The sequence below is a fragment of the Lampetra fluviatilis genome, chromosome 50 (assembly GCF_964198595.1).
Source record: "Lampetra fluviatilis chromosome 50, kcLamFluv1.1, whole genome shotgun sequence".
Lineage (NCBI taxonomy): Eukaryota > Metazoa > Chordata > Hyperoartia > Petromyzontiformes > Petromyzontidae > Lampetra > Lampetra fluviatilis.
The window spans coordinates 4,154,172-4,298,350 of NC_136324.1; the positions used below are offsets into that span (position 1 = coordinate 4,154,172).

At 51.7% G+C, this 144,179-nt stretch overlaps 4 protein-coding genes across 4 annotated transcripts in view; 1 reads left to right on the top strand and 3 right to left on the bottom strand.

Moving 5' to 3' along the window:
* The window catches only part of LOC144948638 (patched domain-containing protein 1-like), an 11,182-nt gene extending 7,003 nt beyond the window's left edge, over positions 1-4,179 (bottom strand). The window contains exon 1 of the mRNA XM_078878258.1: positions 2,531-4,179. Coding sequence (XP_078734384.1) covers positions 2,531-3,692 — 1,162 coding nt within the window. The 5' untranslated portion in view covers positions 3,693-4,179. The remainder of the gene's footprint in view (positions 1-2,530) is intronic.
* Positions 4,180-47,286: 43,107 nt separating this feature from the next.
* MBTPS2 (membrane bound transcription factor peptidase, site 2) lies at positions 47,287-64,113 on the bottom strand. Its single transcript, XM_078878266.1, has 11 exons — positions 63,772-64,113; positions 61,319-61,464; positions 59,680-59,821; positions 58,533-58,636; positions 56,325-56,452; positions 55,523-55,641; positions 53,702-53,888; positions 52,586-52,689; positions 51,744-51,978; positions 49,991-50,066; positions 47,287-49,288 (listed from the first exon to the last, which is right to left on the bottom strand). Exons 1-11 carry the CDS (start codon positions 63,844-63,846, stop codon positions 49,081-49,083), a joined length of 1,524 nt encoding a protein of 507 aa, XP_078734392.1. The 5' UTR covers positions 63,847-64,113; the 3' UTR covers positions 47,287-49,080.
* A 4,194-nt stretch (positions 64,114-68,307) lies between these two features.
* Positions 68,308-90,115, bottom strand: C50H11orf65 (chromosome 50 C11orf65 homolog). The gene is made up of 9 exons (XM_078878135.1): positions 90,039-90,115; positions 82,941-83,058; positions 82,382-82,474; positions 77,783-77,836; positions 75,209-75,481; positions 71,545-71,693; positions 70,651-70,770; positions 69,535-69,590; positions 68,308-69,399 (listed from the first exon to the last, which is right to left on the bottom strand). The coding sequence occupies exons 1-9, from the start codon at positions 90,110-90,112 to the stop codon at positions 69,341-69,343; spliced, it is 996 nt and encodes a 331-aa protein (XP_078734261.1). The 5' UTR covers positions 90,113-90,115; the 3' UTR covers positions 68,308-69,340.
* Positions 90,116-95,658: 5,543 nt separating this feature from the next.
* On the top strand, positions 95,659-105,369 carry SNIP1 (Smad nuclear interacting protein 1). Its single transcript, XM_078878259.1, has 3 exons — positions 95,659-95,936; positions 98,370-99,280; positions 100,402-105,369. The coding sequence occupies exons 1-3, from the start codon at positions 95,880-95,882 to the stop codon at positions 100,748-100,750; spliced, it is 1,317 nt and encodes a 438-aa protein (XP_078734385.1). The 5' UTR covers positions 95,659-95,879; the 3' UTR covers positions 100,751-105,369.
* The last annotated feature ends 38,810 nt before the right edge of the window (positions 105,370-144,179 follow it).

The following is a 144,179-nucleotide window of genomic DNA, read 5'->3' on the forward strand; positions in this document are numbered from 1 at the left end:
CGGGGTGGAAATTGCGCGATTCCGTGTTTAATATTCATGAGATTTTACGCAAATTAATGCGGACACAACACCACTCGCCTACTCAATCACCCACACGCACATCAATCCTCTTTACCCATTCACCCACCCTCAGGCAAACACTCACCCATCCACTAACTCACACATCCACCCCACTTGCTCACCCACTCATTTACTCACCAACTCACTCAATGATCCACTCACTCGCCTACTCACCCATCAACTCACCTTTCCACCCACTCGCCCATCCACACAATCTCCCATTCATACACAATTCCACTCACTCATTCACCCATCCACTCACTCACCCATCCACTCACTCACCCACCCACTCACTCATCCACTCACTCACTCACCCATCCACTCACTCACCTCACCTCACCCATCCACACACTCACCCATCCACTCACTCACCCATCCACTCACTCACTCACCCACTCAATCACTCACTCACCCACCCATCCACTCACTCACTCACCTCACCCATCCACTCACTCACCCATCCACTCACTCACCCATCCACTCACTCACCCATCCACTCACTCACCCATCCACTCACTCACTCACTCACCCATCCACTCACTCACCCACTCAATCACTCACTCACTCACCCACCCATCCACTCACTCACTCACCTCATCCATCCACTCACTCACTCACTCACCCATCCACTCACTCAACCACCCATCCACTCACTCACTCACCTCACCCATCCACTCACTCACTCACTCACCCATCCACTCACTCACTCACCCATCCACTCACTCAACCACCCATCCACTCACTCACTCACCTCACCCATCCACTCACTCACTCACTCACCCATCCACTCACTCACTCACCCATCCACTCACTCAACCACCCATCCACTCACTCACTCACTCACCTCACCCATCCACTCACTCACTCACTCACCCATCCACTCACTCACTCACCCATCCACTCACTCAACCACCCATCCACTCACTCACTCACCTCACCCATCCACTCACTCACTCACTCACCCATCCACTCACTCACTCACCCACTCAGCCACACGCCCACCCCAGGCTCCGTGAGCCACGACTCGCGTCTGAATGTTTCATGGTCTAATTACGCGATGTGAGAGCGAGGCTTTTGCGTTATTCCGCTCACATCTCTGCGCTATTAATGTCCACTGTGAGTAATGAACCACCGCGGTGCTTGGTGGATCCCTGCGTGCACACAGCGCGTGTGTGTGAGTGGATTCTAAACTCAATTCATTGGCCGTGCGTAGTGCCATTCGCGAGATCGGTATCTATGTCCGTGTTGGAATAATCATAATAATAATGCCAATTATCCACAAAAGCATCGGTGAGTCTCAATACTCAGTTTCAAGAGGGGCATGCTCCATTGGAAATGTCTGGCCAATTTTTTTTTCACTTTTCCCATACGGCCCAGGGTGGAAATAACACGATCCAGTGTTTTAATATTCAAGCGATTTTACCCAAATGAATGCGAACAACCCCACTCTGCCTCCTAACTCACCCACCCACACACACATCGACCCTCTCACCCACACAACCCTCCCATCACCCACTCAAACGCTCACCCATCTGCTCACTCACACATCCACCCTTTCACCCACACATCCACCCTCTCACCCCGTCACTAATTCACACTGCTTGCTCCCTCCCTACCTCCCTATCGGTGGCGAGTGATGTCTGAACCAAACCTGCCCCCCCCGCCTCTTCACCGACCGAAGTGGTGAAGTATAGTCAAACAATCTCCACGACCGACACATCGTCCATCCAGCAGTGGATTGGCAAGGGGCTGACTGCCCTTGTTAGGAAATCACCGGAGCATATCCGCATCGCTTACAGCGTGCGTGCGTATGTACGTCGAACTTCTTTCGCACCGTACGTAGCCAACCGTGCTGATCATCTGGTGATGCTGCTTCGGCAGTGATGGCCATGCACAATGAGCAACGAACGATCTCAACGCGTGCGTCAACAACACTGTGATCGGGGGCTTCAAAAGAACAAAATACTTTTAAGCGACGTTTCGGGCAATGGCCCTTCGACGTCATAGCGAGCACATTGTAGCGTTCAGTTCGCAGAGAGAGAGCGAGAGAGAGATTTGTTCAACTCGCTTCTGGACGGAACGTCGCCTGCAGTGACGTCGCCAGAGTGCTGCGGGTGTCAATTAAAAGTTAGTTTCGTCACGACGGAGGCTTCTCGAAACGCATGGTCAATCCACTGCTGGATGAAGGCCTCACCGTCGGTAATGGGGGGGGGGTCATGGGGGGGGTCATGGGGGGGGGGTCATAGGGGGGGGGGGCGAGATGACACAAATCTGGCCAGATCATTACGGGGTGGTGGCCTAACCAGAACAAAATAATAATTATGAATCCTCATAACCATCATCACGTTTAGGTGTCCATATAGCAGCGGCAATTTACTAAAACCGCGTCGCACGCAGTGTCGTCGACTGCGATGCCATCAGCAAAAATTAATCACGGATTGTGAGTTCGTCGCCGGTGTTTCTACTTTACCCAGCGCCACGAGGGGGATGATGATGAGCGTGGAGTTGTAGGGAGTCCCGGCGAGAGTCATGACTCCAGCCGTAGCCAGCGTGGTCAGAGCGATGCTCACAAACCCAGCGAACAGCAGCAGCCCGAAACACAGATCTTCCGAGCGCGTCCTGCCTCTGCTGTTCTTCAATGCCGCCCACCACCCTCCACATCCTCCTCCTCCACATCCTCCTCCTCCACATCCTCCTCCTCCACCACCTCCTCCTCCACCTCTTCCCACCATCGTCGCCGTCGCCACCACCAGCAGCGGGCCGACCACCATGGCCAGAGCGAATCCGCCGGCGAGATTCGGTGCGGCCACGACTCCGCTCTGGTAGAAGTCGGTCTGAAGAGACGACGAGGTGAAAGGGAAGAGCGCCAAGTCGTGCGCGTGCCTGTGTCGAGCGCTCTCCACGGCCGTCATGAATTCCCTCTCCCAGAGCTCGGAGGCCGCGTGAGCCGAGTCCAGGTAGTAGGTGATCTGCAGGGCCCGCGCGGAGAGCACGCGGTCGGTCTGGAAGAGGGTCACTCCGCCCAGCTGATGTCCGATGTAGACCTCCTGATTGTCACGCAGTCGCGCTTTGGGGTAGCGGATGATGATGGAGGAGCGGCGGCGTGACGCGTCGCTAGCGCTGCTGCTGCTGCTGCCATTGCCTCCTCCTCGTCTTCTTCCAAGTCCGCCCATGAGTTCCACGATGGCATCCTGGACACATTCGCGGTCCCAGTCGATCGAGCAGACGTCCCAGAAGGTGCAGTTGCGTCCCACGGGCATGGTGACCAGAGCCGAGTGCAGGGAGATGAGTGCGAGACGTCGACCCTCGTCCAGCACGTTGCCTCCTCCGCGCGCCACCGCGATGAGCCGCGTGTATCGACCCGGCGTGTGCAGCTCCGAGTAGAGCCGCTGGCGAGATCGTTCCAGCGGGAACAGCTCGTCCGCCAGGGCCCCCTCCAGCTTGGCGAGGCTGTGAGCGGGCGCGAACAGAGCCTCAGCTTTGCTCTCGACAGAGACGCGGCTCAGGGCGGCGCCGAGCAGAGCGGCGAGCAGAGCGGGCGCCACGAGGAACGGCGCCGGGTGGCCGGCCACGAGGAGTCCGAGGCGGTAGAGGCACCGCTGCAGAACGGCGTGCAGCAGAGCGCCCAGCATCGTGCGGGAAGGACGAGGTGGGGTCGAGGGTGAGTGACGATGCTCGCTATACACGGCACGTGCCCCCCCCCCCCAACAGTCTGTTGAGGCTATTTTTATACGGGGGCGGAGGGGGGATCTTTGTATTTTGGTGGTGACGGTGGCGAGGGTCGTGATGGTGAGGGTGGTATTGGACGTGAGGATGGTGGTGGTGGTGGAGAGGATAGAGGTGGTGAGGATAGTGGTGGTGATGAGGGCAGTGGTGGTTGAGAGTGGTATTGGAGGTGAGGATGGTGTTTGTGACGGTGGTGGTGGAGAGGATAGAGGTGGTGGGGGTAGTGGTGGTTGAGAGTGGTGATAACGGTGGTGAAAGGCAGAAGTGGTGGTGAAGGTGGAGGTAAGGGTAGCAGAGGGTGGAGGTGAAGGAGGAGAAGGATGAGGGTGCAGATAACGATGGTGGAGGAAGAGATGGATGGCGATGATGTTAAGGGTGCTGATGATGGTGGTGCTGGAGGGATGGCGATGATGAATAGGCGAAGACGAATTGGATTCTGCTGATGACGATGGTGAAGTATAAGGGTAATGATGACACTGCTGCTGCTGATGATGATAATTATTGTAGAATAAAAAAATTCCTAAGATTATGGCAAATATGATATTGGGACTTCAGCGCTGAACCGACGACTGCCACTGCTGCTAATGATGATGAAGTGTGATGATGACGCGGCTGCTTCTGCTGAAGATAGTCGTAATAATCACGAAGATAATGTGAACGATACTGCAGCGCTCCGTCCCAACACTGCAGCTGCTACTGCTGATTCTGCTTACTCCGCCGATTTTCTCACTTGTGATGTGAATGATGATGATGATAATACAATACTCCTGCCGCCGATGGTGGTGATGATTATTCTGTTGCTGATGCTGCTGCTGATGCTGCTGCTGCTGATGCTGCTGATGCTGCTGCTGCTGATGCTGCTGCTGCTGCTGATGCTGCTGCTGCTGATGCTGCTGCTGCTGATGCTGCTGCTGCTGATGCTGCTGCTGCTGATGCTGCTTCTGTTGCTGTTGCGAGCGCTCAGCCCTTCCCTCCCCATTGCCCACCGGCTCTGCCAGCTGTGTGCCTCTTGCTCCATGCGGCAGCCTCGAGGCGAGCGGAAAGCGAGCAGCAGGGATGGACGGGGAGGGGGAGGCGGTGGGGGAGACGGGGAAGTCGGTGGGAGGTCGGTGGGGGAGAGGGGTTGAGTAAGGTGGAGGGAGGGAGGTAGGGAGGGAGGAGGATGAGCGAGGGAGGGTGGAGGATGAGGGAGGGAGGGTGGAGGATGAGGGAGGGAGGGAGGGGGGAGGTGGTGAGTATGGGAGACGCTGCTCATGCTGATGCTGCTGATGGTAATGCTTCTGGTTATGCTGCTTCTGCTACCGCTGATGATTATACTGCTGCGACTGCTGCTGCTGCTGCTGATGGCGCACTCCTGCACGACTCGCCTTACGCGCGCGACCTCTATAACGGCATTCGTTCAACCGGCTGTACGAGCTGCTGATGAGACGTGTAGGAGACGAACCCGGTGAGGAGTGGTCCTATACAATCCATAATAAATAAATAAATCAAGGACATCCTTGCTGACTCTCAATACCCGTTGTCAGGAGGGTCGTGCTGCTGCTGCCACTCAGCTGGGATGTTTGCGCCGCCGTGAATTCCGTGGTTTGGCGATGAGAGTTTTGGCTTCGTGTGTGGAGGAGGAGGAGGCAACGGGGAGAAGCCCGGAGACAGCCCAGCAGCGCAGCGCCGCCGTCCACGAGGGGGAGACGCGCGGCTCCGCCACCTGCCGGCCTCACTGCGTCTGCGCCTCCGTTTAAGGAACGAGACAGGTGGACTTCTCCACAAATGTGGCTGTCGCCTGATGGTGCTGGTTGCAATTACTGGCCAAAAGTCGTACTCGGATTGTGGATGTTGTGGCTTGGCTCTCCAACACACCGGGTGTGCCGTACTATACGGAAGCTTGTGTTGCCTCCGAAACGTCGTGATTTTTATTTTATTTTACTTTTATTAATTCTAGATTTTTTTTACCTACGTGACTTAACCTAAAAAACCTAAGAATATGAATACTTGCAGTCACGAAACCTTCAAATCTAGAATTATTGTAATGAGCCTCGTGGAGAAGGCTTCTTCTTATTTATTTCTCACACTGGGCACAACACAGGCCGATGTATATATATGTACGTCTCCTCTCGACGTGGCCAGGCCCCGCCTCTGGTCACGTCCCCTTCCAGAACCTTCGAGCATGTTCCCGGAGCTTCCCGACTCACCCCACCTTTTACATTTAACCCAGATACGCCCCCCTTCTCATTATTGTTACATAACCTTACCCATACCCGTGGTTACCTTTCCAGGCCAGCAGGTCCTGTCATTACACTAGTAACGAATTGGCACGTTCTGTTTACGAGACAAACTTACTAATTGGCCGTGTCGGGTGGTGGCGGGTTTAATGACACATTTATACATTTAAGCAATCTAACCCAAAAAAAACCTGTATTGTGGAAGTTATTTGCCCCGAAAGCCTCCTACGGGTTAAACTCACCGCACTGTCTGTCCCCACGCCTACAACACCTGACAAGCCCTGCTGCTGCTGATGCTGCTGCTGCTGGTGCTGCTGCTGCTGATGATGCTGATGCTGGTGGTGGTGGTGGTCGTGGCGGTGGTCGTCCATGCAAACCGGAGCACACGGAGAACACCCACTGCGCATAGCAAGGAGACAACACTCGCATCTCCGCACAGATGGATTCATTCCACGGACTCGATCCATCCAGTGAGCCGGACCACATCTCTCCGCTGATCGCACCCAATCACGGCGCCGCGATCTACAGCCGCCCAAGTGCTACAACACCTGGCAAGCACTGCTGGTGGTCGTGGTGGTGGTGGTGGTGGTTGTCGCCCATCCTATTACTAACCTGCTTAGCTTAGGAGATTCTGGGCCATTTGGGGCATGTCTCAGTCTCATTGAGCAGCGGAGCTGTAGGACGACCGAGTTCCCCATACTCACCGTCTTGCTCCCTCCCTCCCCTCTCTCCTCCCTCCCTCCCCTCTCTCCTCCATCACCTCCGCTCCATCCATCGCCGCTCTACTTGCTTAGTTCGCATCGCGTCCCCCTCCCCTCCCTCCCTCCCCTCCCTCCATCACATCTCTCGTTCCATCCTCTATCATCTTCCTCCCCGCTGAGATCCCTCCCTCCTTCATCTCTTCCTCCGTCACCTCTCTCCCTTCATCGCCCATTTCCCCCTCCCTTCCATTACCTCCCACCGTCACCTCCATCGTCACCTCTGTCACCTCCCTCCATTTGCCTCCCCCACTCCCCACTCCCCACCCTCATCTCCCTAAATGACCCCCACCCTTCCTCCCACTCTCCCTCTCATCCGTTGTCTCTTGTGACCCTATAGCAAGGTCACGCGCCCCCTGCCCCCCCCAGCCCCCACTCCTCAACTCCTCCCCCGACCCCCCTCCCCTGCACTTCCCCCTCCCCCCCCCCGCGTCGACCTCCACATCTCCACATCACCACGCCGTGACATGAACACCGCTGCCGCATCGATTGTCGCTGCCACAAGGCAATGGCAATGCTGCGCCTCAAGGCTCCTCGTGTTCAGGAGGTTGCTGCTACACGCAGTTGTTTGACCAATTCCATCAGTGATGATGATGCTGCTGCTGATGATGATTATCTTTACTTATTCAAGAACGTATCGGTGAGTCTCAAAGTCTACATTTTAGGAGGGCCCTATGGTATTGGGGTGTTGGGCCAAATCTATTTTCAAAAAATCAACACATTCGTCAAGAACACGACGTGGCTTTCAAATACGCGATGTTTCGGGCAATGCCACTTCTTCATAGCACTACATCAATGTTCACTACTATCAACGCAGCAGTAACAACTATCTCATTTTTTAATTATCGAATGTTCCGCTGTCAAGCGTGGAAGATTAGGCCAAATACCGACTTCTTGGTTCTTTCGGTAAAGTCACGTAGAAGAGAAATAATAAAATAATAAAAATAAAACATTATAAAATACAATTCTCACGACGTTTCGGCCACAACGCAAGCAGCCGTCCTTGCGTTGTGGCCGAAACGTGAGAATTGTATTTTATTATGTTTCATTTATATTATTTTATTATTTCCCTTCTACGTGACTTTACCGAAAGAACCAAGAAGATGAATCCCTGCAGTCACGAAAGCTTTAAATCGAAACAAATACCGACTCTTGTAAAGGCGCTCTTTAGAACTCCCTCTAGCGAAGGCTCTTCCGCCAACAGTGACATGAGCAAAGCAATTGCAGTGCTGCGCCTTAACCCGTGCTTCCCGTGGGGGGGGGGGGGTGGAGGATCGGAGTACCCGGAGAAATCCCACCACGCACCACATACATTACGCGGGGATGCCACTCGCGACTAATTAACACGAGCCGGCTTGCTGCACTGTCGCAGCAAAGGTGTTAGAGAGTACTCGCAAAATATCGTGACGTTATCCCTCCCTCCCACACCCGCCCATGTCTCCGAAGCGCTGAATCAAAGGCACTCACCACCTCGCCACGCCTGGCTAAATATAAACACAACACACACACGCGCGCGCACGCCCAACGGCGCCTGGGCCACATGCAGCCCTAATGGCATCATCTTTACTACCCATGGCAGAGCCCGGGTAAAATTAACCGGCTTTGTGCCGCAAGGCACGTACGCTACCCACTGTGGTGGATTGTAACGTTCAGCAAGCGACACACGGGACTTGCAATCCGAAGTGCGCCGGTTCGAATCGATTTCCCGGCGCGGCAGTTGAAATTATTATTATAATGAGAGACGTGAATTCTGAATTCGGCCAGCCAGCCCGCTTGCAGAAGCATGTGGGCGCCACGGTGGTGAGATGTTAACTACCTCGCCTGGTATACAGGAGGTCGTGGGTTTGATCCCGACCCTGACGTCTGCTGCTGTATATTTGGAGTTTGTGGTCTCTCTCTCTCTTATCATCATCACGGTGGCTAGGAGATGTTAACTACCTCGCATGGTTTACAGGAGGTCTTGGGTTTGATCCCGACCCTGACGTCTGCTGCTGTATATTTGGAGTTTGCGGTGTCTTTCTCTCTTATCATCATCACGGTGGCTAGGAGATGTTAACTACCTCGCATGGTTTACAGGAGGTCTTGGGTTTGATCCAGACCCTGACGTCTGCTGCTGTATATTTGGAGTTTGCGGTGTCTCTCTCTCCCCGTGGTTGCGTGGATTTTTTTCTTCCGGGTCCACCGGTTTTTCCCTCCATATTTAGAACCAACGTGCGTTTCGAGTATGTGGCTGCTGCTATAAACGTCCCAGTAATTGTAAGCCACTTCGTTGAGCTATCATTTGTGCTAGTCAGGTCGCTCCTGAAAAAGAGCTATACAGCTCAGTGGTGGCGTAATTTTTTCCCACTGGGATTTTTGCACACAGCGTTGAAATACGGTGTTTTTTCTGGAATAATTTGCTGTTTTTTCCTGGATTTTTCTGTTGCGTGTAGTCACTTTACGATGTTTCTTATTCATGTTGTTTGTTTGATGCGGTTGCACCCGAGTCAAGAGCCGCCTGGCTCACAGGGTTATGCCTAATACATGAAATGAAATGAAAAAGATCAAACAAATTTTTCATTATTTACGTATAGGTACAGCGCTGTTAATCTGTGATCGGGCAGATCGCGTATGGTGGGGTAAAGTGTGGGTACTCCCACCCCTAAGAAGACGCAATTGGTCCAGCGCTGAGAGTGTCGACTACATAGTCCATGATTGGCACGCCGGCGTTCAGCAGGCGTTCATCCATAATGGGATTAACAATTGGAATTAATGTACATAAAAGTCATATATTATTTGGTTCTTTCGGTAAAGTCACGTAGATATAAAAATAATACAAATAATAAAGTGAATAAAAAATAAAAACCCGTTATACAGACTGTATTATTATTTTTATTCACTTCATTATTTTTTCTATCTACGTGACTTTACCGAAAGAACCAAACAATATGAAAGCCTGCAGTCACTAAAGTTTGAAGTCAAAAGTCATATATATTATTAATAATGGTGCAGGCTGATTAATAACACGTGTATTGTAATCGATATGGAATGGAGTGTTTGATAAGATTGATAATGATGTTATTAACTGTGTCGATGTATTCCTTAGCACTGCGTGCGTTTTGGTCATCAAGCTTAACGATTGACGCTCTGGTGGAGAGATAATGGGTGTCATTGAGCGAAATTGATGAAGGCTATAAGGTGGGTTAGGGCTACCAACGAGACGAGGGTTCTTTATCGGATGAGAGGACGGTTCTGTATGGGATGACACACGAATTGACAAGCCAGGTGCAAAACCATCTCCCCAGGAGGGCCCCCACCCCAGCCCCCACCCACTCCAGCTCCCCCCCCCCCAGGGCAAGCCCCTCCCCCACCCCAGGGCCCCCTCAACCCCAGGCCCCCTACTCCAGCCCCTCCTACCCCAGGGCCACCACCCAGCCCCCCCCCCCCACCCATTCATTTGTTAACTCGGTTATGTTTAAATTTCGATTTAAAGCTTTCGTGACTGCAGGGATTCATCTTATTGGTTCTTTCGATAAAGTCACGTAGAAGGTAAATAATAAAATAATAAAAATAAAACATAATAAAATAATTCTCACGACGTTTCGGCCACAACGCAAGCAGCCGTCCTCAGGTGAAGAACAGGTCTGTCGGAAAGACAGCGTCTGAATGAAACACCACCAGGCTTGGAGCGTATATGTTTAGCAGTTGTATAGTGCTTGCGTTTGTCTTTGCTCATGGACGTATTCACTTGTTTAGTTGCTTAGTGACTTTTTACTCTTCGGAGACACACAAGCAGAGATAGACAACACATACACTGTGTGTCTCCGTGTCTGTGTTTTGTCTCTCTCTCAAATTCAGTTCTACCTGATGACGATTGCTTGTGTTGTAATCGAAACGTCGTATTCTATTATTTAATTAATTTTATTTCTACGCGACTTTACCGAAAGAACCAAAGAGTCATTCCTGCAGTCACGAAAGCTTCAAATCAAGTTTTCGTGACTTTTTGCGTATTTATTATAATATATGTACTTGTTTACGAGTTCCTTTGTTTAGCTGTCAATGTGCGTGTATACGTGAGTGTATGCGTTTACTTTGATTATTTTCTTGTATGTTTATGTGTTTGTTGACATGGGACCTTGACCACGCTTAAGGCCACAGTTTATTGATCAATAATTCCCTGGTAAAAATAGAGAAATGTAGGTAAAAAACCAAGATTTTCAATGCGCGCACATTTGTATTATTGTCAATGCAAACATGCCTCATTGTAAAAAAGGTGTCAGTTTTGTTGCCAGATAAAAGGGTAAAAAAACAATTATCATATTTTGCTACTGGCAAAGTTGGTTCCAATGGTGTAAATGCTTAACCCGAGCTCGCATACTCTGATGGTGCATTGTCTTTGATTTGTGCGCCTTTTGGCGTCATCTGGTCCAACACCATGTGAGACTAGTCTCTAAGAAAAGCTGTCTCGGGTGTGGACTAATTAATTTCAAGGACAGTGCATACATTATCAGAGTTGTGTTTTTTGTTTGCATTCCGACCGCAGGTATTCTGGTCAATGCAAACATGACTCCTTGTAAAAAAAAGGTGTCAGTTTTGTTGCCAGATAAAAGCGTAAAAAAACTATTAGCATATTTTGCTACTGGCAAAGGAGGTTCCAATGGTGGTATTAATTAGACCCCAATACATTAAGCGTCCAAGATTCCAAAGGATATAAACAAGGCAATAAAAGTGTGTAATAATACTAGGAAATGTTCCAAAGTTTATTTGAAGCTGGGTTAAAGCAAACCAATGTTCGGTTGTGTTGTCACGCAAATGCATTTTTTTTTAAATGTGCTTATATGCACTTAGCCTGGCACAAGCACCCTGGTGAGTCACGGCCACTTAGAGGTGTTTGTTGTGGTTGTGTGTGTCTCTCTCTCTCCCATCCTCCCTCCTCTCGAGAGACTCCGTTCGTGTGTGGAGTGAGTGTGTGTGTGTGGAGTGGGTAATGCGTGTGTGTCTGTGCAATGTGCGTGGGTATGCGTGCACGTGGCCGACTCAGCCTCACATGAGTAGCGGCCGCTGGGGAGACAAAGGCGGCCGGGCGTGGTGTTGGCCCAACCAGCCCCTCGTGCGCCGTGCCGGCCTAAGTAGGTGCTCGCTATACGGGGGTCTTTGTGTTGTGCTTTGCAATGAATTGTATCTGATTTATTGTATGTGTGCGTGTGCGATTGAATCTGTGTCTGTGAGTGCGTGTGGAATATGGGGAGCGGTGGCGCAATGGTTAGCGCGCTTCGCCCCCAACTCCAGAGTTTGATTCTCGCTCGCGGCCCACGTCAGTGACAGCGAATATCTGAACCGGCTCCTGGGCCTCCCCCCTAGGTCAACTCAGCCTTAAAATGAGCACCTGCTACGAGTGCGCATGAGACATGATCCGCTGGGGAAGACAAAGACGGCAGTGGGGGTTGACCTGCCCAACCACGCCCGTCGTATGCGCGCCGTGCGCAGAGCTTAATAGGTGCTACTCGCCAACGGCACTTGCCCCAACAGTCTGCTCAAGGCTATACGGGGGATCTTTGTCTTTATTATGCGGGTACGCGTCTCGTGTATACTCTCTGTAATGTACGTAATGTATGCGTGCGTGCGCGCGCGCGCGCGCGGGAGATGATTTGGTCACCGAGTCTCTCCATCTCTCTCGTTACCATGGCCACGAGGTGCCTGTGCGCACGTGCGTATGTGTGTGTGTGCGTGCGTGTCAGGGGAGCGGTAGTGCAGCGGTTAGCACGCTGAGCTCCGAACCTGGTAACCCGAGTTCGATTCTCGCTCATTGGCCAACACCGCTGACGAGTATCCGAACCCCGTTCTGGGCCTCCTCCCCTAGGTAGACTCAGCCTCAATTGAGTACCTAGTGCGGTGTGTAAACCTCGCCACTAGGGAGGCAAAGGCGGCCTGGCGTGGTGCTGGCCACCCACCCCCTCGTGTGCCGTGCCGGCCTTTATAGGTGCTCACTAACAGCACTTGCCCCATTGGTCTGTTAAGGCTATACGGGGGATCTTTGTGTGGAGGAGCATTCCTTTACAAAAGTGCTTCTGTAATGCATGGCGTTACATGTTTGCTATATCAAGGCGACGTTTCTGATGATGGCCCTTCACCAGAGGCGTAGCTAGGATATTTTGCGCCCGGGGACGAACTATAAAATTGGCGCCCCCCCCCCCCCCCCGTTTAATCACATTTTCCTATTACATCGAATAAGGAATAACAATTTAAATTTTAATGAAACATTGTATTTAAAGAAGCAAATTTATAGAAATTATATTACATGGCTCACTCAGTCACTGTCGTAGACTGGTTGACATAGTCTACAAAAGATTATTTTTTCTTGATTTCACTGCCCCAAACTGGTCAATCACGTAATCAAAATCAGTTTTTTTCCAAAGTTTCTCTTTCAACGCTAAGAAGAGCAAGATCGCTGAGACGATCTTGTCCCATTGAAGCCGCAAATACGACAAAATAAGTTTCAATTTGCTGAACGACCGCTCACAACTTGCAATTGAAACTGCTATTGTTATAAAATTTGCAGTGAAATTCGCAAATTCGGAAATATGTCGTCTCTATAAAAACACAATAAAACCAAGAAGATCCAAAGGAGTTTCTGGTAGAACTTCATTCCGGTTACTGAGCAGCATTTTGCAATCTCCAATTTCTGTGAAAAGTTCGTGGCCATTGATGTCGGTGTCATAGAAATTTCCAAAATCTGTGCAATTTCCAGCAGAAATCCAAAATTTGTGTTCAGGTCTTTTAGTCGTAAAAACCGTGTTAACATCTCCTGTTGAAGTCGATAAAAAACGCTCTTCATAACGCGCACAATTTATTCTTCTGCTGAAAGTCCTGCATCTCTTGCCAGTTCTCCTGGCATCTTCCGACGTCGCCTAATTCTTCTGTCCACATCGATCCCCCAGGCTGTGCATCTTGTTTTGGCGTTTTCTACAGCAACTTGGCTCAAATCATCACGAAGCTTGACAAATTCATGCTCCAAAGATTCAAGATCAGTTGCTGCTTCCTTGAAATTCATAGTAGGATCCTGTAAGCGCTTCTGAACACGATCAATTTTTCCAAGAATGACATTCCAGAAATGTAATAAAACTATGAAGTTAAAATTTAATACGCATGCCTGTAACTGTTCTGCATCACTTCTGGTTTCAGGCGTCATAGTTACGTCCTCCGATAATTTGTCTAGCAGCCCTACTAGTTCATCCAGTCCTTCATAGATAGCTTTAACAGCTTCTGATCGTGCACTCCAGCGTGTTTCAGACTCCCGCTTTACTGTGATGGGCACAGCTTTTTTTAACTCTTCCCAACGAATTGTTGAACGAGAGAAAAACAAATATATACTTTCAACTGTTCCAAAAAATGTGACGATAAGTGGATCCTGTTTAGCTGAGTGTACTCCTGCTAAGCTTAAGCTGTGGTTGTCACAGTTGACAAACAATGCTCTGTGATTGTTGTCACATATTCGTTGTTGAAGGCCGGATATATGCCCAGTCATCACAGCAGCATTGTCATAGTATTGTGCCCGACAGTCGGCTAGAGGTATGTTGTCAGATTTCAGTCTCTCGACGATGACTCTTTCTAGGCTTGATGCATCTTTTGCATGTATCTCGATATAACCTAAACATGATTCTTTGATAGTTACTTTTTTAGTTTGAAAATCCACATCCACAAATCTTATGACCTGAGAAAGCTGTTCCCGATGTCCTATATCAGTAGTTGAGTCAAGTAAGATACCGTAGTACTTGTTTTTCCTGATATCACTCAACAATTGGTTCTTTACAGTCGACGCAAGTATGTGTATAAATTCATTCTGGATTTTCGGTGACAAATAAGAAACTGATCCCGGATTTTCTCCTGCGTGCTGTGCGTGTTTTGCTAACAATGGGTCATACTGAGCAACGAGTTTGATCAGCGCGAGAAAGTTTCCAACATTTCTATCCTCACCCGCATTCAAATTTTCCTCATGGCCACGTAGTGCCAAATTTTGTGAAACCAGAAACTTAATACAGGTGAGTATTCACATATAAGGTACGAGCGACGTACACGTATAAGTGAGCCTTGTAGTAAATGCTGCTAAATGAAGGCCACGCTATTTTGACGTGCGTGGGCTGCTCCGGCTGCTGCAGCCGCCTGGAGCGTGGTGTCACTAATAAGAACTCAAAATAGGCCGTCGTAGTTTCCGCCACCAAAAAACAGGCCAGTGACTAAGGCTGAAAGACTGCGCCTGTCTGTTGTTTGGGACGTTCTTCCATGTAAGTTCTTAATAGGCGCGCGTACCAAAATGTAATTACATGACATGTACGCTGTGTGTGGCGGGATATATAAACTTTTAGGTTGAGGTGTAGATTTGTGCAGTAGTTTCAGGCTGCCGTGCCCGCCGCAATAAGTTATAATGTAACGTTGTAAGCCTCATTTTGGCGCCCCTTTACCTTGGCGCCCGGGGACATATGTACCCCCCTGCCCTCCCTAGCTACGCCTCTGCCCTTCACAGCCCATAGAGAGGAGGCCTCTGTGTTTGAAGGACTATTGCCAAAAACGTCGACAGGTGGGTTGGGGGGGGGCTGTGTTGAGCTTATAGTTCATGTCGCTTGCTTCAGTTGTTTCAGAGATCGTTTGAGCCGGCTCTACCCGGAGCCTGAGTTCGAATCCGGGTTCCAGCCACTGCCTGCGATCACACCGCGTTCTCGAGTGTCGCGAGTTGATGGTCTCAGCCCAGTTAACCAACGGTTTACATAGAGACCCATAGACTCACGCTGGATGTCACCAGGCTGTAGGTGCAGTACCGGCTCTAGAGGGGCACGGTGTGTGTGTAGTGACATCGCTGGATGTCATCACGCTGTAGGTGCAGTACCGGCCCTAGAGGGCACGGTGTGTGTGATGACACCGCTGGATGTCACCAGGCTGTAGGTGCAGTACCGGCCCTAGAGGGCACGGTGTGTGTGATGACACCGCTGGATGTCACCAGGCTGTAGGTGCAGTACCGGCCCTAGAGGGCACGGTGTGTGTGGTGACACCGCTGGATGTCACCAGGCTGTAGGTGCAGTACCGGCCCTAGAGGGCACGGTGTGTGTGGTGACACCGCTGGATGTCACCAGGCTGTAGGTGCAGTACCGGCCCTAGAGGGCACGGTGTGTGTCGACCTGAAGGGAAGGTCGGGTAAGGCCATGACAGCCTAGTTAACACGGGAGGACACGTGACCGGTTAGAATAACAGAGGGGCACGCGAAAGAGGGCTGTGAGGGTCACGTGAAGGTTCTGGAAAGGGGGCGTGACCAAGGAGCGGAGTCGGCCACGCCGGAGAAAAATAAAAGCCGAGTCCCAAGAAGGATCTTTGCTGTCCATCCCGGGGAAGAAACCCTTCGTCTACGATCTCCGATCTTCAAGCACGTGGACCCGGGCAGTATGTTGTTGGTCCCAGTCCGAAGATGATAGTTACCTTGAAACCTGTGTAGTTAGCCAGGGTGGTCACCCCGTTGTGTTGAAGTAATAAATGCGCTGCCTTTGAGTCAGAGGTCGCAAACGGGTTTTGATTCCTTACCCGTACCCGGCCGCACCAGGGTCGCAAATGGGTACCCGTACCCGTACCCGGCCGGGTACGGGTAGCCGTGTATCGGGTAGGGTACGGGTATCGGGTACCCGGTTGCGACCTCTGCTCCGAGTCTAAGTGTGCGACTCAGTTGAACCCACTACACAGGGATACATTTGTAAAGGCGACTTCGATGCACTTGTCTTGAGATGGTTTCTTCATTTAAGGAGCCACGTGCTCACACTCCAACAGGCGGAGATCCCATTGCAACAGCCCCGAGTCTCCCACGCATCTCATCCTTATATACGGTCTGAGACCCCGCCAGAGGTCGCAAACGGGTTTTGATTCCTTACCCGTACCCATACCTGGTCGCAACAGGGTCGCAAACGGGTACCCGTACCCTACCCGATAGCTGGCCACGTATGGGTAGCCGGGTATCGGGTAGGGTACGGGTATCGGGTACCCGATTGCGACCTCTGGGCTCTAGGCTGCTCGCTCCACCAGCAGACTCCACCGTCCTCTTCTGTCAGGTGGTCACACTCCTATTCTCGATCATTCCCGTAGCCACCAGTCCATTCGTACTGCAAGCTGACTCACCTGTCGTTATCTCCCGTGGCCACTAGTCTATTCGCATTGTAGACTGACTCCCCTGTCATTACCTCCCGTAGCCACTGTTCCATTCGCACTGTAGGCTGACTCCCTGTCATTACCTCCCATGGCCACTAGTCCATTCGCACTGCAAGCTGACTCCCCTGTCGTTACCTCCCATGGCCACTAGTCCATTCGCACTGCAGGCTGACTCCCCTGTCATTACCTCCCGTGGCCACCAGTCCATTCGCACTGCAGACTGACTCCCCTGGCATTACCTCCCGTAGCCACTAGTCCATTCGCACTGCAGGCTGACTCCCTGTCATTACCTCCCATGGCCACTAGTCCATTCGCACTGCAGGCTGACTCCCCTGTCATTACCTCCCGTGGCCACCAGTCCATTCGCACTGCAGACTGACTCCCCTGGCATTACCTCCCGTAGCCACTAGTCTATTCGCACTGCAGGCTGACTCCCCTGTCATTACCTCCCGTAACCACCAGTCCATTCGCACTGCAAGCTGACTCCCCTGTCATTACCTCCCGTAGCCACTAGTCCACTCGCACTGCAGGCTGACTCCCCTGTCATTACCTCCCGTAACCACCAGTCCACTCGCACTGCAAGCTGACTCCCCTGTCATTACCTCCCGTAGCCACTAGTCCACTCGCACTGCAGGCTGACTCCCCTGTCATTACCTCCCGTGGCCACCAGTCCATTCGCACTGCAGACTGACTCCCCTGGCATTACCTCCCGTAGCCACTAGTCTATTCGCACTGCAGGCTGACTCCCCTGTCATTACCTCCCGTGGCCACCAGTCCATTTGCACTGCAGACTGACTCCCCTGTCATTACCTCCCGTGGCCACCAGTCCATTCGCACTGCAGGCTGACTCCCCTGTCATTACCTCCCGTGCCCACCAGTCCATTCGCACTGCAGACTGACTCCCCTGTCATTACCTCCGGTAGCCACTAGTCCACTCGCACTGCAGGCTGACTCCCCTGTCATTACCTCCCGTAACCACCAGTCCACTCGCACTGCAAGCTGACTCCCCTGTCATTACCTCCCGTGGCCACTAGTCCACTCGCACTGCAGGCTGACTCCCTGTCATTACCTCCCGTAGCCACCAGTCCATTCGCACTGCAGGCTGACTCCCCTGTCATTACCTCCCGTGGCCACTAGTCCACTCGCACTGCAGGCTGACTCCCCTGTCATTACACATAGGCTCGCGAAGATAAACAGGTCCCACAAACGAATATTGAGACCCATGTACTACTGGACATCTGTGAAAAAGAGCTTGACAGATCATCGCATTCCTCCAGTATGAATACATATTCTTCTTCAGACACAATGCTGTGTTCTGTGTGACCCGAGTAGTGCGTTGGTTAGTATTTGTAGCAATCGCTGCTCCATCACAGAACTAATCACGTCCAATCAGCTGAGCTGAGAAGATGCCCCCCTAGACAATTGCGGCTGTCGCCTTGTCCGTTGCAGTTAAAGTGTGGGCGACGTGGTGGGCGACTGGGTGCGTGGGTGGAGTGAGTGTGTGTGTGGAGTGAGTGTGTGTGTGGAGTGAGTGAGTGTGTGTGGAGTGAGTGAGTGTGTGTGGAGTGAGTGTGTGGAGTGAGTGTGTGTGGGCGACTGGGTGCTTGTGTGGAGTGAGTGTGTGGAGTGAGTCTGTGTGTAGTGTGTGTGTGGAGTGAGTGTGTAGTGAGTGTGTGTGGAGTGAATGTGTGGAGTGAGCGTATGTGGGCGACTGGGTGCTTGTGTGGAGTGAGTGTGTGTGTGGAGTGAGTGTGTGTGTGTAGTGAGTGTATGTGTGTGTGAAGTGAGTGAGTGTGTGGAGTGGAGTGAGTGTGTGTGGAGTGAGTGTGTGGGTGTGGACGGAGTGTGTGTGGAGTGAGTGTGTGTGGAGTGAGTGAGTGTGTATTGTGTGTTTGTGCAGTGAGTGTGTGTGTGGAGTGAGTGTGTGTGGAGTGAGTGTGTGGGTGTGGAGTGAGTGTGTGTGGAGTGAGTGTGTGTGGAGTGAGTGTGTGTGGAGTGAGTGTGTGTGGAGTGAGTGTGTGTGGAGTGAGTGTGTGTGTGGAGTGAGTGTGTGTGGAGTGAGTGTGTGTGGAGTGAGTGTGTGTGGAGTGTGTGTGGAGTGAGTAAGTGTGTGTAGTGAGTGTGTGCGGAGTGTGTGTGTGTGGAGTGAGTGAGTGTATGTGGAGTGAGTGAGTAATCCTGAATCCCGATTTTGATTCCGGCTCAACGGCCACCATCAGTGACGATTATCAGAACCGGTCCTGGGACCTTCACTAGCTCAACTCGGCCTCAAATGAGTTACCTGGTGCAGCTTAAGCATCGCCACTGGGGAGACAAAGGCGGTCGGGCGTGCTGCTGGCCACCCACCCCCTCGTGTGCCGTGCCGGCCTTCATAGGTGCTACTCGCGAACAGCACTTGCCCCAACAGTATGTTGAGGCTACACGGGGGATCTTTGTCTTTGAGTCCCTGCAGGTTTTGATGACAATGCCATTGTTTCGTTATCTCGATGTTTATACTCTTTGGTTCTTTCGGTAAAGTCACGTAGGTGAAACATAAAAAATAAGAATAAAAAAACTAGAAATAACTAAATTAAATCAGCAACACAAGCTTCTCCTCCCTAACCCCCCCCCCTCTTACCTTAACACATTCCTGCGGAGGGAGCTGGAAGGAACGTTGGGTTGCTCGGTCAATGGCCAGGGTCAACGGCGGCGTGGTGAATTCCGCAAATATGGCCGACTGTGAGGGCGGGCACAAGCCGGCGTGAGTAGGTTAAACGTTGAGTTTTATAAGGGCACCATGGAGTGACCAGCCCCTCCCCACCCAGCCCCACCCCTCCCACCCCCCACCCAGCCCCACCATCCCCACCCAGCCCCTCCCCACCCAGCCCCTCCCCACCCTCCCCACCCTCCCCACCCAGCCCCTGCCCACCCCACCCTCCCCTCTCCACCCAGCTCTCCCCCTCCCATTTTTGGATGCACGACGGATGGACGGACACAATAATCCCCTGTGGGCTGGTGGAACCAGGTGGTTCCTACCAGTATAACCGCTTGTCACAAACAGCTCTCTTTGCCCACTACAGTAATTTTGTTTCTTGCTGTGGTTGTCCCACATGATGACGGAAGCTTGTGATTTAATTTTGTTATTTCTAGTGGATTTATTTTATTTTCACCTACGTGACTTTACCGAAAGAACCAAAGAGTATGGATCCTTGCAGTCACGAAAACTTCAAATCTAGAATATCTCGATGTTGTCATCTCGTTCGTACCCTTTGCTGAGTGCTTGCCAGCGTCCTTCATAGATCAGTTTAGCACGTATGCTTTTGCGAGCAATGTCCTCATCCATTGGCTTAGATCGCGTACATATATAAATGTGTCGTTAAACCCGCCACCACCCGACACAGCCAATTACTAAAGTTTGTCATGTTAACAGAACAAATGAACCTATCTACGTGACTTTATCGAAAGACCAAAAGAATACACATTTATATATTTACACGATCTAACCCAAAATAACCCTGTATTATGCGTACTTCATAGGTGCTTTGTCCTCACCATTAGCAAGTCGTTATCATATCATTTGAATATATTGCAAACACTTCATGTGCACGGAATGTATATGTATGAGTCTTTTATTCGCATTGAAGACACTGTTCGCGTAGACCACATTGACTGCTGGGGCAAGTGCTGTTAGCGAGCACCTGCGATTGCTGGGTACGACACGGTACCTGGTGCTACGTGGACACTTCAAGTGGTAATGTTTACGCACAGCACCAGGTACGTACTCATTTGAGGCTGAGTCGACCAAGGGGAGGCCCAGGACCGATTCAGATGAGTCGCCACTGGTTGTTTGGCCGTGAACGGGAATCGAACTCGGGGCGCCGAGTTTCGCAGCGCTGTGGGGGGGGGGGGGGGTTGCGCTAACCACTGCACTACCGCTCCCCACCAGCACCCAGCACACACACAAAGACATGAAAGGAACTCTTCAATAAATTGCAGAGAGGGGGAGATTCTGAATTGTCCACAGGTGCAGCAGCTGTCATCCCCGTGTCTCACCATATCAAGCACTCCCTCCCCCCCTCCACATCAAACAAAGCTCGGATTTGAAATGTTTTCATTGCATACGACGGTTGCCTGCGGGACACGACTCAATAAATAATTAGAATAAAACTCGCCTTTTGCCCGTCCAAGGACGGCGGGTGTATTGCAGTAAATCTGAAACTTGCAAGCAAAAAGAGAGAGCGCGACGTGATATTCATCGCATCAATTCGTGTGCACTTTGTAAGGGTGCGGTGACACAGACCTCTTTCATTTTAAGGTTATAACCCCTTTGTTCGTCGTGACGTCCTTTTGACTTCGATGTCTCAACAGCGCTACGGAGACCACGTGACGTGAGGGTTCTGCCTTTGCAGTGAGGGTTGTCAGTTGACGCCGAGGAGGGGGGAGGAGGCGCCTCGGCCCCCCATGTGGAGTGACGTCAGCCGCTAATTATTATGAATTGGGGAGGGGGGGGGGGTGTTCATTTGGAGGACGTCACCTTATCATGATTATTAATCAGAGGGGCTGTTCGATGTGGAGTGACGTCACCTGCTCATGATTATTTTTTCTTCTTGGTTCTTTCGGTAAAGTCACGTAGAAGGGAAGTAATAAAATAATAAAATAAAACATAATAAAATAATTCTCACGACGTTTCGGCCACAACGCTGTCTCCCCGACAGACCTGGTCTTCACCTGAGGACGGCTGCTTGCGTTGTGGCCGAAACGTCGTTAGAATCATTTTACTATGTTTTATTTGTATTATTTCATTACTTTCCTTCTACGTGACTTTACCGAAAGAACCAAGAAGATGAATCCCTGCAGTCACGAAAGCTTTAAATCGAAATCTGCTCATGATTATTAATGAGGTGGGAGGGTTGTCCATGTGGAGTGACGTCATGATCCTTGCACACAGACATTCTTGGCTCATTCGAGTAGGTAATAATAATGGGGTGGGGTGTCCATTTGGAGGACGTCACCTGCTCGTGAATATTAATGCGGGGAGCTGTTCGATGTGGAGTGACGTCACGAGCGTCTAGGACATTCCTGGGTGACTAAAGTGTAAACCTCTTACCCGTGGCACAAGGCACGGGAACGGGGACGGGAGTCTTGGCAGGGCTGCCGTTCTGGAGCAGCAGGGAACGGGATAAGGAAGAGGGGAGGTCGAGATGGGAGTCTCCCAAGACGGACAGAGTGGAGGAGGAGGAGGAGGCCACGGCTCAAGATGAGCAACATGGGAGAGGGGAGAGAGGGAAAATAATGACCGGGTCAAGATGTCGTTGATGACAAGAGGGTGAGTCTCAAGACTCCTCGCCAGGAGGGGTTCCTGCTACGACGACTACACTCAGATACTTTGGGCTATGCATCCCGTAGACGCGTGTAGACACGTGGCTAAACGCTTCAAGCTCCGCACAGATGGGCTCACGAAACCTTCCACGTGTCGTACTGTCGTGTCCAGTGCGACCACCTGGCTGCGTTAGGTTAACGTGGCCCGGCCAATGATGGAGCCAGGTTCGCAGTGCTCTGGGCTGATGGGCCAGGTTGGAGTGAGACGGGGCAATTCGAATTCGTGTGATAATACTGGTAGGAACCGCCAGGTTACACCAGCCCACAGGGGATTATTGTGTCCGTCCGTCCGTCGTGCAGGGAGAGGCTGGGTGGGGAGGGTGGGGCTGAGTGGGGAGGGTGGGGAGGGGCTGGGTGGGGAGGGTGGGGCTGGATGGGGAGGGGAGGGTGGGGAGGGACTGGGTGGGGAGGGTGGGGCTGGGTGGGGGGTGGGAGGGGTGGGGCTGGGTGGGGAGGGGCTAGTCACCCCGTGGTGCCCTTATAAAACTCAACGTTTAACCTACTCACGCCGGCTTGTGCCCGCCTTCACAGTCGGGCATAATTGGGGAATACACCACGCCGCCGTTGACCCTGGCCATTGACCGAACAACCCAACGTTCCTACCAGCTCCCTCCGCCGGAATGTGTTTATAATTGGCGGTATACGCAATGCTTTTGGATGCTGCCCGTGTTGGCAATGGCTCAAGCGCGCTCACTGGACTTGCAATCCAGAGGTTGCCAGGCTCGATTCGATCTGCCGACGCCGTAGCTTAAACAGGAAAACAATAAAATTTTGACTTAAAACTTTCGTGACTGCAGAAATTCATATTATTGGTTCTTTCGGTAAAGTCACGTAGATATAATTTTTTTTTAAATATAAATGAAAAAAATGCAAATAAAAATAATACATTTTTAAAAATCAAAAATACAAACGCTATTGTGACAAGGGAAAAATCAGGAAGCAGTCAATTGACCGGCTCATTAAACGAACGGGGCAAAGGGGGGCGGGGGGGATATATGAAGGAGGATTAAATATAATTTACTGAATGAAACCGTGGGATTTCCCTCACCTGTGTTTACAAGGACAGCCAGGCACGTGTGTGTGTGCTCGTTGACAAGCACTTGCCCGAACAATCTGTCAAGGCTACAAGGGGGATCTTTGTGCTTGCGTGCGGGGAGCGGTGGCGCAGTGGTTAGCGCACTGCGCTACGAACCCGGCGACCCGAGATCATGACCACTAATGGTGACGAAATATTTGAACCGATCCTCTGCCTCACCTAGGTCGACTCAGCCTCAAAACGAGTGGCCTAGTGCGGTGTGTAAAATATCAGCACTTGGGGTGACAAAAGCGGTCGGGCGTGGTGCCGGCCACCCACCCCTTTGTGCTACGTTCCGGCCTTCATAGGTGCTCGCGAACAGCACTGGCCCCTACAGTCTGTTAATGCTACACGGGGGGATATTTGTTTTGTATGAGCGTGTGGGAGCAGATGCGTATTTACGCGTGTGGAGAGTGGGTTGGTGATGATAGGGTGCGGTGTGTGAATAGCGAATGGGGGTGGTGAGTGGCTGCATTGTGAGTGGGTGTATATGTATATATAAGAGTGGGTGGATAATGAGTGCTTCAGACGTTCATCGAAAGTAAATTGACCGCGGCGTGGTTGGAACGAGGGTAGCTAATATCGATGCGTCTTTATCATCATCATCCATCATCATTCATCATCATCATCATCAAATGACGTGGAACCCATCCTGGTAAAGGGGAGGATCACGCCCCGAACGCGCGAGAGAGGGCGAGTGGTTTAACGTACCGCGCTTCCGATAATTAAGAGTTCGACTCCCGGCCAAGGCGAACAACAGTGGCGGGTGAAGTCTGCACCGGTCCCGTTGCCTCACCTAGGTCGACTCGGCCTCAAAACGAGTCACCTGGTGCGGTGTGTCAACAAAAGCCAAAAAAAAATCAAATCAGCACTGGGGAAGACAAAGACGGCCGGGCGTGGTGCTGGCCACATACCACAAGCCCCGCCCCTACCCCCCTTGCGCCGTTCCACCCATCCATAGGTGGCCGCCAGCAGCACTTGCCCCATCAGGGCCGTGCAGGCTACACGGGGGAGCTTTGCCTTTCTGAGCGGCCCTCGTTTTTGTCGCATCGGGGGAGGCCAAGCTGATGACGGCGATTGGCAATTAGGGCTGCGTCACAGCGAAGTTGGGGCTCATTGCCAACGTGCGTGGGGAAGGATGAGATGCCAAATGAGTGTTACCATGGATACCTAATTGCCGTGGCTGGCTATTGAGCAACCCCCCCCCCTGCTGAAGACTCTGTCCCCCCCCCACACACCCCTTTGAATCCGCTAGTCGAGCAAACAATATTGGAAGTGATGGTGGTGATAATGACCGTGATGATGGTGATGATGACCGTGATGGTGGTGATAATGATAGTGGGGAGCGGTGGTGCAGCGGTGAGCGCCGCGCTGCGCTACGAACCAGGCGAACCCAGTTCCATTCCAGCTCGAGGCTGCTAACGCCAGTGACGATTATCTGAACTGGTCCCGGGCCCTCCCCTAAGTCGTCTCAGCCGCAAATTAGTACCTGCTGTTGTGTGTGAACATCGCCACCGGGGAGACAAAGGCGGCCGGGCGTGATGCTGGCCACCCACCCCTCCCCCTCGTGTGTCGTGCCGGCCTTAATAGGTGCTCGCTAACGGCATCTTGCCGCCAAAGTCTGTCAAGGCTGTCACAGGGAGGGGGTCTTTGTCTTTGCTAATGACAGTGATGATGGTGGTGGTGATAATCATGACATTCAATCTGTCTGCAGTAGTTCGAATGGGCGGGTCCCACTCCAACACCCTCGTCTTCCTCCTCCACCGCGCACACCACGCGTCCCACCCATCACTCCCTCCTCCCCCTGCTACTCACAACCTCCAAGTTGCTTACCCAGTCATCATCCTCCGCCCTGCACGCGCCACGCGTCCCACCCATCACTCCACCTCCTGCTACTCACAACCTCAAAGTTGCTTACCCAGTCATCATCCTCCACACTGCACTCACCACGTGTCCCACCCATCACTCCCTCCTCCCTCTGCTACTCCAAGCCTCCGAGTTGCCTACCCAGTCATCATCCTCCACCCTGCACTCACCACGCTTCCCACCCATCACTCCACCTCCTGCTACTCCAATCCTCCGAGTGGCCTACCCAGTCATCATCCTCCACCCTGCACTCACCACGTGTCCCACCCATCACTCCCTCCTCCCTCTGCTACTCCAAGCCTCCGAGTTGCCTACCCAGTCATCATCCTCCACCCTGCACGCACCACGCGTCCCACCCATCACTCCTCCTTCTGCTACTCACAACCTCAAAGTTGCTTACCCAGTCATCATCCTCCACCCTGCACTCACCACGCGTCCCACCCATCACTCCACCTCCTGCTACTCACAACCTCCGAGTTGCTTACCCAGTCATCATCCTCCACCCTGCACGCACCACGCGTCCCACCCATCACTCCTCCTCCTGCTACTCACAACCTCCGAGTTGCCGACCCAGTCATCATCCTCCACCCTGCACTCACCACGTGTCCCACCCATCACTCCCTCCTCCCTCTGCTACTCCAAGCCTCCGAGTTGCCTACCCAGTCATCATCCTCCACCCTGCACTCACCACGTGTCCCACCCATCACTCCCTCCTCCCTCTGCTACTCCAAGCCTCCGAGTTGCCTACCCAGTCATCATCCTCCACCCTGCAGTCACCACGCGTCCCACCCATCACTCCACCTCCTGCTACTCACAACCTCAAAGTTGCTTACCCAGTCATCATCCTCCACCCTGCACTCACCACGCATCCCACCCATCACTCCTCCTCCTGCTACTCACAACCTCCGAGTTGCCGACCCAGTCATCATCCTCCACCCTGCACTCACCACGCGTCCCACCCATCACTCCACCTCCTGCTACTCACAACCTCAAAGTTGCTTACCCAGTCATCATCCTCCACCCTGCACTCACCACGCGTCCCACCCATCACCCCACCTCCTGCTACTCCAAATCTCCAAGTTGCCTACCCAGTCATCATCCTCCACCCTGCACTCACCACGCGTCCCACCCATCACTCCACCTCCTGCTACTCACAACCTCAAAGTTGCTTACCCAGTCATCATCCTCCACCCTGCACGCACCACGCGTCCCACCCATCACTCCACCTCCTGCTACTCCAAATCTCCAAGTTGCCTACCCAGTCATCATCCTCCACCCTGCACTCACTACGCGTCCCACCCATCACCCCACCTCCTGCTACTCACAACCTCCAAGTTGCCTCCTCTATCCTCCTCCACCTCCTCGTGATTGCATCTTGCTCGCCTTCTCTGGCGCGGTCTATTATCATTGTTGTAACTGTCGGTAATTTCACACAGCGTGAGAGTGCTATATCGGGCCCTCTCGCGAGGCTGATTGTGGCTGTTTTTGGCTCTGAGCGCTTCACAACGGCCACATCGGCAGGGCGCTGATAGAGCTTGCTTAGCCCAGGAAAGCCTCGCCGAGTCTCAACACTCTTTCTCAGGAGCGTCCTCCAAAGTTGTGGACCAATCAACTTCAAGGACAGTGCACATTATCAGAGTTATGTTTTTTGTTTGCATTATGACTGCAGGTATTGTGGTCTATGCAAACATGACTCCTTGTAAAAAAGGTGTCAGTTTTGTTGCCAGACAAAAGGGTAAAAAAACAATTATCAATCTATACACCCGTCAATAACAACCCTGTGACCTTAATTTTTTTTAATATATCATAGGCGACGTTTCGGGCAATGGCCCTTCTTCATAGCACACAGAGAGAGATCGGGCAAGTTGGGCCAAGTGTGGCCGCGCCGGCGTATCGGGAGTGGGGGAAAATATTCCAAACGATCCCTTGAGAACAAACAGAAATGAAAATCGATCAATGTCTACGATGCATCGCTGGGAACAAACATCTTCAAAGCTGCCGATTGATTGTGCCAATTATCAATACATGTTGAAGTGGGTCGCAAATATTTCTCAACTCCATCATCATCACTCAGCACTTCTGGATGAAGCTGTCGCTATCTCTTACGATCCTGCTTTGTAATGACCCACCTGAATCTTTACGAGCGGAGCTCATTTGGTCGCTCCGTCTCCCTAAGCTGTGGCGGTCTCTCCTCTCCCGACTCTGCGTGCGGAGCCCTTGGCCCACCGCTCAGTGCTGAGTCTCGACAGTGCAGCCGTCATGACGTAAACAAAACGTGCCAATTCGTTACTAGTGTAGAGAAGTTCCGACGAACGTACTCGTAGACGGAGGTAAGTTAAGGGCTTCCGCCAGGGTTTATTAAAGCTTATCAATATTACACAGGGTACACAACTCCCAGGGGCTAGGGGTCCTACTCTGAGTCTGGGACTCTGCCGGCTAGCTCCGGTCTCTCTCGTGTCGGATCGTGGACTCTGCCGACTCCACCGACCGGAGAGAGAAGCACCTCTACGGCTACCACCGGCTTCTCCCCAGACTCCCTATTCGATCCCTCTCTACCCCTGGTTCCCTCTTCACCTTGCCTACTCTACCCGTTCCCACAGTGACCCCGCTTACGTCACAGGGTCTCCCTTAAGTACCCTAGGAGACGTGACGTCATCGCACTGAACGGCACACCTGACGTCATGTCCATATTTTACTCCTCTACATTAGTTCAGCACACCGGTGTGTCGGAGAGTAAACCCACAACATTGACAATTGGGATTCAACAATCCGTCCCTGCCATCTCATGCAGAGCAATCTCACACCGCCCAAGCATTTACGATCTGCAATGTCCAGGACTGAGCATGACTGATCCAATTACTAACCAGGCTTAAATCGCTTTGGCTTGCACGATACAACAAGATTGGTTTACTTTCCAGACAGGTGATTTGAATGTGTAATGTCTCCAATATGAATATAGCCTATATATATAGATATGTATAAAAGGGAAATTTGTGAATATGTGTGTCTGTTCGAAATATTTAGCATACTTCCCAACATGCAACAAACTTGAAATTTGGCATGTGGTTAGCTTCCAGTCTGTACACAATGCAAAACGTCTGAAAATAGACTTTTGTATTTTGGGGGGGCGCAATAATGGAAACAATATTTTGCACGGCAAATGAGCGGTGACGTCACACCTGTGATGTCACCCGCATGCGGAATTGTCACGCAGTGTGCCTGCTGACGTCACGCACCCCTACCCCCCCACCCTCCGCTTAGGCCGTGTATTAATCCAAGACAAGAATCCAAGTCCCGGGCGAAGCCGGGTAGTAAAGCTAGTACTATATATATGTGTAATAAAAGACTTGACCACGATCTCTGGCTCAGTGTCCTTTATTCGGTCCGTACTGCGTTCCCACACGGCTGTCTCTCTTATTCTCTCTGTGCTGGTTCTGTGGTGCCACAGCGACGGGGCCGCTCGGCCGAGCCAGGGAGCCGCCCGGCTTCCACCGCCGCACTGCCCCCCATCACCCCCCCCACATAAACACGCACCCGCACCCACGTAGGGCCTCGTGGTCGGGTCACCTACCCTGAGTTTTCACCCGAGGGCCCCCTAGGGGGGTTACCCCACGGTTTCTCAGGGCCAGGGAATTGGACAGGACCCTTCCCAGGCCAAGTAACACTGCGGCGCCGTGGGCGGATTTGAGATCGCACGACCACGGCGAGCTCAGAGAGCCCCGCAGTTAGAAACGCATACAAACACAAACACGGGTCAGCAAGGCAGATAGCTGGGATCAGGACCCGGGACGACTGATTGGTCGAAAGTTCAAAGGCCGGCGGGATCGCAAAAGAGCGGGAAATCCTAGGCTCAGGATTGGTCGAGAGACCAAGGCGGTCGGGACGGGGGCGCCTAGCCTTTGATGTGAATAGTTTAAAAGAAAACGCAGGGGCAGTAGGGAACTCTCTTCTTCTGGAGTTTGGACACGGGGTCAGCGACGAAGGAGTCATCGGGCGAGCCGCTAGATTGTCTGCAGGACGATCTGAGCGCCGCAAGGTCACCAAGGACTACAGACGGTATCGTGTTGCGCGCCTTACAACACCTCAGAGCGGAGGGTAGGATCCGTAGGAGAGGGTTAGTTCGGGGTAAGGACGAGTAGGAAAGCGGTTTAGCAGAGAGCGCAGCATAGAATAGGGCTACACGGCACCAGAGTGTGGGTTAGAAGCGCCTTGCTGTCCCGCACACACACACGGGTGGCTCGGTTGGTTAGCAAGGGCTAATAAAATCTCGAGCGTAGTAACAAAACCGTGTTGTTGGGTGTTTTTGGAACGTGGTATTAGCGTGCACTGCATTCGCGAGTGTGTGGTCGTTGTACGCATAAAGGCCGTGGTCTCTGTACGATTGTGCGGGTACGGAGGTGTGTGCGTTAACGCCCGGGGAGAGCACTTTTGGTGTGTTGGCGTGACTACGCAGCCGTGTGAGAGGAGAATCGTCCTTGTACGATATTTGTGTTGACGTGCACGCGCGAGTGGGGGAGGGGACGAGTCGTCGTGTCGGCGTGTGCCCCGCTTGCGTGCGCTCGTTACTTGCGTAAGCTCTCGGCGTGCGTAATCGGCGTGCCCAAGGTGCGCGATCGTAACGTGGGCGGCCAGCGCGGCGCAGAGCGGCGCAGGAGTGGGTATCGCGTGTGGAGCTGTATGCGTGTGTGCGCGCACGTTCACGACGTGTGTAACACAGGTGCGCGATCCTAACGTGAGTGGTCAGGGTTGGGTGAGTGCCGTGCAGAGCTGTGTGTGGGTGTGCGCGTGCGTGGTTATCCATGCCTGCTACGCGGACCCGCGGTGGAGGGGAATCCTCGGGTGACGGCTCCCACACCCTGGGTGAGGAGCCTAGCGGCGGTTCGCTTAGCAGCGGGGGGGCGATTGATGATGTTAGTCCGGCCGTTAGTATTATCGAGGGAGGGATCTCGGGGGCTAGCGACCCCCACAAATTGGTGTCGGAAGCGGTACGGACCCCCGCGTTACCTCACGCTAAAATAAGACTGATATTTACCGGCCGGGGGGCCCCTTCGTGGAAGGCATTCGCCCGCAATCTCTTAGGGGCCAAGGAAATTAATGGATGGACGGACGCGCAGGCAGTACGTCAACTTAATATGAATCTTGATGGGCGGGCAGCCGATTTTGTAGAAGCGTTACCCGCGAGCGCACAGACACAGCTAGAGGAGCTGATGCGCCGACTCGATCAGCGTTTTGGCACGCGTGATGAGGAGGAAGCAAAATCGGCCTTAGAGGCGCGCCGTCGCCAACCTGGCGAAGATCTCCGTGATTACGCCGAGGATGTGCGCGAGTTAACAAAGATCGCACGCCCGGGGTACGCAACTGAGGTTATTGAGGAACTGGCTGCCGAGAAAATCCAGCGGTACCTGTCTCGCACGGCGTGGTGGCAGCCAGACATGAGCTGCCCACGTCTTCCCTTTAACACCCTTGTCGAGCGCGCACGTAAGTGTGAAAGAATTCACAGCGAACGCGCGCAGCTCCGGGGGCTGGGACGAGAGCGCGCCATTGCGAGCCTGCTCTCGGAAGACGAGGAGGAGGAACAGGAGCTCGCGAGGACGGTAAGGGGCCGGGAAAGAGAACCTCCAGTGTCCCGCGAGACAACCCCGGGATGGGTTGCCGGTATACAAACGGGTATAAAGGATGTCTCCGGCCAAGTAACCCAGGTACGCGAGGAAACGAATACAAATATGACCCAACTGCAATCCTCCGTTGAGACCATCCGATCCGAAATGGGGGACCTAGACTCCACGGTAGGAGGGCTAACTGGAAGGATAGCCCGACTAGAAGCAGAGTATGAGCAACAGCGCACGGGGGGAGGAGGGAGTGGGCAGAAAGTTCGCCACAGAGCCGCCACTCCTCCCAGGACGTGTTATGTGTGCGACCGTCGAGGGCATCTCATGAGGGACTGCCCTCAGCTCGCCCGTGCGAGGCCGATGCATAGGTCAAACACTAAGCCCCCCCTAGAGAGGGGACCACCGGGGGATGAAATCGACGTAGACCCGACCCAAACCAGCTGTAATAATAATGGCGAGCGAGTGATCCATAAACAGGTTACAACGACAACACCCAAGGGCGCAGGGACCTCGGGCGATTGGCTGCGGGAGCTGGTGGCAGGGATAACGGGAGCCACGTCGCTGGTGGAAGGCCAGGTGAACGGGCAGCGCACCCGGATCCTGCTGGACACGGGCGCCGTGGCCTCTCTCATGAGCGCCGCGCACTGCAGCATGCTCGGGGTGGACGTGGGCTGCCTGCAGGCCCCGGATCGCGCGCTGCACACGGCAAGCGGAGCCGGGATGGGGTTGCTGGGGAAGGTCTCCCTCGAGGTCCGTCTAGGAAACCAGGTGTGCACACAGGAATTCTACGTTTCGAGTGTGTTGTGCCACGAGTGCATTGCAGGAACGGACCTCCTGGAAAAGTTGGGACTTAACGTACAGCCCCGGCAACGATGCGCTACGGTGGAGGGCAGCGGGGAGCGGATTCCGTTCCTAGGACAGGAGCCGAATCGCCCACGCTTCACACCCGTGGCCGCTACGCTGGTGTCGGCCGTCACCATCGGGCCTCTCGCCGAGATGCTGGTGCCAGTGGCAACCCTCTCCACCGACCCAACCCACCGACCATCGGGCGAGGTAATGCTGACTCCTCACCCGGAGTTGGCATCGCGATACGGGGTGGTAGGGTCAGCCACACTGGTAAACGCAGATGGGGGCCGGCTGTTTATACGTGTGTTTAACCCACACAGTACCCCGGCAATGATACGACGACGCACCCCGGTAGCCACCGTACACCCCCTGCACGCTCGCCACTCGAACGACTCGGTGTTCGCACTCTGGGCGGAGGACCCTGGCCGCCCCGAGGACAGCCAGGATCTGGCCTGGCGGGTCGGCCCGACCCCCCGAGCCGAGATTGTTCCCCTGCAGGATGCGTTACATGTGCCTTGGGCAGCCTTACCTAAGGGGGAGGCCGATCAGCTGCGCGGGTTATTGCGGGAGTACGCCGACGTGTTCAGTGAGCACGATTCGGACGTGGGCCGGACCGACCTGGTCAAGCACCAAATTGACACAGGTGCAGCCCGACCCATCAAACTCCCCGCATACCGAGTGGGCGCGCCTGAACGGACCCAGATCAAAGAGGCAGTCACGGATATGCTACGCGATAACATAATCCAGCCCTCCGCGAGCCCTTGGTCTGCCCCGGTGGTACTGGTAACGAAAAAGGACGGATCGACTCGGTTCTGCGTTGATTACCGAAAATTGAACGCAGTCACCCTCGGCGACGCTTTTCCCATCCCACGCATCGACGACACCTTCGACAGTCTCGCAGGAGCGCGGTATTTTTCCACCCTCGATCTGGCGTCCGGTTACTGGCAGGTGGAGATGACGGAGGAGGATCGGCCAAAAACAGCATTCACCACCCCGATGGGCCTGTTTGAGTTTCGAGTGTTGCCGTTCGGACTCACTAACGCGCCCGCGACGTTCCAGCGGTTGATGGAGTTGGTGATGCGGGGCTTGCAGTGGGAACAGTGCCTGATTTACCTGGACGACGTAATAGTGTTCAGTAGGTCGCTGTCCGAACACTGGTCCAGGCTGCGGGAAGTATTCCAGCGACTGCGAGCAGCCCATCTCAAGCTCAAGCCACGTAAGTGTTACATTGCGCAACGCCAGGTGGGGTACCTCGGACACCGAGTCAGCGAGGCAGGGGTGAGCACCGATCCCGAGAAGGTGCGTGCCGTAGTGGATTGGCCGCGGCCGAGGAACCTGACGGAGATCAGGTCATTCTTGGGACTCGCCACTTATTACCGTCGATTTGTAAAGGGATTCAGTGAGATTGCACGCCCCCTCACCCAACTCACCTCCCCTAAGAACCCCTATCAGTGGTCGGAGGCCTGCCAGACGGCTTTCACCACACTCAAAGACCACCTCACCCACACCCCCACCTTGGCTTTCCCAGATTTCACCACCGATTTTATTTTGGACACTGACGCCTGCAGCAGTGGGCTGGGCGCGGTGCTGTCGCAAGTGCAGGGTGGGACGGAGCGGGTCATCGCATACGCCAGTCGGACCCTGAGCGGGGCCGAACTGAACTATTGTGTAACCCGTCAGGAACTGTATGCTGTAATTTTCGCGTGTAAACAGTTCCGACCGTACTTGTACGGCAGGAAATGTCGTGTGCGCACCGATCATTATGCACTGCAGTTCCTCCTTACATTCAAGGAACCGCGGGGGCAGATGGCTCGATGGCTGGCGCAGCTGCAGGAGTACAACCTGCAGATCGAGTACCGAGCGGGGCGAACACACGCGAACGCGGACGCCTTGTCAAGACGGCCCGCGGTGCGCGCTGAGACGAGGGAGGGAGACGCCTGCCCGTGCTTCACGGGGGGACGCTGCCGCCAGGCAGCAGAACCCAAGGAGCGCGCGGAAACTAAACTCCCCCCCCCGAGAGAGAGTGCAGTGTGCGCCGCAGGAACCCCTGCAGAAGGAGCCCGGGGACAGACGGATCATCCCACCCCAACCGGGCGGATCCAAGAGGATGTCGGCTGCGCCTTCCCGGGCTTGGACGACGAGCAGCTGCGACAAACCCAGCAGCGGGATCCGGATCTGGCGGCGGTGGAGGCGGCACTGCGAGAGAGGAAGGATGCACTACCAGGGCCCTGGAGCGGTTTGTATGCCCGGTTGTGTGTAGAAAACGGGGTGGTGAGGGAACTGGCCGACGCTGGGCAGCCGGGGTGCATCTGCGTTCCCGCCCATGTGCGACCCCAACTACTACGACTGGTACACGACCACCCGCTCGGGGGCCATGATGGGGAACGGCGCACCCGGGAGACTCTGCGTCGCCAGTATCTCTGGCCTAAATTAGCGCAAGATGTGGCCGCCTGGGTGCAGGGCTGCCGGGCCTGTCAGCAGTGTGGGCAAAAGCCGGCGAGGTACCAGGTACCCCTGAGGCCGTTCCGAGTCAGTCGGACGAATCAGTTGGTCGGAATCGACCTGCAGGGGCCCTTTCCACGATCCCACCGGGGCAACCGATATATTCTTGTAGCGGTGGAGTACTTCACCCGCTACCCCGTGGCGGTGGCTATCCCGGATAAAACAGCCCTCGTAGTGGCCCGGGCCTTCGTGGAAAACTACGTACTTAAGTGCGGGATCCCCGAACGAGTCATTACCGACCAGGGTAGTGAATTCGAGGCCGAACTATTCCAGGCGCTGTGCCGAGAGTTCGGGATCCAGAAGGACCGAACCACGGCATATCACCCCCAGGCGAACGGGATGGTAGAGAGGATGAACCAGACTCTGGCCGGGAAGCTTAAACGCATGGCGGCCGCGAATCAACAGGACTGGGACGAACACCTCCCCTATGCCCTGTTCGCCTACACCACCGCCGTTCACACATCTACAGGACAGACCCCGTTCCTAATGATGTTTGGTCGCGAGTCTCGCCTGCCCGCAGATTTGCTGTTCGGTGTCCCTCCGCCGCAACGGGAGGAAGGGAGCCACCCCATGGAGCACTTGCTGGAGACCCTGCGAGAGGCCAGGGGCCGAGCCTACCCGCACGGAGAGGCCGCGCACCAGCGGCAAGAGCAGGGCGCCCGACCCCGTAAGGAGCCCCCCTTCTACACTGCGGGCTCCGAGGTGTGGCTGTACACTCCCCGCGTCGGTGCCGGACAGGTGGGGAAGCTGACCACCTACTGGCGAGGACCCTGGATTGTGAGACGGCAGATCTCACCATGGACGGTGCTGATTCAGGGAGGAGAGAGGGGCCGGGAGATGGTGGTCAACATCCGCCGACTGAAGCCGTGGCGAGCAGCCCCCGAGGGGGGGAGCCCCGCCGTCCAAGTACCCCGAAACCCCGGGGTCCCCCCACCCCCCGTGCCCGGGGGCCTCGCGCAGTATATGGGCCCCACGGAGCCCCGGGCTCCGAGGGGCCCCGGGCGGGGCCGGGGGCGACGAGGACGGCGACCCTTAAACCCCACCGCCTCTGAGTTTGTCCCCCAGCCCGCAGGTGCCGGAGACCGAGGGGAGCCGTTGGAATGGAGGAGGAGACCACCGCCGGAGCCCCAGGAGACGGAGCCGCCACCCCCGAGGCCAGCCACAAGGGCCGGGCGAATCCCGCGGACCCCGCGGCGATACCTCGTGGGGGCAACCCAGGCGAGGTGCTCCAGTCAACCCGGGACGGGGACTGGCACCCCGCGGGGCTATGTGGTGCCACAGCGACGGGGCCGCTCGGCCGAGCCAGGGAGCCGCCCGGCTTCCACCGCCGCACTGCCCCCCATCACCCCCCCCACATAAACACGCACCCGCACCCACGTAGGGCCTCGTGGTCGGGTCACCTACCCTGAGTTTTCACCCGAGGGCCCCCTAGGGGGGTTACCCCACGGTTTCTCAGGGCCAGGGAATTGGACAGGACCCTTCCCAGGCCAAGTAACACTGCGGCGCCGTGGGCGGATTTGAGATCGCACGACCACGGCGAGCTCAGAGAGCCCCGCAGTTAGAAACGCATACAAACACAAACACGGGTCAGCAAGGCAGATAGCTGGGATCAGGACCCGGGACGACTGATTGGTCGAAAGTTCAAAGGCCGGCGGGATCGCAAAAGAGCGGGAAATCCTAGGCTCAGGATTGGTCGAGAGACCAAGGCGGTCGGGACGGGGGCTCCTAGCCTTTGATGTGAATAGTTTAAAAGAAAACGCAGGGGCAGTAGGGAACTCTCTTCTTCTGGAGTTTGGACACGGGGTCAGCGACGAAGGAGTCATCGGGCGAGCCGCTAGATTGTCTGCAGGACGATCTGAGCGCCGCAAGGTCACCAAGGACTACAGACGGTATCGTGTTGCGCGCCTTACAACACCTCAGAGCGGAGGGTAGGATCCGTAGGAGAGGGTTAGTTCGGGGTAAGGACGAGTAGGAAAGCGGTTTAGCAGAGAGCGCAGCATAGAATAGGGCTACACGGCACCAGAGTGTGGGTTAGAAGCGCCTTGCTGTCCCGCACACACACACGGGTGGCTCGGTTGGTTAGCAAGGGCTAATAAAATCTCGAGCGTAGTAACAAAACCGTGTTGTTGGGTGTTTTTGGAACGTGGTATTAGCGTGCACTGCATTCGCGAGTGTGTGGTCGTTGTACGCATAAAGGCCGTGGTCTCTGTACGATTGTGCGGGTACGGAGGTGTGTGCGTTAACGCCCGGGGAGAGCACTTTTGGTGTGTTGGCGTGACTACGCAGCCGTGTGAGAGGAGAATCGTCCTTGTACGATATTTGTGTTGACGTGCACGCGCGAGTGGGGGAGGGGACGAGTCGTCGTGTCGGCGTGTGCCCCGCTTGCGTGCGCTCGTTACTTGCGTAAGCTCTCGGCGTGCGTAATCGGCGTGCCCAAGGTGCGCGATCGTAACGTGGGCGGCCAGCGCGGCGCAGAGCGGCGCAGGAGTGGGTATCGCGTGTGGAGCTGTATGCGTGTGTGCGCGCACGTTCACGACGTGTGTAACACAGGTGCGCGATCCTAACGTGAGTGGTCAGGGTTGGGTGAGTGCCGTGCAGAGCTGTGTGTGGGTGTGCGCGTGCGTGGTTATCCATGCCTGCTACGCGGACCCGCGGTGGAGGGGAATCCTCGGGTGACGGCTCCCACACCCTGGGTGAGGAGCCTAGCGGCGGTTCGCTTAGCAGCGGGGGGGCGATTGATGATGTTAGTCCGGCCGTTAGTATTATCGAGGGAGGGATCTCGGGGGCTAGCGACCCCCACAGTTCCGATGTCACTCCAGTCCACATCAGCAGCCCCGCTGCTGTTCTTGTCGCTCTTGCAGCCCCACAGCAGCTCCGCTGCTGTACTCTCACACAGCTCCCTTGGCTGTTCCTGCTGCAGCTCTGACAGCCTCGTGCTGTCTCGCCTTCTCGTTGCTCCTGCGACTCTTGGCAGCCACCTCGCTGCCCCTCACACACAGCCTTACTGCCTATCTCTGTCTGCAGCTTTACACCTCCCAGTAGCTCCCTACTGTTCCCAGGGTTGGCTCCCGCTTCTGACGGTGCCCCCTCGGCTCGTACGCCCGCGTGGCCCCACACCTTTCCATTCACACCCCGACTGACTTCTCCTTCCGGTTTACGCGCTTAAGGACCCCCTACCTTTCACCCACGTCACCTGGCTCCGCCTCCTCGTGACGTCACATCCGGAAGGTCGCTTTCGCCCGCATTACACCACCCTCCCCCATAGAAAAAACCCAGCCGACCTCGGCTGAACAACACCAAAGCGTAATGCGGTGAACCGACCTTCCCCCTTAAAGGACACTAAGCATGCAATATAACAACAAGAACAACACACAAGTAACATCGACGAACGTACGAAAGCATGCGATAAATACGACGGCAAGAACAAGAACAATAACAACATACAATCAACGAAACGTAAGCGATTTGGAACGAGTGCGGGTCGCCGGCCCGTCCCGGACGGTCGGCGGCCCACTTGTAGAACGGGGACGCGATGGAACACGAGAAATGACAGGGGGTAATTCCCCTGCTGCGATTGGAAGTCCACCGACATCTCGTGTCCCTGACGAATCAGTCTTGGTCGTATTCCGCGAATGCGCCTGCAGCGGGGTCGGAAGGGTCGCCGGGCTTGAAGGTACCGCAGCCCTGGCAGGCGCCCTCCGAACAGGCCCACTCCTCCCCCGCGGTGTCACGGTCGGCCTGTCTGGAACAGGTACGACAGGCGCTCCAGCAAGATCAATGGACGCAGGCGGGGAAGAGTCAGAGTCAGCAGCAACAGACCCCGGCAAGGCAACATTGGGAGATGACGCATCACGTAGGGGAGCAACATATGGTTTCAACCGCGACGTATGAACAAACCAACGGCGAGAACCAAACTGAACGCGCGCCGACTGTGGATTGGGAACCTCAATGAGGCGCACAGGACCATGCCAAGGTTTGTGCAATTTAGGAGAGGTCCCCGGCCGCACCTGCGGGCAATGGAGCCAGGCCAGGTCTCCCACCTTCCAGGGGCACTCCCCCTCAGACCGCCGAGCATACCGCTCGTTCCGGGCCTGGGCTTTGGCCGTAGCCACGCGGGCGTTTTCCCGCGCCTCCGTAACCCGGCGAACCGTGTCCTGAATGTATTCAGGGAGTGGTTTACGAGGTCCCTTCACCCCAGTACCCAATTGCACATCCACCGGAGGCACGTTTTCCCGACCATACATAAGGTAAAACGGCGAATACCCTGTAGCCGCATGGGGCGTCATCCTGTACGCCGAAAGCACTCCGGGGATGTGCAGATCCCAATCCGATTGCTGTTCACTCACAGTATGGCAAAGCATGGCAGACAATGTCCTGTTCAGCCGCTCAACCATACCATCCGTCTGCGGATGGTATGGAGATGTCCGTATCTTCTTAGTCCCAAGGCCTGCGCACACTTCAGCCAATAATTTAGAAGAGAAATTTCGGCCCTGGTCCGTGAGGAGTCTCTCCGGCGCCCCCTTGTCCATAATGTACCCAAACAAAAAGGCGTCGGTGATGGCCGCGGCCGACTGATCGGGCAACGGCCAGGCCATCGGCCAACGGGAGAGATACTCAACCCCTACCAGCAAATATTTATTTCCCCTCGCCGATGGTGGGAAGGGTCCCAATATGTCCAGTGCCACCAATTCATTGACTCGAGACACCTGAATCGACTGGAGAGGCGGCACGTAAGGATGTTTAGGCGGCTTACGCCGGGCGCATTCAGGGCACGCGCGCACGTGCCCTACGACATCTGTCGCCATGCCGTGCCAAAAATAATGACGTTGTAACGTCAACAAGGTCTTCTGCACCCCTAAATGCAATAGTGTGTCACAATGGAGAGTTCTAATCAACTCAAATCGCAAGGACGTTGGTACCACCACACGCCAGCTTTCCTGGAACCTTTCCTGCCACATAAGCAGACCATCTCGGAGAGCGGTTCGCGGCCCCACAGCCGAACTCGGACTCCCATTGTCCCTCATAGACCGCTTCCGCATGGACAACAACGACTCGTCCATCATCTGTTCCCGAATCCAGACAGACCGCGGCAGATTCAAAACCCCATCAGTCGGTCCCGGTTCCATCGGAGTATCCGACTTCCCGACGGCCAACGTAAGCGGCTGAGGGGGGTTCAGAATCGGCGAACACCTATGCGTCCCCGACGCACATTTACAAGGGGCGCGCCCTGGTAATCTAGAAAGTGCGTCAGCGTTCGCATGGCGCACTCCCTTCCGATGTTGAATTTGGAAGGAAAATTCCTGCAGCGTGTCCAACCAACGTGCCCACTGTCCCGATGGCTGGTCCATTTTAAGTGCATATTGCAAGGCCGCATGATCCGTACGCACAATAAAAGAACGACCGTAAAGGTACGGTCGAAATTGCCGTAGGAAAAAAACAACCGCCAAAAGTTCTCTACGAGTGACACAGTAGCGTGTTTCCGCAGGCGACAAGACTCGGCTACCATACGCCACGACGCGCTCTATGCCCCCTTTAGACTGTGATAATACCGCCCCAATACCTGTGTCACTCGCGTCCGTATCAAGAATGAAAGGGCGATCAAAATCGGGATAATCCAATGTCGGGGCCGTAGCCAATAGATCACGCAGACTCCGAAAGGCCCCCTCTTCCGGCTCTCCCCAAACAAATTTCCGTCCTTTACCCGTAAGGAGATGCAAGGGCCTCGCAATCGTCGCAAACCCCGGCACAAATCTTCGGTAATACGAGGCAAATCCCAAAAACCGCCGAACATCCCCTACAGAGGCCGGAGTCGGCCAATCCCGGACACACGCCGTCTTTTCCGGGTCCGTGGACACCCCCTCTGCACTCACAATGTGCCCCAAATAACGGACGGACCGTTGCAGTAGGTGGCATTTCTTTGGTTTGAATTTCAAATTGGCAGAGCGCATCCTCGTGAACACTGTCTCCAGCCGCGTTAAATGTTCCTCAAATGTGCGGCTGAACACAATAATATCGTCCAAATATATAAGACACGTCTCCCACTGCAACCCCGTCAAAACGAGCTCCATCAATCGTTGAAATGTAGCAGGGGCCGCATTCAATCCCATCGGGAGGCAGTTGAATTGAAATAACCCCTGCGGCGTACGGAATGCGGTTTTCTCCCGTGAGGACTCGTCAAGGGGAAGCTGCCAAAATCCCGAAGAGAAGTCCAGTGTGGAAAAGAACTTAGCCCCCGACAATGCGTCAAGGGAGTCGTCCATACGCGGCAGGGGGTACGCATCTGCCACCGATATCTTATTCAATTTCCGGAAATCGACACAAAATCGCAAGTTGCCATCCTTTTTCTTAACCAAGACCACAGGAGCGCCCCATGGGCTGTTAGATGGCGATATAATGTCCGCAGCCAACATGTCTTCCACCGCCCCCCGAACGTGTTCTCGCTCCGCTGGACTCATCCGATGCGAATTTAACCGAATAGGGGCAGCGTCGCCCGTCTCAATGTGATGGGAAAGCAACGATGTGCGTCCCAAATCCAAATCGTCGGAGCTGAACACATCCGAATACATCAGCAACAATTTACGCAGCGCATCACGTTGCCCCACGGACAGGGAAGAATTTTCGTCACATAAGGTAGCGATCCAACGATTATCCGAACCCCTTGGCTCGGAAACACCAGCGACCACTCCCCGGCGATGCGGACAATCGTGCGTCGCAAACGCCGTAGTGGCATGTGCCACAACCGTACCGGCCGGAACACGGATGTTTTCCACCCCCGCATTAAGCACCTGTAAAACCGGTAATTGATCCGGCCGGACGATGGTCTGTGCCCCAACTAACGCCAATCCCGTTGTTATCGTGGCGGATGGTGACAACAAGACCCCTTGTGCTCCTAGCCGATTGGGCAGGGGCTTCCGATACCGCAAGGGTATAAGCATCTGTGAACCAGGTGGGATGTCCACAGATGCGACGGACAGCGCCTGCACCTGTACGGCCGAAGCAGGTCGCCCCCAGGGCGACGGCAGAAACGAGATTCGACGGCCCCCCGGCAATTCAATACAATTCTCATTGATTTTAATCAAAATGGGCATCTTAGCCAAAAAATCCGTGCCTAGTAAGCAAGGAACCGCCAAAGATCTCGATATTAACACAACGCCCGAAGCCGACACATCCCCTATAGATATCTTAGCATCCACCTGGCCCACGATACCCATACTACCCCCGTTCGCAGCGACGCAAGACCCATAAACCGGACGCACAGCCCCCGGCGGAATGCCCAACAGATGGAAAATGACATCCGATATAATAGTCGCAGACGCTCCCGAGTCGACCAAAATGCGCACGTCCACACCTTGTATGGACCCCGGTACAGTGGACGAACCCGTAGCGGCCGCGACAACTCTCCGTGCCAATTTGCGCCACTGCGTAACTGAATGACAAGTCCCCGTCGATGGCCTTTCTTTAACAACAACAATAGGATCGCGCAACAAAGGTGGTGGGTGAGGTGTAAAGCCTTGCCGAGTGTCTGGTGCGTGCCGACATGCCTGTTTCGGAGGTTCCTTGGTCGGCTTGTCCGGTGTTGTGGGCTCCTGCTGCGGCGGACCCGGGAAGCGGGCCCAGCAATCTTTGGCGTAATGGCCCCTACGGCCGCAGCGGAAGCAATCGGCCTCGTTGCGCCGAAGCGCAGGTCTTGCATCCCGGCGGCCCCGTCCCGATGGCGTAGCGCGCGGCCCCGGCCATGGAGAGGAGGCAGCCGTCAGCTCCTGTGGACCCCGCTCATCCGGCACATAGATCGCCCTTGTGGGGTCCCACCCCATCGCGCCTCCTTCCTTGACGGGCCCACCCGTCCATGCCGCCACTTGCTTCCAGCGACGGAGATTAAACTGCGCATCCAGACACTTTGCTGCCGCCCGGGACGTGAGCTTCTCATGCCCACACACAGGCATGGGGATCCCCAGATCCCGAGACAGCTCCAGCATTTTCCCCAATATGAGAGGCTCGAGCAGATCCTGTGGCGTGTCAGGATATGCTGCCATGGCCAGCTCCAACACCGCACCCCTGAACGCCACGGGCGATTCTTCGGGTGCTCGTTGTCGTTGAGCGAATCGCCGATGCGCGTCGTCAGGTGGCTCATAGGCGTCGGCCATTTCCTCAAAAACTCCACATAAAGTCTTCTTCTTATTGGCCGTTATGGAACGGAAAAATCGAACAGATTCGTCGTCCAGTAGAGTCGGCAACACTTCCAAGGCCTCCGCATCGGTCCATCTTGCTGAACGAACCGCCGCCAAAAATCGGCAGGCGAAAGCGCTCCAATCGCCCCCGATAGAGAATTCCTTAACTGTAGTAAGGTGGCGACTCCGACTCCTCTTTACGCCGTCTTCCAATGATGGTTGTTCGGGAGGCAAATTCAAAATGGCGTCGGCCCGCGGCGTGGCCAAGATGGCGGTTTGGCGCCGCGGAGCGCGCAAGATGGCGTCTTCTTGCCGCGTGGCCAATGGCGGCGGCAGGGCAGGCAACGTGGCGGCCCGTGGAGCACCTTCTCGTTCCATCGTCGTCCTTGGCGTAACGAGGTGACATAGATGCGCCAGGACGTCCTTGAGTGTCTTCAGTTGTTCTGCCACCTGTTGCCATCTTTGGTCAGCGTCCGATGTTGTTGACGGACCCGCCATCGCGCCGACATCTTCCACGCCCGTCCCCGTGCTCCCCTCAGCAGGGCTCTCCTCCACCACCCCAGCAGAATCCGTGGTCGGAGGGAATTCGTCGTCGTCGGACGAAGAAGCCGATGCTGGCGCCGGGGGAATTTTCTTCCTTACTTGCTTAGACATGCCGTTTCACTTCTGACCCCAGTGTAATAAAAGACTTGACCACGATCTCTGGCTCAGTGTCCTTTATTCGGTCCGTACTGCGTTCCCACACGGCTGTCTCTCTTATTCTCTCTGTGCTGGTTCCGATGTCACTCCAGTCCACATCAGCAGCCCCGCTGCTGTTCTTGTCGCTCTTGCAGCCCCACAGCAGCTCCGCTGCTGTACTCTCACACAGCTCCCTTGGCTGTTCCTGCTGCAGCTCTGACAGCCTCGTGCTGTCTCGCCTTCTCGTTGCTCCTGCGACTCTTGGCAGCCACCTCGCTGCCCCTCACACACAGCCTTACTGCCTATCTCTGTCTGCAGCTTTACACCTCCCAGTAGCTCCCTACTGTTCCCAGGGTTGGCTCCCGCTTCTGACGGTGCCCCCTCGGCTCGTACGCCCGCGTGGCCCCACACCTTTCCATTCACACCCCGACTGACTTCTCCTTCCGGTTTACGCGCTTAAGGACCCCCTACCTTTCACCCACGTCACCTGGCTCCGCCTCCTCGTGACGTCACATCCGGAAGGTCGCTTTCGCCCGCATTACATATGTAAGGACAGTACGGGGTGATGTAGGGACAGTACGGCTCCCCGTGGCCATAGTTACTAAGTAACGTACCGGGAACAGACGGGGTCACGTTAGGGTAACGTTGGGACCTAAGTGGTCGCTAATAATAATTGATGCGACAAGCGTTGACAGGGTCACGTGAGGGGAAGCACGAAACCTAACGGTCGTAAATTTGTAATGAGGGCAGAGACCGACAGGGCCAGGTGCGGTGAGAGATGGTTCGGGAATAGGGGCGTGGCCGGGTCGTGAGGAGGATAAAAGCCGGCGCGAACCGGGGCTCAGGGCTGCTGTTGTGGGGGAACTGCCGTTGCCGTCGTCACGTTGGAGCGGGTCATCTTCATCATCCTGGAGTGGTCACCTTGCAGTCTTGGAAGGCTTAGAGTTATGTCGTCTCAGAATAGAACTATCTAAGCTACCCAAGTGTATATAGTCACGCGCGGTTACTCGTTAAGTTATCAGTGAGTCGGCGGACTTTATTTATATTAAATATACCAGGGCCGTAATTATAATATATATTTGGGGGAGGGGGGGACACACCCCCCCCCCTCCCCCAATATTCAAATATGCTCAAAATGCCCCAAAAATATTGCTATAAAATATATTTCTGTTTATATGATTGCGGTTATGGTTGTACTTTATTAATCCCTAATCTCTGCCATTACATGCAATGAAACAAGAACATGTAAAAAAAGAAAAAACAGAGCAATGTAATACAATACACTATTAGACATTATTGTACAAAATAAATAAAAAATAAGATTTGGTCCCCCCCAATGTTGACTCCATGGCTACGGCCTTGAAATATACATATATACATGAACAAGCGGATGTCTCTGAGAGCTACATTACATATATATAGAGTTATAGACTATGCATATGTCCACATGTACGAGGAGAGGTGTTTTTACGATTTTCGAAATAATCCTGAAAAATCCGTCAATTGAGTCCAGACACAAAATGCTGAACACACCCGCGGTTATTTATTCGGGTTGAATCCGAAGGCCGTGACGCCACAACGAGTGACGTCACCTCACGTGACGTTCACTTCCGTGGCGAATCTGGCGCCCGCCACGTGCGATCGGACTTTGTTTTGTTTGACGTCGCCTTTGTGAGCACCGCGGAGACGCGCCGCGTTCAATGACTCCGTGATGCAAGTGATCTGGGGGGAAAACACCCCCCCCCCCATCTGATTTTTTTAAAAATCTGATTACTGTATTTGTAAATCGAACACGTCTGCACTGCAGTATATATAGCTCATATTCTTATGTTTTTTTCGGTAAAGTCACGTAGGTAAAAAAATGTAAATTAATAAAAGTAAAATAAAATACAAATACAAATCACGACGTTTGGGAGGCAACACAAGCTTCCGTCTTCAGGTGGAACCGTCACAGCACGCTTGCTGTATAAAGTAAATGCAGTATATATATAGCTCATATATATGACATCATTAGCCTGGATGGTGTTTGGATGGGCGGGCGGGCGGGCACGCGTCCTGCACCACACCCGCGTGTCCTCGGTTGCTTCGCCGGCAATTATAGAACTGCGGTTTTTAAAGGTCACGTGCACGGACACACAACAAACACAGGTCACGTGCGCGGACACCACAATAAACAAGGTCACGTGCATGGACACACAATAAACACACATCCCACCTCCTCTGTTGCCTGTCGCCCTTTCAGGAATCATTAACCTCCCCCCCACCATACCCCTGCCCGCAGAGGTGGGGGCCACAGTCCAGTGTCAGGGGAAATCTAGGCCACCCCGCTCCATTTGGACAGCAAGTCTGACTGCTGATGAGACACTGTGTTGACAAAACCGGTTCAGAGTCGTTTTTTTTGTTGTTGCTGCTGCTCGGTTTGTATTTAATCAATGCTGATGAAATGATGCGCTCACCAGAAGGGAAGACAGCTTGTGTGTTGCTGATGGGATGTGTAAGAATAATATGATTATACGATTTAGTATTACGTGGAGAGACGTGGCTTTTGTGAAGGAGATGGATTTTTGTCTGGGTATCTATTTTACGACACTAGACCGTTTGAAAACCGGTGTGAGATATCATAATCGTAATCATCATTATTATGATCGATCCACTGCTGTGTGAAAGCGTCCCAAAGCCTCCGCCAGCCTTCGACAATCCATCCAGCTTCTGCACGTGGGCCGGCACCGACCAACGATTGGCCAAGCTCCGTGGTCCTCGATATATCAAGATGTTTCCAGCACATCGAATGCGTGTTTATACACGCGGGTAGGAAATGTTTGCAGCTGGAGAAACCCCCACGCGCGCGAGAAGGGTAAGCACTCTCTCCCCCGTACAGACGGAAAGTGATGGGAGATTAGTTTGCACTTACTGTACTGCCTTATCTGGCGAGTAAGGGTATGGCACCTCAATACACCATCTGTGTGTGATCCATCAACCCTCGCTGCTTCTTCCGCCCGTGTTGGATAACAGCCACGCTGCCTGGGTAATGCCCCGCCCAGGACCACGCACCGTGTGTGACGGTCAATGTGACGCATCCGACTTGCAGTGTTACTGCTGGCACTCACGATGCTGCTAAGCAACGCAATTTTGTGAACAACAAAATAAAACAAAAATAACACTCGATGTTTGGGTCATGGTGTCCGGATGTCACGAACGCGCTCCCACGTTTACCCTCCGCCGCAACGGATTACCACGGCTGTCTTGCCAAGTGTGTGCGTTAAGGGCCGTCCATAAATGACGTCACGCGATTTTGGACGATTTTTTACCCCCCCCACCTTCGTCACACGGCGTCACAAAAAGTCAGACCCCCCCTCAAATATGACGTCACAAAGCTCTGCCCCCCCCATAAAAAATAAAACATGCTTCGAATCGCTTTAAACTATTGTCATTGTAGTGCGTATTTAATTTGGCGCTGCACTCTGATGTTATAGGAGAAAACATGTATTAAAAAGTCGATTTAATTAAGTAGAACGTGTTGTCTATATTTATTTAAAGTTGCGCATTTTGATGTGACGTCACATTTCTCAAACCCCCCCCCCTCGTCACACCGTTACAAATGTCTGACCACCCCCCCCCTAGGTGCGTGACGTCATTTATGGACGGCCCCTTACCATGTGTGTTACCACAATGGCAGCCGGGGGTGGTGCTGGCCACCCACACCCTCGTGTGCCGTGCCGGCCTTCATAGGTGCTCGCTAACAGCACTTGACCCAACAGTCTGTTAAAAGCTACATAGGGGATCTTTGTCTTTGTGTTACCATGTGGGGAGCGGTAGTTCAGTGGTTAGCGCGCTGCACTACGAACCAGGCCACCCGCGTTCGATTCCCGCTCACGGCCAACACCATTGCGATTATCTGAACCGGTCATGGGCATCTCCTAGGTCGACTCAGCCTTAAACGAGTACCCGGTGGGATGTGTTAACATCGCCACTGGGAAGACAAAGGCGGTCGGGTGTATTGTTGGTTACCCACCAAATCGTGTAATGTTCCAGCCTTCATAGGTGCTCGCAAGCAGCACTTTGTCATTGTGTTACCATGCATTGTTGTGTTACCATGCATTGTTGTGTTACCATGCATTGTTGTGTTACCACAAGGGGCAAGCCGAGAGGGCTATTCAAAGCGGTGGTGACCACGCAGAAGCCACATGACCACACAGGAGGCTCGAGCTGATTTCAGACGCAGAGACGCGAGAGGCAACGCAACGCAGTGGGAACCTGGGCCGCAAAACGTTTTTGCAAGTTTTATTGTCATTGTAAAAAGAAAAAAAATTGTTCCGATTAAAACGACAAATCTGTCAAAGTCACCAGATGTATTTCCTCTTGGGGGTAAACACGCCTGCGAACCTCCAGCCAGACACATCCAGCAAGCGCCAAAAGGTCTTAGCCCGCGTGGCTGCGAGAATCATTCTTCAGCTCGCCGCCGGTGAGCGAGCTGAAACGATCGGGAAAATTGGCACGTCATTCACTTCCGACGCTCGTACACCCACGTAGCAATTTTATTCCGTTTGGCCCGCGGTCGGTGGCTGGAGGGGTTTCGTACGGCACGGATTTGTCCAGATCCGTTTACGCAGCCTAACGCGAACAACAACACAAAATTTGATCGTGCGTGGGCCTCGAATAATTGTGGAGGGATAAAACGAACACGCATTTTTTGTGAGAAGTCGTCTTTCTGACCAAGGGGAAAGAGAAGACCTTGAGATCAGATGGTGGGGTACGCTTAGGCGGGAACATGAGAGGTCGCAGCGTATCTCCTGTGCCCGCCGCATCTGTGGGATCTGACCAGAGGGCGAGAACGGATTGCCGAGGTGTGGTGGCCATCGGCGGCTGAAGTTCAATAGAGGAGCTGTCCGGGGCTGAGCTCTGAAAAATATTTCCTTGTTCCCACGTTCAACTCCACCAAAGCCATTCCGTTTTCCCCGGGAGGCAGGCAGGGGGTAGGGGGGGGCGCAGAAAGTGTTCCATGACCATTTAAGCCCTGGGATTTGCATCAACATACTCTTAGTTTTTCGGTAAAGTCACGTAGGTAAAAAAAATAAAAATTGCTGATGCAGCAAATCTGGCTGTGACAGTCCCACCTGATGACGGAGACTTGTGTTGTCTCCGAAAGGTCGTAATTTTTTTTTGTTAATTTTAATTTCATTTTTTACCTACGTGACTTTACCGAAAGAACTAAGAGTATGAATCCTTGCAGTCACGAAAACTTCAAATCTAGAATTTGCATCAACAGTTGTGGCCAAGGCGAGACCTCCCAAGTCTCCGCGCATGTTGGCGCTTCGCAACGCGCTACGGAGAACGCCCGTTGCCTGCGAAACTCCGCTCATCGTACACCTTGTTATTCCTTGCAAGGCCACACAGTGTTATCGACGCTACCCGTTAAATTTTTTTTCTTCATTTCGCAACAAGCTCTTTTAAATAAAAATAATAAAAATACACGACGGCTCTCCTGCACAGCGCAAGCCTGGCGGCACCGGCGGTTGCTGCCACCGCGACCGCTGTTTTTTTATTTGACCAGGTAAGGCCTCACTGAGCTGTGTAGCTCGATTTCAGAAGCGACCTGGCGATAACAAATGGCAGCTCAACGGAGTGGGCTTATCGCGTGGGAATTTACAGCGGCAAAATACTCTCAACGCACGTCGAGTCTGCATGTGGACGGGAAAACCGGAGGGAAAAATCCACGCGACCACGGGGAGAGAGACACGCGGACTCCAAATATACAGCAGCAGGCGTCAGGGTCGGGATCGTACCCACGACCTCCTGTACATCAGGCGAGGCAGTAAACATCTCGCCACCGCGGCGCAGAGGTCGCAACCGGGTACCCGATACCCGTACCCTACCAGATACCCGACTACCCGTACCCGGCCGGGTACGGGTAGGGTACGGGTACGGCCGGGTACGGGTACGGGTACCCGTTTGCGACCCTGGTGCGGCCGGGTACTGGTACGGGTAAGGAATCAAAACCCGTTTGCGACCTCTGGCGCGGCGGCGCCGGTTACATCTGTCGGTTACATCTGCCGGTTACATCTGCCCGGCGACCAACGTCCACATCCCCAGGCAAACGTTGCCTGCCAGCAGGGCGGTGCCACCCAGCAGCACCCAGGAGGCGACGCATTCGTGCCCCGTCAGCACCAGCTCAAGCAGCGCCGTCAGGATCCACTGTCCGTCGAGGGCGAAGCATGGGACCGAGTTCACCAGCGCCAGCGCTCCCGACAGCGACACCAGGTACCTGGGTGGTGGTGGCAGTAGTAGTAGCAGGGAACCGTGTTCATGTATGTGTGCTGATACGTTTTTCGCAGCGTACGTAGCCAAACCGTGCGAATCAGGGGTGCCCGGGGGAAGGACAACAAACTAAACACAAAAAGCGGTTCTGAAAAAATCAGTATTCAATTTAGATTTAACAGTGTATAGCTCCAGTGGCTTCCCGATATCGTAAAGAGCGTTCCAGACGGCCGCAGAAGCGCATCTGAAAGTGCGCGATGCGGTCACAGTCTTTGTTCGAAGGTGAGCCAAAAGCTGCTGCGAGGATGACCACAGTTTGCGTGATGGTTTATGCTCCTTGACGAAATCAGCAAAGGTATTGTGACTCATTTGTGGGTGGCCGGGTGACACACGTGTCAGAGTGCCGGCTGGCACCGCTGACAGCCTGGGTTAGAATCTGGGTTTCAGCCACACAAGCGAGGGTAATAAACCAGGTCCTCGAGTGTAGTGGGCTGATGGTCTAAATCTAGTCTGTCCGGGCATGCAGCCATTTTCACACTCATTTATCTAGCCCCAAACTCACCCGGTCACTTAAAACACACCCACCCACTCACTCACTAATCCGCCCACACAATCGCCCACTCGCCCGCCCGCCCGCCCGCCGACTCACCAACTCTCTCACTCACCCACCCACCCGCTCGCTCGGCCACCTAATGTACTGTGAACTTACTTGCAGAAAGTTTCCAGCATGGTAGGCAGGTGTATGGAGAGGAAGGTGAATCTCGGCACGTAGTCGCTCATCGTGACTGGGGGTGGGATGAGACAGAATCTCATTACAAAATAATATCAACAGATTTTACTTAAAAAATAATAGCATCTCACTGGAAGTGCCTCTGTAACATTAATGGCTTATTTCTTTGAGCGAGCGCAGCTATTTCGGTAGATGTGCACGTGATTGCACGCGCGTGTGTGAGTGGTGTCTGTGTGCCTGTGTGTAGAGCAGTCGTGTAGCGGTTACCCGCTCTGCGCTACGAGCCTGGCGACCCGAGTTCGATTGACGCTCACGGCCATCACCAGTGACGATTATCTGAACCAGTCCTGGGCCTCCCCTAGGTCGACTTAGCCTGAAATGAGCACCTGGTGCGGTGTGTAAGCATCACCACTGGGGAGATAAAGGTGGCCGGGCATGGTGCTGGCCACCCAACTCATGTGCCGTGCCGACCTTCATAGGTGTTCGCTAACAGCAATTGCTCCTACAGTCTGTTGAGGCTACACGGGGGATCTTTGTCTTTGTGTAGCCGTGGCGTTGGCCACCCCACCCACTCGTGTGCAGTGCCGGCCGGCCTTCATATACGCTACTCACCAGAGGTGTGGACTCGAGTCATGTGACTTGGACTCGAGTCAGACTCGAGTCATGAATTTGATGACTTGCGACTCGACTTGGACTTGCATAACAATGACTTTGTCCCACCTCTGAGATGTGGACTCGAGTCATGTGACTTGGACTCGAGTCAGACTCGAGTCATGAATTTGATGACTTGCGACTCGACTTGGACTTGCATAACAATGACTTTGTCCCACCTCTGCTACTCACTAACAGCAGTTGTCCAACAGTCTGTTAAGGCTACAATGGGGGTATTTGTCTTTGAAACGGTGTATGTGTGTGTGTGTAATGTGATGCATGCATGTGTAATTGTGCGGTCTGTGTATAATGTATTGTAATTGTGCGTACCTAATCGTGTGCGCGCGTGCCCAATCGTGTATGCGCGAGCATAATTCTGCGTGTAATTGTATCCATTTATGATTGCGCGCACGTTTTGATTTGGTGTGTGTGTAATCGTGAGTCTTTAATATGGCATGTGTAACGTCGCGTGTGTGTGTGTGTGACCTCGGTGAGTGTGAGTTGCGTGTGTGTTCAATGCGGTCTGTGCGTGTCATTGTGTGCGTGTATGTACGTGAGCAATGCGGTGTGTGTTAATGTGAGGAACGGTCGTGTTAAGGTTAGCGCACCACACTACCACTGCGATCTATCGCGTGCAATACACGACCACGACTGGACATCTGTGAAAAAGAGCATCAAAACGCATCGGATTCCTGCAGTCTAAATAAATACGCCGATTCTAAATATATATAATATATCCGTAATAGGTGGACAATATTGGTCGCGAAAGACTACGACTTAATAAACGAAAAATAAAAAAGAAACTCAACATTTTTTGGAACATTATCATCTTTCGATTTAAAGCTTTCGTGACTGCAGGGATTCATCTTCTTGGTTCTTTTGGTAAAGTCACGTAGAATGTCTTCTCGACAGACCTGTTCTCCACCTGAGGACGGGCTACTTGCGTTGTGGCCGAAACGTCGTGAGAATTATTTTATTATGTTGTATTTTTATTATTTTATTATTTCCATTCTACGTGACTTTACCGAAAGAACCAAGAAAACGTTATTATCTGTCGATATTTTGTGTTGGTAAAGCCGACCCGAGTAGAGCGGCTGCAGGGGGTGCCCCACGTAGAGCGTGTGCGGCCGCGGGGCGTGCACCAGGCGCAGTAGCCGCGTGCCGTTCCCCAGCGCCGGCCACACGCACAGCGCGCCAGCGTCGCCGCCACCGCCGCCACCTCCACCGGCCGCCGCCGCTGCCGCTCCCCGGCAATCCGCATTGCTCCCGCACGCCCGGCTCTCGCCCAGCACCCTGCGCACCGGCAGGCACGCGTACTGCCCACACGCGCGGGCACGCACAGACGATGACGAGGGGACGGTGATGGTGGTGATGGTGGTGATGGTGGTGATGGTGGTGGTGATAATGGTGATGGTGGTGATAATGGTGATGATGATGGTGGTGGTGGTGATGATAATGGTGATGATGGTGGTGGTGATGATGATAATGGTGATGATGATGATAATGGTGATGATGGTGGTGGTGGTGATGATAATGGTGATGGTGGTGGTGGTGATGATAATGGTGATGATGATGGTGGTGGTGGTGATGATAATGGTGATGATGGTGATGATGATAATGGTGATGATGGCGATGGAGGTTCTATGATGCTGATGATAGTGATGATGAATATTCCATTTATGACGATGTTGACGGTCGATCACGGATGATGATCATGCTGATGGTGACGATTATCGTAATAATGATGATGGTGGTGTTGGTGCTGATAATGGTGATGATAGCGATGAAGATGATCGTGGTGGTGATGATAATGGTGATGATGAATATTCCATTCATGACGATGTTGAGGGTCGATCATCGATGATGATGATCGTGCTGATGGTGATGATGATAGTGATGATGGAGATGATGGTGGTGATGTACCTTGGTGGTGTAATCCTTCGCGTAGGAAGAGGAGTAGGAGAAGCAGAGGTCAGTCTCGCTGCCGTTCCGACAGCACTCAACGCTCCCGTCGTCCCGGCGGTACACTACGGCACACGGCATCACCGCCGTCATCGTCATCGTCGCCGCACGCGAAATTCCATAACCTTGCACCGCCGCTGCAACCGAGTCAACGAGTGCCGCAGGGGGTGCCCTGCCAAATGAACGTGTGCAAAAGGAGCTTCGCGGCTCATAGGATTCCTCCAGCCCAAATAAAGATTCTTCGATTTAAAGCTTTCGTGACTGCAGGGATTCATCTTCTTGGTTCTTTCGGTAAAGTCACGTAGAAGGGAAATAATAAAATAATACAAAATAAAACATAATAAAATACAATTCTCACGACCTTTCGGCCACAACGCAAGCAGCCGTCCTCAGGTGAAGAACAGGTCTGTCGGACCTGAAGACTGACCTGTTCTTCACCTGAGGACGGCTGCTTGCGTTGTGGCCGAAACGTCGTGAGAATTGTATTTCATTGTTTTCATTTTTATTATTTTATGATTTCCCTTCTACGTGACTTTACCGAAAGAACCAAGAAGATAAAGATTCTTCTTCGGAAATGTGTCGAGATGAGATGCGACGCAAGTCGCTCATCGCGTGTGCAGCTTCTCCGAGTCACCGTGGTGTACAGGGGAGGGAGGCTCTTCCCAAACAAATCACAATGATTATTATCGTTTAACAGGTAGGCTTTCGTGACCAATATTATCCATAATAAAGGCGATTTTTGTTTCATTTAAGACCCAAAACACGAAGACTTCTTCGCAATTTTGGCAAAACCGCCTGATGAAGTTGGTTGTAATCACCAGCCAAATGTCGTACTCAAATGTAAAATGTTGTGGGTTTCCTCTCCGACACAGCGGCGTGCTGAACTCGTAACTAATTGGCACGTTTTGTTTAGTGACAAACCTCACTAATTGGGCTGTGTCGGCTCATGGCGGGTTTAACGACGCATTCATATTTACGCGATCTAACCCCCCCAAAAAAATACAAATGTATCGTGGATATTATCACCATCATGACCATCATCTGTTGCAAAGGCAGTCGTGGTCGTGCCCCCCTCACCGGGTGCGGGTCGCTGCAGCAGCAGGAAGTGCAGGCTGGCGCTCGACAAGCAGAAGCCCCGCGCCGGTCTGGCCGCCTCCTCCACCAGGCAGCCGGCCCAGCGCGCAGCTCCGTCCACACGGCACTCGCCCACCGTCGTGACCACGTCGCCCACGCGCAGGCCCAGCCCGCCGCCCACACCAGAGTCCTGCGCTCGGCGTACGGTGGTGGGGGTGGGGGGGGTCAAGAGGTCTATTTAAACTAAAAAGTTGTTTTATTTCGATTTAAAGCTTTCGTGACTGCAGGGATTCATCTTCTTGGTTCTTTCGGTAAAGTCACGTAGAAGGGAAGTAATAAAATAATAAAAATAAAACATAATAAAATATTTTATTATGTTTTATTTTTATTATTTTATTAAATAATAAAATTAAAACATAATAAAATATTTTATTATTAAATAATAAAATTAAAACATAATAAAATATTTTATTATGTTTTAATTTTATTATTTAATTACTTCCCTTCTACGTGACTTTACCGAAAGAACCAAGAAGATGAAAATATAATAAAATATTTTATTATGTTTTATTTTTATTATTTATTACTTCCCTTCTACGTCACTTTACCGAAAGAACCAAGAAGATAAAAAGTAGTTTTTTTATTTTACCACGTGTAAGGCCCAACTTAGCTATCTTAGCTCTTTTATCAGAAGCCGCAAATGATAGCTCAGCGGAAGTGACTTATCATCACGTGGACATTTATAGCAGCCAAATACTCTAAAACGCGCGTTGTTGATTCTAAATGCGGAGGGAAAAACCGGAGGGGCCGGAGAAAAATCCACACGACCACGGGGAGAGAGGCGCAAACTCCAAACATTCAGGCGTCAGGGTCGGGATCGAACCGACGACCTGTATACCAGGCGAGGTAGCTAACGTCTCGCCACCGTGGCATCAACCAGGTGACCGGTCGATCAATCGATCTATCGATTTATCTGTCACAACGTTGATGGTGTTCTGTGATATATACTGATAATGATCATCAGTTATTTATCCACAAAAGCCACGTCAAGTCAAAGGACTTTTGTTCAGGAGGGTCCTTTCTGAGATGCCCCAGCGTTTAGGAGGGCGTCTCCTTCAAACACAACTCATTATCATTATAATATTAATTGGCCACGACACATTGTCGAATTGCGTCCAAGATGCCAGACGCTCGTTGTTGCTTGGCGCTGTGAAAGTCCGGCTGCGTGACGCCATATCCTCAGGTCACAAACTCTCGCTACGACTGTGTGAGAGGTGGGGGGGGCGTGGGGGCGGTGTGGGGTGGCAGACGGTGACTGTGAGCGCTCGTGCGAGGAGCCTAATGAGCAGGTAAGGGCCAACAGCCGACCGAGTGAGAAATCGCTACGTGCTTACTGTTTAATTATTTAAAACACTCAATGCGTTCGTCAATGACACTGTGTGGCCGTCAAGGATAAGTATGTAGCAGACAATATTTCAGCCAAGAGCTTCTTCTTCACAACACGTAGAGAGGCTGGAGAGGCAGAGAAGATGCTGCTTGTAATGACCGGCGTAATGTCCTCACACGATCGTTAAACGTGTGTTGATCGCTCTCCAACAGCTACAACAGTGGAGCTGCTGCAGCGGTAAAAAAATATTGGCCACGTTTGTTCATCACGTGACAATTTTATTAATTGGCCGTGTCGGGTGGAGAAAGTTACGAATCGGAAATGGATAATAGTTGGAGATGCTACTTTCCATCATCTAGGAATCACGTTTTACTAATCGTCGTTATTATTATCATTACAGACGATGAAGTGAAACTTATGAGACACGGATGACGCACCTCAACCACGGCCGTGACGAGGGCCCCAGCGCCGGTCCGGTAGAACAGCGCCAGTGCCCAGGGCATGAGCAGCAGCGCCAGCGCGGCCACCACCACCAGCACGAAGTTGTGCCAAACACCTGTCACGCAGCACACGTGCGTCATCATCATCACCACCATCGGCCGTGGTCTATCCAACCGGCTCCCGATTTTGTGGCTCCATCTCTGTAGTGGACATCCACTAGCCGTGCCTTGTCCATGTGTGTTACTAACCGGTAAGGTAGTTTAGCGGTAGAGCGAGTGGCTTGCAGTCAAAAGGTCGAGAGTTCAAATCACAGTTGGGCGGTGTTGACAATTAAATCAGTACCGCTTCATTAAAGTTCCAGCTCAAGACCTTCCTATGGTGGCGAGATGTTAACTCGCCTGGTGTACAGGAGGTCGTGGGTTCAATCCCGACCCTGACGCCTTTATATTTGGAGTTTGCATATTCTCCCCGTGGTCACGTTGATTTTTCTCCGGGCCCTCCGGTTATTCCCTCCACAACGTTCGTTTAAGAGTATTTGGCTTCTCTAAATCCCCACGCGATAAGCCACTTCGTTGAGCCATCATTCGTGACAGCCAGGTTGCTGCTGAAAAAGAGCTACGTCGCTCAGTGTGCCTTACGTTGTCAAATAAAAAAGGTGAATTTAGTTTAAAAGTCACGTCACGGACGCATTCTCTCGTTGAACCTCCGCTGCCAAAGTCACGTCATGCTAGCCCGCGAGCTTCGATCAAAGCCGGCCCTGGCTCCCGCCGCGTGTCTCGTATCCCGCCGCGCTCGTACCTGCGCAGAATATGCGCAGCTGTTGGCTGGGGGAGGCGAGCTGCAGGTGCGGGGTGTGCAGCTCCACGAAGGCTCCGGGGTAGAGGACGAACAGGAAACAGCCGAAGCCGTTGACGCGAACCTGCTCCCTGTGGCAAACACGGCGCGCGCGGAAGCGGCGCGGCTCTGAGCTCCGATGCGCTCTGAAGAAGGGCCACTGCCCGAAACGTCGTACACGCCGCCTTTGAAGGCCGCTCTATTATCGACGGACACGTCGATGTGTTTTTTTTCCCCGTGTTTGTCTTTGCTCATGCGCCGCGGCCAACACAGCATCGCCAAGCGATGCTTTTTAAAAGTTGCTTGTTTTGACCCAATGCTCCTGAAAATGACGCACTCCCAGAAGGCCGAGCGGCCGATGGGTTGTGTAAGAAATACTTTTACTTGTTAAGTGGAGGCACTTGAGTATGTGGAGGTGACGGAATGTCCCTTTATCAATTTTGTCCTCGGGTCATGGTGCGCGTTGTTCGGCACGATGTCCGGCGTTTCGCACCACGCGCTGCTGGGAGCTTCTCTACACAACTGTGCTATCGGCGTCACGTCGCAAGATGAAGTGCCCCTTCGGATCTTTCACAGGGAAGTGCAGCCTCTCGAATGAAGAGAGCGGCTCACGGAAATGTAATATCGTGGAACGAGTGACCTCTGCGCTATGAGGGCAGCAGCTTCCCACCCACTCTGGGCACGGAGGTTAATGCTCGGCGGATCACGCCCAAACAGATATTTCTAATTCTCGGAGCTGCAATTCAGGCAAATTCAGTGCAGAACCAAATTTAACCCTTCTGTGCATTCATCGATGACCATCGCTGGGGCCATCAACTTGCTACACTTGAGAACCCGGCGTAATCAGAGGTGGCTGCGTGGACTAAAACCCAAGATCTCAGCAGTGCTGGCTGAGCGTATCCGACACAGAGATTATGAACCAGACCCACCCCCCCCACTGAGCCACCCAGCCACCTCTACAAGGTTTCACTCTGTTCATTTTTTCCTATCCAATACATTTTAGCCGTCAATGTGGTTTCACTTCAAATATTTACCGTGCGCTCTCAATCAAACATTTATAGAGCAATCCACTAAGGGAATTGAATCCTCCGCTTCCACCGATCTCCTGATTTGTACCACGCAGAGGGCAGTTTGGAAATACAAACGGGTGAACAGCTGGTAATTTTTATTTTAAAAATTCAGAGCAGTGTGTGTAGCATCCGTCGCGGATACGGGAATGACAAAATTGGACTCGCGTGCAGGAGCTACCGTGGATTGTCGCTCTGCATGAGAGTCTGAGACGGCAATGCATTGTGGGGGGGGGGGGGGGAGGCCCTCATCCAGCAGTGGATAAATAATTGCTGATGATGGTGACAATGCGGGGAGGGGGGCGATGACACGGCGCAGTGGAAGCACGTTCGTTGCGGTGGTCCGCGGTTTGAATGCGGCTGCCCGCCCTGGTTATTACTGCGAGTGCATTAACCGTGGGGAATGCGGCGTCCGCTTTACAGTGGATGTTAAAGATACCCGTGATGTCCTTCGACAGACTAGGCCATTGTGTGCCGGTGTCACGGTGCAATTCGGAGATTTACTCGCACATTGCTCCATTGGGATTGCACGCACAGTGGCCACCGTCGCCCCCTACCGGCAGACTAATGCCCGCGGGCAGGCCAGGTGCTGAGTGACCTTGTGTCACACCGACACACAGGCACAAACGCCACTGGCGGTGCCCTTTCAAACGTGTTTTCAGGTGCATAGGTTGTACAGCCGTTTTAATTACGGGAAACAAAATGATCGTCCGTGTGTTTGTGTTTCACCCTTGCGATAGGACTTTCGTAGGATGAACGTAGAGATTTCTAAGGGCACGGGGTGACCTGTAAGGTCTGAATTGGTTTGTAATAAGGTCGAGCACTGATAAGGGGTTGACAGCTGTGGTGATGGTGGTGCACAAACAGCAACAAACTCACCACATTCGTCAATGGCACGGTGGCCTTAAACGCGAAAATGTACAACAGACAATGGAGGCGCCTCTATTTATGCATTATGAAGAAGGGCCATTGACTGAAACGTCATCAATTAGATATTCTTCACTTAAGGGCAGTGTTATTGAGAAATGCGTCACGTGTTTTTTTCTGTTACGTAAAAAATAGAAATGATGATTGTTATGGCGATGATGAAGGATGCGCTGGTTACTTGACTGCCGCCACGGCGTGGCCGAATTCGTGCACGACGCCGCTCAGCAGCACGGCGAGGAAGAAGTAAGAGGCTTGAGACAGCGGCAAGTTCACGCCTGGTACCTGTCGGGGTACGCAGACGCACGCACGCACACACGGGGCGCAATCATTCAACCCTCTGTCAGATCTCACAGTCGATACGTGACCCCTCAGATCTGTTCTGACAGTCTCTCCCACCATTCACCGACTGAAACAGACTCACGTTCATGGAGTCAAACAGTTACCTATATTCCCACACAAAGACCCACAGACACCCATAGATTTACACAGAGATCCACAGACTTGCAGAGGAACCCACAAGCTTACACAAAGACCCATATACCCAAAGAAGGACCTATATACCCACAAACAGACCCACAGACCCACACAGAAAACTATAATTCTGCCCGCAAAGTATCCCATCAACTGGCCTTAGTGTCAATGTATGTGTAATGGCTCTGGACACGAGCTGTAGAGGTTTCTTTAAATGCACGTAATGTGGCTTAGGACCACGTCGTCATGAAATAATGACGACGTGGAGATCGTATGACCGAGCAGATAGTGATGACGTGAAGACAGTGACGATGGCCCGAGTCCCTCTCGATAACCCCGAACACCCCTTCTTGCCCTGCTTTTATCCTCGTGGATTAATCTGGGGGAATTTCCCCAACTGCCTATTTTGTACACTCTGGGGAATTTCCCAACCAAAGTCCTGCAGACTTGCTGGCGCCGTGTCTTTGCATCCAGCCTCGCTGACACCCTGTCTTCACATCGAGACTTGCTGACACAGTCTTCACATACGTATGTTGAACTTCTTTCGCACTGTAAGTAGCCAACCGTGCTAATCGGAGGTGGGAGGGAGGGCAACAAACAAAAAGGCTACTTTTCAAAATTAGTTTCTTTTATTCGAAAATGTGAGGTCCCATTCACGATTGATTTTCCAATCTGTTTGGCTATGTCAGGTTGTGGAGGATTTTACCACACAAATTTGAGCAGACCAATAGGTGGCCTCACCCAACAAAATCCAATCAATTATGAACCATAACGTTGGCTGCGAACGCCTACGTTTCAACAAAAACAGCAACATAAAAGCACGATTGCTACGCGGTTGCTGCGCGGAGACTTACAATGACTTGCAGGACCTGCTGCTGCTGCTGTTGGGCTGGCGCCGGGAAAAGCAGGATCCTCAGCATGCTGGCGAGGTTGCTGGTTAGCAGCACCACGGACAGCACCATCCCGGCTAGCCCAAACACCAGCCCCGCTGTGAACCTAGGCAGCGGGAAGAGGCGTTCGAGCTTTCGGTCGGCGCTTTTTCTCCTTTAAGCCTCAGTCTCAGCCCCGTGGAGGACGGCCTGTGGAACGTGAGTCGAGTCCCAGTCCGTCGGTTGCACTCGGTCGTTCTCCTAAATCTTATCGACTGAAGCGGTCAAAACGCTGAAGTCCGCGCTTCGTTCGTAAATGACCGTGTCAGGCGTGCATCGTTTTCCGCCACAATTCCCCAATATCGTGGGATCTCCTTTGCCAGTACTAAAATATGAGAATAGGTTTTCCCCTTTTTTCTGGCAACAAAACAGGTGTTAAGATGTTAAAACACCAAACTGAAACCTTTTACAAGGAACCATGTCTGCATTAACCACAATACTTGTGGTCAGAATGCAAACAAAAAACATACTTTCATAATATATGCATTGTCTTTTAAACTGATTGGTCCACACCAGAGACAGCTTTCTTTTGAGCCTAGTCTCAAAACGGTGTTAGACCAGAGGACGCCAAAAGGCTAGGCTCAAAAGAAATCCATCTCTGGTGTGGACCAATCAGTTTCAAAGACAATGCATATATTAGTAGTTATTTTTTTGTTTGCATTCTGACCACAAGTATTGTGGTTAATGCAGTAACATGATTCCTTGTAAAAGGTTTCAGATTGGTGTTTTAACATCTTAACACCTGTTTGTTGCCAGAAAAAAAAGGTGAAAACCTATTCTCAATCCCCCAATATTATCAGGTCGGCGAATCGGCGAACTCGGTCAAGTAATTTATTTTATTTATGTACATATATAGCCAGCAAACCATCGATGGTCTTCCCCAGTGCACTGCGGCCTCTTAATAACATCGCCAAAATGACCTTGCGTCTTCACTCTGACTGGATAAGTTAATCTCGACTTAAATCGGTCACGCTTTGGTCCGTCGTCGCGCTCGATGCTTTTCGTCTGCCCGCCATCATCGCAGATGGACATTTTGCGTCACCAATTTAGTTAACGGCGCCTTGGAGGCAAGGGTTGGTGGATCGTGGAGAGCAGGGGGTGAGGAATGTTTTCTGTATGGGCCACTTTTTTTGCCGGTATAAAAATTACGAAAAAAGAATAGGCTTTACAATTTCTGGCGATAATACAGACTTCAGATATCACTGCTCATCCCGAGCTATTAATGCCTTGTTATTTGCACTGCCTTTGTGCTGTTTGCCGTTCTTTGGTCTCACACCGGTGGTGAGATAAGGCCATCAAGGAGACTCACTCCAGTGAAGGCCAATCAGTTCCAAGGGCAATGCACACATTATTATCAAAGTATGTGTGTTTGCATGTTTTCCCACAAGCACGTGTTGCGAATTGATGATTTGTAATAGGTGTCTATTTGGTGTTTGAACATCTCAACACCACCTTTGCCGGAAAGGATAAAGTCGATTCTTTTTTCATAAGCAATGTTTTCGTTTGTCCAGCATGGTGAAGTATGGTCAAACAACCCCCCCATCACCCCCCCAGATGACCCCACCAGATGTGCAGCAGTCGAGGGCGCCAGTGTCCGGCTCGCAGGAAGGCCCGGTTGAGTATCGTGCTGGTCCAACGCACGTGCCCAGGCGACACGGTCACGCTGTGCGTTGTCATCCAATGCTCGTACCGCGTACCCAGCCAGCTCGCCTGTGCCACGCGCCATGGAGGGATGAGAGCGAGTCTTAAGGACAACATATCTTGTATCCATAAGAAGTTTATTTTAGTCAGATCGCATAAATATATAAATGTGTCGTTAAACCCGCCGCCACCCGACACAGGCAACGACTAAGGTTTGTCACGTAAACACAACGTGCCAATTCGTCACTAGTACAGCACAGCGGTGTGTTGGCGAGTAAACCCACAACATTTACAATTAGAGTACGACGTTTCGCCTGTAATGACAACTAGCATCGTCAGGCGACAGCCAGGGATGCATTTTAAAATCCTTTCGAGCCAACCACGCTTATGGGAGGTGCGGGGGCAGGACAACGCATCTTACTTCCCAGTAAACATGGAACGATGGGCAAACAACCCACCGATGTTAGCGCAACTTTGCGCGTTTTTACTGGGTTATCACAGTCGGTCGGTTGTATCGTAGCATCGTCTGGGGTGGGGTGTGGTCCAGTGCTCTTCACTCATTTTCAGAGGGGGGCACTTTTGCCGAGAAGACTTCATCAGTGTGTGCGAGGACCGCCACACATTTGACAGCAGCACGATGATGATGGGGGGGGGGGTGTTGTCACTCTTTGCGTATTGTTGGGGGGCGGCACGCCAGGGGCCGCACTAAAGGCCACCAGGGGCTGCCAGTGGCCCGCGGGCCTTGCAGAGTAGAACACCGGTGTAGCCTGATGTAAATAGGACCGTGGCCTGCCGAGGAAGGGTTTGGGTGGGTTGGCTTATAAACTTACCAATATCATTAGACCTCCTTTGCCAGTACCTAAATATAATAATAGGGGTTTTCCCCCTTTTTTCTGGCAACAAAACTGAAACCTTTTTACAAGGATTCGTGTCTGCATTAACCACAATACTTGCAGTCAAAACGCAAACAAAAAACACTCTGATAATATATGCATTGTCCTTGAATCTGATTGGTCCACACCAGAGACAGCTTTCGTTTGAGCCTCGTCTCAATTGGAGTTAGACCAGATGACGCCAAAAGGCGTACAGCTCAAAGACAATGCACTATCAAAGCAAATATTATTATATTTTGGTACTGGCAAAGGAGGTCTAATGATGTAGATGCTTACCCCAAGCCCTCATTAGCTCCCTTCTGTCTCCACATGTCAACGTTTAGACTCAGATTTGATCATGAAGTCAGCCGGCAAGGCACCATTGAAGCTAAGGAGTTGTTGCCATGACGACCACGGCGCAAGGCCGTTGACAGTGTGAAAAAAGTGCTTTATAGCTCATCGGATTCCTCCAGGGTAGAGAGATATTCTGATTCTGAGCTCTAGGACATTGCAGGTTGGGAATGTACCAACGAGAGCAAAGACGCAAATCATTTACAAGAAACGTCAGCACATTGGTTTTATAGACCGCTATAATTCAGCAATACTTTGTCCAATTGTTTTTTGCGATACACATTGGACACTAACGCTGTCAACAACAAAAAAAACAATTTCCATTTAAAGCTTTCGTGACTGCAGGGATTCATCTTCTTGGTTCTTTCGGTAAAGTCACGTAGAAGGGAAGTAATAAAATAATACAAATAAAACATAATAAAATAATTCTCACGACGTTTCGGCCACAACGCAAGCAGCCGTCCTCAGGTGGAGAACAGGTCCGTCAAGTAGACAGAGTCTGAATGGCACGCTCCAGGCTTGGAGCGACTATTTATGCTGGGATGGAGGAGTGAAGAGCGTCTTGACAAAATATTGCCATTCAGACTCTGTCTACTTGACGGACCTGTTCTCCACCTGAGGACGGCTGATTGCGTTGTGGCCGAAACGTCGTGAGAATTATTTTTATTATGTTTTATTTGTATTATTTTATTACTTCCCTTCTACGTGACTTTACCGACAGAACCAAGAAGAAAAAAACAAAAAAATATTTATACAGCCCTGTAGATGGCGACGTTTCAGGCAATAACCCTTCTTCATACCCCCCCCCCCCCCATTACGGTGGTGTTATTGACGATTGTGAGGATATTATTGTTCTGTCATTCGACTAAGCAGGCGAACTCGAGGCCGGTTTCCCTCTGCTCTGAGACTCATCAGCAGAGCCGGGCTCTGTCAAACGCCGTGACGTCACTCACCAACAACAATGACTTACCCCCCACCCACCACCCTTCTCTTTTTTTTACAATAAGTGGAAACAAGAAGATGCTCGGTGTATTCGGCACTTTGCTTCGTTCATCATTTCGTAAAATTTTGTATTTAATTTAACATTTTTAAACTTTGCTTTATGTAAACCCCCACCTATCGCTCACTCTCTCTTCTCATCCCTCTCACTCACCCGGATCAACGCGTCCAAGGCAGACACGAGCGCCCAGAATGTCAGCAAGACGAGCGCAGAGGTCGCAAAAGCCATCCTTGCCGGGCGCCGTCGCTTCCTTCCCTCTGGATAGCGCCGTCGGAGTTCCCACGCACGACCGACCTCGCCTGGATCTTCAGCCCGAAGCCTCTCGGTTGAAGATCAGCGGGCCGTAGAGGTGCCGGGTCGGGGTCCGGGACGAGACATGTTAAATTCGGGCGCCGCTTGCTGATGTCTGCGCTAAATGATAGAATGATGCGTGTCCGTGCGTTGGTAATTCAGGAAGATGTATTTAATTTGTGCGGTGATGAGAGGACTGGGTAACTTCCCGTATTGTTTAAATAGCGGCGAATGAGCGCACCCGGCTGAGCGGGAGACAAGTTCATTTAATAAAAAAAAATAACTTTAGCATTTGACAAATATAGCCAGCGCGTAGTAATAATTTTATCTCCCAGTTTGATTTCGATTAAATCGGTTTAATTATCCGAATGTATTTAAGGGAGAAAATATTAAGTGTTCGTACACTTTGCGACGGAGTGACGAGCGAATGTGCAACAGTAAAATGCGCTGCTAGCTTCCCGGATCTCCACTGTAACCTGCACGTGTTATTCGCCATGTGCTGTCGGTCCACTGCTGGTTGCGATGAAGGTTCAATTGCTTTGAAGGGGCATTGTCCGAAACGTCGCCGATTAGATATCTTGTTATTTTTACAACAGTGTTATTGACGAATGTTGTTTTTGTGCGTGCCGCTGCTGGATGAGGACCTTATCACGTCGTGCAGTGCGTGTGGGTTATATGGGCCACACTTCACTACGCCAGTCAGTGCGGTTTGGTGAATTATGAACCACAAAGCGAAACATTTTTTGGGGCCTATTTAGGCGGTGCTCATCTGTTTACACCCATGAGCCAGTGGTGGAATTTACACGTTTCCATTCGGGGGGGGGGGGGGGGGCGAGTCTAACCATAGGACAACCACTTTTGACTTACATACAAAGTAATATATATTTTAGAGATGATACGCTAAGTCAAACACATAAGGGGCCGTCCATAAATGATGTCACGCGGTTTTGGACGATTTTTGACCCCTCCCCCCTTCGTCACGACGACACAAAAAGTCAGACCCCCCCCTCAAATATGACATCACAAAGCTCTACCCCCCCCCCAAATAAAACATGCTTCAAATCGCTTTAAACTATTGTCATTGTAGTGCGTATTTAATGTGCCGCTGCACTCTGATGTAGGATAAAACATTTTTTTTAAAAGTATATTTCATTAAGTAGAACGTGTTGCGCATTTTGATGTAACGTCACATTTCTCAAACCCCCCTCCCCTCGTCACACATCGTCACAAATGTTTGACCCCCCTCCCCCCCCAGGTGCGTGACGTCATTTATGGACGGCCCCTAACCAGGATTTGAATCGCAACCGATTGAGGACGGCTCGCGCTACCGCTGAGCCACGTGACCCGTCAAAGTTCCCCACGAGCGTAGCAATCGAGTTTGCTGTACCGCCCTCTGCTGTCAAAAACGTGTTGTATATAAAACACTTGAACCAGTAAATAATAGAACTGAAATTACATTTTGTATTAAAGCTTAAAATGTAGAATACCTTATAAACACGGTTTTACAATAAGGTCTTAAGGGAGAACAAACTAAAACTGCAAAATCAATTTGCTAATTATTGATACATTAAGATGTGCAGCCCTCTCATCTTAAATCCACTGCTGAATGAGGTTTATTTGATCATACTTCGCGCTGGTCAGTGCGGGTTGGACAATTCACCTGGGTATTAAGCCTTCGTGAAATGGATTTTGATAGACTATCCTCTACTGCCAACCACGTATCCCCACAGCATGGGGTAGTTCTAAATAAATAGGGGCCCACGTTTATAATAATACATTCAATGCATTTTCTCCAGTAAATATCAATGCAATGATGTTCGCGGTCTAGAAAATGGAGGGGGTGGGCGCTGACACCCCCTGTAGTATCTTAACACCCATTACGCATTGTGGTTAGCCCATCCAACTACCGTACAAGTGTTGAGTAGTTGTTGAGTAGTAGACGGAGGTACTCGGAGACGGAGGTGAGTTAGGGGCTTCCGCCAGGGTTTATTAACACATATCACTATCCCTGGTTCCCTCTTTACCCCTTCTAATATCCCCGTTCCTCCAGTGACCACGCCTACGTCACGGGGTCTCCCTTAAATACCCTAGGAGGGGTGACGTCACGTGCACTGCCCAGCGCGTGCGACCCCACGTCCCGTCATGTCACCGCACCGGACAGGGCACACGACGCCACCACTCTCCTCTACTCCTCTACACAAGTACTATAATCCAGGCTCTGTTAGCTGTCTTTGAGATCTGACGAGATGGTCCGCATTCCGGCCGAGTGGTGATTTCAAAACACAGCCACGTCCGGTGTTCACTTCTGGATGATGCCGGCATGTGCATGTGTGTGTCCTGACTGCACACTTGGGCTACGAGTACACATTGATCTGAAATAATAACAGATTCATAATATGCAGTGGATTCAATGCTAAGCTTTTGCAGGGGCTTGTAATCCAATTGCGGTTGTCGGGGTTGGGCTGCGTGTCGTCCCACCTGTATATTCTTTCACGATTTCACCACACACTACTGAAGATGCTCACAACCTAAACCTGGAACGCCAACAGTGTGGATGTCTCCCTCGCTTTATGCGGGTTCAGTTTGTCCGATTTCGCGTATATACGGTTAACCTAATTCTAACCAAAATTCGCGATATGCGGTTTGAATTCGCTCCTTTGCGGTCAGACGTGAGACAACATTGTGCATTGTGAGTCCATGCTTTGCGATTTCGCTTTTGGGCGCCCTTGTTTTAGAACACACTACCCGCACAAAGCCAGGGAAACCAGTACTAAACTAAAGATGGTCATTCAAAACCAAATCCTTCATTCAAATTGTTTCCCACTGCTATTCAGGATTATATGAAATACACCGTTGCACTAAACAGGCTCAAAGAAAACGACAGCAACACTGCGCACGAATAAATTACATTGCAACTTCGTAAGATAAATTTGATGAAATGTACATCTGAACAAGCAAATATGAACGTTCGCTTTGAAATTTAATTCTGTACACAAGTTGCCTTCAATAACGTAATTCACCATCGTATTTACATTTGCATGCATAGTCGTGTCTACACTCCCTGCCGCCGTTTGAACGGAATGGTCACATTTGCATTCCCCCTTAAGCAACGACGATCGACTTCTTTGTTATTATTAACGCTGCCTTAGAACAGATAAAATATACACTGTACAAGCCTAATGTTATGTGGAACTGTCTTTAACATTAGCCTCGTACTGTGTATATGCTATCCTTGGGGAAGAGACAAAGGGCAGTTGTATTGACTGGCAATTGGAGATGAATTTGTTTAATTTCGTTTACCTCCCATCTACATTCCAATTATTCTGTTAGGGTCACGTCATGAGACCTACGACATTTAGATTCATAACTCTCGCGGGCAGCAGCAGTGTGTCAGAGCGAGGCCCTAGAGCAGTGGTGCGCCACCTGTGGCGCATGGGCCCTATGCGTGCCGTGGAGCCCCTCCTCGTGGTGGCCTCGGTGTGTCTCTAGGGTCACGCGTGGGGTCACGATTGGTGCACAAGCGCTGTTATCAAGCTTGCGGCCCACTGAGGTGAAGCAGGCCCGCTCACGTGGTCGACCGACACGTCTGGGTTGCCCGTCACTGCCCTAGACTATGAAGTGACATACAGTAATCCCTCGCCACTTCGCGGTTCAAGTTTCGCGGCCTCAGTGCATCGCGGATTTTTCGAACTGATTTAAAGGCCTCATTATACCTGTGCAGTAACACCATCATCATCATCATTCATCATCACATTCATCGAACTGCAGAGGTCTGTCATCGTCGTCATTGTCATTGTCATCGTCGTCGTCGTCATTACTGGAGTCAAGTCTCAAGATACTACTGTCATTGGTGAGTGTAGAACACCATAATACGTATCGTATGAGAGAGAGTGAATGTATAATATTAAGGTTTAATAATTAAATAGATTTAAGTAAAATATATATATAAAGTATAAATATACATATTTTAAACATTCTGGTACCCACACACACATATACGGAAATTCCTAGGGGGCCAATCCTACTTGGCGGATTTTCACCTATCGCGAGGGGTTCCGGTCCCCATTAACCGCGATAAACGAGGGATCACTGTACATACTTCTAAGATTTTGATTTAAAGCTTTCGTGACTGCAGGGATTCATATTCTTGGTTCTTTCGGTAAAGTCACGTAGAAGGGAAATAATAAAATAATAAAAATATTAAACAATAAAAATGATCACGACGTTTCGACTGCAATACAAGCAATCATCATCACGTGTGAAATTCACAGCAAGAAATTTGGAAAAAAGTGGCGTTTTTTCCTACCGAAAGAATCAAGAATATACTTCTAAGAGTCAATTTCATTGCTTATCTATAATTAGCGCCACGTTATTTATACGGCCTAGAAAAGAGTGAATGTTGGTATAGGCCACACTAAGTTATTCAACCAAGCTTAACATGGATGAGTTGGTTTTTTGTGTGCATTCATTGGTGACTGGGCTGATACAGTCAACTTGACTACACATGACAACGTAGTTGAAATCATGAGCAACTGAAACCTGGATTCGAAACGGGTCCCAGGAAAGCTGCCTGGGGATTCATTGGACAAGAAGCTCAATCGCTGAGTGTGCGGAGGGGATATAGAGTGAGTTGAGAGGGGCGAGATCGGAGCGTGCGTGGAGGGAAGTAGAGTGAGATGAAAGGGGAGAGGTCGGTGAGTGTGTGAATGGGAGTAGAGTGAGATGAAAGGGGAGAGATAGGTAAGTGTGTGAAGGGAGTAGAGTGAGATGAAAGGGGAGAGATAGGTGAGTGTGTGAATGGGAGTAGAGTGAGATGAAAGTGGAGAGGTAGGTGAGTGTGTGAAGGGAGTAGAGTGAGATGAAAGGGGAGAGATAGGTGAGTGTGTGAAGGGAGTAGAGTGAGATGAAAGGGGAGAGGTAGGTGAGTGTGTGAATGGGAGTAGAGTGAGATGAAAGGGGAGAGATAGGTGAGTGTGTGAAGGGAGTAGAGTGAAATGAAAGTGGAGAGGTAGGTGAGTGTGTGAAGGGAGTAGAGTGAGATGAAAGGGGAGATGTAGGTGAGTGTGTGAATGGGAGTAGAGTGAGATGAAAGGGGAGAGATAGGTGAGTGTGTGAAGGGAGTAGAGTGAAATGAAAGTGGAGAGGTAGGTGAGTGTGTGAAGGGAGTAGAGTGAGATGAAAGGGGAGATGTAGGTGAGTATGTGAAGGGGAGTAGAGTGAGATGAAAGGGGAGAGGTCGGTGAGTGTGTGAAGGGGAGTAGAGTGAGATGAAAGGGGAGAGGTAGGTGAGTGTGTGACGGGGAGTAGATTGAGATGAAAGGGGAGTTCAGTATGAGAGGGAAGAGGTAGGCAGGGACCAAGTCAATGTGTAGGATCTTGAAGACCGTGAGTGTGATCTTGATATTGATTAGGGATTGGAATCAGAACCAGCTCAGTTTTGGAACACATTTGCGACATCTTTGGGGTCGTCCCAGCCCACGCACTGGAAACCTGCGGCACACACACATGAACACGCGCACACACACGCATTGACTTTTCCGCTTGTGATGCAGCACCATTAACGTGGAATAATTAAAGACGACTTAAATAGTAATGACCGTCACTGAAGGTTAACAGGGGACTTGCCATAAAGCCTGTCTGACGTGTTGGTAGTCCCAAGCTCCTTCCAGCCGTTGATGTACCTTGAGGAAAAGCGAATGCATTATTCAAAATAAACAGCAGAATGGAATTAATATTTCCTCTCATTATCCCCCAATTGTATCCCCACCGTGCTATCGGCGCCGGGTCGTCACGTGACGAACATCCCATTCGTATCTCTCGCGGAGCAGTGCAACCCTTAGCATGAGAGAACGGTGCACAGAAGCCAATATTACAGAGCAAACTCTGAGATCCCTTGTTTGACTTGCATCACACTGGGATTTTTGCACACAGCGTTGTAATACGGTGGGGTTTTTTTCTGAAAGATTTGCTGGTTTATCCAGGATGTTTCTGTTGCGCGTCGTCGCTTTAAGATGTTCTCTGTTCATATTTTGTTTGTTGCGGTTGCACCCGACTCAAGAGCCGCATGGCTCACAGGGCTATACCAAATAAATTAAACTTGAAAATTGAAAGCTTGAAAAATGCCACTCTTATTCGTGGTTCTTTCGGTAAAGTCACGTAGAAGGGAAGTAATAAAAAATAAAAAAATGAAACAATAAAATTCTCACGACGTTTCGATTGCAGCACAAGCGATCATCATTATTTCCCTTCTACGTGACTTTACCGAAAGAACCAAGAATATGAATCCCTGCAGTCACGAAAGCTTTAAATCGAAAAGCGCCACTCTGGTCCAAAGACTGCAGATGGCAGCACTTCCCCGCCTGCTTTGTATGATACCACCAACTCGCTACACTTGAGAACCTAGTTTAATCACAACACCGTTTATGTTTCATATGAGTCTAAGGTTCTGTGAGTACTGTACATGGATATCCATGAGTCAATGGGTCTCTGTCAGGCTCTGGGTCACAGTGAGTTCTTACATATTCTTAGGTTTTTTCGGTAAAGTCACGTAGGTAAAAAAATTAAAATTAATAAAAGTGACTTTACCGAAAAAACCTAAAAATATGAATCCTTGCAGTCACGAAAGCTTCAAATCTAGAGTTCTTACATTTCTCTGTCACTCATTGGTGACCGGGCTGAGACCATCAACTCACGAATACAAATACATGACGGAAATTCTAACATAAAACCATCGAAACGTACTCTTCAAAGTCGAGCGCCTTGGTCCATGTCAGTAAATCCTCGAGCTCCGAGTCCACAAGTGGTCCAGGCGCCGTTCCTTCTGATCCACAGCTCCCAGGGGCATGCTGCCCTCCCTCGTACCTGTGGTGATGTCACCACACGCGAAAAGGGCGTTACTCTTGTGAACATGCGCGCACACACACACGTTATTGCGGAGCAGCATTAGACAGTAGCGTGTCGTGATTGTGTGTCAATGTGTAGGTTTGAATGCGCTCGTATGAACGTGTGTGTGCAGGTGCTCCCTTACAGCACTTGCCTCAAAAGTCTGTTGAGGTTACACGGGTGATGTTTTGTCTTGTGTGTAGATGGAAGTTTGATTTCCTGCTCTCGGCTACCCTCCATGAATACCACCTGAACCAGTGCTGGGGCTCCCCTAGGTCTACTCGACCTTAAATGAGTACCCTGGTGCAGTGTGTAAACATGAGCATTGGGGTGACAACGACGGCTGGGCACGGTGCGGTGCTGGCCACCCACCCACCCACCCCCTCGTGCACCGTGCCGACCTCCATAGCTGCCATTTACTGACGGACTTGCTCCGACAGCCGACAACCTGTTAGAGGCTATAGCGGGGGGGGGGGTCTTCTTAGTCTTTTTAAAGCCTCTGCATGCGACGCTACTCACAGCAGATGTCGCATACGGGTTTTGATTCCTTACCCGTACCCGGCCGCACCAGGGTCGCAAATGGTTACCCGTACCCGTTCCCTACCCGTACCTTACCCGAAATGAGTGACAAACGGTGACTCACCAGTGACTCACGGCCTACCCGTACCCGTACCCGGCCGCACCAGGGTCGCAAACGGCCGGGTATCGGGTAGGGTACTGGTATCGGGTACTCGGTTGCGACCTCTGACTCACAGTTTGCGCAGCCACTGGATCTGCCTGCGTCGGCGCCGCGAGCTCGAGTCGTGGCTGCGTTGGCGCCGGCTCGGGGAGAACGGAGCCGCGGGGGGCACCGTGCCGCCAGCCTCCCCGCAGGGCTGCGCTGCCAACGGGCGGCCCACCAGCTGGGGAAGGCGAGCATACGGTGGGCACACGGTGGGCACACGGCAGAACATGTGGAGTGCGGTGGGCAAGCCCGGAGCAAACAGAGACAACGGGATCACCTGTGTGGACTGCACAGGTTGTTGGGGAAAGTGCTTTTAGCCATATAGATTTGAAGCTTTCGTGACTGCAAGTATTCATATTCTTAGGTTTTTTTGGTATAGTCACGTAGGTAAAAATTTAAATTAATAAAAGTAAAATAAAATAAAAATCACGACGTTTCGGAGGCAACACAAGCTTCCGTCTTCAGGTGGACGGAAGCTTGTGTTGCCTCCGAAACGTCGTGATTTTTATTTTATTTTTTATTTTACTTTATTAATTTTAATGTTTTACCTACGTGACTTTACCGAAAAAACCTAAGAATGTTTAGCCATATACACACACATATATGGCTAAATACAAAGATCACTCGTATAGCCTACAAAGATTGTTGGGGCAAGTGCTTTTAGACATGTAGACACAGATATAACTATATAGACAAAGATTCCCCGTATAGACGACGAAGACTGTTGGGACAAGTGCTGTTAGTCGTATACTACGGTTTATCCCCCAATGTGTTTGCATATTTTAAAAGGGAAAGCGACCAAACTTCCCAATGCAGGATCCTCGTGAAAAGGGATTCAGTGACACTTTCCTACATAAACAAATGACTTATAAATATGAATCAACGCATTGTTCCATGCCCAATACATGCAGACACATTTGCATATATATAGCGAAAATCACAAAAGAGGTGTGCATTTGGAATTACACTGGGAGACGGCAAGAAGAACACATGAATTTGATTATCCAAGGGATGTCTATTATTCAGGAGTACATTTTAAAAGAGGTCATCAGAAATCATTTTAAATATAATTCTCCAGTCCCCATGGCGTCAACAAGCGCAGTTTCTAATTCGCATCATCTGCTCTGTCTGCTGGCCTCTTTCTACGTACTCTGAAGAAGGGCCATTGGCCGAAACGTCGCCGATTCTAGTTTTTTTTTATTAGAAAAAAGACGTTAAGGACATCATAAATTTCGATTTAAACCTTTCGTGACAGCAGGGATTCATATTCTTGGTTCTTTTGGTAAAGTCACGTAGAAGGGAAATAATAAAATAAATAAAATAAAACATAATATAATACAATTCTCACGACGTTTCGGCCACAACGCAAGCATCCGTCCTCAGGTGAAGAAAAAAAAACGTCGTGAGAATTTTATTATATGTTTTATTTTTATTATTTTATTATTTCCCTTCTACGTGATTTTACCGAAAGAACCAAGAATAAGGACATCATACTCAGATGCACAGCCACAATTGTGCGATTGTGGCCACGCAACCCAAAACTATGGACCATATAGTGAACCCGCTGTGGTCTACACTTTGCTGAAGCCCTCTCGTCATGGCGAGCAGCAGACTTCGATATTGGTATTCTTAGGTTTTTTCGGTAAAGTCACGTAGGTAAAAATTTTTAACTAATAAAAATAAAATAAAAATCACGACGTTTCGGAGGCAACACAAGCTTGTTTTATTTTTATTTTATTTTTTTTAATTTAAATTTTTTACCTACGTGACTTTACCAAAAAAACCTAAGAATATGAATCCTTGCAGTCACGAAAGCTTCAAATCTAGAAATCGATATTGGTATTGAGTTCCTGAACTCATGATGGCTGCTGCTGCCATTATGAGAGCAAGAACAGCATCATATTTACGGTGTAAAAAGAAGTAAGCGGGCTTGGGCGAGGCACATCGCTGCAAGAGCTGTTGGTCGGTGGTGGAGACTAACGATGGAATGCCAGTCAGAGGAGGGAAACACGCCCGAGAAGACGCCACCCGTGAAAATGGCAGCGTGGATTTTGGCTCGCGTGCCGGCGCTAGCCCAGAGCATTATGCCAGGGGAAAACCGTCGGGTGAAAGACCCACGACTTAAAAACTATAAACTATTTTTTATTTCACCGGATTTTTCCAGTTAAGCTATATAGCTCTTTTTTCAGAAGCGACCTGGCTACAAATGATAGTTCAACAAAGTGGCTCATCACGTGGAAATTTAGATCAGCCAAATACTCTAAATGCATGTTTCTAAATGTGGAGGGAAAAACCGGAGGGACCCGGAGAAAAAAACCACATGACCGCAGGGAGAACATGCAAACTCCAAATATACAGGTGTCAGGGCTCGGGATAGAACCCACGACCTCCTGTATACCAGACGAGGTAATTAACATCTCGCCACCACGACGAGATGTTGAGGGCCTTCATCCACCAGTGGATAGATCGTGACTGATGACGATGGTGCGACTCGTGGCACAAATCCGCTGCGAGGCAATGGAAACGTAACGTTGGGAGCTGCCGGCTGCGAGCGCTTTAATGTTGTGGGTTTTGCCACACGGTGGTGGAGGCAGTGCACGGTTATTCTCATCAGGCCCCCATGGCGTAAACAAGTACAGTCTCCAACTCTTCTTCTTGGTTCTTTCGGTAAAGTCACGTAGAAGGGAAATAATAAAATGATAAAAATAAAACATAATAAAATACAATTCTCACGACGTTTCGGCCACAACGCAAGCAGCCGTCCTCAGGTGAAGAACAGGTTTGTCGGAAAGACAGCGTCTGAATGGCTCATTCAGACGCTGTCTTTCCGACAGCCTGCGTTGTGGCCGAAACGTCGTGAGAATTGTATTTTATGTTTTATTTTTTTCATTTTATTATTTCCCTTCTACGTGACTTTACCGAAAGAACCAAGAAGATGAATCCCTGCAGTCACGAAAGCTTTAAATCGAAATTTAATCTCCAACTCTTATCAACCACTCCATGACGATTAATTCTCATAATTTACTTATTTATCCATGAAAGCCATGCTGAGTCCTCGGACTCTCTTTCAGGAGGATCATGCATTGTTTTTTTAAAGATATTGTCTCGCCAGTGGGAGAAAACCATAGCGCCTGGAGCAAACCCACGTGAGCGAGGTTGGAAACACTCTACCCCCATACAAACGGAACAGGTGGGGTCCACATGTTTTCTGTACTCGCCTTCTGGCGCGCCAGGGTACGTCTCCTCGACGCTCAAGCGAAGAGAATTTCACAACGTGTGTGTGTGTGTGCGCACAATCCACAAACCCTCACTGTTGCCTCCACAGTGCTGGCTTACAGGCCAAGTGCGCCACCACATCAGACATAGAGTGACCAGGGTCTGCCAATATTTCTGAGATGGACAGAAGGAGAGAGGCCACACAGTAAAGGGGGTACTTGGCATATTCTTAGGTTTTTTCGGTAAAGTCACGTAGGTAAAATAATAAAAGTAATATAAAAAATAAAATAAAAATCACGTTTCGGAGGCAACACAAGTTTCCGTCTTCAGGTGGAACCGTCACAGCACGACTGCTGCATCATACTTTTATTAATTTCATTTTTTTTTTTACATACGTGACTTTACCGAACAAAAACCTAAGAATATGAATCCCTGCAGTCACGAAAGCTTCAAATCCAGGGTTACTTGGCAGTTTACCCTCTCCGACACCAGCCTCCACCCATTGTTCTCCACTCTCTTGTACCACCCGCTGCGACCCGGATCTGCATCCCGGACCGACCGCTCGGTGCCAGGTGTTGCCCGCGCTCCGGTCCCGTGAGCTCCGTGGCGCGCGATGCTGTAGCGTGGTGGTGGTCTGGCAGGCAGTGTTTTGACTGCGGCGGCCGCGTACACCTTGGGGCTGTTTGCGCACAGGTCTTGCACGGGGCGGTGCGTGAAGATCTTGTAGTAGATGTTTGGAGGGAAGCGCTCCTGTTTCGCACGGCGTCAACACTACATCTTAACCCTGCGGGCGATTTAATCTCACGCAACATTTAACATACGCACCGTGTGACCAATTAACACGGCCCTCAATTCACGATGATATAATAATCATATCTCCGCGTCAATCCACCGCTGGACGGATGAGGTCCTCCGCATGCCGTGTCGGTCGGTCGTGGGGGTCATTTGACCTTACTTCACCATGCCGGTCAACACGGCTTGGTGAAAGTGGCCATGCACCCCAAACTATGGACCATATAGTAAGCCCATAGGCCACGGGTCTGCAACCGAAATAACAAGAAGAGACATTTTTTTTCCAATTCGGTAAAACTCTCAATATTTCAAGAGCCGCAATGCCACGTGATTACGAGACGGTGGTTCCTTAATAAATAACGTCACGAAGCGGTCGTTGAAGAGCCGCACGCGGCTCCGAAGCCATAGGATGCCGGCCCCTGCCATAGACACAGAGATATGTAGAGACTCAGAGATACATAGAGACCCATAGAGATACACTGAAGGGCAAGCTACAGTGTGACTGGCCATGCAACCCAAACCAAGGACCATAACAACTGTAGTCTGCGCTCCTTCAACAGAAGCGGGAACAGCACAACTACACAAAAATCTGGCTAGCAGACCTCGACATTGGCATTTAGCCCATGCACACATTGCCATTCGCAAGACTCGAATGATTGGCATGTATTTAAACACGCAGCAGCTCCCTGTAGGCAGGGTTTGGCCTTACAGTGTTAACGTCTGGCCGCACAGATGTTTCGTCTGCGATCGTTGTTACGTAGGTAACGTGAGCAGGCAGGGGTCAATACATAATTAAATGCCTCCAGAACTAATATTCTCAACTAATTAATGGGATCGTGCCATGGCTCGTGTTTCATAAAAATGAAACGCCTGCACTGGGCCAAGCTCGGCCAACTTCAACCGATAATTGGTGCTCGGTGTTTGCGAGAGAGTGGAGGCGCAGCAGTTAGCGAGTCGCGCTGTGATCCCGACGACTTTGAGTTTGATTGGCGGCCGTGACTTACATCAGTGGCGGGGTGAGATCTAAACCTGGTCCTCCACACCCCTCCACCGCACTGCACACTGACCGGCATGGTGGAGTATGGTCAGACCATTACCCACAAGTCACATGGCATGCATGGAGAGGTTTCTTCATGCAGCAGTGGACTGACAAAGCGCTGTACTCAACGTTATTATAGTGTCTATATATACAGGTTTGTACGTGCTTGCGTCTATATGTGCTGGTTGTATCATGTTGATGCACGACCTTGCCATTCGGAACTTGACCATGTACGTTTAACACCTGGTACTGGTAGGAACCCACTGGTTCCACCAGCCCACAGGGGATTATTGTGTCCGTCCGTCCGTCGTGCAGGGAGGGGCTGGGTGGGGCTGGGTGGGGAGGGGAGGGTGGGGAGGGGCTGGGTGGGGAGGGTGGGGAGGGGCTGGGTGGGAAGGGTGGAGTTGGGTGGGGGGTGTGAGGGGTGGGGCTGGGTGGGGAGGGGCTGGTCACCCCGTGGTGCCCTTATAAAACTCAACGTTTAACCTACTCACGCCGGCTTGTGCCCGCCCTCACAGTCGGGCATATTTGCGGAATACACCACGCCGCCGTTGATCCTGGCCATTGACAGAGCAACCCAACGTTCCTACCTATTGGATATCCATAAAAATTGATATCCAATAAAAATGGATATCCAATACCGTTTAGGTTATTCAAAGGGTAATTAACATACATTATGCATGCTCATTATGCATGTTCATAATGCATGTACATCCTGCCGTTCTTTGGGTGCAAGAAATCACAATACATGCTGTTGTTTGCTCACAGTTAATCATCATGGACGTATGGTGACTGGTATAGGCATGCAGTTAAACAGTATATTACTTGATAATTCGCTTCCAAGCAGCACTGAGAAGAAAATGTACCATGTAGAGTTGGTTTCTGATTGTTTTGTTAATGTATTTTCGCTGTAACCAGATTTCTGTGATGTAACCAGGTCCCCATAAAAAAAAATGCATTTATTTCCCAATGGGTTTTATTTGTGCCAAAATAAACCCTGAAAAAAACCCTCAATAAAGACCTATCTATGTCGGCAAATATATATGTACGTCTGAATGTATAGCACGTCAATGTATGCACTTATGTCCATTTGGCGAACCCTGCGCCAGTCGTGGCAATTCCACATTCCAATGACACTGTCCTGTGTCTCCATAGGAGAACAATATAATCGTGATCTCTTTGTGGGGGTGGTGGCGCCGCGGGATTGGGGTGCTACTGACCCCTCCAAGGCGGAATCTCACATGCGCTCCCGCAGCTCCATCGAGTAACTCCGCCTGCACACGCAAACCAAGACAAAGATCCCGTGGAGTCCACATTGGCCGTTTGGGCAAGTGCTGTTAGCGAGCACCTATAAAGGCCGGCACTGCACACGCGATGGGTCGATGTGCCTAGCGCCACACCCGACCGCCTTCGCCTCCCCAGTATTTATGTTTACGGCACCGCACCAGGTACTCATTTCAGTCAAGCGGGACCGGTTTTAATATCACTCGCCACTGATGTTAGTCGTGGCCGGGAATTTAACTCAGGATGCCGGACTCTTATCGCGGTGCACTAACCACACTTCTGAGTCACTCCTTATCGGTATTAGTGTGGCTATTAAAAGGTCCATCCACGGACGATGGGGTATCTTTGTGGCCCAGCAGAGGTCACGCGTTACATCAGTCACAAGTAATGGGGCCGTGCATTGACGGCTAATAAATATTGCCTGCGCTGTGGCAGGATTCGTCACCGACACGGGATGACAGCCGGCGGTCGAGACTCGCTAATGAGTGGCAGCCCAGGGAGGGAAAGAAAACTCGTCCGAGAGACCGTCCTCCACGGATGTGGAGTAATGTGATTAACTTGCACGTAGGAGCTACATGTGGATAGATCATGTGACCGTTAAGAGATGGCGACGGCTTAGGGGAGGCCCTCATCCAGCAGTGGATTCGCAAACGGCACTGTCTGTACCGCCACCGCCTACCACGTCACAGCAGCCCAACGGTGGCTTTGTGAATTCCACGAATCTGTGTGTGATCCACCTACCCTCGCTGGCGCGCGCGCCGCCACGCCCAACTAAGCGTAAACGTTCCGCATCCGACCCCGTGGCTAAATTGGCCAATTTCTTTCCCGTGCAACATGTTCGTTCAAGCGTTGCAACTTCCATGCAGTGACACTCCGCACATTTCTTAAACGGGTTGTTTACGCTGAGAACATTGTTTGCGTTGGCTCTGCACAGGCCCGTTCAATTGAGCTGCATGTGCCTTGTTTACACATGGTGTGGGGGGGGGGGGCCCTCCTCACATATCGATTGTCTTCAAGCCGGGCAACTCTATTAGGCTGAGCACAGCTTGTTGACAATATAGTCTCGATTTTTTTTGATTGATTATCTTTACCCAGGCTGCGCTAATCAAGAAGCACGTGGCTACGACTGGTGGCCGGGGTAGCTGCCACTGTCGGGGGTTGGGGGGGCGCGTTGAGTCAGCACCGCTGGGTTTTAGCCACCTGTGGTACTGGTAGGAACCTCCTGATTACACCAGCCCACAGGGGATTATTGTGTCCGTCCGTCCGTCGTGCATCCAAAAATGGGAGGGGTGGGGCTGGGTGGAGAGGAGAGGGTGGGGAGGGGCTGGGAGGGTGGGAGGGGCTGGGTGGGGGGTGGGAGGGGTGGGGCTGGGTGGTGCCCTGATAAAACTCAACGTTTAACCTACTCACGCCGGCTTGTGCCCGCCCTCACAGTCGGCCATATTTGCGGAATACACCACGCCGCCGTTGACCCTGGCCATTGACCGAGCAACCCAACGTTCCTTCCAGCTCCCTCCGCAGGAATGTATTTAAACCGGGTTGATGGCCTCAGGTTGGTCACCGATTAATTAGATTGTGACGCATAGGCTCACGTAGATATCTATAGACTTACGTTGAGAGACAAATAGACTTGCATAGACTCCCAGGGACCCATACACTCACAAGCATAGCGAGTTGATGGTCTCAGTCTGGTCGTCAATGGCCGCGTAAAAACAAATCACCCTTAAATTTGATTCTGCATGTAGTTTGACGAAATTCCAGCTCTTGAGAATTCCAAATAGTGCGTTGGTTTGTCCAGCATGCGACGAGCATTACGCTCTGTGGCAGGGCGGGTGAGAAAGTGCTGCCCCCTGTGGTGTGCGGACAAGAGGTTCACTTCTTGCAGGGATCTCGGGAGGTAGCTCTTTGAAATCCACTTCTGCGATCCGTTCTCCGACACAGGGTTGTGCATCGCTCGGCGATATTTTCGAATGGATTCTTAGCCTTGTGATAACGCACAATCGCGATATTGATTTTTTTTAAAGCAGGATGTTCACTAAGCAGCCTAGATTTATCTATTGCAATGGCAATAATGTCAACTTGTCATACGGCAGCGCACAGTAATCGCTCGCTCTCGTACAGAGGGCAACTAACAGGCGCGAGGAGGAACCACAGAAGAGCGGTAAGCTGGCGTCAAATTCCCCCAAAGCTCTGCGGTCTTCTAGATATTGAGGTGTTACCGGCCAAGTAATGAGTGTTTGTACTTGTGGGATGAAACTGGAGCACCCGGAAAACGCCACACGTGCGAGGGAGCAACGCTCTATCCCATGTGAGATGGAACGGGTCGGATGCATATTTTTGCTGTGCCGTCTCCTTGCCGACCGCAAGAAGGGATGTTTGTGATGCTTGTCGTATGATCCTTCAACCCTCATTGTCCCAACACCAGTGCTAGATTACAGGCCACGTGCATAGCCGCCACCGCCTAGCTAATCGTCACTGGGGGGGGTTTAATCTCGCACACAGTACTTGAGCCTGCACAGAGGCGCAGGGATTGGAGGCTCGGTACCTCCAAAGCAGATGTGTTTAAAGACACAACCCCCACAAAAACAAAGAGCTTTTCGACTGCAGATACACACACCAAGGTAACAGGTCAGCAAAAAAGCGTGGAGACATGCATGCTTGTAATAACACTGAGCCGACAGAAAAGGGAGCATGTAGATAAAAGTGTTTGTAGTGTTGCAATATAATGGATTAGAGAACACTGAGGTTAATGTAATGAAATAATTCAAAGCGTAAGATAAGAAAACTATATGGGCCCGGGAAGGACAGGTCACTAGAGGTGATGATGGAGTGGCGGTCAAGGCACGGAACGCATCCAGGAGTTGATCCGCCGAGGAAATGGAGCGATGAAATCACCTCGTGTGCAGGTGCTTAGGTGGATTCTATCAATCACTCTTTAATTCCATAAAAAAGTAACTATCAGCAGCGCACCTATTTCCATCCTTAAGGGAATGAAAGGTGATCCAAACTCTGACCCCCAAGAACAGGTTCGTTGAGCATTTCTGTGAGATCTTGGGGGAGGGGAAATCCCTCAGCCCAGAAAACATTATGGGGAAATATTCTTAGATTTTTTTCGGTAAAGTCACGTAGGTAAAACATTAAAATTAATAAAATTAATAAAAGTAAAATAAAATATTTTACTTGTATTAATTAAAATATTTTACTTTTATTAATTAAAATTAATAAAAGTAAAATATTTTATTTTATTTTACTTTTATTAATTTTAATGTTTTACCTACATGACTTTACCAAAAAAACCTAAGAATATGAATCCTTGCAGTCACGAAAGCTTCAAATCTAGAATTATGGGGAAAAGTGGGGATGACCCTGCTGAGGCTGCTGTGCCTCAAATATTGGCAGGAGTAGTCACCCCCTGCGAGTAACTGGCTGAAGTGCCTCTGTTGAGGAAGTATGGAAGGCGATCCAGAGTCTGAGACCAGGAAAATGGCCGGGCAGAGATGATCTCCCAAGCGAACTTCTGAGGGAGGGTGGCGTTTGTGTGCAGACTCTCCTATATGGCATCATAATAACTGTCTGGACCACTGGGCGGGTTCTGCAGGATTGGAAGGTCCCCCTCTTAAAGAAGGGGGACCGCACAGACTGTACAAACTACAGGGGCATCGACCTCTTGTGTGCCGGGAAATGTCCTGTCAAGGATTATTCGGAGAGCCAATGTGGTTTCAGATGCCATATTTTCGGTCCAGCTGCTACAACAGAGGTGTAGGGAATTCCCTGACTCTCTGCTCACAATTATCAAAGCTACGTCGCTAGGAGCCAGAGCCATTCCATGCTCACCTTGGTGTGCGAAAGGGAATGTCCTCTGGCTCCTACACTATTTAACATCTTTTTCGACTACGTAGTTTGAGAAGCTTTCCGTGACTGTACCAAAGGAATCTTTACCTGGGAGGTTGATCGATGCCATTAGGCCAATGCAATTAGGCCAATACCATTAAGCCAATCTTATTAGGCCAATGCAATTAGGCCAATCTCATTAGCACAATGCCATTAGGCCAATGCTATTAGGCCAATCAAATTTGGCCAATGCCATTAGGCCAAATCTCATTAGGCCAATGCATTAGACGAATCTAATTAGGTCAATGCCATTAGACACTTCTAATTAGGCCAATGCCATTAGGTCAATGCCATTAGGTCAATATAATGAGACCAATCTCAGTAGGCCAATGCAATTAGGCCAATCTCATTAGGCCAATGCAATTAGGGCAATGTAATTAGGCCAATGCCGTTAGGCCAATGCAATTCGAATCACCGCCACCTAGTGGTGAATGGGGGTTGTTGTTGTTGTTACATCGCAGGATCGTGAGAGGTGGCAGTGGCTTTGGGAAGCCTTCATCCAGCAGTGAATCGACTATGGCTCGTGATGACGAACTTCGCAAAAAGAACTGCCTCCTCAGGCGTGACTGGGTGTGAATGGCACGGTTGACCCCATTAACCCCAGAAAGGTAAACTGCAGCATCAGGCCTGGCGAAGAGGACTACCTCCTTGGGGTTGACACATCGAAGCATGTGGCGCGGCTCCCCACTCGCCCTGAAGCTGAGCAGCTCGCGGTAGTAGCGGAACACCTGCAGGTCCTACACACGTTCCACACTCAGGTTAGCATCTGGGGACATCGCGTAACATATAAGCATGTCAGAGGTATTTACTGCTCAAATGACCACTGGTGTTCATCTCCTGTTTATAGCCCTGCAGAGCCAGTGGTGCAAATTCCACATTCCTGCGGTAGGGGCGAGTCTGTTCACGGGACAACCACTGTTGACTACTCCACAAAGTGGTAGGTATTTTATCTACCCCAGAGGGATGATGATGGGCTGAGTCAACACCTAAGCCTCTGTCCACCCAGAAGTATAAATAGATACTACCAGTTAGTTGAGCTTCTGGTTGGGTGTGGTGGGGTAAAGTGTGGGTACGCTCACCTCTTACAACACGTCCGGTCACTCGTGGAAGAGTAGGCCAAATGCACCTCCTATAGTTGGCTCTAGCAGGGAGGCCCTTCGAAACACGACATCAGCGAATTACGAGGGTTGAGCTAAAACTCACGATGTATCTCCTCCAGGCACGTTGGATAACGATGGCGGAACGCCGATGGCTCTCCAACAACCCCCTCACCTCATCGCTCCCCTCCCGTGCCTTCTCGGTCTGATCCTCGCCTGTGGCGCTATTTCAACGGTGGGGGGAGAGTGGGAGGATGTGTGGGGGGCGACAGAAAAACATTAGATGTCAGCTTTTTGTTTAACAACAAGAAAGGAAAAAAAAAATTTGTAAGCTGGTTTTTTGACATATTTGCGGTTTTACCAGTGGCCAGTTTTGATGCACAGTACAGGTGCTGCTGTGGCGTTTCGAGTTATTTTTTTTGCTGAGCCCAGGGTGAGAATTTGAGAGACAAGGATAGCGTCTCGTTTTGTGAGCCAGGGTCACCACGACGGCAAAGAGTAGTCGCATAAACAGTAAGCACATGGCAATGTAGCAAATAGAAATCGGGGCAAAAAACAATCGAATGTAAACCACAATGATAATTTTTTACGATATTTGGCTCAGACAAATAAATTTTAAAAAATTGGCAGCAAACTGGCCTTGCAATTCAGAGGTCGCCGCTTCGATTTGATCTCCCGGAATGCCAGTTGAAGCAACGGGAACGTTTCTTGAATCTCCTCCTCCCCCCCACCCCCAATCGTCATCTCTGCCCTACCCAGCAGTGTAAATGGGTTCACTGCAGTCGATCGGCGGTTCTTGTGTGGTGGGGTAAAGTGTGGGTACTCCCACCCCAAAATACCATGTGGCGGGGGGGGGGCCTCTCTAGAGCTCGCTCGAGTGAAGGCCCCTTCCACCAACAGTGGAGTTAGCGAGCAATTGCTGGGCTGCACCCTTTCCTTTTGAGAATGTCGCAGGCTGCCTGTGTGATTGATCTCTCTTTTCTGCTTGACATGTGGGTATGAATGCTAAATGCCGTCAAGACGTTTCTAGAATGAAGCCGATGCCTTTTATTTCATAAAAAAAGAAGTAAAACCACTCTCCGCATTAATCGCAAATGGTTGATGAATTACAGCCCTCTGTCAATCCACTGCTGGATGAAGGCGTCTCTATGCCAGTTCGGTTGTGGAGGCTTTTCGAAAATACTTCACGATGGTGAGTGGGAGTTGGTGAACGGTGAAGCCTAGAACTGGTTAGGATATCGCTCGCCAATGATGTTAGCTGTGGCCGGAAATCGAACTCAGATTTCCAAAGTTCAAGCCCACAATGTGCTAGCCACCACACGACCGTTCTACCCGCATCGTTAAATCTGCCTTTTAACACAAAGTAATTATAGCTTGACATTTTAGGCAATTGGCATGCCGCTCTTCATTATTAAGTTAATGTCTTAAGCTCGTGGACAAAAGGAAATGGATAAAAAAAACACTGAAAACAGCACAAAGAAGCGCGCAGAAGTTCTTGCACGCTGACACGTGGAGTCGAGAATACGCGAACGTTAGAGGCATCATCATCTTGCCTTGGACAGGACGTGGCTAGAAGGGACAATGGCCACATGGTTGAGACTAACGATGGAGTGACAGCCAAAGGAGGGAAGCGCGTCCAAAATCTACGTCCACGACGGAGATGGAGCCGTGATATCAGCGCTCTGTGTAGAACTCCACAGCGCCGTTCTGCTGTGCACATGGCCTGTGATGCATCAGCACTGGAGGCAGCAGCGAGGATTGAAGGATTGCACAAAAAATTACTACATTTAGTTTTCTCAACCTATTTCTCTCTCTAAAAAAAAACTTCACCAGGCTCTCATAGGGCCATTCGATCTTCTTCTTTCCCTCGGTCGCTTCGGGGTAGATTCATTTTATCATTGACATGCTAATTTATCTGCTCCAGCAGCAGCAACCAGCAGACCCACCTCTCTCTCTCTGCCCCCCCTCTCTATTTAAGGCCTCGACACAGAGACATTGGGTCTCTGTGTGTCTATGTTGTGTGTCTCTCTCTGTGTGTCTCTGTGTTGTCTCTCTCTGCTTGTGTGTCTGTCTGTGTGTCTATGTTGTGTGTCTCTCTCTGTGTGTCTCTGTGTTGTCTCTCTCTGCTTGTGTGTCTGTCTGTGCGTCTCCGTGTCTGTGTTTTGTCTCTCAAATGTAGTTCTACCTGATGACGGTTGCTTGTGTTGCAATCGAAACGTCATACTATATTATTTAATTTATTTTCTTTCTACGTGACTTTACCGAAATAACCAAAGAGTAATTCCTGCAGTCACGAAAGCTTCAAATCAAGTTTGATCGCACAAATGTTGTGAAACTTCCTTCCCCCGTGGGCGTCGAGGAGGGAGCCGTAGCCTGGCTCAGGCAGAAGGTGGTGCAGAACAAAATGTGGACTCCACCTGTTCTTTTTGTACGGGAGAGAGTGTTTCGCCTGCGCACACATTGGTTTTCTTCGAGCGCTCTGGTTAATCTTCTTGGTTCTTTCGGTAAAGTCACGTAGAATGGAAATAATAAAATAATAAAAAGAAAACATAATAAAATAATTCTCACGACGTTTCGGCCACAACGCAAGCAGCCGTCCTCAGGTGAAGAACAGGTCCGTCGATAAGACTCTGTCTTATCGACGAGAATTATTTTATTATGTTTTAGTAAAAAAAAATTATTTTATTATTTCCATTCTACGTGACTTTACCGAAAGAACCAAGAAGATGAATCCCTGCAGTCACGAAAGCTTCAAATCGCTCTGGTTAACTTCCACATGTAGACACTCATTCTCTTGGCCGATAACACCTTAACATAAAGAGGACCGCAGAGCTTGGGCAGTTGTTGGCACCGGCTCACCGCGTGGCTGCCTCCCCCGCGTGTTGTTGTTGTTTGACTTGCATCCCACTGGGATTTTTGCACACAGTGTTGGTGTATGGTGATTTTTCTGCAATATTTTGCTGTCTTTTCTTGGATTTTCTGTTTGCGCATAGTCACTTTAAGATGTATTCTTGTTCATGTTTTTGTTTTGTGTTTGTTGCGGTTGCACCCGATTCAAGAGCCGAATGGCTCACAGGGCTATACCTAATAAATGAACTTGAAACTTGAACTTGTCTGTGGTTCCCTGCACCTCCAGTCATTCTCTCTTTGAGAGTGAGCGTTACAAGTTGAAAATTGTCGTGACTCATTGGCGGGGGCGGGGGGGTTATGATTAAAAGCAAAACAAAAGCCTTTACAACGTTTGTGAGGTTGTTTCTCACTCCCTTAACACTCCCAGACTTATTCTAAACTCGACAAATACTTCTTCAAATTGATGTTGTGGAAACCACCAGAGCATCCGTGAGGCAAGACGGTGACCTCAAATACACTGACCTGCACCGCCTGCGTCTGTGACCTCTGTCACTGTCGCTGTCATTAATTGAAAGCTCTCCGTTGGCATGCAGTGTGTCTCTTTCAATAGCGTGATCCGTGGAATTTTAACCACTGAGCATCCACCGCTGCGATGCAGGAAACGCGATACAATCGAGGGAGAAAGGACATCTGTGTTACGGGCGCATCATTTCAAAACACTCTTCTAGCGCTACCACCACGGTTAACATTCCCATGAACTTGACTCATTCATTCTTCATACCCATGCTGAGGACGTATGACTACCAGAATGGCGTTTGTCTCGTCCACACTGAGTGCAGCCACCACACTGCAGGTCACAACAACACACTCGCTCACCCATCCACTCACTTAGCCAATTACTCACCCACTTATTCATTCATCCACTCATGCACTTACTCACTCGCCACATTGCAGATCACAACACTCCTCTTTCTGCTCCTTCTGCTGCACTGCTCCGCTTGGGAATTCCCTCCCGTCGTCTCTTTTCCCCAAGTTTCTTCAATTACCTTGCTCAATTCAAGTTCCGTTTGTGGCAGCTTGGCATTGTGGGGCCTTTGGGCGTGTGCTCAGCAACTGGTGATTTGAAAGAAGAATTTGCAACATGCCATAAACCCTAATTAAGTGTTGGCTCATTAAAGGCAGGTAATCAGAGCCCCGTGCGATGTTTGCTGCTGATGGGTGGCGGGGAGGGGGCTAGAAACTGGTGGCCCAGGCCATTGAGACCGACAACAATCTGCAAGCGCCGCACCAATGGTGCGAACTTCACAACAACAAACCCAACGTCATGACAAACCCAGGCGGGGGGGGGGCGGCGGTGACGGTGACATCCACACTTACGCGCGCACACCACCGAGTGCACGTTACTGAACCCGGCAAACGCCACGTCGTCTCCGTCCGCGCATCTGTGTCGCTCTCGTTCTCGCGCTGCTGCAGGGCATGTCTCACGCCCTGTGAAGGTACGCATGACGGCCGCGCTGGGTGTGAGCACCGTGTGTTTTTCAGGGGTTCGCTACGGCTCACGCCTAATAATTTTGATTGCCTTTGAAGTCTGGCCAAGTTTTTGGGCAGGCAGGCAGGCGGGCGGGCATGTGTGTTGCAGTCTGGGCCATGTGACAGCACGATGGTGTCATTTCTGTTCTGTGCTCATTAGCGATCGGAACCTAAACAACCGTGGCTTGTAACCATGGTGCCGAATCGACTTTCGTTTAAATGTTTCATTTGTGTTGTTGTTGCAACAGATTTCTCCCGGATGTATTCCAACGTTGGTATTTCCATTTGGAACTCTTTTCACAGAGCAGTGGACCACCTTCTTCTTGGTTCTTTCGGTAAAGTCACGTAGAAGGGAAGTAATAAAATAATAAAAATAAAACATAATAAAATAATTCTCACGACGTTTCGGCCTTCTCGACAGACCTGTTCTCCACCTGAAGACGGCTGCTTGCGTTGTGGCCGAAACGTCGTGAGAATTATTTTGTTATGTTTTATTTTTATTATTTTATTACTTCCCTTCTACGTGATTTTACTGAAAGAACCAAGAAGATGAATCCCTGCAGTCACGAAAGCTTTAAATCGAAGTGGACCACCTTGTTTTATGGAACAGCACTGGATGATGATGATGTAACAGACCTAATTCTTACGTCAGTTCCATAGGCCACTTTATTCACACTGTGGGCTCACATGTTAACAGTGTCAGAGATGAAATGTGGTATATTTGTAGAATGTTTCACATGAAGCAACAGGCATAATGTGATATCTTAACCCATCTCAGATTCAAACCTCTGAATCTCAGCTTGGCTATTTCGAAACCTCCTGAGCCCCCTGGCCAACCCGGCACAAACATTCAGGGAAAAGATATTTTTGTTCAAACCAATAGTGAATTAGTTCACTATATATCATGGAACATGTTTCACAATCATCGCATGCATGTAGCATGTAACCACTTAGTTTTTTTATTTAAACAACTTGTAAGCTGGTAGATTGACCTGCCCTCGTGGTTCGTGAGAACTGAAATCTGAGATTCCCTACTTAGGAGGACAATGGCAAAAGCATTCCTAAGCCTAATGCTATTGCCATTGCAATACAATCGTCTAATGTAGGAGCGTAGTTCTGCATGCCTGTCTGTGACATGTGCCACTCTGGAGCTGTGGTGCATTGCCACTGCCTACAATATGCCACGCAGTTACAATACTGGGTCAACCTCTGGCACAGCCTATTATTCCCCGTTTAGTAATCAAAGTAGATGCGAAACAAAAAGTTTGGCTGGCTGGCAAGTGTACGCTGGTGACGCCACCGCTCACATCTGCATGATGACGTCAGCCACATTCCAGTGTTGAGCGAACTGTGTCGCGCTGACGTCACCACGCCTTGCCCCCCCCCTCTCCCGCCTCCCCCCACCCACCCTACCACCCAGGCCATGGATCCCACGCAAAATATAATTGAGTATACTTGGTATTCACATCGTTCTTGCAGCACAAGGACATCGCAAAGGAAGACGACGCTACGTTTCACAGACGAAGTCGGCAGTAGTTTCACAGTAGGGGGCAATGTGGCTGGCTGTGGATGATCTCAATTGCATGTATGTTATGTTGTACTTCTTTCGCCCCGTACGTAGCCAACCATGCCAATTGGAGGGTGCAGGGAAGGACGATAAACTAAACGCAAAAATGTATTCTAAAGAGTAATTTGAGTAGTTCTAAATTGAGTAAAGAGAAGTTCTAAATTGAGTAATTTGAAGTGCAATTTGAAAATTTTTAAAATGTGGACCATCACGCCGGAAACAATCGCGTTACTCTCTTCGAATGACGTCCGGGGATCTTTAACGTCCACTATGAAGCAGACGGCGCGTAGTACGTTACGGTTCAAACACCCACGGTAATAACCAGGGCAGCCTACAGGGTTTGAACCGCAAACCTGTGCAATACTGGGCCGCGTCACTGCTCGAATTTAGCACAGGCTATTACCGAGGAGGAATGGTGGCACAGTGGTTGGCGAACTGCGCTAAGAACCCGGTGGACTGAGATGTATTCCCAGCCAAAGATAGCACATTCCTGCGGAGGGAGCTGGTAGGAACGTTGGGTTGCTCGGTCAATGGCCAGGGTCAATGGCGGCGTGGTGTATTCCGCAAATATGCCCGACTGTGAGGGCGGGCACAAGCCGGCGTGAGTAGGTTAAACGTTTAGTTTTATAAGGGCACCACGGGGTGACCAGCCCCTCCCCACCCAGCCCCACCCCTCTCACCCCTCACCCAGCCCCACCTTCCCCACCCAGCCCCTCTCCCCCAGCCCTTTCCCCTCCCAGCCCCACCCTCCTCACCCAGCCCCTCCCCACCCTCCCCTCCCTCCCCACCCAACCCCTCCCTCCCCACCCAACCCCTCCCTCCCCACCCAGCCCCTCCCTGCACGACGGACACAATAATCCCCTGTGGGCTGGTGCAACCAGGAGGTTCCTACCAGTATCAGTGGCAAGTTATACCTGAACCAGTCCTGGGCAACCACCTCTCTTGACAACTAGCAACTGACCAGCGGGGTGAGGTATGGTCAAACAAAGCCGTTCTACCACTATTATAAGCAAACACGCAGAGTGGCGAATGTACGTTGAACTTCTTCATCCAGCGGTGGCTGGATCATGGTGATGACGACGATGGCATCGATGACGACGGATGTAAACTATACATCTTTGTGATTTGTTCTATTCATTCAACGGAAAGCCTACCCCAGATTAATTCGCGAGTGACAGGTTTGACCCGATGCCATTCGAATGTTAAGCAATCGTGCGCACACAATGAAATATTTTTTAATATATATAATACAAATACCTGCGCACTCTGTCCTCCCGGGCCATCTCTGGTTCATGCCCAGCCCTCTTCGCCATCCTCCTCCCTTCATCCATCACGCAGACAATACAGTAACGCAGCTGATGTAATCACTAGCCGGGCATTGAGAAACACGGTCACGTAGTTAAGCGGAATTTTTTGAAATGTAATCCGATAGAGGAAGAGCATAAGTCAGTCCATTTCAATGAGTTATTGTTACTGCATGAGAATGGCAGAGCAATGCCGTGGGTTTTTTTTGTGTGGCTGTTACGATGTAAAGAGAGACCCGGTCCTCAAGTCGCCTGCAACTGTAACCACCGTCCCTTGTAATAGCAGGGTAGGCGAAGGCGTCAGCGATGTTACGAATCGCTGGGTTAAAAAAATGATGGAACGCCCTCCTTATTTGACCGTGGCCACATGCAATGTGCAGTTGTCGTGGGATCTGCGCGCTCACCACGGTGTGTTGTGGTGAAAAGAGGCGCGCCTGCTTTCTAATCGGAATTACACCGAGAGGCGGGATAGCAGAGGAGGCGTGCATGGGATTCAGATAGCGAACGCAGGCTGGGGACGTGATGATGACTGAAAGTTAGCGGGCTTGGTTTTAATTAAGTAGAACGTGTTGTCTATATTTACTTAAAGTTGCGCATTTTGATGTGACGTCACATTTCTAACCCCCCCCCCACCCTCGTCACACATCGTCACAAATGTCTGACCCCCCCCCCTAGGTGCGTGACGTCATTTATGAACGGCCCCTTATACCCAATCATTCCTCAGTCTACTTGGCCCGAAATTGAGCGCCTGCATTTTGCATGCAGACGCCACACTACCGGTGATCACACCAGGGGCCGGAAGGCGTGGTACTGACCGCACTACTCCCTCGTGCTCCGTGCCAGCCTCCATAGAATCAGAATTAGTATTCATACTGGAGAAATCCGATGAGCTATAACGCGCTTACACAGATGTAGGTGTTCGCTCACAGCACTGGCTCCCAAATAGTTTGTATGTAAGGCTAGGTCAGGGCTCGGCAACCACAATAACAAGAAGAGACATTTTTGTTCGAATTCGGTAAAACAAATAACTACACTTTCGATTTAAAGCTTTCGTGACTGCAGGGATTCATCTTCTTGGTTCTTTCGGTAAAGTCACGTAGAAGGGAAGGAATACAATAATACAAATAAAACATAATAAAATAATTCTCACGACGTTTCGGCCACAACGCAAGTAGCCGAAACGTCGTGAGAATTATTTTATTATGTTTTATTTTTTATCATTTTATTACTTCCCTTCTACGTGACTTTACCGAAAGAACCAAGAAGAAAAATAACGACACTTCAAGAGCCGCAATGCAACGTGGTGAATCCGAGACGGTCCCTAAAGAGACGCACGCGGCTCCAGCGCCGCAGGTTTGCCAACCGCTGCCGATGGTGAACTAGACTTCCACGGTGAACTGAACTTCCACGGTGAACTGAACTTCCACGGTGCACTGGACTTCCATGGTGAACTGGATTTCCATGGTGACCTGGACTTCCATGGTGACCTGGACTTCCAAGGTGAACTAGACTTCCACGGTGAACTGAACTTCCACGGTGAACTGGACTTCCATGGTGAACTGAACTTCCATGGTGAACTGGATTTCCATGGTGAACTGGACTTCCATGGTGACCTGGACTTCCATGGTGACCTGGACTTCCAAGGTGAACTTGACTTCCATGGTGAACTGGACTTCCATGGTGAACTAGACTTCCATGGTAAACTGGACTTCCATGGTGACCTGGACTTCCAAGGTGAACTGGACTTCCATGGTGAACTTGACTTCCATGGTGAACTGGACTTCCACGGTGAACTGAACTTCCACGGTGAACTGGACTTCCATGGTGAACTGAACTTCCATGGTGAACTGGATTTCCATGGTGAACTGGACTTCCATGGTGACCTGGACTTCCATGGTGACCTGGACTTCCAAGGTGAACTTGACTTCCATGGTGAACTGGACTTCCATGGTGAACTAGACTTCCATGGTAAACTGGACTTCCATGGTGACGTGGACTTCCAAGGTGAACTGGACTTCCATGGTGAACTTGACTTCCATGGTGAACTGGACTTCCATGGTGAACTGGACTTCCATGGTGAACTGGACATCCATGGTGAACTGGACTTCCATGGTGACCTGGACTTCCATGGTGACCTGGACTTCCAAGGTGAACTTGACTTCCATGGTGAACTGGACTTCCATGGTGAACTAGACTTCCATGGTAAACTGGACTTCCATGGTGACCTGGACTTCCAAGGTGAACTGGACTTCCATGGTGAACTTGACTTCCATGGTGAACTGGACTTCCATGGTGAACTGGACTTCCATGGTGAACTGGACATCCATGGTGAACTGGTCTTCTTTGAACTTATCTAAGTGACTTTACCGAAAGACCCAAAGAATATGGTCTTCCATGGTGAACTGAACTTCCATGGTGAACTGAACTTCCATAGTGAACTGGACTTCCACGATCAGCAACCCAAATAAGAAGAATAGCCATTTTTTTCGAATTTGAAAGAGTCCCACTGCAGTCCTTAAAGAGCCGCAGGTTGCTGAACCCTGGCGCTAGACGGAGGCGGCAGGGAGAGAGGGGGCAGCATCTCACCCAGAGTGTGAGATCTCTGGGGTGAGATGCTGCCTGGCTCCAATGGGTTTTTCTGTGGGTGGGGCTTATGAATGAAATCACCACCACCATCATCATCTGTTTTGCCATTAAATAGAGGGCATGACGCACACGCCAGAGTAGCTTAGCGAATGGGGAGTGCGGGTGCTTATATAATTGCCACAAGGGATTTCAGTGTGAGGTGTGTGTGTGTGTGGTAATTAGAACGCTGGCGAACAGTGGAACAACACAGACGTTCATTATAAATGCCTCATTCGAGACCCAAACATCATGGCACCTCCTGGCTTTGACGTAAACAAAAAAGTGTTCTGTTTTGGCGATGAAAAATATTGTAATTTTACCAACAAGCACATCAAAACATCAACCGGCCGATGCGCACAATCTCCTTCATGAAGTGGAAAGTTCGCAGCAAGCCACAGTCCTGCGATTGTGGCCATGCTACCGAAACGTTGGACCGCTTTGTTCTAGAGCAGTGGTTCTTTTGAACCCGGCGGGTGCGAGACATGGACAGATTTATTTTTAAAGGGAAATCGAAACACAAAGTAAACACGGGCACGTAACTACTTTGTTTCGTCAAACCTATGTATTTATTAATAGTGTAAAACATTTCGTAACGAATGTGAACCAAAGGGGTACAATGCTGCAGTAAAGGTTAAAGAACCACTGGTATAGATTTATTACTGGTAGGAACCACCTGGTTCCACCAGCCCACAGGGGATTATTGTGTCCGTCCGTCGTGCATCCAAAAATGGGAGGGGTGGGGCTGGGTGGGGAGGGGAGGGTGGGGAGGGTGGGGCTGCGTGGGGCTGGGTGGGGAGGGTGGGGCTGGGTGGGGAGGGGCTGGGTGGGGAGGGTGGGGAGGGGCTGGGTGGGGAGGGGCTGGTCACCCCGTGGTGCCCTTATAAAACTCAACGTTTAACCTACTCACGCCGGCTTGTGCCCGCCCTCACAGTCGGCCATATTTGCGGAATACACCACGCCGCCGTTGACCCTGGCCATTGACCGAGCAACCCAACGTTCCTACCAGCTCCCTCCGCAGGAATGTGTTAAATGTGGTTTCATTCACACACAAACACAGACACTGCACACAGACTCGCCGCTAAATCCAGATAGATCTTATAAACATCGTAAGAGCCCGATGCGTATACGAAGCTATTTGCAAGTCAATCGCTTATATAATCTCGAAAAATTCCGTGCCTGTCACAGCAGATGGGTGGTTTATATATATTTATATTAATACTGGAATTTACGCATTCAGTTATAGCCTTGCGTGTTTGGCAAATGTGTTGAGGAGCTGTGTGCCAATGTCGAGGTTTCCTCGCCAGGAGAAGGCTTCAGGAGATTTCGTGTGGTTTTGATAATTTTGTTATTACACTATTGGAACCTCATTTGCCAGAAGAAAACATATGATAATTGGTTTTTTACCCTTTTATCTGGCAACAAAACTGACACTTTTTTTTGTTATTTGTTAAAAAAAGGTGTCAGTTTTGTTGCCAGATAAAAGGGTAAAAAAACCAATTATCACAATTTTGTTATTATATTACAGTACACGGTTTAATTTAACTCACTCTGTTATTGTTGTTGTGGTCGTTGTTGTATCGTCAAATCGTGTAACTCAATTTTAACCCACTTCCCAATGTGGTATCGACTGCAAACTCGCTATACTTATGTCATACTTGTGACAATACTATATTCTATCATAGAAAATGAATATTTTTAAACATTCTTTTTAATTTCGATTTAAAGCTTTCGTGACTGCAGGGATTCATCTTCTTGGTTCTTTCGGTAAAGTCACGTAAAAGGGAAATAAAATAATAAAAATTTAAAAAAAAAATGTTTTATTATTTTATTATTTCCCTTTTACGTGACTTCACCGAAAGAACCAAGAAGATTATTTTTTATAAGTTACGTTTCGGCTTGGGTCTAATTGTCCACGCTCAAACTGACGTTGGCTGTAATTGCCCACGGTCCCTTACGTTATGGCAAGCTTCGGGGCCACTTCCTGGAGTCGTGGAGTTATTTCCATTACTAGAACATTTGATAAAAGCGTGTTTTTAAAAAAGTTTAAAAAAAATATTACTTATTTAAATGGAGTTCAGACCATAGTGGTTTGCTCAATGTTCCAGAGTTTATGTTCCATGACCACAATCACGTCTGACTTGGACATCTGTGGGGAAAAAAGAGCTTTATAGCGCATCGGATTCCTCCAATATACAGTAAATACAGATTTTGAATTCTTAATTGCATCATGCGCTAGATTTGAAGCTTTCGTGACTGCAAGGATTCATATTCTTAGGTTTTTTTCGGTAAAGTCACGTAGGTAAAACATTGAAATTAATAAAAGTAAAATAAAATAAAAATCACGACGTTTCGGAACGTCGTGATTTTAAAAGTAAAATAAAAATCACGACGTTCCGAAACGTCGTGATTTTTATTTTATTTTACTTTTATAAATCACGACGTTCCGAAACGTCGTGATTTTTATTTTATTTTACTTTTATTAATTTGAATGTTTTACCTACGTGACTTCACCGAAATAAACCTAAGAATATGCATCATGCGCGTTAATTAAACAGCTCACGGAGTGCGACCAGGGGCTTCACCTTTCGAAAACAGCAACGGGCGGCTTGAGCGGCGTCTCGCGTCGCAACTTCGGCCGCGGTGATCAATTGGCGATCAGCTCGCAAATGATTCGCGTTGTTTAATCGCGAAAGTTTTCGACAACAAGATCGATCGAGGCCATCGATATAAGCCAAAGCACAGCGGTCACCATGGTAACCGCATTGTAAACACGTGTGAAATCCTTGTGGTGGGCATTGCTGCCTCCGGGGCAACTTCACGCTGGGGCGTTTCCTAGTCGCGCCGGCAAAAATCCGCCCTCGGGGCAGAAGCGCAATTCCATCTCTAAACGCCTCAGTTAGACGCGCTCTCATTGGTGCGTTTCGCGAACGTCGGCAACATCGCGCGCTCTGATTGGTCTGCAGTGCGCCTCCCTCACCCCTCCACATCGTGCGCGTCAAGGCCTAAGTCGCGGCCTTGTTGGCGGAGGAGGTTTCGCGGCTTCGCTCACGGCTCCGCCGCGATTAACCACCGCCGCTAGACCTCCCCTCCCCTACCCCCAAGCCGGCGTTCGTCACCAGCGGTCACCAGTGGCGTGTTAAGGATTTACAAAGTTTCGTAGGGGAGCAAAATGCCGCACCGGGATGGGACGAGGAAACGCCGCTCAGCCTCCCCTCGCCTAAGCCAGGTCAGAGCCGCTTTGCGTTGGGGTTGTCTTTAAGTTGTGATCGAACTTCGCGTTGTTATACGATCGTTTGTTGTTGTACAGGTAGGCGGTGTTATGGTGTTTGGTCGTGGTCTCTTTTTTCTTTTTAATCTTCGAGAAAGTGTGAGGAAGGGAGGTGATGTCGTGGAGTTCGTTGTGTGCTCTGGTGGAAATTCGCCTTTGCTATGGCGGGACGAGGCAGATCTGTGATGGCGGCGACTTGAGTTGTTAATAAGTGGTACTCGATTTTATCGGCCGTGAATGGATGGATGGATGATGATGTGTGTGTGTGTGGTCAGATCGCTCCACTCGACGTGAAGGTTACGAAGTGTAATTCAATTTCGGTTCAGGTGCACACATTGTTACAGTCAAAGTTGTCGCATTTTAATTAATCATCATTCATCATCGACGATCGTCAAGCTCATAATGTATCGCCATCTTCACCGTCGTAAACTTCAACCTCGACATCATTGCCACTGTTATTTATCCCCACCGTTATCGCCATCGTCGTTAACGTCACCAGCAATTGGTTACCCGTGTCTCCAGCGGGTGTAGAGTCAAGGGTGTTAACGCACGAGACAGGAACGGGAGAGAGGGACGTGAAAGGAGGAGAGAGAATGTGAGATGATAGGATAAGAGACGGAGAAACGGGGGAGCACAGGACAGGAGGGATGACGGAGAGGGAAGACAGATGCTAACATCAGGGCCTCCGACGACCTCATGTGCAAAACGAGCTGTGGAGCTCATGGGATTCCTCCAGCATGAATAAATGCTGGGTGCTTCAACAAAATGTTAATACGCCTGAGAATTTGCAACAGTGCCACGATAAATGTGCCTTCGGGCTCTGGAGACCACCTGGAGAAGATTCCAGGCACGTGTTGACAATGATGGCGAATAAGTGGAGACTATTATGGAAGTGGAGACTATTCTCAGGTTTTTTCGGTAAAGTCACGTAGGTAAAAACATTAAAATTAATGAAAGTAAAATAAAACAAAACAAAATAAAATTCACGACGTTTCGGAGGCAACACAAGTCTCCGTCATCAGGTGGGACCGTCACAGCCGAATTAGCTGCATCACTTGATGCATCACTTGATGCAGCTAATTCGGCTGTGACGGTCCCACCTGATGACGGAGACTTGTGTTGCCTCCGAAACGTCGTGAATTTTATTTTGTTTTGTTTTATTTTACTTTCATTAATTTTAATGTTTTTACCTACGTGACTTTACCGAAAAAACCTGAGAATATGAATCATTGCAGTCACGAAAGCTTCAAATCTAGAAGAAGTGGAGACTCTTTGACCTTCTGAAGCTATTAACATACATTTGTTATCATGTAACAGTGTATTATTGTCCGTTATATTTCCATTAAAACCGATAGGCCCATATAAAGTCACGTAGGTATAAAATAAAATAAATCACGACGTTTCGGGCGCAACACAAGCGTCCGTCATCCGTTGACGTCGTGATTTCTTTTCTTTTCTACCTACGTGACTTTACCGAAAGAACCAAAGAGTATGGATTTCTGCAGTTACGAAAGCTTCAAATCAAGATTAGTCCCATATAAGTGTTTACATTTTTTAGAAGCAACCCTGTATTCTGACCGCAGCTGCATGGAGGTGTAGCGGCTGTATGTTCACAGTGGGCGGCGGGGAGAGGGGCAGGGTGCAGTGTGGGAGGCTTTGAGCGAACTTAGATATGTAGATGAACAGTTATCGACAATATAATCGTCCCGCATGGTCAATAAAACGATTACTGGTTTGTGGTAGTCAAGGGCGATTGTCTTGTGGATCAGCTGGTCCTTGCAAGAGGAACGTGAAATTCCCACCACACTCGAATGGGCAGGAAGACCCGAAACTTTCTGACAGTGTAATTCTCGACTAATTCTGCCCTTTGCGGATCCGCTCCCAGCTATGTGGGCCGTGGTGGTCAGTTGACCATACTTCTCTATCTATGCTGGTGAGTGCTGGCTGACCAGCACACACTTGAGCACCATTCACAGATGGACACAAGTATCAATGATAGATTATTATAACAGTCTCTAGTGATTATATTGCTTACAATGTTTAGTTTTATATCGCGCTACGGAACCGCAGACCAGCTGTGGTCCTCTATAAAGATGTTTTCAGCCTATAAGCGAGTGCTTATTTATGTGGGAGGAAATAAACACCCAGAGGCAACCCACACGTGTGAGGGGGTTACACGCTTATCCCATACAGAAGGAACACATTTTGCCGTGCTGGCTTCTTCTGGATAGTCAGAGTATGGCTCCCACGGGAAGGGAGTTTCTCAACGTTTGACCGACCCATCAATCCTCACCTCCACAGTGCTGGATTATATGCAGGCGTCACCACCGCCCGGCTAACCAGTACACATGTGTGCGTGTTTCTTTGTGTCTGTCGACGCTTGGCATAAAGCGCGTGAAAGTGGAAGGTGTTCCGGACGATCGGCACAGGCGGAGGGAACACAAGAATTCCAGTGGACGCGACGATCTTAGAGAACGAGAGAGGGTACACGAGGCGGCGCCGGCACTGGCAGATGCGAGCTTGCGCAAGAAAATCAAGCAGGAGCCGCGCGACAGGAGCGAACATGACGACAGTGCCAGCGATCGCAAGAGGGAGCTGGGCCGGAACGGCCGAGAACGCGTTCACGACAGGGATGATCAGCGGAGAGACGATCAGCGGAGAGATGATCCGAGAAGGGATGATCAGAGAAGGGACGATCAGAGAAGGGACGATCAGAGAAAGGACGATCATCGGAGAGACGAGCAGAGAAGACAACGGAGCGATGAGCAGAGAGTTGATCGTGCCGGCGCCTCGCACAGGCACGACAGGGAGCGCCAGCGGGTGCAGGATTCTAGCGGGGGCGATGCTGCCACCGACACGCAGCGCGAGCGAGAGATGAACGACCGGCGCCGTCTAGCGGCTCGCCAGCAGCGCCAGCAGCAGTCGCCGGTGGGCAACCCTTTCGAAACACAGTCGCCCACTGAGAGCCAGCGCTTCGGGCAGCCGGCCGACGCGAACGAAGAGGAGGAGCCGGGCGACGGCGGCGGTGGGGTCGAGAAGGAGCAGCCGAACTTCGCGCTGTCGGGGGCGCTAACGGAGGACACCAACACTTTCCGCGGCGTCGTCATCAAGTACAACGAGCCGCCCGAGTCGCGCATGCCGCGCAAGCGGTGGCGGCTGTACCCGTTTAAGAATGACGAGCCGCTGCCCATCATGCACGTGCACCGGCAGAGCGCGTATCTGCTGGGGCGCCAGCGCCGCATCGCCGACATCCCCATCGATCACCCGAGCTGCTCGAAGCAGCACGCTGTGCTGCAGTACAGGTGGGGTCAGGGTCGGGGGGAGGGGGACACTTTGGGGCCGCTTTATCACATTTGAGTAACTTGTGTGTAATTTTTCCAATTTGTTGAACTCTTTGGCTCTTTCGGTAAAGTCACGTAGGTGAAAAATTAAATAAAAAGAAATAAAAGTAAATTAAATCACAATTTATTTTTATTTATTTTATTTTTGACCGACGTGACTTTAATGAAAGAACCAAAGAGTATGGATCCTTGCAGTCACGAAAACTTCAAATCTAGAACGAATTTGTGAACTGTGTATGTTAATGCCAGCACACGATGGCCGACTCTTTTCGAATTACATCACAGGGTCTTTTAACCCCATACATCGCTGAGTTGTGTCCATTGACTCGCCAACGATTACTGTGTTCTGCATATCGCAGAAACGATTCCGATTGTCGGCATCTGTAGCATTTTACACAGCAGCGGTGTTTACCTGAACGACGCATGCCTGTGCTTGCCTGGGAACACTGTGGGAATAAACTGTGTGTTGGTGTGCACGTGTGTGTCTGTGTGTGCGTTCGTGTGTGTGTGCGTTCATTGGGAGTGGTGGCACAGTAATGAGTTGCGCTACGGACCCAGTGACCTCAATTATATTCCCCGCCACGGCTAATAACTTTAGGCGAGTGATATCTAAACCAATCCTAGGCCCTCAGTAGGCTCATTCGGCTTTAAATTAGTACCTGGTGTGGTGTGTAAAGATCGCCACTAGGGACACAAAGGCGGCCGGGCATGGTGCTCATCACATTACCTCCTCGTGTGCTGTTCTGGTCTTCATAGGTTCTCAGTAACAGCACTTGCCCCAATAGTCTGTAAAGCTATTAGCGGATGGGGGGGGGGAGGTCTTTGTAGCGATTAGTCCACTGCGCTACGAACCCCAGTAACCCAAGTTCAGTTGACTTCACTTCGCCATCGATGCTCGCTTAGCACTTACCCCAATGTGTAAAAACATTGCCACTTGGGAGACACAGGCGTCTAGGTGTGGTGCTGGCCACCTACCCCCTCGTGTGCTGTTCACCCCCTACATAGGTGATCGCTAAAAGGACTTACCCCAAAGTCTGTTAAGGCTATACTGGGGAATCTTTGTCTTTGTGTGTGCGGCGCAGGCTGGTGGAGTTTGAGCGTCAGGACGGTACGACGGGCCGGCGCGTGAAGCCGTACATCATCGACCTGGGCTCTGCCAACGGCACGTACCTCAACAACCAGCGCATGGACGCGCAGCGCTACTACGAACTGCGCGAGCGCGACGTGCTCCGGTTCGGCTTCAGCTCGCGGGAGTACGTGCTCCTCCACGAGGGCAGCGACACCACGGTCGTGGGGGCAGCCGGTGAGGAAGAGGACGAAGAGGAGGAGGAGGAGCCGGAGGCGTCTGCCGAGGAGATGGTTGGGGAGGCGGCGAAGGCCAAGGAAGACGACTTGAAGACGAAACGGTCCGTGATGAGCAAGAAAAAGTGAATGGCGCAGAACGGATCGCCCGCCAGGAGAAAAATGTTCTCGCCCCGGCACGCCACATCCAGTTTTACCTCTCACTACGAGCCGTGGCTACTAGGACTGGTCACGCGTAGCCTACTCCCAAGCCTTGCACAGCAACCCGAAAAAAATATTCAGGAGCTGAATGAAGAAATCGAGGGACCCCCCCCCCCCCCCACTTTGGTCGTCATCATCGCTGTCATCGCGAAGTGGAGAAACGATGATGAACGCAGCCTCGGAATAAACGATGTGGGCCGCCGTTGTTGAGACGAGGACCTCCTGGAGAACGTGGAAAGGGGGTCGGGCCGTGGGTTGTAGGGCGGTCTGGTCGAACGGAGCTGTTCACAACGATGCGGCCGTTGTATATTTCTGTTATTTTGGAGGCGGGGGGGGGAGGCGGTGTTTGCACGCCAGTGACCATAACCTGCCGGGCATTGAACGACGCGCTAATTTTTCGGTTGAGATGGATTCTCGCGAACGCTTGCGGTGTGCGCTCGAGAGAGAGTCTCCGTACGATCGTCGGTAGTTTTCTGCCGTGGACAAGGTGCCATTGTCGCGGAGTTGATTGTCTCTCCGTCGGTCGTTTAATTTTGCAAATGATGAGAAAGCTCATCGCAACAGAAACATTAAAGCAAGACTGGAAATACAAACAGATTTAACAACTTGCAGAGACGCGTGCATTGCAAGTGCTCATGTGTCGTCGGTCTACGTTGTGTCGATGTAAGAGCCCTCTCCACATATGGGGGCTCCCAGAGGCCCATGCAGCGGCGAACATTGACGGCTGTGCTGTGCTGTGCTGATGAGTTCTGAGGTCGAAACATATCTGGAGTTGTGCGCTTGTTTCACCGATGCCTGTTGGTATGGCCACAAGTTTCTCAACTCTTTGAGTTGGTGACCCTAAACAGAATCATCACAAATTCAGTTATTTTGGGCTGATGGTCTGGACAAGGCTGAGAGCATTTGTACATGCGATGCTGCACGCTCGTGTGTGTTGTTGAATCTTTTATTTGCCAGTCCACTGCTGGATCAAGGTCTCCCCCATGCCGTGTTTGTCATGGTGGTTGTTTGAACATATTTCACCACACTTAGAGCAAGTTTTGTATGACAACCTGGGACACACAGCCTATGTGTATAGCCACAAGAGCAAGAGGTGCTTTTGAGTTTCTTGTTTAAGTTTAAAGGAGATGCTGCCCCAGCAGTGTAAAGATCAGCACACTGGATTTGCAGTCCAGAGGCTGCCAGTTCGATTCAATCTCCCTTGCTCTGTCCGCTTGAATAGACCCGATTTGAAATTAACCCCTTTGCATAGGGACTCGTAGACTTGCAGACCACCCATATATTTGGGACTCGCAAACTAATATAGGACTTATTGACTCGCATATAATTCATAGGATTGCAGGAGTTTAACAATCCGTACTAATCGGTGTGCGTCATTACACCCAACCACACACGGAGTGTCCTTGTGTTTTGTAAAGACGTGTTGCCTTCTGCGTCTGCCGCACGGAGACACAGGTCAGGGCTCAGGGTTTAGATGTGGTTTCTCTGTGACTCCGTGTGTCTCTGCGTCTCTCTTTTCTGCGTCTGTCGCTGTGTCTGTCTGTGTCTGTCTGTGTCTGTCTGTGTCTTGTCTCAGTTGATTATCATAAATTAGAACCTCCCCAAACCAACTGGCAAACCAACCCCAATCTTGAAATAAAAACAGACTTCCTGCTTCGATGAGCATTTCGGCAATGGTGTTCTTCCATTTACAGCCACGATCCAGTGGTGGAAATTCAACATTTCTGTAACAGGGGCGAATCGATACACACGACGACCACTGTTAACTTCCCCACAACGTGGCCCTCGTTTTATCGACCCCGAAATAATGATGGGCCCGAGTCAATCCCCAGTCTGGATCTTTGAGCCACCAGATTGCAGTTTAAAAGGCAAAGGCACATCCCCGAAATTCCTTGCGCACACCAATGCCAACAGGATGGTGCCAGAGGGGGCCCACCATTGCCACAGCCTCCATTCATCGCCACCGGCAACCTTGCAGTGCCAACGAGAAATTAAATACGGAACTGTGACGCAAAGGTTCAAGGTTGACCGTTCTTGGATCTGCGTCACGGAGTGAAAGGTGGTGCAGCGGCTTTCATGCGTCACTGTCGGCCGAAGGGGCCTCCACCAAGTGGTTGATCGGTTTGAGTTTCGAGTTTGCGTTTAACGAGGGGTGAGAACTCAAAAGAGACCAGGATAGAGGAGTCTCAGCTGCAAAAGAGTGACCTGTGTCACCTAAATGACAAAAAACAAAATCAAGTACTTTACAGAAAATCGATCCTCTAGAGGGTATTTTGGCCTACTCTTTCACCGTAACCGGACGTCTTGGAAGAGGTGGGAGTCTCTCGAGACCGTCACGCCCCCGGCGTATCGCCCTGCTCCACGGGGAGCGGGAGTTTGCGCGACCGTCCATAATAATGCTCGAAATGGGTCTCCCCAACGCCAGTTCTTGTTGTGTGGCGCTGCGCTCCGTCCGTCCGTGGGTCCGTCTTTTGCACATCTCGCCGGTACTCCTCCGGTCGGAGTGAAGTGTTTAGTTGAACGCCGCGTGCGCCCGATGTTTGGTAAAGCGTATCCCACGTCAACCGTAGGTGTGCGCACGTGTGCGCAACGTTTTGTTATTTTGCGTAAATCGGTGCCGTCTGCATCACGTCGCGGGGGGGGGGGGGGCAGAATTTCGGGCAAGCTTCAAGTTTTGTTTGGTTGAACTGGCGTGAGCACTAAAGTGGGGGGTGGAGGGGGGTGGGCCAGGATAGAGGAGTCGCATTTGGAAGGGTGACCTCGGTCACCAACAACGACGAAAGCAAAAGAGAAACGAAACGTGGGTACGGCAATGAAGCAAATATCAATCGGGACAAGAAACACAAGCGTCGCTGAAATTATTGCATGCACAAAATGTTAAATGAAAAGTGAAATGTTAACTTGCCTGCGGCGCAGATCTGCCTCCAGATCAATCGCAGCACAGACGACAGGAGACAAAGTTCCTCCGTATAGCCTTAACAGACTGTTGGGGCAAGTGCTGTTAGCGAACAGCTCTGAAGGCCGGAACGCCACACGAGGGGGTGGGTGGCCAGCACCACGCCTGACCGCCTTTGTCTCCTTAGTGGCGATGTGTACACACTGCACCTGGTACTCATTTGAGTGGATCTAGGGGAAGCCCAGATAATCGTCATTGGTGTTGGACGTGAGCGGGGATCGAACTCGTCACCACGTGAGACTTGTTTACCAAACATCTGGAGCATACAGCGTGGAAACGACTCTAGGTAAAAGGCGGGCCGTGGTTTTGTTCACGGGGACTGGAGTTTCAGAGACGAAACGGTGACGACGCGTATCCCAGGTTTTTCCGCGGCCAGTACTATTGTGACAGGGAGGTAGCTTGAACCGATTACATTTTTCTAACTAATAGTATTTTTGTATGGTTATGATGCGTCGGCGTAATATAAAATGGCCGCGTTTTCGTCTTCGCGGTTTAGATTGATCAATTGTACAATGCGCTCTGTATGTTTTGGGGTTCGCAGTGTCGAGGTGTAACGCGTAACACTTCTAGCGCTTCCCCCCCCCCCAGCACGGCCGAGCAGAGGCCGTGCCCTGCACACGTTTAAGTACCTGATCGTTGTTTTTCCACTGCGCCGTTAGAGCCGATGCCACCGACATCGTACACGGCGAACAAGTCGGTGCCGTGCAGGTGACGCCATGCCTTCGAAGCGTATCGACTGACGTCACACCATTCCCCCCCTGGCCCTGCTTGGCCCCGAGCCAGACTCGGACGTCTTGTGAGGGCGGCGTATCACGGTTTGGTTCTGGCTCGGCACGGCAGATAGCCAATGGAAAAACACCACCTGTACCGCGCTGCCTTGGCTCGGATGTACGAGTGGATACAAATTACGTTTGGATCTGGTTATAGGTGTGCCCTTAAGTCGATGTGTTGCTTTATAAAATAAATGTATTTACGTACGACCCCTGAACAGCTTCTGCGTATTGCTATGAGCAAAGTAATCACCCCCACCGTGTCTAATTCTGCTGTTTTCCAGTTGAAAAATAAAATGGACAAGCCGAAAAAGTGCCTAAGGAAGTGTGACGGAGATGGCGCACGCTTCGAATTGCATCGAGAGGCAGAAAGAGGAGCCATGTGGATTGCAGAGCGCGCGCAAGTTAGGGAAACGACATCGGTTTTTACGAAGAAAAGCCATTGGGAGTCTGGACTGGACGCGTCGCTAGAAGGGGATAGTGACTGACGGTCGAGAATAATGACGGAGTGGCAGCCCCCTGGAGATGGAACATTGAAATTGGTGTGTATGAAGGTGCTAGGTGGGTTTTTGGTGGTGATGAGCAGTGTTGGTGTGTGTCCAGGTGTGTGGGGAGTGGTAGTGTAGCGATTAGCGCGCTGCGCTACCAATCTTGTTCGCAGCCAACACGAGTGACGATTATCTGAACCGGTCCTGGGACTCCCCTAGGTCGATTCAGCTTTAAATGAGTAAACATCGCCACTCGAGAGACAGGCGACCGGGCGTGGTGTTGGACACTCACCCCCTCGTGTGCCGTGCCGGCCTTCAGAGGCGCTCGCTAACAGCACTTGCCCCAGCAATCTGTTTGAGGCTATAGAGGTTGGTGTGGGGGTGGGGGGAGATATTTGCCAAGTGTGTGTGTCTATTCATGCAGTCGTCACAAGCTGTACCATGCCGCCTGTAACTGGATCTGTACTCAGGTGTTCGCCGCCTCCTCTTGCAGCAGCAGCAGTGGGGATTATTACGCTCGCGCGAGCGGTAATTCCATACGGCTCTGTCGGCTAAACCCCGCACGGCTCACGACACCCCCAGGGGACAAGGTGAAAGGGGGGGGGGGGCAAGTTGATTTACGGCAACAGCAACCCGCGCAGGTCACTGCCTCGACTCATTAGCATACAGGGGGAGGTGTGGGGGGCGATGGGGAAATCGCCCCCCCTCTAAACACGAGCGGCGAATATCCAAAACGAAAAGACATCGGAGCCCCTGGGGCTTTATGATTGAGTGCTTTATTTAATCCCGTGTGTGTGCGCGCGCGCGAGATATCCCACGAGCTCTTCGCTGGCGCTGTGTGTGGGTTAATTAGCCGTGAGGGGCGGGGGGGGGTGCAAGGTGCACGACAACACACCAGAGGTGTGGACTCGAGTCATGTGACTTGGACTCGAGTCAGACTCGAGTCATGAATTTGATGACTTGCGACTCGACTTGGACTTGCATAACAATGACTTTGTCCCACCTATGAGATGTGGACTCGAGTCATGTGACTTGGACTCGAGTCAGACTCGAGTCATGAATTTGATGACTTGCGACTCGACTTGGACTTGCATAACAATGACTTTGTCCCACCTCTGCAACACACACCCCTGGCGGACTTTGGCAAAACCCCACAAAACATCCCCGCGGGGTCCAAACAGTAAAGGAGAAAAAAAAGCCATCGCGACCATCACCGCCGCCACCGCTTCCTCACTCCTGCCAAGATGTCATCGTCGTTTGTGCAGTTGAGAACGTGGCGGTTTCAGGTCACTCCCGTTGCTCGCGCCGTCGATGCGTCTTCCGACGACGAGCGCTCTTGAGAGTATCGTCGCAACCGTCATCTACATCGTCCAGTCTTTGGTCTTCTTTTCCCACTTCGTTTTTGACCTCCGGGTGCAATTCCAATGTCCGTCTCGGTGACCTGCCCTCCTGCATCCTCACCGAGATCGATTCCCAACTTCCCAGTTGCTTACCCTATACCGCCGCGAATCGAAATCGCACCATCGCTGTACACTATATACATTGGCCTTTGACAATTTTTTTTCAACTGCGCGTGGCAGCTCCCGTTAAGTGTTCACGTTTAGCATCGCTAAATAAAATAAAAAAGCGCGATTTGTAAAAAAAACAGGCTGAAACATCTTTATATATATAGAGGACTGCAGAGCTTTGGCAATTGTTGGCAGCGCCGGCTCACCCGCCTGACTGCTGCGAATGCCTTCCAGCTCGTCTGTGGTTTCTCAGCGAATGTGAGATGCGCTTTGTATCAACGCCGTGCGTGTTGGGGTGAGTCTTGGTTTCGATGGACGGTTGAGTGGGTGGATGAGTAATTGGGTGGGTGGGTGGTTGAGTGAGTGGGTGGCTGGTTGAGTGGGTGGGTGGTTGAGTGGATGGATGGTTGAGTGGATGGTCGAGTATTTCGATGGGTGGTTGAGTGGGTGGATGAGTAATTGGGTGGTTGAGTGAGTGGACGGCTGGTTGAGTGGGTGGGTGGTTGAGTGGATGGTTGGGTGGTTGAGTGGACGGATGGTTGAGTGGGTGGATGAGTAAATGGGTTGAGTGGGTGGATGAGTATTTGGGTTGGTGGTTGCATGGATGGATGGTTTAGTGGGTGGTTGGATGGACGGTGGAGGGAGTGCGTGCGTATTTGGGTAGGTGGTTGAGTCGATGGTTGACTGGGTAACTGGATGGATTGATGGACGGATGAGTGGGTGTGTGTGGTTGGAGGTCAGAGCGGGTCAGTTGTGATGATTGCTGCTAGAGAATCAAGTCTCGACACGCGCGATGGCTGTGCTGCTAGCGGTGATGCCAATACAAAGCGCTGCTCTGTGCGACTCGCATACACACAGGCACATGCGCTACATTGCACGCACAATACCAGCCATAACAATACGATAAATGCATACAGGGTAATTCATTTATGGATGCCCCACTGATTTTGAACGATGACTCAACTTCACAGCAGATTGAATGTTGTGTAAGCGATGGGGCTCTGTGTCTTGCAGAAGGGGAGAGGCCTCGCAAGCCGTAAGAGGTTGTATTGAGATTGGCCGCAGACGTGCGGAGGCTCCGAAAAATGTAATGTTTTTTTCTTTCTCCTGTAACATTTCTCCGCTGCCTTTTGAGTGGGATGTCCATAGATGGATCATCCTGCATGCAACGAGCATACCATTGTGCAGAAGACGCGCAGATGTTTATGCAACGACGCACATACAAAGATCCCCCGCGTAGCCTTTGAGAGGCTGTTGGGGCAAGTGCTGTTAGTGAGCGCCTATTAAGTCCGGCATGGCACACAAAGGGGGTGCAATGGCCAGCACCACGCCCGGCCGCCTCGTCTTCCCAGTGCTCATGCTTACACATCGCACCAGGTACTCATTTTGAGGCCCAGTCGATCTAGGGGAAGCCCAGGACCAGTTCAGATAATGGTCACTGGTTTTGGCCATGAGCGGGAATCGAACTCGGGTTACTGGGTCCATAATGCAGCACGCTAAGTGCTGTGTCACCGCTCACCACACCACCCGGTACATCACACCCACGCATGTACACTGACCTCGTCGGAGGTACAACATAACACACGCGCTACGCATATATACAGCACGTACTGAATCGGTGCACAGGGCTGGATACACGTGGAGATAGATGGAACAGAGAGCTAGAGATGGACATCGATTTCAGAGTTGACCAAACATCCCAATATAGGACCACAGAGCTTGGGCGACTGATGGCAGCTGGCTGCGGATTTCACGATTTCACGTGCGGCGTCGCCGATTCCGCCGCGGCCACTTCTGGTTTCCGCGATTTGCGCGAACGGCGACGACGCCTAAACAAAAAACGTCAGCATCGTTGCTTTCGCTTGTGACTGCTGCAGGGACAAGTGCACACGGCCGTCGCCTAAAGCTCCGTCTCCTTCACGACCCGAAATGCCTTGGGAGACGCCAACCCCACGGTCCTGTCTGTGGGCGAGGTCTTCTGCTTCTTGTTCTGCTGCTGCTGCTGCTGCGGCTGCTGCTTCGGCCGCTGCTTTGACTCCTGCTGCTTCGGCCGCTGCTTTAACTGCTGCCGCTGATTTGACTGCTGCTGCTGCTTTGGCTGCTGCTGCTGCTGCTTTGGCTGCTGCTGTTGCTTTGGCTGCTGCTTTGATTGTTGCTTCTTCTGCTGCTTTAATTGTAGCTTCTTCTGCTGCTTTGACTGCTGCTGCTGCTGCTGGGCCGGCGTTCCCCAGCATCCGTCGTCGCACACGTAGTACTCATCGGACATGGTCGTGTCCGTGTCGGTGAGGGCGCTGCTGCAGGAGAACACCTCCACCATCTCCTCGTCGTGGTCGTCGTCGTCGTCACCGCGGACCGTGTCGCGGCTCGCGGCGCTTCGCCTGCCCGGGCCGCGCGTGGCCCTCGGGCCTCCCCCGAGGAGCCGCGCGATGTCGCCCGGGTCCTCCCTGGGCCACAGCATGGTGTGGTCAAACACGTGCACCGTGCAGGGCTCCGTCTCGTCGTCCCCGCCGTCACCGCCGCCGTCGCCGCCACCTCCTCCTCCTCTCGCCTCGGGGTGGAAGACGTCGGCGCTGAGGTGCCGCATCCTGCGCAGCTGCTCGGCGGGCAGCACCAACGTCGGCGGCGGCTGTCGTTGCGGCGCCGGCGTCGGCGGCGGCAACGACTGCGGTTGCGACGACGGCGCCGCCGGCGGCGGGAACGAGTAGCCCGATTCGGCGTCGTGCAGAGGGCTCGGGGTGACGTCCCCGCACTCGGGGCACGAGCGGGGCCTCGCGCCGGCCGAGCCGGCGTGCAGCGACGCATGGAACGTCCTGGGGCCCGCCCGCCGCGCCTCGTCGGCGCCGCTCAGCCAATTCTCCTTGGCGCCGCCGGCTCCCGTGCCGCCACCGGCGCCGCCGCCGCCTTGGCAGCGCAGCAGCGACAGCCGCCGCTTGCGCTCGCCGTCGAGCGCGCGGCGCGACGCGACGATGAACTCGTAGACGTGCGGGCGGTAGCGGCTCGCGTACGCCGCCAGCGCCAGCCGCGTCGGCCTGCCGATGACGCCGCCGCCGTTGTTGTTGTCGTTGTTGTTGTTGTTGTTCCCATCGCTCCTCTTGGCGTCGACCACCGCCTCCACGCTCTTGCCGCCCGCCGCGGGCCGCGACCCGCGGGTGAGGTCCACGGGCCTCACCCCGGCGATGCGCCACGGCGCCGCCACCCCCTCGGCCCAGTCCCCTTCCTCCCCGACACGCTTGGACCCCTTCCCGAGGGTTCCGAACAGCAGCTGGATCCCTCCGTTGCCGCCGCCGCCGCTGCTACCGTTGTTGTTTTTGTTGAGGTTCTCCTGGGCTCTTTTGTCGTTGTTGTTGTTGTCGCTGCTGCTGTTGTTGCTGTTTACAGCCCCAGGAGGTTGTTGCACTGAGCAGTTGTTGGTGTTGGCGCTGCGCTCTGAGAAGGGGGTTCGTCTCGTTGGGGCCTTGACCCCTGTCGTCACAGGGGTCGTCGTGGGTTCTTCCTCGGAGGGCGGCGGCGGCTGCAGCTGCTGCTCTTGCTGCTGCTGCTGCTGTTTCTGCTGTGCCTGCAGCTGATCCTGCTGCTGTTCTTTCTGCTGCTGCTGTTTCTGCTGTGCCTGCAGCTGATCCTGCTGCTGCTCTTTCTGCTGCTGCTGTTTCTGCTGTGCCTGCAGCTGATCCTGCTGCTGCTCTTTCTGCTGCTGCTGCTGTTTCTGCTGTGCCTGCAGCTGATCCTGCTGCTGCTCTTTCTGCTGCTGCTGCTGTTTCTGCTGTGCCTGCAGCTGATCCTGCTGCTGCTCTTTCTGTTGCTGCTGCTGCTGTTTCTGCTGTGCCTGCAGCTGATCCTGCTGCTGCTCTTTCTGCTGCTGTTGCGACTGCTGAAGATCTTGCGGTTCTTTCTCCCGCTGCTGTTGCTGGTGCTGTGGCTGTTCCTGCAGAGACTCCTGCTGATCCTGATGTTGCTCTTTCTTCTTCTGCTGCTGCTGCTGCCCTGTCTGATCCTGCTGCTGCAGAAGATGCTGCCCTTTCTCCTGCTGCCCTATCTCCTGCTGCCCTTTCTCCTGCTGCTCTTTTGCCTGCTGTCCTTTCGCCTGCTGCTGTTTCTCCTCCTGCCCTTTCACCTGCTGCCCTTTCACCTGCTGCCCTTTCTCCTGCTGCCCTTTCTCCTGCTGCCCTTTCTCCTGCTGCCCTTTCTCCTGCTGCCCTATCACCTGCTGCCCTTTCACCTTCTGCCCTTTCACCTGCTGCCCTATCACCTGCTGCCTTTTCTCCTGCTGCCTTTTCTCCTGCTGCCCTATCACCTGCTGCCCTTTCTCCTGCTGCCCTTTCTCCTGCTGCCCTTTCTCCTGCTTCCCTTTCTCCTGCTGCCCCATCTCCTGCTGCTCTTTCACCTGCTGCCCTTTCACCTGCTGCCCTTTCTCCTGCTGCCCTTTCTCCTGCTGCCCTTTCTCCCGCTGCCCTTTCTCCCACTGCTCTTTCTGATGATGGCGATACTGCTGCCACGACTCCCGTTTAAACTTGCGGCTCCTGCTCTCCGTGAGCTCCGGGCCGGGTCTTTCCACGCGTCCATCGCCGAGCGCGACTCCCGATCCCTCCGGTTCCTCGGCCGGCCGTTTGTTCCCTCCGGCCTGCCGCGCGTCCAGCGGGGTCTCCCCACCGGACCCCCTCCCCGCGGGAACCTCGCTGATCCCCATTCGCCTCGCCGACGCCGCCCTCTGCGCCAGGCGCGGTGCACGCACGGCGCTCGGCAACGAGTGCGGCATCGCCGCCGCCGCCGTCGCCGTCGCGGCGTCGATCCCCTCCCGCTTCTCGGCCTCCTCCTCCTCCTCTATCCCCTCGATCCCCACCACCGGCGTCCCCTCAGGCCCCCCTGGCGAGAAGACGGAGAGTGCCCCCCGCGGCCGGGGGAACTCGTGGGGGCGGGCGCCGGGGTTCCGCCGGCCCGGGCGGCGTGCGCAGCGCCACTCGGCCTCCGCGCTCCCCGCGCTCCCCGTTGCGTCGACGCCGCTGCCTTCGGGGACTTCCTCCGCGAAGCTTCTCGTCCTCTTGTTCCTGCCGGCGCTCTGCTGGCCAGACTCTTCTCCTCCCCCTCCTTCTACTCCCTCCCCTCCTGCTCCCCTTACTCCCTCTCCTCCTTGTCCAACTCCTCCATCTCCTCCTCCTCCCTCCCCTCCTGCTCCTCCTCTTCCTTCCACCGCTTCTCCCTCTCCTCCTCGAGCCCCACCTCCAGTCTCTCCAGCGCCGGCAGCCACCGCCGGCACTCTGCCGCGCCAGCCCTGGCTGCCGCGACCCACGGCCGGGCTCGGCACGGCGTCAGCCCTCGCGTCCGGCGCCTTCAGTTTACTCTCCCTGACCCTCGACCCCGGCGTCTGGTTCCTGACCGGCGTGGGCCGCTCACCGGTCAGCGTGGCGAGACGCTCGCTGCCCGGTGCAGGCCGGTCACTGGCTGGAGTGGACTGGCCACTGACTGACACTGGTAGGTCTCTGGCTGGAGTGGGCCGGTCGCTCATCGGTCCGGGCCGGTCTCTGGCCAGAGGGGACTGGTGGCTGGTAGGGATGAACCGGTCTTCGCTTGGGGTCAGACGGTCATTGCCTGGCGGTGACCGGTTGCTGCCCGGTGAGAGGCGGTCGTTACTGGGAACTGGCCGGTCACTGGCTGGAGCGGACTGATTACCGACTGACACTGGTAGGTCACTGGCTGGAGTGGGCCGGTCGCTCACCATTCCGGGCCGATCTCTGGCCAGAGGGGACCGCTGGCTGGTAGGGATGAAGCGGTCTTCGCTTGGGGTCAGACGCTCATTGCCCGGCGGTGATCGGTTGCTGCCCGGTGAGAGGCGGTCGTTACTGGGAACTTGCCGGTCACTGGTGGCAGAGGCAGGCCGGTCACTGGCTGAGGAAGTCCGCTGGCTGGTGGGGATGAAGCGGTCTTCGCTTGGGGTCAGACGCTCATTGCCCGGCGGTGATCGGTTGCTGCCCGGTGAGAGGCGGTCGTTACCGGGAACTGGCCGGTCACTGGTGGCAGAGGCAGGCCGGTCACTGGCTGAGGAAGTCCGCTGGCTGGTGGGGATGAAGCGGTCTCTTGCCGGGACTGCCCGGTCACGGCCGGTTAGCTGGTCACTGGCCGACGAGTTCCTGTGGCTGGACGGGATGAAGCGGTCTCTTCCAGGAGCGACTCGGGCACTGCCTGGCGCCGACCCGTTGCTGTCCGGCGAGAGCCGGTCGCTTGCGGGGACTGGCCGCTCACCGGCGGGAGCGGTGCGGTGGCTCGTGGGGATGAAACGGTTCTGTGCGGCGGAGCGGTCGCCGCTCGGCGAGAGCCGGTCGCTTCGCGGAGCGGTCCGGTCGGTGCCGGAGGCCGAGCGGTCAACCCGGGGGACCGGCGCTTCCCTTTTCGGAGAGACCAGTTGGCCGGTGGAGATGGACCGGTCTCTGCCCGGTGCGATCAGGTCGCCGCCCACCGCCCCCGTCCGGCGCGCGTCCCCGGCGCCGGCGCCGTCGCCGTCGTCCTCCAGCAGCCGGTCCAGGCTGACGGTGGAGAAGGAGAAGGTGCCGTCGGCTCCGAGCCGCGGCCGGTGGGCGCCGGTCACATCGCCACGAAAGCGCGCGTGGCTCTTCTGCTGGGCGGGCAGCGAGGAGAAGGTGGAGGAGGTGGCGGAGGAGGAGGAGGACTGTCCCTCGTATCCGGTGGTCAGGCCGGCCTGGCCGGCGTCTCGTGACTGGCCCTCCTCGAGACCCTTGCGCAGGGAGAGGACCTGGAACGGCGTCACTCCTCCGCTACTGCCGAAGGACAGGCTCCGGATTCGACTCCCCGCGCCGATGGAGTCGGACCGTGGCGGCGGGGTTTCCGACGCCGTCGTCGTCGATGCTCTGCCGGCGACGTCCTCGGAGGAGATGGAACTCGTCGGTGGCGAGGTCGGGGGGGGCGGCACCCGCGGAGGGGGGCTGGTGCCGGTGAGGATGTCCGAGGGGATCCGCGAGGTCCGGGGGATCCGGGGGGAGGGGGCGGAGCGACGTTCGGCCTCGTGAGCTCGGGAGAGGTGAGCGGCCGGGGTGGGGCCTGGGGGGACACGGGGGGGGGGAGGCACGTGACTCGTGAGCGGGTGGCAGTACAGCAAGTGGGTTCGTGAACTTTGAAATCCCAATCTCTTGCAAGGATGGCAGCTTTAGACTTTTCAGAAGGAGATTCGAAATTGTATCCCTCCCTGTGTGTGGAGTGGCGGCTGGCTCTATGTTTGCTGGCTCTAAATCGGTTTGTGGAGATTTCGCAATCCTATGATGGACACAACGTGAACGTCATTCGGAAAGGAGTAGGCCAGTGTCCTTAACCGCAAGGCCTCGCGGGCCACTGGCGGCCCCTGATGGCCTTTAGCGCGGCCCCTGACATGCGGCCCGCCGACAACACACAAAGACCCCCCCATCGTCATCATCGTCGTGCTGCTGTCAAACCCCCAATGGTTTCAAATGCGTGGCGGCAACCTCACTCACACTGATGATGTCGTATCGGCGAAAGTGCCCCCCTCTGAAAATCAGTGAAGGACACTGGAGTAGGCCATTGTGTATTAACCAGGGCGACGGCCGGGTTCGAACCGTGGACCTCTTGCGACAATCCGGCAAACGCGCCGCTAATCGGTGTGTCCACGGAACGCACCGCTGTTGAGCGAGCGGAGGGCCGATCCTCCCTCTTGCGAGTTTGACCTCTCAAGGAGTCTCCTCGGCTCCACCTGAGGTCAGAAAAGTCACAACGTCCATCGCGGTCATCGTGGTGATCGCCGTCCAACACCACCGTCGCAGTTATCGTTCAACAACGTCGACCACCCCAAGCATCGTCAACCATCGTCACCCAACGTCATCACCATCATCATCACGATCATCAACCATCACCCAACACCGTCATCGCCATCAACCATTATTATCCAACATCATAATCGGCCAACGTCATCAACCATCAATCAGCCAGCATTATCCATCCCCCATCATCATCATCAGTGCTCGTCAACCATCACCCAACATCACGATCACTTTCATCAACCATCGTCCAACATCGTCACCGGACATCACCGCCGCTCAACGTCGCCGACCATCACCATTTGCCCATTAACCACCCATCACGTCGGGTGGTGGAGGGCATAGCGACACAAATTCGATCGGGTCGTAATGTGGCCCGAATTTAAAAAAATAAATCGTGAATCGAATCTCCACCTTAATTGTCATGCGCTGACGTCATATAGGCAGCGCCATCTCCGTTTGTGCAAATTGCATCGCTCGCAACCGACCAAGGAACCACACAAGACGAGCTGGAAACGCAGCAGCAGCAGCCTGGTGGCGATGAGCCACCGGCGCTACCAAGCTCTGCGGTCCTCGATTATATTTACGGTGTTTCAGCTTTATTGATGACGGGCGTTTATACGCTGAACCGGAGGCGATGGGTCTCACCTTGGGCGAGGGCATGAGCACCTGCAGCGTGGATGTGAACTTGGCGTGCGTGTAAGATGTCCTGGAGGGAGAAGAGGGAAGTTTGTAATTAATGATCACGCCGGCCCACCAATCGCGAGGGTCTCTCTCAACACTCTCCAAGGTTCTCCGCCGGACTTGTAGCTTGAACAAAATAAGAACAGGGTTTTACCCTTTCTGGCAATAAAAACAGGAGGTGTTAAGATCTTCAAACACCAAACAAAAACTTTTGCGAAGAATCATGTCTGCATTATCCACACGTAATTGTGGTGAACATGCAAAAAAAAACATGCTCTGATAATATATGGTCTTTGAAACTGATTGGTCTACACCAGAGACAAAAAGGTCCCATTTAGTAGCTTGCGTTTAACGCTGCATCCATTGCTGCTGCTGCTGCTGCTGCTGACGATGTTGATGAACTTCTGCGTGTGGCTGATGTTGATGTAGAGCAACAGCAATAATTTTACACTGACGTGGTTAATGGGCCAGATAATTGCATCAGGAGTAGTGGAGTGGTGTGCAACGCTGCTCCAATGATGCCTCCTCTCCTCCTTCAGAGTTGTAACCCGGACTGTGAGTCATTATATCATGGTCTGTCCTGGTTGACCGCAGTCACACACTGGAGAGTTTTTGATGATGATGATGATGATGCTGTAGGCCAAGGGCGGGGAACCTTTTTTCTGCCAAGGGCCATTTGGGTATGTATAACATCATTCGCGGGCCATACTAAATTATCAACTTAAAAATTAGCCTGTTATATTTGGTCAAACATTTAATTAACTCACCCCTAATGTGATGGGCTGGAACTGCTTCTCTTTGGCGAGGCGCGTGATGTTAGCCGGTATTGATGTTGCTGCTACTCGCAACTGCTTTTCCAGGTTTGCTCCGAGATTTATTGAATTTCGAGTCCCGCCTGCGGTTGCCTTGGCAGGGCCAAACCCAAATGATTTCGGGGGCCTCATACGGCCCGCGGGCAGGACGTTCCCCACCCCTGCTATAGATGCTGCTGATGCGGATAGCACTGATGATAATGATTGTGATCATGTTGCTGATGGTAATGCTTCTGTGCTGTTGCTGATATTTCTGCCACTGCCGATGGTGCTGCTGATGATGATAATAATGCTTCTGCTGCTATCAAAGATGAGAATGATGCTACTGCTGATGACGATCATTCTGATGTTGCTGTTGCTGCTCCTGCTGCGATGCCAATGACGCTGCCTGATGCCGACGACGCCGCCGCCGATTACGCGCGTGACATGACTCACACGCTGGTGGAGCTGCTGCTGAAGACGTGGGTGGACTCCTCCACCACCTCCACCTCCTCCATGTCCACCTCGTCCGTGTACCCGCACCCGCCGCCTCGCTCGTGGCCCCCGCCTCGCCTCTCTCCGCCGAACAGCGAGAGTTGGAGGCTCACGGTCGGAGCTCGGAGGCTCCGGAATTTGCTCTCGCACACGGACACCATCCGCCCCAGGGCGTCTGCCAGGGGAGACGCTGCGCACCGGGAGGAGGTGGGAGGAAAGCGGAGGACACGGAGATGAGCTCACGGGGGGTGACGTACGAGCCCCACTCCACTCTGGGGGTGCAGGCGATCGTTTCCGTGGAGCTGTTGCACCCTGTCAGTCTACAGCTCCCCGACGGTTAAAACTAAGCCGAGGGGGACAGGCAGGGCCCATCCCCTAGGGGTACGGTGGACTGCCCCGTGCCCCGCACTTTGGGGGGGGGGGGGTGCCCACACCGTGGGGTTTGCCCTGGGCCCCGCACCCCCACCCCCCCAACTCCTATAAACGGCCCTGGGGACATGGCATGGGGTGGATTAGTTTATCTGTGTGGAGGAGCTGTAACCGAGGGGACAGGATCTCTATCCATATATCTATAAGAACCCAATAATACTGTGTGGCCCTTAAATGGAACAAATATTACATGATAATCGACGTTTCGGGCAATGGTCCTTCGTCATGGCATGCACGTGTGTGTGTTGTTGCCGCAGCATCACCAAGTGGTTTGTTTACATTAGTGGATGACTTTCGTCCCTTCGATTAGCACGTTTGGCTACGTATGGCGTGAAAGAAGATCTACATACGCACGTACACGCCTCTGTCTACACGCTCTGGCTTTGCGGTGCTGTCAGCAGGGAACGGGAGTGCAGCGGTTAGCGTGCCGCGCTACGAACACAGTGACCCGAGTTCGATTCACGCTCGCGGCCACTAACACCAGTGACGATTATTATCTGAACCGGTCCTGGGCCTCGGCTGGGTTGACTCGGCCTCAAATGAGCGCCCGGTGCGGTGTGCAGTAAACATCGCCACGAGGGAGACAAAGGCGGCCGGGCGTGGTGCTGGCCACCCAACCCCCGCGTGTGCCGTTGCTGGTCTTCGTATAGTGGTGGTTCTTCGCTAATTTTCAGAGGGGGGGGGGGGGCTGGGGGGCACTTTCGCCAATAAGGCATCGTCAGTGTGAGTGAGATTGCTGCCACTCACATTTGAAACCATTGGGGGTTTCAATCTTGACTTAAAGCTTTCGTGACTTAAAGCTTTCGCCCCTGGTGGCCTTCAGTGCTGCCTCTGCCGTGCAGCCCCCGACAACACACACAGAGTGACATCATCATCATCATCGTGCTGCTGTCAAACCCCCAACGCTTTTTTTTCTTTGGGTCTTTCGCAACGCAAGCAATCGTCATCAGCCGATTGCTTGCGTTGCGATTGAAACGTCGTGATATTTGTATTTCTATCTACGTGTGTCTAACAACTGCCACTGCTACGACTACTCACTGCAGTGGAATAGCAAGGTTTGTCACGTAGACAAAATGTGCCAGTTACACCATTGGAACCTCATTTGCCAGTAAAAAATATGATAATTGGTTTTTTACCCTTCCATCTGGCAACAAAACTGACACCTTTTTTAACAAGGAGTCATGTTTGCATAGACCACAATACCTGCAGTCATAATGCAAACAAAAACATAACTCTGATAATGTGCACTGTCCTTGAAGTTGATTGGTCCACACCCGAGACAGCTTTCTATAGAGCCTAGTCTCACATGGGTTGGACCAGATGACGCCTTTTGGCATTATGACCGCAGGTATTGTGGTCTATGCAAACATGACTCCTTGTAAAAAAAGCTGTCAGTTTTGTTGCCAGATGGAAGGGTAAAAATACAATTATCATGTGCCAGTTAGTTGCTACTTCTGCACACCGGTGTGTGGGAGGAGTGAACCCACAACGTTTACAATTCGAGCACAGTGACCTTCAGCTGGTGATTACACAGCAACCAGCTTCATCAGGCCCCCGACAACACACACACAGAGTGACATCAGTGTCAATCTTAAATCGGGGGTCCACTGCAAAGACACTTTTACTTTCACGCCACCTCACCCGGAAAACGTTTTTGTTATGGATTAATATTGGTCGCAGAAGCCTACTACCGTTACAGCCACTATTTCTACTACCAACTACTACTACGGCTACTGCCACTTTCTACTAGCAACTACTACTACCGCTACTATCGCTTTCTACTACCAACTACTACTACCACTACTACCACTTTCTACTACCAACTACTACTACCGCTACTACTGCTTTCTACTACCAACTACGACTATCGCTACTACCATTACTACTACTGCTGCTACTACTTTAGACTACCAACTACTACTGCTGCTACTACTTTCTACTACCAACTACTGCTACCACTTTATACTACCAACTACTACTACTGCTGCTAGTACTTTATATTACCAACTACTACTACTACCGCTACTACTACCAACTATTACTCACAACTACTACAACCAACTACTACTACCGCTACTACCGCTTCGACCACTACTACTACCGCTAGTACTACCACTACTACTGCTACTACCGCTTCGACCGCTAGTACTACCGCTACTACTACCACGTGTCCAACTACTGCAGTCGAGAGTCTCATGGCGCCGTGATCCCAGAGAAACTCGGTCCCAGCGAGGTGACACCAGAGACGGCGGGGCCCCCACACGTGGGGTGGAGGTCGCAGGGGTGGGGGGGGGAAGGCGTGGCCTCAGGGCTGACAGGTGAGACGCCTATTGCGTACCTGGAGGTGTTGGTAGCAAAGCCGTGTGTGTGTGTCTGTGTGTGTGTTTGTATTTGCGGGGAGCGGTAGTGTAGCGGTTAGCGCGCTGCGCTATGAACCTGGTGACCCGGGTTCGATTCCCGCTCACTGCCAACATCAGTGACGATTATCTGAACCGTTCCTGGGCCTCCCCTAGGTAGACTCAGCCTTAAATGAGTACCTGGTGCGGTGTGTAAACATCGCCACTGGGGAGACAAAGGCGGTCGGGCGTGGTGCTAGCCACCCACCCCCTCGTGTACCGTTCCGGCCTTCATAAGTGCTCGCTAACAGCACTTGCCCCTACAGTCTGTTAAGGCTATACGGGGGATCTTTGTCTTTGTATTTGCGAGGAGCGGTTGTGTGGCGGTTAGCACGCTGTGCTACGAACTTGGTGACCCGAGTTCGACTCCCGCCCACGGCCAACACCAGTCACGATTTTCTGAACCGGTCCTAGGTCGACTCAGCCTCAAATGAGTACCTGGTGCGGTGCGTAAAAAAAACATCGCCACTAGGGAGACAAAGGCGGCCGGGCGTGGTGCTGGCCGCCCACGCCCTCGTGTGTCGTTCCGGCCTTCATAGGTCCAAGTTAACTGCACTTGCCCCAACAGTCTTAAAGGCTATACGGCAGATCTTTGTCTTGGATGTGTTAATCTATGTGTGTCTATTTGTATATACTGTATATATTGACGTGGCGCAGTACGGGGCACAGGTGGTGCATCTACCAGTGTTTTTCTAAGTCAGTCAACCCATGGCACCTGGGTCTGTCCCGTGACTTGTCGGCGAGCCGTCAACACCACGACATCGTGGCGAATGGCGGTTGATGTCTTTGTCTGTTTCTATACGTATCTTTGTGTCTCTGTGCGTGTTTAGTTGTGTTTGCCGCGCCCGCTTACACACAAGGCTGGCCGGGCGTGGTGTTGGCCACCCACCCCAACGTGTGCCGTGCCGGCCTTCATAGGTGCTCGCTAACAGCACTTGCCCCAACAGTCTGTTCAGGCTATAAGGGGGATCTTTGTCTTTTGTGTGCATGTATGTGTGTTTTTGATAGGTGCTCATAAACACCACCTGCCCCAACAGTCTATAGAAGAAGGCTTTACAATGGATATTTTTAAGTGCATCTGTATGTCAGCTATTTGCCGTTTTTTTGTATGTGCACGTATGTATGACTGTGTGCATATGCCTTCGGCAAGTCCACTCGGTTCCACATCCTCCTGTACCGCATCAGTCCATGAGTTTATCTCTTTTCCAGCCTGTGTCGTGCCCATTTAGCCCCTTCTATCCAGTCAAGCATGCGCTGCTTGGGCATGCGGTGGCTGAGCGTGCGGTGGCTGGGCATGCAGTGGCTGGGCATGTGGTGGCTGGGCATGCGGTGGCTGGGTATGCGATGGCTGGGAATGCGGTGGCTGGGAATGCGGGCCACATGACCCAGCCAACGCAGCCTTGCTTGCTGCAGAAGCTCACTGATGGGAATGTGTCCAGATCTCTCAAGGATTTGTGAGCTCCTCAACACAATCCAGCCTGGTTATATCCAGGAGATGGATCGTAGGCAGGCCAGCCTGAATGTTTCTAACCGGCACAGATGTTTTATTAGAGGAGTCCACGTTTCACAGGCATAGGGAAGAGAGGGCATGACTGTGATCTAGAAGACCCGAAGCTTCGTGTGGAGCGACAGACTAGGAAGACTGGTACCAGCAGTGTCAAGATGGGCCTCAATGGAGGTTTGTGAAATACGCTACGAGTCAGTTGGAGGAGGTCGCCCTCCAACAACAACAAAGGGCAGAGGCGCGACGCTCACAACAACGAGCGGAGGGCCGGGCGGCTAAAATACAGCAAGTTGACACAGTAGGGGGCACAGGTGGTGCATCTGCCCGTCATCTCGGTCAGTCGACCCATGGCACCTGCTGGGTCTGTCCCGTGACCTCCCGTCAGCGAGCCTTCGACACTTCACGTGGCCTCAAAGTGCACCTGGCCAGGCACAGGCGCCGTGGTCACGCCACCGCCACTTAGTGGCGAATGGTGGCTGTTATTGTTGTAGGTGGCAGTAGTCTTGGCACCAGCAGCAGACCACCCCACTCATTATAGCACCACCACCGTCGTTAAACCACTGTCGTCTGTGTCCCTTCGATGGAGGAATTACACAACTCTAACTCCCGAAGCCCTCCCGTGGCTAGCAGATCTCGACATTTCCATCCAGCTCCTGAATATATTGCTGCTGCTGCTGCCATTATATGCAAGATTGGAATAGAATCACCACCACGATCACGATCACCATTACCATCACCACCAGGCCAGTCGTCACAGCAGCACCATCGCTACCAGGGGGTCGGCAACCTGTGGCTCTGTATGGACTGCTTCGTGACGTTATTTATTAAGAAGAGTCTCATATGCACACATAATGCCGCTCTTGAAATATTGATGGGGGCGGGGGGGGGGGAGTTTACCAAATTGGATTTGTTTACTTTTATTTTGGTGGCCGACACGTGATCACTACCAACACCACCTGCAGCAGTAGTACCACCACCACCACCATCATCATCACAACCATCGCCACCAGCATCAAAGACAAAGATTCCCCACACAGTGTGAACAGACTGTTGGGGTAAGTGCTGTCAGCGAGCCCCTATGAAGGCCAGAACAGCACACGAGGGGGTGGGTGGCCAGCACCACGGCCGACCGCATTCGTCTCCCCAGTGGCGATGTTCACACACCGCACCAGGTACTCATTTGAGGCCGAGTCGATCTCGGGGAGACCCGGGACCCGCTCAGATAACCGTCGCCGGTGTTGGTTGTGAGCGGGAATGGAACCCGGGACGGCTGGGTTCGTAGCGCAGCGCGTCCGTATGTCCCTTTCCCTCCATTCGTTACACGACCGTCCCCACTCACCACCACCATCATCACCACCAGCACCCCACCAGCACCACCACCACACAGTGTCGGATTATCCTCGTAGCACAAGCAGCTAAATATGCTACGGGCCCCGCACTGGAAAGGTCCCCGCGCTAAATACTTTCAAGCAATCAATTCCGGTTCAGTGATTCTGCACTTGCTCTACTACTATAGTACTAGACTGCCTTCAACATTTACGAACGACTGTGTGTTTAATGTTATCGTTTTGTCGCATTATCCGGCCGCATAGCAAATGAAAACATACAAAATAAATTGACTATGCAAGTAAAAAACGTGTGTTTTAATATTTATGTTTTGTTATTTTTTCTAGGGGCAATTTTATAACAAACTCTACAGCCCCCCCCCCCCCCTCCACCAGCACTAGCTTAACCCGGCACTGCCACGGCCGCTGGCGCCTCTTACCCTCTGAGTGTTCGCCGCCCGCGGTCGCCGCGCCCGGCGCCAAGAGCTGCTGGACGCGAGGGTTCGAGTCGAGGCGGCTCATCATGGACAACTCGGGGCACGCGGCTCGGTCCAACAGGAGTCGCGCTCCGGGCCGGTCTCCGTGCCTCTCCGACAGCTTCCTGCGCGCGGACAGCGAGCACATCTCTCCGTGTGTCTCTTCTCTCTCTCTCTGTGTGTCTTTCCTCTCTATCCGTGTGTCTCTTCTCTCTCCGTGTCTCTCTTCTCTCTCTCTCCGTGTCTATCTTCTCTCTCCGTGTCTCTTCTCTCTCTCCGTGTGTCTCTCCTCTCTTCGTGTCTCTTCTCTCTCTCCGTGTGTCTCTCTTCTCTCTCTCTCCGTGTGTCTTTCCTCTCTCTCTCTCTCCGTGTGTCTCCTCTCTCCGTCTCTGGTTTGTGTCTTATCCGTGTCTGTCTGTCTCTGTCCGTCTCTCTGTATCGCGGCCTGCTACGTCTCTGTCAGTTTTGTGCATGTGTCCATGTCCGCGTGTGTCTTTCTGTGTCTGCGTTGTCTATTCTGTGGTTCCGTCTCTGTGGTCGTTTGCTTGTCTGCCTAGCAGCTTGTCAGTGGCTGTGTCTGCCTATCTGTCTGAATAGCCGCCTCTGTAAGCGTGTCATCATTAACGTATCTCTCTGTCTTTATCTGCTCCTTCCCTTCTGCGTTTCTCTATCTCTCTCCTTCCATCTGCGTGTCTTTTGGTCTCTTCTTCCCGACGGTGTCTCTCTCCGTGTCCCTCTCGTTGACTGTATCGCTCTTCATCTGCTCCTTTCCCTCCTCTGTCTCTCAGTCTCTCTGTCGATCTGTCCCTTTCCTTTCACTTTCTCCGTGTCTCTCTCCGTCTCTCTTCTCGGGTATGTGTCTCTCTCTATGTGTCCGGGTGTACGGCTGTCTCTGTTTGTCTCTTTCCCTCCGATCTGCGTCCCTCTCTCTCTCTCTGTTCGCGTGTCCCCGAAGTAACTAGCGCATGAGCTCACGGCACAGGTGTGTGTCCACAGTGGGGCGGACCCGCCCCTCCCTCCCTCCTTCCCACCCGCCTGCTCACCCTCCCACCCTCCCGGCCGCTCAATCAAACTCTCTCACTCGCTCAACAACTCTCTCGCCCGCCCGCCCGCTCACCCGTTCTCCTGCCCGCTCGCTCACCCACCCACTCACTCACCCACTCTCCCGCTCATCCACACTCCTGCTCGCTAACCCACTCTCTGGCCTGCTCAGCCACCCACCCACTCACTCACCCACCCACTCTCCGGCCCGCTCACCCACCCACTCTCTCTTCCACTCACCCACTCTCTCTTCCGCTCACCCACCCACTCACTCACCCTCCCACTCACCCACCCACTCACTCACCCACTCACTCACTCACCCACTCACCCTCCCACTCACTCACCCACTCACCCACTCTCTCTTCCGCTCACCCACCCACTCTCTCTTCCGCTCACCCTCCCACTCACTCACCCTCCCACTCACCCACCCACTCACTCACCCACTCACTCACTCACCCACTCACCCTCCCACTCACCCACCCACTCACTCACCCACTCTCCCGCCCGCTCAACCACTCTCTCGTCCCGCTCACCCTAGTCTCGGGGCTGTGGTTCTGGGTGCGGCTCTGGACGTGCCCGTGCAGGCAAGGGCCGCGGACGGTGGCAGCACCCAGACAACGGCGTATTTACGCTGTCAGCCAAATCACCCCCCACAGCGGTTACATTAATTGCAGTAATGCAGCGATAGGAGTACGGGGGGGAGTGGGAGCGGTGGCGCAGAGGTTAGTGCTGCACTGCGTTGGGAACCACTCGAGCCGAGTTCGATTCCACGGCGATAAGAATCGGTGCGCGGTGATATCCGAACCGGTCCTGGGCCATCCCCCACCACCCCCCCCCCCCACCTGCATCTCTCACCATCCGACACTGGGCAAGGTGGTGAAGTATGGTCATACGACGCTTCACAACCGACGCGGTGCGGGGGAGGCCTTCATCCAACAGTGGCTTGACCATGGAATCTATATTGTTAGTATATCACTGTCGATCCTGCTGCTGCTCGACAGCTTTGCGTGTTGTTCGGCACGGTGTCCGACGTTTTGCTGCACGTCCTGGGAGATTCGTGAGTAGCTGAACTGAGACAACCCCCCCCCCCCCGCACTTTCATCCATCGATGACGAGAGAGTTGTCGCTGTTGTTACTGTTACTCGAGGGGAGAGGTAGGAGAGTGCGTGACGGGGAGTAGAGCGAGACGAGATGGGAGAGTTATGTACGTTGAACTTCTTTCGCACCGTACGACACACAAGGCAGTTCTACAGAAATGAGTTTTCAATCTAGGCGATTTTAAAGTGGCATAGCTCCAGTGGCTTCCTAATATTGGGGGGGAAGAGCGTTCCAGACGGCCACTCTAGCGCATCTGAAAGTGCGCGATGCAGTAACCGTCTTTGTTCGATGCTTCGCCGCTCACCCACTCACGCACCCTTCCACTCACCCACCCACCCATGCATGTGGATATGTTGAACTTCTTTCGCACCGTACGTACCGCGCTAAATCGGAGGTTACGTGGTGGAAGGACAACAAACAATGACACAAAAAGCAGTTTAAAGAAGTGAGTTTTCAAAATAGGTGATTTAAACGGGAGGCAGGGGCGAGTCTACGGGTGATATCCATTGGCAATTGATTTACAATCGTTTTAAACTACTTGTCAATGCTGGTGAGGATTTCCTACACCGTCAGGTTGTATCGTTATTTATTTGAAGCTTCCGTGACTGCAGGAATCCACATACTCTTTGGTTCTTTCGGTGAAGTCACGTGGGTAGAAAAATAAAACAAAAATAACAAATCACGACGTTTCGATCGCAACACAAGCGGCCGTCCTCAGGCGGAAAACATAATCCAGCAGTTCCAGCAGCTTGTGTTGCGATCGAAACGTCGTGATATATAGTTTTTATTTTGTTTTATTTTTCTACCTCCGTGACTTTACCAAAAGAACCAGAGAGTAAGGTTGTATCGTGTCTCTCGCCTTGCGTTCACCTGCCCGTTCGGCCTCTTGACCAGTCTCTCTCTCTCGGCCTGTGGCCCCGCAATCGATGAGGAAATCCGCGGAAGCTCCGAGTCGGGGGGGGGGGGGAACTCACGCGGATTTCTATTTTGCCGTCAGCAGAATGCCGCGGTGTCCCGGGCGACGCGGAACACAGCGAGGGCCGCGTGATCGACAGGCCGCACACGCACAGGAATGCCCCGTGCGTGATGACGATGATTGATGATGATGATGACGACGACGACGTGACATTGATGATTTGCAACACAATGATCTTGACGATGATTGATGATGATGATGACGACGACGTGACATTGATGATTTGCAACACAATGATCTTGACGATGATTGATGATGATGATGACGACGACGACGTGACATTGATGATTTGCAACACAATGATCTTGACGATGATTGATGATGATGATGCCGACGACGTGACATTGATGATTTGCAACACAATGATCTTGACGATGATTGATGATGATGATGACGACGACGTGACATTGATGATTTGCAACACAATGATCTTGACGATGATTGATGATGATGATGACGACGACGTGACATTGATGATTTGCAACACAATGATCTTGACGATGATTGATGATGATGATGCCGACGACGTGACATTGATGATTTGCAACACAATGATCTTGACGATGATTGATGATGATGATGACGACGACGTGACATTGATGATTTGCAACACAATGATCTTGACGATGATTGATGATGATGATGCCGACGACGTGACATTGATGATTTGCAACACAATGATCTTGACGATGATTGATGATGATGATGACGACGACGTGACATTGATGATTTGCAACACAATGATCTTGACGATGATTGATGATGATGATGACGACGACGTGACATTGATGATTTGCAACACAATGATCTTGACGATGATTGATGATGACGACGACGACGTGACATTGATGATTTGCAACACAATGATCTTGACGATGATTGATGATGATGATGACGACGACGTGACATTGATGATTTGCAACACAATGATCTTGACGATGATGATGATGATGTTGAAGGCGACTAAAATGGTGATGTTGGATGCGATGCTGCTGTTGCCGTGTAGAACAATGATGATGATGGTGGTGATGATGATGATCCATTCAGCAATAACGACGATCACGATGATGTTGTGGGACAATGGGAGTGATGAGAATGATAATGCATTCAACAATAATTGATGATGTTATGCGGAACGACGGCGACGATGATGACAACTCATGATTTGTGACATTGATATATATGCTCTGCACGATTGGTGATGATGATGATGATGTTGCTGACTGTGATGGTTTAAACGACTAGCTGACGCTACACAAATTTTGACTTAACGCGACATAGATACACGCTGTAACAGAGAACTCGCTCACCACTGACTGCACGAACAATAAACCCACCGCGTCAAATTAAACGTTTCACCTTAATGTGGACACATTCCAGCTCTGGGAAATGAATCACTGCCAGCTGGACTGGCACGTGAGCAGTGGTGGTGGCGGCTACGCTACTGCTGCTGCTGCTGCGGCTGCAGCAGTAGCAAGTGACTACCTCTAACCCAGCACTGTGGAGACGCCGCGGTGGCTAGGAGATGTTAACTACCTCGCCTGGTAGGCAGGAGGTCGTGGGTTCCATCTCGACCCTGATGCCTGCTGTATATTTAGAGTTTGCATGTGGAGATGTTAACTACCTCGCCTGGTATGCAGGAGGTCGTGGGTGCCATCTCGACCCTGATGCCTGCTGTATATTTAGAGTTTGCATGTGGAGATGTTAACTACCTCGCCTGGTATACAGGAGGTCGTGGGTTCGATCCCGACGCTGATGCCTGCTGTATATTTGGAGTTTGCATGTGGAGATGTTAACTACCTCGCCTGGTATACAGGAGATCATGGGTTCGATCTCGACCCTGATGCCTGCTGTATATTTGGAGTTTGCATTTGGAGATGTTAACTACCTCGCCAGGTCTACAGGAGATCATGGGTTCGATTTCGACGCTAATGCCTGCTGTATATTTGTAGTTTGCATGTGGAGATGTTAACTACCTCGCCTGGTATGCAGGAGGTCGTGGGTTCGATCCCGACCCTGATGCCTGCTGTATATTTGTGGTTTGCATGTGGAGATGTTAACAACCTCGCCTGGCATGCAGGAGATCGTGGTTTTGATCCAGACCCAGACTCCTGCTGTATATTTGAAGTTTGCGTGTCTCTCTCCCCGTGGTCTTGTGGATTTTTCTCCGGATTCTCCGGATTTTCCCTCCGCATTTAGAATCAACGTGCGCTCAAAACATTTGGCCGCTGTACCTTTCCACGTGATAAGCCATTGCGTTGAGTTATCATTTGTGGCCAGTTCAGTTTAAATAGTTTAGGCAGCAGCAGCAGCGGGGGTTGATGGATCACACACGGATGCCGTTGTGAAACTCCCCTTCCCTCGTGGTGGTTATCAGAGAGGAAGCCGTGCCCAGGGCTCGGCCAGGAGAAGGCGGTACAGCAAAACGCGGACTAACCTCCACCCATCCCTTCTCCACGGGATAGAGCGGTGGCCTTCAGTGCGGCCCCTGACGTGCGGCTCCCCAACAACACGTGACAACACCTGACAAAATTTTGATTTAAAGCTTTCATGACTGCAGGGATTCATCTTCTTGGTTCTTTCGGTGAAGTCACGTAGAATGGAAATAACATTCAGACTCTGTCTACTCGACAGACCTGCTCTCCACCTGAGGACGGCTGCTTGCGTTGTGGCCGAAACGTCGTGAGAATAATTTTATTATGTTTTATGTTTATTATTTTATTATTTCCATTCTACGTGACTTTACCGAAATAACCAAGAAGATGAACACGTGACAACACCACCCAACATCATCGTCATCGTCGTCGTCGTGCTGCTGTCAAACCCCCCACAATGGTTTCAAATGTGTGGCGGAAACCTCGCTCACACTGACGATGTCTCACCGGCGAAAGTGGGCACCCCCCACCCACTCTGAACATTAGTTGAGAAGCACTGGGATGGTTACCACCACGCACGCGTTTGTTTTGCTCAGGGCAATTCGGTTTTCTCCCCCGCGTGTAATAACAATAATAATAACCACTCATTACTTTGGCCGCTCCCCCCCCCGCTCCCCCCCCCCACTCTCCCCCCCCCCCCGCTCCCCCCCCGCTCTCCGCCTAGGTCGACTCAACCTCAAATGAGTACCTGGTGTGGTGTGTAAATATTCGCCGCTGGGGGAGGCAGAGGCGGTCGGGCGTGGTGCTGGCCACCCACCCCCTCGTGTGCCGTGCCGGCCTTTATAGGTGCTCGCTAACAGCACTTGCCCCTACAGTATGCAAAGGCTATATGGGGGATCTTTTCCTTTGATCTAGGATCGAGTAATTCGGTGGTAAATTTTCAGCACCCGGACGCTCGGTTCAACATCAGCTACGCTTTGCTTCTTGCAGGGTGTCTTGTGAAACACATCCATCGGGATAACACTGGGGGAGCACATTGTTTTAAAATACTGCGTCATCTGTTGACGAGACAGCTGGGCAGTAACACGGGCATGTGTCGTGTAGTTCACGTGTTCTGCAGTTCAGGTGTTCTGTAGTTTAGGTGTTCTGCAGTTCATGTGTTCTGCAGTTCAGGTGTTCTGCAGTTCAGGTGTTCTGTAGTTTAGGTGTTCTGCAGTTCAGGTATTCTGCAGTTTAGGTGTTCTGTAGTTTAGGTGTTCTGCAGTTCATGTGTTCTGCAGTTCAGGTGTTCTGCAGTTCAGGTGTTCTGTAGTTTAGGTATTCTGCAGTTCAGGTATTCTGCAGTTTAGGTGTTCTGTAGTTTAGTTGTTCTGCAGTTCATGTGTTTTGCAGTTCAGGTATTCTGCAGTTCAGGTAGCTCAGCGGTAGAGGGTCGCGATCAGAATGGGCGTGAGTTCACATCGTGCATGGAGGTTGACTCAGCCCACCACCATCATCATCCCTCCCTCCCCGCGGGTCAAACAAAGAGTCGCCACTTTGCGAGGAAGTTCAACAGCGGTTGACCTGTGGATAGACTCGGCCCCTGCCAGAGGAATTTGGTAGTTTCGCCGCGGGCTCTGCCGGGCTGTAAACGGGAGTTGAAAAGCAATCCCTTAAAATCTTTTATCAGCAGCAAATCACTTTGCCTCGAATGTAGTGCTCCTTCGTAGTACATTCGCTATGAATAAGGACCATTGCTCGAGACGTCGCCTATTATATTTTTTCTATGTAAGGCCACAATACAGTGGTCATTGACCAATGCGTTCAGGTGCATTTGTTCAACGTGCACACATTTACATAAGAGGTTACCGGTGGGTCAAAGCCAACGAGTGGGAGCGACTAAGCAGGGTTGGGTCTGTGTTTGGACTTTGGCTCGGAGGGGCGTCGTTTGAAAGGGAACGCATCAACGCAAAGGGCTCACAACAAAGCCAACCCAGCAAACATAACGGCCGCCTTATCTGCGTCTGGGGGGACGTCCCCCTTGAGTTCACGAGCAGTGCTTTCATAGCTTTATTTTGGTGATTTCGAAAAGTGTATTGGTTTGGCCATGTTTGTTTGTTGTAGTACAGAGTTAGACTGATGGCCTTAATCTAAGTTGTTTTGTGGTTGTTGTTGTTGTTGTTTGACTTGCATCCCACTGGGATTTTTGCACACAGCGTTGGTGTACGGTGTTTTTTCTGCAATATTTTGCTGTCTTTTCTTGGATTTTCTGTTTGCACTTAGTCACATATTCACTTTAAGATGTTTTTTGTTCGTGTTTTTGTTTTTTGTTTGTTGCGGTTGCACCCGATTCAAGAGCCGAATGGCTCACAGGGCTATACCTAATACATTAACTTGAACTTGACATGGAGAATGAATGCAATTCCTCGCGAGGCTAGGGGTGGCTCCGAGGTGAAGTCTCCACCAACGTCAATCGGTCCTTCCAGCAACCTGTGCCATGGTGCTAGCCACACCGCAGTCTCCCTAAAACTGTGGCTCTCGTTAGGACCCCCCCCACACCATCATGGTTCTAGCCAGCGGAGTCTCCAACTCTTCATCGTCCACTCTGTCTCTCTGCTGACCCCCTTCGAAAAGTCGCCTATTAAATACGTCTTTCCCGTTTCAGGCCACACGTGGTTATTCACTCCGGTCATCCTCGCAGCAGCTGCAGCTGCTGCAGCAGCTGCAGCAGCAGCAGCGGCTTCTGCTGCAGCAGCTGCAGCAGCGGCTTCTGCTGCAGCAGCTGCAGCAGCTGCAGCAGCTGCAGCAGCAGCGGCTTCTGGCTGCCCATCGAGTAAAGACGGTGGTCACCGCGTCATCACGCGGCGCTTTAAGATGCACTTCTGCGGCCGTCTGGAATGCTCTTCCTCTTTCGATACTAGGAAGCCGCTGGAGCTATGCCACTTTTAAATCATCTAGATCGAAAACTCATTTCTCTAGAACTGCTTCTTGTGTTTAGTTTGTTGTCCTTCCCCCCACACCTCCGATTCGCACGGTCGGCTACGTACGATGCTCAGAAGTTCAACATACATTAACGAATGTTTTTGTTTTTTTATCATTCATGATAGCTTTCCTTTTTGTGTTAGATCGTGTGTGGCTAAAACGCACATTAGAGATGCGTGTACCCTCCACCACCCAACGTAGCCAAAAACAGATGCAGTTGTCACATGGGACACAGCTATCATGTGTTTGCACTGCTTGTTGTTGTAACGTTCTTACCCGCCACTACTGGGCACATGTGAAAAAGAGCTTCATAGCTCATCGGATTCCTGCACGATAAAAAAAATATTCCGATTCTGCAAGTGTACGCCGATTGATTTGGGTTCATTCAGCAACACCGGTCGCGTTGTGAGAGCGAGCAGCAATTTTTTTGCGAGCAACATTTTGTCCCCATTGGAACCTCATTTGCCAGTAGCAAAATATGATCATTGTTTTTTTTACCCTTTTATCTGGACCAGATGACGCCAAAATGCGCACTTTTGGCGTCATCTGGTCCAACACCATGTGAGACTAGGCTCTAAGGAAAGCTGTCTCGGGTGTGGACCAATCAATTTCAAGGACAGTGCATACATTATCAGAGTTATGTTTTTTGTTTGCATTCCGACTGCAGGTATTGTGGTCAATGCAAACATGACTCCTTGTTAAAAAAGGTGTCAGTTTTGTTGCCAGATAAAAGGGTAAAAAAAACAATTAACAACATTTTGTCGTCCGACGTTTCGCTTGAGACGGCCCCCAGCACCAACCGGGTTTGCAGCAGCGTGCGCTCTCCATGTGGCTGGGTGAAAAGTGGTGCTCGAGTTTTCCCAATCCCTGGCCCAGCTGGCTCAAGAAACGTAAAATAATTGGACAGCAAGGTGCGAATGGCCTTCCCTCTGCATGTCCTTCCTCATTCTCCCACCGCCCCCACCACTCATTACATCCTGGACTCTACTACCCTTTCTTGTGGTGGTCGTGGTGTGTGCCGCGGGCTACAACGTTGAATCACAAGCAACACGATCTGGCGTCGCGAGACGCCGCTCACGAATCCGTCTCCCAAACTGTTCACAGCGACAAGCCGGAGGACGACCTGAGGCGTGGACATTTACGAATTTTGTCTAAGAGAGAGACCGCGACTGATGAATGACCTCAGCGTTCCTCTCTGCTCTCTTTGAAGACAACGTTTGTGGGGTGTTTATTATTTTTGCCGGGCAAAGTTCCCCGGCGATGTTCACAGCAGAAACGCCGCAGATTTTTGTTTTCCCCCCACCAGCAGATGGTGAACTCACGTGACGTTACGCCGACGTAAGGAATACTACAACGTTTGCACACAAGCACACACAAGCACACACAAACAAAGAGCCCCCGTGTAGCCTTAACAGGTGTGTTGGGGCGAGTGCTGTCAGCGAGTAACACCGATGAAGGCCGGCACGGCACGCGGAGGAGGTGGGTGGCCAACACCACGCCCGGCCGCATCAGGTACTCATTTGAGGCTGAGTCGACCTAGGGGAGGCCCAGGACCGGTTCAGATAATCGTCACCGGTGTTGGCCGTGAATGTGAATCGATCCCCCCACAATGCCACTGATGCAAAGCAACCTTGAGTCTCTTTATGACAGAAGCCGTGACAGCGCCATTCATGAATTATTAACCACTTGCATTATGGATGTATAATAAACCATTGCGCGAGTGATTTTACGATCTAATTCATAGTCGCTGTCGTTGTCGTCACCTGAGTCGGCTGGACTCCCTCTGCCGCAGTTTGGCGTCGCGCTCCAGGACCCGCCGGATGGACTCCCTCTCTTCCTCGCTCAGGCAGCTCCAGTCGATCATCTCGCGCCGACCCGCCCGTACCCCGCCGTCACGGGCGGAGCGGTGGACTTGGCTACTTGCGGCGTCGAGATCCATGTTCCCATGCCGGGAGCTCCGCAGGCGCCACTGTTTGGGGATATGGAGGGCAAATGGGTGTGCAAACAAATGCAAAGATTTCGATTTAAAGCTTTCGTGACTGCAGGGATTCATCGTCTTGGTTCTTTCGGTAAAGTCACGTAGAAGGAAAATAATAAAAATAAAACATAATAAAATAATTCTCACGACGTTTCGGCCACAACGCAAGCAGCCGTCTTCAGGTGGAGAACAGGTCTGTCAAGTAGACTCTGTTCTCCACCTGAAGACGGCTGCTTGCGTTGTGGCCGAAACGTCGTGAGAATTATTTTATTATGTTTTATTTTTATTATTTTATTATTTTCCTTCTACGTGACTTTACCGAAAGAACCAAGAAAATGCAAAGATCTCCACCCCCCCCCCCCCCCGGATAGCCTCAACGGACTGTTGGGGCAAGTGCTGTTCGCGAGCAGCACCTAATGAAGGCCGGACACAGCACACGAGGAGGTGGGTGGCCGGCAACACGACCGGCCGGCCGCCTTTGTCTCCCCGATGCTGATGTTGACACGCGACACCGGGTACTCATTTGAGGCCGAGTCGACTTAGGGGAGGCACAGGGAGCGGTTCAGATATTCGCCACGGTTGTTGGTCCGGGAATCGAACTCGGGGTCGCCGGGTTCGCAGCGCAGTGCGCTCATCGCTGCGCCACCGCTCAGATACGGATGGACGGACGGACGAATCACTCACACACACGTACACACGAGTATGTGACGCCCTTGCCTGGTTACATATTAGTACAATAGTCACCCGATGTGTGTTTAATGTTTACGTGGCTTGATTGTCGTTATGCGACGATTTGGCGACTCTGCGTTGCCAACTGGTGCGCAGGCCACACACAAACACACGAGATTATGTACATCAATAACAGCCTTCAAAAGAAAAAAGTATTTCATACGCAACGTTTCGGGCAATGGCCCTTTTTCATAGCACATCATTAGAAGCCCTCATTATCTCTCTGGTATAGCTATGTATGCGTTATGAAGAAGGGCCATTGCCCGAAACGTCGGATTTCATATACGTTGTGTTTAAGGCAGGATTTTATACGATGAGCATGAAAAGAATTTCATATTACATTTTTTTGTGAAAATATATTTTCATATTTTTTCCTTTCCTTCACCGCTGTGCATTGTATTTAAATAGATACCGATTAAAAAAAAAAAAGATTTTGATTGTCATCTTGGTGACCACAAATTCACTCACTCTTGAAACCAACACCTCCCGCACAGCCTACACAGACACCTGGCCAGGTCGCTAGGCGACAGAGAGAGAGAGAGGCCGGCTCACAGCAATCAGAAGGTCACGAGTTCAAATCTTGGTTCGGGGTTGACTCGGCCCATCATCATCATCATCCATCGGGCGTCGATAAAAATCAGTACCACTTTGTGGTGAAGTCGATTATCCTATGGGTCGACTCGCCCCCGCCACTGGAACGTGGAATGTCCACTGCTTATCCTGCAAGGCTAAAAGCAGGTGGTGCACACTAAATCACCATTGCTCATTTGAGCAGGAAATCACTTCTTTAGACGGGAAACGTCACGACATAGACTTGCGTGATGTATGTGACCACTGGGGGTGTGTTTGTGATTTTCTTTTGTATACAAACAAATACGGCAAGTGCTCGCTTAACGCGTGTTCACACAGCGCGTTTTTGCTCACCGCTGTTCTTCCATCACGGAACACTTTTTTCCACAATGCAGACTGCACGCACTGTTGCAACGCTTTCTTGAGCTGCACGGCTGAGCGCAATGATACGGCACGCCATGTGGTGACTGCACGGCTGAGTTTAGAGCACAAATGCGACTAAGTAACTCAGCAATTCCTCACTTTTCAGGAACGCATCTTGCGCGTTAAACGAGGAATTGCTATAATCTAAATGTGTGTGTGGGGGGGGGAGGTTTGGGACTTTCCGAATGTTACATTTTTCGCTTTCGGTGAATCCTAAAGTGTGACCTCACAGTGAGTGACGTCACAGCCACGTGGCGTCGTTCCTTTTCCTCGACTGACAGCGCGGTCACGTGATGGAAATTTGGCGATGGGTGACGTCACTTTAAAGGATTAACATGGAAAAGCAATCGACGAAACTCGATGTTACAAAAAAAACAGCTAATATTTTACATTAAAATTATTAAATGTACTGCACAAGCAAAGTTATTCCATTCTAGATTTGAAGCTTTCGTGACTGCAAGGATTCATACTCTTAGTTTTGAAGCTTTCGTGACTGCAAGGAATCATCTTCTTAGGTTTTTTCGGTAAAGTCACGTAGAAAGTAAAATAAAATAAAAACCACCTGATGACGGAGACTTGTGTTGCCTCCGAAACGTCGTGATTTTTGTTTTTATTTTATTTTACTTTCTACGTGACTTTACCGAAAAAAAAACCTAAGAAGATACTCTTAGTTCTTTCGATAAAGTCACGTAGGTAAAAAATTAAATAAAAATTAATACAAAATAAAAACAATAAAATCACGACGTTTCGGAGGCAAGTTATTCCACTGCAATAGATTTACAAAAACACATTAAATTGCATCCAAAATGTGCGCCCAATATCTAAATATTAATTACAAAAACTCATTTCTAACGGTTACTCGTTCACACAAATACACTGATAAAGATCACCCGTATAGCTTATATATCCGTTGGGGCAAGTTAGAATTAGCGAGCACCTATTAAGGCCACTCACGTAACACAGAGAGAGTCTCACCTTTACACACGCGCGCATTAACACAGATTCACTCACACTCTGTCACTCTCACACGCATACTCATCTCATAGACACACACAATCACACAAACCGTACCAGCGAAGACAAATGTCATCCGTATAGCCTACACAGATTGTTGGGGAAAATGTTGTTAGCGATAACCTATTAAGGCGCATAAAGGGTTGGTGTGGCAATCACCACGTCCGGCCGCCTTTGTCTCCCCAGTGTAGAGGTTTACACAAAAATACAAAGACAAAAATCCCCCGTATAGCCTTAACAGACTGTAGGGGCAAGTGCTGTTAGCGAGTACCTATGAAGGCCGGAATGGTACACGAGGGGGTGGGTGGCCAGCACCACGCCCTACCGCCTTTGTCTCCCCATTGGCAATGTTTACACACCGCACCAGGTACTCATTTAAGGCTGAGTCGACCTAGGGGAGGCCCAGGACCGGTTCAGATAATCGTCACTGGTGTTGACCGTGAGCGGGAATCGAACCCGGGTCGCCAGGTTCATAGCGCAGCGTGCTAACCGCTACACTACCGCTCCCCCGCACATTGGAATAACCACACACACACAAGCAATACACCAATTCAACGTCGCACAGACAAAGATTCCCCCGTATAGCACTTTAACAGCCTAGTGGGGAATGTGTTGTTAACAAGCACTGACTATCAATAACAAAGGCGAAGATCCCCCCCGTATAGGCTGTTAGCGAGCACCGATGTCTCACACCGCACGCTCTTACACGGGTAAGAGACGCACTCACGCAGACTGTGAGACCTCCAAAAATGGGGGTGGTGGGGGGGGATGGCAATCGAACCAACACGCGACAAAGCCAAGCACGCACTCGTATTCCTACGCACACGCGGCAGACACCGATCACTCTCGCTCACAAAAGATCACCTGGACGGTTGTGTCGACCACCGGGGCAGGTGCTGTCACTATCACTGAGCGCCTATCAATGATTGCGAGTGCCAGACGGAAGTGGTTGTGGCCGGGCACCACGCCCGGCTGAAACTGTGCCTCCCCTGCGGTGCGGATGTTTACACACCGCATTTAAGGCCGAGTTGATCTAGGCGAGGATCAGGAACGGGTTGTTTTGTCGTTGTCACCGATGCTGTACACTCGCGCACGTGTGCACTAAAGCTCTCGCGCGCGGAGCTAAACACAAGGGCAGAGGGAAACGCAAGGACGCACGCGAACTCACGCGACGACAACAAGCGCCATTCGCCACTAAGTGGCGGCGACGTCACCACGACGCTTGTGCCAGGCTAGGTGCACGTTGAGGCCACGTGGAGAGTCGAACGCCCGCTGGCAGGAGGTCACGCGGCAAACCCAAGTGCCACGGGTCGACTGACTGAGATGACTGAGATGACTGGCTGATGCACCACCTGTGCCCCCTACTTTGCCAACTTGCTGTGGTTTAGCCACCCGGCGCTTCACTCGTTGTTGTGAGCGTCGCTCCTCTGCCCTCCGTTGTTGTTGGAGGGCGACTGCCTCCAACTGCCCAGTAGCAGCGTCATTCACGAGGCTCCTCCACAGAGGCCGATCTTGACACCGCTGATACCAGTCATCAGCAAGTCCACTCAGCTCCACGTCCTCCTGTACCACGTCACTCCATCTCTTCTCTAGCCCGTGCCGCGCCCGTTTAGCCCCCTCGATCCGGCCGAACAAAAGCTGTTTAGGCATGCGGTGGCTTGGCACGCGGGCTACGTGACCCAGCCAACGCAGCCTTGCCTGCCGGAGGAGCTCACCGATGGGACCTTGTCCAGCAAAACTGCCCCCAACCTCCTCGTTGGTGCCGGACGGTAACGCTTTGGTGAACAGTGCCATGGGGGGGGGGGGCGGGGGACCCATTACGATTGGCCATTGCCCTCATGGCGTTTGTAGCCACCACAGCGGCCAAAGGGGGCTTTGGACGGGTGCGCGGGGCTGGTAACCACCCCTTCCACCTTCAAATAAATCACCACTAAATTTCGATTTAAAGCTTTCGTGATTGCAGGGATTCATATTCTTGGTTCTTTCGGCAAAGTCACGTAGAAGGGAAATAATAAAACAATTTTTATTATGTTTTATTTTTATTATTTTATTATTTCCCTTCTATGTGACTTTACCGAAAGAACCAAGAATAAATCACCACTAAACCACGAAAAAAATATCAAACCCAACGACGCACTCGCACCTTTGGTGCAAGTCCTGTTCGCGAGTAGCACTTATGAAGACCGGAACGGCACACGTGGGGAAATAGGTGGCCAACACTCCGCCCGGCCGCCTGTGTCTCCCCAATGGTGACGTGTACACACCGCACCATGTGTGGACACGCAGACAACAACAACCGATATTCGCCACTTAGTAGTTGTGACGCTACCACGGCGCTTGTGCCAGGCTATGTGCACCTTGAGGCCACGTGAAGTGTCGAAGGCTCGCTCGCAAGAGATCACGGGGCAACACAAAGACAAAGATCTCCCGTGTAGCCTTTAACCGACTTTTGGGACAAGTGCTGTTAGCGAGCACCTATTGAAGGTCGCAAACCACACACACGCGCGCGCACAGTCACTCCCAAAGGCAAACACGCTCACCGACACGTACAATCACATGCATTCTTACACATACACCCACCTTTTACGCAAACACTTTAACCCATTCACAAATAAAATACACAGATCCCCCCCCTCCATGTAGCCCTGACCAGACTGCTGGGGCAAGTTCTGTGAGTGAGCACCTAGGAAGGCCAACACGGCGCACGGGTTGAGAATTCAGTGTTTGCCAGCACCACGACCATTCCGTCTTTGTCTGCCCAGCGGCGCTACTTTACACACCGCGCCAGGTACTCGTTTTAAAGGCCGAGTCGACCTAGGGGACGCCCAGGACCAGTTCCACACACACACACACACAGAGCAGGCTCGAGTCCCTACTTCTCGACTGGTGCTGCCTCTTTAATCCGCGCCCGGCGTCCCGGAACAATCCGCACGGAGTCCGTGCCGCGTGTTCAACTGCGACAGGAAGCCCCTCTGTGATGCGTCAGTGCACTCCCACTCGCCCACCTTGACACACACACAACACAGACACACACACACACACAACACACAGACACACACACAACACACACGCCAAGCTCGCCAGACCGGTTCGCTCGGATCCCGACGCTGCTGCTCCCGCTGTGAACGCTGCTGATGTTGGCGGTCTTCCTGCTGTTGACACTACTGCCGCTGCTGCTGCTAATGTTCAGGGCCGGCCCGAGGCATAAGCGAACTAAGCGGCTGCTTGGGGCCCCCTGGCCACCAGGGGGCCCCCGAATCGTTTTTTTTTTTGGGTAGCTCTCAGGATAGCCTGCACTCTGCCTGTGTCAGTTGCCTCAGCAGAGAGGAGCTTTTCCAAGCTCAAATTGATAAAAACATATTTGAGATCATCAATGGCCCAGGAAAGACTAAGTGGACTTGCAGTCATTAGTATTAATAACAAAGTTGGCCAAGCAATACCATACAATGATGTCATTAGTGACTTTGCCTCCAGAAAAGCTAGGAAGGAACGATTTTGAGGTCATTGTTGTACAGTTGACATTGTTGAACCCTTGCTGTTCTTATGTTTGCTTTCATTATTTAAGTATCTTTTTTTTTGTAACATTCTATTTTTGATTAGATTAATGTTTGTCTATTTTGGTTTTATTTAAAAGATTGCACATTTAATGCACATTTGCAAATAATTTATTTAATATGTTTTTTGTGACCGTTTGTATTCAGAAGTTTTAATAAAAGAGTGAAGTATTTTAAGTGTTGTTTTTATTTTTTATTAATACATAACCTCACTGTATTCGTTTATAATATTCGCTATAACATTATAGTGTGACATTTGTGTCAATAATCTTCTAGCACAGATGAGTCTGCGTGGTGGGAGGGGGGCCCCCAAATCAAATTCTGCTTAGGGCCCCCAAGAGGCTCGGGCCGGCACTGCTAATGTTGCTGCTAATGCTGCTACTGCTGCTGTTAATGCTGCTACTGCTGCTGCTACGGCTGCTGTTAATACTGCTGCTGCTGCTACTGCTGCTGTTAAGACTGCTGCTGCTAATGCTGCTGCTGTTAGTGCTGCTGCTGCTCTTCCTGCTGTTGCTGTTAATGCTGTTGGTGTTTTACTGACAGCTGATCATCATTACGCTGCTGCTGCTGCTAATGTTGCTGAAACTGCTGTTGTTACAACTACTGTACTCGTGTTGGTGTTGCTGTTACCGATGCTGCTGTTGTTGCTGCTGCTGATGTTGTTGCTGCTGCTGCTGCTGTTGAGACAGCGCCCGTCTAATTGATGGGCGGAAACGCGACCAACGCAGCACAGAATTTGACCTTTGAAATCTTCCAATTGTGAGTGTGACTGTGCGTGTGTGTGAGCTGTGGTGCAGTGGTTAGCGCGCTGCGCTACGAACCCCACGGCCGCAGTTCGATTCCCGCTCACGGCCAACACCAGTGCCGATTATTTGAACCGGTCCTGGGCTTCCCCAGCCTCAAATGAGTAACTGGTGTAATGTGTAAACATGGCCACTGGGGAGACAAAGGCGGCCGGGCGTGATGCTGGCCCACCCACCCCCTTGTGTGCCATTTTCGACCTTCATAGGTGCTCGCTAACAGCACTTGCCCCGAACGTCTGTTTAAAGGCTATACGGGGGATCTTTGTCTTTGTTGTTTGTATCTGTGTGTGTGCGTGGGAGGGGGTGTATGTTTCAAAGTGCGCGTTGTACGTGTGTGTTCTATATTTGAATCTGCGCTCACACCAGTGTCAATCATTGATTTTGTTAACGACGCGCTGGCCTCACCTTTACGAAGACAAAGGTCCACAGGGCGCCTGCGACACTGCGCTTTGGAGGCAGTGACAGCAGCAGCAGCAGGGAGGGTTGATGGATCATCACTCGAATGTTGTGAAACTCCCCTTCTGCCGTGAGAGCGGAGAAGATGCCGGGTAGTCCGGGCTCGCCTAGAGGAGGCGGTACAGCAATTTTGGACTCACCCCCATCTGTGTATTCCATCTGTACGGGGGGATCGAGCGTTGCTCCCTCGCGCAATGGCGTGGGTTTTTTTCTCTCCGGGTGCTCAGGTTTCCCGACACCATCACGCGAATAATAGACGCGACTCGTCGTCGTGCATTGGCTGGAAACATTTTCAAAATGAATAATCAACTCATTGTTGCAGCAGCAGCAGCAGGCAGCGCTCTCGTGATAGCGAGCCCTACAACTCAGTGTGCCGATGTCTTCTTCTCCTGTATCAACTAAATAACGTGTTAAATATTGCCTTTAACATACTGTGGCGGCTGCTGTTGTTGTTGTTGTCCGAAAGAGGGCGATTCCTTAATTATAAACACGACGTGACGTCGATTTGCACGAGTGGAAAAACAATTGCAAATCAGAGCAAACAAACTAAAATTTAAATCCGAATCTTTTATAGTCTGTGACCCCCACCCCCACACCCCACACGGGGAGTTTGACCAGCTGAGAATTGCCGAGTCGTACAGCTCCGTTGCGTTGAACCAAGAGGAAAACTCAAGAGACCAGGAATAGTGCATCGCGTTTGGCAAGAGTCTCGAAGAGACTCGAATTGAGTCTCGAATAGGGAGTCAAGTTCGGCAAGTCAAGTTCGGCAAGTCAAGTTCGGCAAGTCAAGTTCGGCAAGTCAAGTTCGGCAAGTCAAGTTCGGCAAGAATAGAGTCTCGTTCGCCAAGAGCGACGACTTGCGTCACCATAAATGTCAAATGTAAAAAAACACGTAAAATAAAGTGCATCAAAGTGACAATTTCAAAAAAGGAAGTAGGGTTTGGCCATGGCGAGAAGAGATGATGGATTACGGTCTGGATTCATCTGCGTATGTACTGGGACTCCTCTACTTACGAACGAGTTAGGTTCTAGAGGTCTGTTCGTAAGTCGAATTGTTCGTAAGTCCAACTTTACTCCTGTCGATTGCAAACATGTTGTACGGCGTGTTCACTAAAAACGGGGGAATGGCTTTAAAAGTTGTTTAATTGCATGTAGATGTAGATGCCACTGGTTATTCATGTTCTGCAGATGTAGATGCCAGCACCGTCAGCTATTGCGTGGCGGTTGAACTTACCACACTTGGTCTGTACAGGCAACTGGACACACGTCAGGTTTGTTCGTATCTCTGAAAGTACGTAAGTCGAATGTTCGTACATCGAGGAGTCCCTGGATGTTGAACTTCTTACGTACCGTACGTAGCCAACCATGCTAATCGGAGGTGCGGTTCGCTACGGAGTGGCAGCAGGATGGAGGGGGGGGCATCACGGGAGAGAGGACGTACGCCGCCGAGAGATGGAGCGATTAAATCAGCAATCTTCGGTGGATTTTCTCATCGAGAAGACCATGGCTCTGGAGGACGCATCCGTCCAGCCATTGGATGTATGGTGGCAGATGCTCGTGTAGAGCACGGTGTAAAATATTCCGGCAGAGGCGTTGATTTTGACAGCTGCGGAGTGATGTTTGCACTCGCTGCCATGCCGATCGCCTCGCCTCTGCTGTCGGTGACACAATTGCGCAGTTGTTGCAGTTTTTGTTTTAAAATTAATATATATATTAATAGACATGAAAGCAATGTATAAATCAAGAAAAACCCAAAGGCTAGGATCGGTCAAAAGAGTGATACCTTGAATGAACAGCTGTCGCAAAGATCGCGGGGTTGAGTTGAGCACCTGACGGGGGTTAGTGGGCCGAAATTGAGGACCATCGCCGAGAGGAGGTGGTGGCGGTGACGGTGACGATGGTGGTGGCGGTGACGGTGGTGGCGATAGCGATGGTGGTGGTAGCGGTGGTGGATGTGGTGGCAGTAGTGGTAGTGGCGGTGACGGTAGCAATGGCGTTGGTGGAGGTGGTGGCGGTAACGGTGGTGGAGGTGGTGGCAGTAGTGGTGGCGGCGGTGGTGGCGATGGTGGTGGCGGGGACGGTGACGATGGTGGTGGCGATAGCGATGGTGGTGGTAGCGGTGGTGGCGGTAGCGGAGGTGGTGGTGGTGGCGGTGGTGGTGGTGGTGGTAGTGGTCGCGGTGATGGAGGTGGTGGGGGTGGTGGTGGTGGTGGTGGAGGTGGTGGCGGTGGCAGTGGTGGTGGCGGTGGTGGTGGCGGTGGTGGCGGTGAGGTCTGGTCATGCCGTCCCGGCCTTCGTGAGTGCTCGCTAACAACAGCACTTGCCTCCAGCAGCCTGTGTCGGCTACCCGGGGAATCTTTGTTTTTATCTATGTGTGCTATCAACATTGTGCAAACATTCTTTTGCGTTTGTTGAATAATTTTTTTCTTACATCAATATTGACAAATATGCAAATATACATATTTGAACCAATACTATGTAAACTTAAAAATAATAATAATCTTGTATTTGCAAGTTGATGGGGCAGTTGTTAACAAACGGGGCACTCAACCTGACAACCTAAGTGAGATTCCTGGCACAGCTGACATTAATGTCGAGTGATATCCGAACCCACAACTTCATCCAACCGGCACAGACCAGCGTGGTGAAGTATGGTCAAACGACCCTCAATGACCTACACGGTGTGGGGAGGCCTTAATCCAGCCGTGGATAGATGAAGGGCCTCTATTTGTAGTCTTGATGTATATAGTGTACGGGTACGCACTAAACAGCTACGCTAATTAGTTTGGCAAATTTAAATTAGAGAGGCTGCCTGCTCATCAAGGGTCAGTGGATCGCACAAATGTTGGGAAGCCAGCTTTCGCGTGAGAGTCGAGAAGCCGTTACCCTGCCCCGCTCTACCCGCCACGAGTTAGAGCACGGGGAAGGGTGGACTAATCTCCATCTGCTCCATCTGCGCGAGAAAACTCTCGTTTACGAATGAGGCCCACTCGCCAAACGCACCACTAGAGCAGGACCCTCCTGCGCTACGAACCCCGACCACCCGAGTTCGATTCCCGCTCACGGCCACCAAACAACGGTGACGGTTATCTCAACTTCGGCGCCGGGTCTCCCCTAGGTCGACTCAGCCTCAATTGAGCAGTTGGTGCAATGTGTCAACATCTCCACTGGGGAGAGACAAAGGCGGTCGGGTGTGGTGCTGGCCACCCACCCCCTCGTGTGTTGTGCCGGCCTTTATATATATGCTCGCTAATAGCACTTGACCTGAAAAGTGGGTTAAGGCTAAACGGGTGGTCTTTGTCTTTGTAGTTTTTGGGTTGTCGAGCGCGCCACGTGCCTCTGATGCCTCCTAGTGGCAAATCACGTGACCAATAGGAATGGCGCTCCATAGCACATGTCCAATGTGCTTTGGAGGCCCATTGCCCGAAGTGTCAATTATTATCTACATTTTCCTTTGAAGGCCACGCACACGGTGTTATTGACACTGTACGTGCCGAGTTGTTGTTGTTGTTGTTGCTGCGTGCTTCTGCGCCACCACTTCCAACGCAGCAGCAGCAGCACCAGGTGATGTGTGTTGATTCCCAGGTGAGGTCGATATTTCAGTCCCAGGTGAGGTGTGCTGACGGTGTCGGGAACGCAGCGCCGTGCGTGTTAGGTGGAGCGTCAGTCTCAGGTGAGGTGAGGCTCGAGGTGAGGGCCCTATCCAGGTGAGATGACAGAGTTGCCCAGTGGCGTCACGCGCGTGGCTGGGCAAGGGGGCTGCCCTGCCTCGCCCCCTTGAC

Coding starts and splice junctions, on each gene's coding strand:
- MBTPS2 (XM_078878266.1), bottom strand. CDS start 63,846: ATGGCTTTTGCGACCTCTGCGCTCGTCTTGCTGACATTCTGGGCGCTC. Junction 52,690..53,701: donor GCTGCAGCGACCCGCACCCG/GTGAGGGGGGCA, acceptor CGTGTGCCGTAG/TGTACCGCCGGGACGACGGG. Junction 49,289..49,990: donor ATGCTGGAAACTTTCTGCAA/GTAAGTTCACAG, acceptor ACCACCACCCAG/GTACCTGGTGTCGCTGTCGG.
- C50H11orf65 (XM_078878135.1), bottom strand. CDS start 90,112: ATGGATGAAGGGAGGAGGATGGCGAAGAGGGCTGGGCATGAACCAGAG. Junction 70,771..71,544: donor ATCCAGTGGCTGCGCAAACT/GTGAGTCAGAGG, acceptor ACATCACCACAG/GTACGAGGGAGGGCAGCATG. Junction 69,400..69,534: donor CACGTCAGACAGGCTTTATG/GCAAGTCCCCTG, acceptor TGTGTGCCGCAG/GTTTCCAGTGCGTGGGCTGG.
- SNIP1 (XM_078878259.1), top strand. CDS start 95,880: ATGCCGCACCGGGATGGGACGAGGAAACGCCGCTCAGCCTCCCCTCGC. Junction 95,937..98,369: donor CCTCCCCTCGCCTAAGCCAG/GTCAGAGCCGCT, acceptor CTTGGCATAAAG/CGCGTGAAAGTGGAAGGTGT. Junction 99,281..100,401: donor CACGCTGTGCTGCAGTACAG/GTGGGGTCAGGG, acceptor TGTGCGGCGCAG/GCTGGTGGAGTTTGAGCGTC.